General features: G+C 34.9%; 1 protein-coding gene and 1 pseudogene across 11 annotated transcripts; one reads left to right on the top strand and one right to left on the bottom strand.

The window, feature by feature from the left end:
• Positions 1–21330: 21330 nt before the first annotated feature.
• Znf644 (zinc finger protein 644) lies at positions 21331–114397 on the bottom strand. 11 transcript variants are annotated; one of them, XM_071618034.1, is made up of 7 exons: positions 114233–114397; positions 113391–113447; positions 78531–78591; positions 45028–48062; positions 44244–44849; positions 23617–23719; positions 21331–23029 (listed from the first exon to the last, which is right to left on the bottom strand). In XM_071618034.1, exons 3-7 carry the CDS (start codon positions 78572–78574, stop codon positions 22837–22839), a joined length of 3981 nt encoding a protein of 1326 aa, XP_071474135.1. In that variant the 5' UTR covers positions 78575–78591; positions 113391–113447; positions 114233–114397; the 3' UTR covers positions 21331–22836. The 11 variants fall into 11 exon arrangements, with proteins under 11 accessions (XP_071474135.1, XP_071474132.1, XP_027790996.1 ...); XM_071618031.1 differs by lacking the exon at positions 113391–113447; XM_027935195.2 differs by lacking the exons at positions 113391–113447; positions 114233–114397 and adding an exon at positions 113932–114226.
• Positions 114398–142883: 28486 nt separating this feature from the next.
• Positions 142884–144179, top strand: part of LOC114092565 (large ribosomal subunit protein uL10-like) — a 5280-nt pseudogene continuing 3984 nt past the window's right edge.

The following is a 144179-nucleotide window of genomic DNA, read 5'->3' on the forward strand; positions in this document are numbered from 1 at the left end:
TATATATTTTGTGGGCTGGGGATGTGGCTCAAGCGGTAGCACGCCGCCTGGCATGTGTGTGGCCCGGGTTCGATCCTCAGCACCACATACAAAGATGTTGTGTCCACCAAAAACTAAAAACTAAACACTAAAATTCTCTCTCTCTCTCTCTTTAAAAAAAAAAAAAAAAAAAAAAAAAAAAAAAAAAAAATATATATATATATATATATATATATATATATATATATATATATATTGCATGTGGTAGTCCTACTCAAATTACAGTTTCATGGTTAAAATCAATGTTATTGTTTAAAATCATTAAGTGTTGGAAGTTTTCTCTCCCCTTACGGCAATAATAGTTAATTGGAATTGAGTCAGGTACCCAAGAGAAGTGTGCTGCTGTGACTACAAACCTATAGTACAGGTAGTGGCTTTGGTGAAAAATGAAAAGACCTCAAGGAGAGTGTTAACCAAAGAAAAAAATGTTCTCAAAGATGCTCTTAAAGGAAACCTGTTCACCCTAAACAAGGCTGTTGGGGAGAGATTAAAGGAAAATAAAATGTAATTGAAAACTGGAGAGAAGGCTCTGTTATGTAGTGGTGAAAGATTAGCTTCACTGTTGCTTTCTGTAACATGAAAACAAGAAAATTTACATAATTAACTGAATGTTCTAGCTAAGATTTCCAAAGTGTTCAAGTCATTGCTTGGGTCTTTCATTTGTTTATAGTAAATGCACAAGGAAAGGAACATGCTAAAGAATGACTATTAAATAAAATTAAAAATAACAAGGGACTGCTGGTTTGGAAAATAAAATTATTTCTCATTTCTAGCTTTTACAGATGGTAAATTGTCACTGTGATCAAAAGATCTGACAAGAAAAATTTAGGGGAGGAAAAGTTTATTTTGGCTCATGGTTTCAGAGGTTCATTCCGTGGTTGGTCAACTCCTTAGCTCTGGGCCCAAGATGAGGCAGAACATCATGGTAGAAGTGTGTGTGTCAGAGGAAAGCAACTCAGGAAATAACACCCATGAAGCAGATATAGCTCCATTCACCAAAGACAAAATATAAACACCAAAGGCACACACTAGTGATCTACTTCCTCCAGCTGCATCCTACCTACCTATAGTTACTAACCAGTTAATTCATATCAGTGAATTAGGGTTACTCCTCTCATAATCTATTATCATTTTGCCTCTGAAAAATTCTTGCATTGTCTCACAAGTGTTGGGGGACACCCAAAATTAAGAAATGACTTCAGAACAGAGTTCAAGTCTAGGATGATTTCAGGAAAACATGGTATAAAAAATGCAGCCTAACATATGACTGTAAAATTTTTGAGAAGACTTCAGAAAGAATTAAGATGGTGCCTCAAATAGAAAATAATTTTTTTGTAAAGACTTTAAGTGTATACTGTAAAGATTCTCTTCATTAAAGAACAAGACTTCTAAGGATCTATGGTTTTTGTTCCACAACAGCCTTAAAGGAAAGCAAGGTTAGGTAACAGGGTATCTTGATAAGATTTGTGAATGCTGCTTTTGGCTAATGGATTGAATGCCAGTAAGAGTCACAGGAAACCCAAAAGGCTTTTAAGAAAATTGTATCTGTAGAAACATGGCCAGTTTGAACTGATACAAAGAAATTACAAAAAGAAATGAATTTTTTGTATTCCTGAACTACTAAAGGCAGAAGGCAGACTAAGAAATCTTATTCAGCCTCACTGTTCATTTATATGCAAGGAAGGATGACTTTCAAATTGAAGAAAATACAGCAAAGCCCAGAGGGAAGAGCAAGATTTGTAGAGAATTATTCCCAGGCATAGGATAAACTCTAATCCAGGAACTGGTAACATGTGCTATGCTGGATTTCCTAACACCCATGCAGCAATAATTTCTAAATGCCTCCTGTTTCCCCACCCTTTTTGAATTGGAGTTCTACAGCAGTTCTCTTGTTCCACCACTGTATATAGTGGGAAGGGAAGATCCTTTGTTAGTTCATTCACAGGTCTTCAGATTAAGAAGTCCTATACTTGAAAGGCTGTAACAAGGAACCACAAACAGCCTTATCTGACTCTGAATATAATTTAGGTGATAAAATCTTGACATTGAGCCTGATCCCAATGCTGTAACACATGAGAGTCTTTGAGGAGAACTGAGGAAGGACAAATATATTTTGCATGTGGTAGGAATGTAAATAATTTGACAGATTGTGGTTGCTTTAAACATGTTTCTCCCCACTCCTTGAATATGGGTCAGTCTTAGTGACTCACTTCTAGTGAAGAAAGTAAAACAGAATGTTGATGCATGACTTCAACTTCTGAGGCAAGGTGAAGAAAAGGCGATAGTTTCTACCTGGCTCTATCTCTTGGAATGCTTGCTCTTGGAATCTAGCCATGATGAGAGAAATCCTAGGTAATATGCAAAGGCCACATGCAGGTGTTCAAATATTCCAGCTGTCATCCCAGGTGAAAACTAAGATCAACTTCCAAACATGCACAAATAAGCCTTCAGACAATTCCAGTCTTAGCACCCAAGTGGTCTCAGTACCAAATGGAGTGGGGGTGAGCTGTTTCTGCTAAGGTTATCCAAGTTTGTAGATGTGTGAGTAAAAAAAAATGTCATCATTGCTTTTAAGTCACTACATTTTGGGCTACTTTGTCATAGAACAATGGACAACTGTAACAAGATGGTGATTTTAATTTGTATTTCCCTGGTAACTAATATTGAGTATCTTCTTGAGTATGCCAATTGGTCATTTATATATCTTCTTTTGTGAAGTATCTGTTGAAATTTTTGCTCACTTCTTAATTTATATTGTAATTAGTTGTAAGAATTCTTTATTATTCTGGATTCAAGTCTCTTTCTAATCCCTCACCCCACCCAGTACTGGGGATTGAACCCAGGGCATGCTGAGCTACACCCCCAGATCAGTTCAAGTCCTTTGAAAGAATATATGTATTGTGAATATCTCAAAGTCTATAGTTTGACACGCATTTTGTTAATGTTGACTTTAGAAGGGCTGAAGTTTTTCTTTTGTTTTTGTTTTTGGTACTAGAAATTAAACCCAGGGGTGCTTTACCACTGGACTACATCCTCAGCCCTTTGTATTTTTTCCTTTGAGACAGGGTCTCCCTAAGTTGCTTAGGGCCTCACTAATTGGCTGAACTGACCTTGAATTTATAATAGTCCTCCCTGAGCCTCCCAAGTTGCTGGGATTACAGGCATGTGCCTCGGTGCCCAGCTAGAAGGGCAGAAGTTTTAACATTTTATAAAGTAAAATTTAACTTTTTTTGTAGTATCTGCAATGTTCTATGAATATTCTATATATTATCTTTACTCTTAGCAGCAACTTTCTAAAGGAGAGGTCATCATTGTCATTTCACAGATGATGAAACTGAATTTGAGTTAAGAGGCAACACAATAAGGGCCAGTACTAGGTGTCAAACCTGGTATGTATGATGCCCAAGCACAGATCTATTCCTTTAGCCATGCAATACACTTCAGCCAAACCTGTGTTGCTGTGACCAAAATACCTGATGAGAACAACTTAGGGGGCAGTCTTTTCAAATTATTAGTCCATCAATGGATTAACCCACCAATTAGGTCACAGTTTTCATAATCTAACCATTTCACTTCTGAACATTTCTGCATTGTCTTACACATACACATGAGTTTTTCAGGGACTTCATATTCAAAGCATAACAACCTATGTTTAAAACGTGCCTCTGTGGCTTACTAATTATGACCTTGGAGAAGTTACTAAACCTCAAGGATCTGGCTTCAGTTTCCTGATCTGTAAGATCAGGAAAATGACATATATGTCATAAAAGTGCTGTAAGGATGGCTGTGCATGAGAAAACATTGTAAACTGTCAATTGCCTTATATTTACTTCATCAAAACTATGCTAAGGAATTGGCTTTTCTCCATAATACTTTCTCATAATTTTGAGAAAAATTGGATAATTTGTCTCTTTACCCCATAAAAGTGCAATAAAGATGCTATTTTGCCTCCCTCTCTATACTGAATCTTCTTTTTGACTATTATTTTTTGAATGTGTACTAGGACCAAACCTAGGGTTTCACACATGCCAAACATAGGCTATACCATTGCGCTGTATCCCCAGCCCCTATATTTAAATTTAGTACACAAAGAAAATGGTGTATTTTTATTCAACATTCTTTTTAAACACCAAGCCTGCTTTCCCTCTCTTTACAACCAAAAACTTATTACTTTTTGAAATTTTGTTTTTAGATACACATGACAATAAGGTATTGTCATACTATACACACATGGGTGCAACCCTTTACAATTTTGATCCCATTCTTACAGTTAAACATGATGTGGAGTCATGTATTCATATATGAGCATAGGAAAGTTAAGTCTGATTCTTTCTACTGTCTTTTGACCTTTTCAAATGTTAGCATACACAGAAACCTGGTCTCAAATGGCCCACAAACCATGAAAGAGCACTGGTAGGAGTAATATGCTAACATCCTGCTCAGAGTTATGTTGAGCAGTGGGGCAGGGTAAGGCTGGCACAGCCAGACCCAACAATACTCACTTGTTCATAGACACCTGTTGACCCCTTGGCTGTTGGGTGGTGGTGGTCTATGGATGCCATAATACGTTAAGGTAATATTGTGAGACTCCACAGCTGACAATATTCTGCACCATCACTGCAGAAAGACTGACCAATACTCATCTGCATAGGACCTTTCTTGATCTTTTCAATGGTTAACTTTCTCCATTTTTTTTTTTTTGGTGTGTGTGTGTGTGTGTGTGTGTGTGTGTGTATGCAGTGTATTAAAGATAGAACCCAGGCTCTCACATATGCTAGGCAAGTGGTCTACCACTGACTTACACCCCCAGCCGTTTTTGAGACAGGGTCTCACTAAGTTGCTGAGGTTGGCCTCAAACTTGCCATTCTCCTGCCCTAACCTCCTAAACAGCTGGGATTACAGTGGTGTGCCTGCTTAATTAAGCCAGAACACCTGCTTAATTCTTAAAAATGGCCTAAATTTCCTTTAGGTTAATATAAAATGCTGGCTTAACTTGTTTTTCTTCTCAAACTTTTTTTTTTTTTCTCAAATCATCCCTGGACATATAGAAAGTAGTTTGGATTAAAAATATGTAAATATTTGAGTTGAATACATTGGTTTTTAAAAAACAATTTAGTTTGGATTTTGTTTTTCTACTATTCTACTACTAGCAAACCAATGAATAACTTGTGTTTTTCTTATAAATTTATTTCATTTACAATAGTTTCTAGTTTTATTAAATTGAACCATATTCCATGATGACAGCAATTTCATACGGTTCTAATTACATTGTGAAGCAGCACTGCTCTCCCTAAACAGGTGTAGTGGAAAAACCCAATTTACTTTTGCATTTCTACTTACCTTCTGATGCTTTTCCCCTGGTCCTCTCCAACTTAGTAGTGTTTATTTTTTACTATGATTTCCCTGCTCCTTTCCCTACTTCACCCCCATTCTAGCTTGATTATTTCAATCTCTCCTGGAAGGTTTCAATACCTTGGAGTTGGGTAGTTACAAAAATGTCATTAGGTCACAGCTCTACCATATCTACCACTGATCACTGACCTAAGAAAGTATCCTTTGTAAATGGACAGATGACAAACTAGCATCCTCCTTCCAGAGAAGGTAATGCTTTCAATCTGTACATGGTGCCATCTGGTGGTCCTAAACACAAACCTCTTACTCTGGCTTCCATTTATAAAACCTCAGTTTGAGAACAGAATAATGGTTCCAGATTTGGCTCTACCAGTGTTTGCAAATCACATATCAGCACCTCCATACCCTGGAAGTGGTCCAGGCCTGATCATGCATTCCAGAATTGGGGGGGGGGGGGACTGCCTTGGAAAACCTCTAATGAGGGAATGCCTTTATGTGTGTGTGGTGTGAACCAATTCCTTGATAGAGCTACTTACTGCCCAACAGGGAACAGGCCTCAGAGGAGCTTCCAAGTTGTCAGTATATCCCTTGCTACCAACGAGAGCCATTACTCTACTCTGCATCAAATCTGAAGTTTGTTGGTAGTATTAATTTCAATTAGGAGGATCCATCAGCAGCCTACATTACTCAATAAATGATTCTCTCAGTTGTGAAGCTTACAACTCTGGAACTCAAAAAGTACATTCACTGTTTTCTGTTGTGCATTGGGGTAACTAAGATCTACAGAAGACCTCGTTGAGAGGCTTTCCATCTTTCATGACTCATAATTTTATAACTATTTTTTTTTAAAAATGAGAATAAAATATACGTTAAGGCAAATAATCAGAACGCCCTCTGTATTTCATCATTTCTTCCTCGGGCACCGGCACCTGCACACCTCAGCATGTTGACTTAAGATATTCTTTCTTCTTCTTCCTGTCTTCTACGTTGTTATCCATCTTGCCAGTGATTCATGTTGACCAGTCAGAACCAGCTAAATAATCTTACTCATTATCCATCAGCAATACAGAAAGTTAACTCACAGGAATTGATAATGGTTGAGTCACATGGTCATTAATTGTGTTAGGGGAAAAAAATCAGAAATAAAATCCAGAAGAAATAAATCAAGCTGGGTGTGGTTATGCACACGAGTAATCCTAGTTACTCTGGAGGTTGAGGCAGGAGGACCTCAAGTTCAAGGCTGGCCTGGGCAACTTAGTGAGACCCTTCCTTAAAAAATAAAAAGGGTTAGTTAGAGATATAGCTCATAGGTAAAGCCTGCTTAGACTCAATTGCCTATACCAAAAAAGCCTAAATCAAACAAAAACAAATATGCGAAATAAACATAAAATTAATAAAACCCACCAACTTAGAGATATGTTCATCAACTGTGATTGAGCAGATTACTTACATTAAATAACTAAAAAAAGAACAAGCAACCAACCAGACAAATAAACCTAACAAATTTTATTAGGACCATGGTGACTTTTATTTGGGTATAAATTCTCTGTCAGTTGTAAAATGAAAGAATTTCATGTAGTCTAAATGGGTTTCTAACCCCTACTCAGCTTAATACTAACAGATTAGTCTTAATTCATCTTGACAGACTCCCCTATGCCTCAAACAGAAAGCACTTTTTATTACCTCATTAATACAAATTAAACACTGCTGCAAAGTCTGAGGCTTGGCAATGAGATTGTTATGTTATTCTGCATTGTGTAGTAGGAAGAACATGTATATTTGGGAGTCCAATGACAATTCAAATTCCAGTATGACTTGACATTAGGTAAGTAAATTTTAGCTCTTATGAGGCTCTTTCTTGATCTATGACATCTCAGGATTGTTGTGAAGATCAGTGAGCAAAACACGGCAATGTAAGTGTTGTTATGCACATTATTAGTAACTTAATGATTGGAATGACTGTTCTAAGAATCCACTGTTCAGGGGAAGTTTTTGCACTTGCCAAATGGTTTTAGATTTTAAATATGGAAAGCAGGAATTCATAAGAAAATGTGAAAGCAACTGGAAATTTTAATTCTTAAGATTTGATTTATAGGTAGGAACCCAAGCCATTTGGGCATTCTGGTATTGGGGAAGTTAATGTCATTTTGTTTCTTGAGTTTTTTTTCTCATGGACAATGTGGGGTCACAAAGATACTGTATAGGTCTAAGGATGAAGATAGGAGGTGGGTTATAAACTAATATGCTAAAGCAATATATTGTTTTTAAAAATAAGCAAATAATATTCCAGAACTATTAATATTCTCTAGTAAGACTTTTATCCAATGGTAGTTGCTATTTCTCAGTATATTGAGTCTTAAAACACCAAAATATTAAAATCCACACTAAAGCATGCTCTCAAGCTTTTTTCTTTTTAAGACAGAGGTCTCACTATGTTGCTAAGGCTGATCTCAAACTCATGGGGTCAAGTGATTCTCCCACCTCAGGCCTGCTGAATAGGCTGTGCTTATTGCTCCTAAGAATCTGTTCTATTGACTGGTAAAATTAAATGATTTCACTTTCCATGACTGGAACATATAAGGGCTTGGGTGATATTATGACAAGGAGCAATATGGAGTAATCCTGCTAAATAATGAAGTCAATTGAGTTTAAAAAAGCATAGCTGTCATATGGGTGTGGTCAAGTGCCTATTACCCCAGTGATTCTGGAGGGAGAGGCAGGAGGTTCTTAAGTTTGAGATCAGCCTGGGCAACTTGGAAAGAACCTGTCTCAAGATTAAAAAAAAAAAAATAGAGCTGGGGATATAGACAAGTGGTAAAGCACTCGTGGGTTCAGTCCCCAGTACCACAATAAATAAATAGCAAGAATAGCTCTCAGAAGAATCACGTTTATTTTGCTTTCTAAAATTTTTATTTTATTTTTGGTACAGGGAAATGACCCCTGGGTGCTTAACCATTTAGCCACATCCCTAGTTTTTTTTTTTTTAATCTTTGAGACAGGGCCTTGCTAAGTTGCTGAGGCTGGCTTTGAACTTTTGATCCCCTTGCCTCTGCCTCCTGAGCAGTTGGCATTAGTTTGTTTTGCTTTTAGAGTTTGTCACAAAGTTAGAGAAGTTCTACTTGATAATGAAAATGGTGGCTGTTACTGAATGACAGGCAGTTAGTGATGCTTTTCAACTTTGGTGCTCTATGCACATCTCTCATAGGACTACTGGTGTACTGGAGCAACAAGAGGTGACTATACATGTTTTCCCAACTCTGCCTTCAGTGATATCATTTTGGTAGTTTGCAGTCAGCCACAGAGGAAATATTTTTATTACTGAATTTGGCAAATGCCACAGCTCAGTAAGCCCTCTTAACAGGAAAAATCAGATGTTAATATACTAGCTCACTTCTACACAGGACTAAAATTCTTAAACGTTATTCTTACTGACGTTGAATAAGTGATTCTTAAAAAATTCTCATCATTCCTGGATCGATATCAGCAGAAATAGTTCAGTTTTAGTCAGGCATGATAGTTTCAAGATTCTAGTTTCCCAGGATCCCAGCCTTCACTGAAATGTACTTGCATTGGTCTAATGCCTAAAGTTCTGAGTTGCTCAAGAGCTTGAATCTTCTAAAGAGTATTGTATGAAACATATATACACACACACACACGTATATATGCAGCTGACAAAAAATATTCTTGATGCCAGATTTTTGTTTTAAGATTCTCCTGGTGTCTGTTTCAGAAAAGTATATAGCTGTACAACTAAAACTAAAAATGAAGACTCCCTTGCTATTCAAAAGCAATTTTTTGATAATTTAATGTTAAATTCAGTCATTTTGTTGATATATACATGTCTCCACTTATTTTTATGGCCAGGTATTTTTGTGCTTCAGTCTTGTTAGTATCCAGATTTGACACTTTTAAATTCTTGTGTAATCATCACATCTCTTCCTATAGGGCTACCGATGTCAGAGATAAGACAATAACTGTTTTGAGGGATAATAATGAGTTTTTAAAAGATTTTCACAGAATAAAATTCACTCAGTAACCCACTTAATAATATTCTTCATTGTCAAAATACCTCATATTCATACTTATATCCATTTCTTGTTTGGAACTCAGGGGAGATATAGAACAGATAGTCACCATCTTTCCACCTAATGGACCTTCCTATTTTTATTTGGGTGGGATTTACATTTAAGACAGGAGTGTGGGGTCCAGTATTAAACTTGCAGAGGTTTTATTCTTTAAAAAGAGATTTTTTTTTCTTTAAAAATATTATTACACAATCTATTTTTTCTTTTTGCCCCCTCCCTGCCAAGGATCAAACCTATGGCTTCACAAATGCTAGGCAAGTGCTCTACCACAGAGCACATCCCTATACCTTGCCCTTTTAATTTTGATAGAATCTCACATCGAGTTGCACAGCCTGGCCTCCAACTTGCCATCCTTTATCTCAGCCCTCCTGAGTAGTTGAAATTAAGGTGTATGTTACTATGCATGGCTCTATTGCTCTTTTAAAATAAGAGCATAAGTTTATGAATTTTTCTCCCCTTGGCCAATTTCAGTGGTTTTCCAGGTTAAGAAGTCCAAGTGACATTTGAAAACATTAGCATTATGATGCCCTTTTGTAATCTTCAATCACCTTATCACCTTTCGTTATCATTTGGCTTCACAATAATTTGGGTCAATTCTTAAAACAATATGAAAGACCTATTGTCGATGCCTGTAGCCCTGAAGAAGTCCAGCATAAGCAGGATGTCCCCAGAATTTTATACCATTTCTTACCTTATTTTTCACATGCTTCGTTTCCATTTTGGTTTCTAATGATGTTTACATGAAGTAAATTGGCATTAAAATATATTAATACTTCTTGCTTTAAAACTTTTTGCTTCTAATTACGACTATTTTCCTTTCTCTTTGCGTCTGTTGTGTCTAAAGAATCTTGCTTATATTTCCATTTCTATCTTATTCCATTAAAGGGTCATAGTTTCATACAATCTTGTTAAAAAAATGGTTAAATTTTTTTTTCTGAATTTTCACAGAATGCTCCTTCTTTAGCATCTATTAGAAAGATCACCACATACCATCAGAGAGCTTATTAGGATTAACTAGGGATCTGTATATTTGAGGTGCTTTGTAAGATATAGTATATATATATATGTCTGTTCTCCCAATAGCCAATGAAATATTTAGCAGTCTGAGGGATGACAAAGAAGTCTTAAAGGAAGAACACTTTCTATTTAGGCAAATCATATTGTTGCTCCTGAAATGTGAAATACTTCCACAATAACACTGAATACAGGAAGCTCAGTAGATTCAAACTCTGTGACTGGAGAAACTAGACGTGACTGCCTTATTGAAAATTACCTCAATTCACAGTTTGAGGTATTAAACTAAAAGTCAAAACTTTACAGAAATTTCTCAAAAGTAGTGCTCTTTTCCCAGGAAACTGTGACAGAGAACAGAAAAATTTTTGGAGTTTTATGATCAAATTCCTGTTTGGAAGGTCAGTTCACTTGGTCTGATAAAGTGGTTTAGTTTTACTACTTCTGTGGATTTTTAAAGTATATCTAATTGCTTCTCAATTTAAATGGAAATTCAGTTTTTTGAAAACGTGGCTTTGATATAGGAAATAAGATCAGTGAATGTTTATAGGTCTATCGAGAAAACAGTTTTTAGAATAATTTCCACAACAAAGTTTACAGAATATAAAATTAGGGTGAAATTCAGTCTTTGTTATGAGAAGATGACACGCTCATGTTTAAGCAAATTTGGTGTATCCCACTGGGTTATGTGTCATTCAGTGAGATGTGCTCAGAGTCACGGGCCAGATGGTAAATGCAGAAGTCTTTTGCTAGAATACATCTCTATAGAGGAGGACTTCACGTTGGACTTGGTGACCAGGCTGACACTGAATGCAACTCAGTCACGGTATTTAAATCACATTAAGACTCTCTTTTATTTATGGCTTTACTTGTGATTTTGTCTGGCTTTAGTCTAATTGCTAGCCTCCCTCCATGTGGTGATAAGATGTGCTATCAGCTCTTCTTTTTATCTTTGCCAAAATGAATTCTGCATCCCTTTCAGAGGCAGTTTCCAAAAAATTCACTGCTATATAAATCAATTATAATTAAGCATAAGCTTAATTAAAAGGATACCTTACTTTTTATATGCTATATTTGATATTCTTGATAATGTTCAGACAAATTTCATTAGTGTTGGTGTGGGTGGCTTTTTGTTCTAATGACATAATTTTAGAGGTGGAAGTAGTCTAATCCCTGGGGTTAGGACAACTAAAATCAATATGAATTCAGGGTTTTGTGTGGCTAAAAACTGGGAACAACACAGGACTAAAAACCAAGTTATGATACCTGGGTATTTGTTAGCTTTTTATTGTCGTGACCAAAATACTTGACAAGAACAACTTTGAGAAGTCATATTTTGAGCTTATGGTTTCAGATGTCTCAGTCCATACTCAGGCAACTCCATTGTTCTGGGTCCAAGGTAAGGCAGAACGCAGAATGTCATGGCAGAAGGGCATGGCAGAGAAGAGTTTTGTAAATGCATGGCAGCAGGAGCAGAGAGAGATCAAGGGACAAAATATAAACCCCAAAGGCACACCCTCAATTAACTATTTGCCCCAGTCACACCCTCTACCCGCTTACAGTTACCACCAGTAGAGTAGCCCTTTCAAATTAATAATCCATCAAATGGACTAAATGACTGATTGACAACTCTCATAATCTAATCACTTCACCTTTGAACATTCCTGCATTGTTTCACACATGAGCTTTCAGGGAACACCTCAGATCCAATGACTAATCTCTGGCTTTCTTCAAATAATAACCACGAACTTCAAGTTTGCCTTCAACCTCTCTCCTCTTCTTCCTCTTCCTTTTGTTGTTACCACCATCACGATATTACCATCATCAAGCGACAACAGTGGGAATTTTTTTTTTTTTATTTACTTGACAAAAGAAAGACAAATTGTGGTTCTATCATAGAAATGAAATGTTTCTGACAGGGTTTTAATACCAGAGAAAGTAGCTGTGTGAAAACCTGTGAAAATGGCAAATACAGGTAGTCTCAATACAGAAACCTTCTTCCTGCATCAGTTTTTTGACAAATGCTTTATGGAACACTTAACTTTTCCTCAGCTGTAGACCAATGGTCTTTTTTTTCTTTTTTCCCTACCTGGGCTCCTCAAGCATAACCCCTGGGTCGAGTATGCAATTGCGCTGAAGAAGTTTCCTTCCCAATATCCCATAGTGCTAACATTTTCTCAATACCTACTTTTAGAAATTGGATTCTCTTCAACTTACCTAGCTTAACCAAACTTTCATCATGTTCTCTACAGCTCCTACTCAATATAACTCCTCTCGTAATATCTTAATTGATTGATTTGTATTTTATTCTGGCCTAAATCTGAAGGACCAATTACAAGGATTAATATTTACATTTAACATGCATAAAAAAGTCCACTGAATCTATCACAGTAAGATAAATAATTATAATCTTGGTCTTCATAATCCTTCATGATATTCTTTCTTTATGCTAGAAGTAATATTAGGCTGAAGTCCTAGGACAGATTTGTGTTAAGAGAGCAACTCACTTCAGAGTGTATGAGAGAATCTACATCAAGCCAAATCTCTACCAAGTTACATATTCTTTGGAACATTTATCTCTTTTATGAATACAAGTTAAAGAATAAAGAAAAAGAAGTATCAAAGAAAATTAGTCAATTCTTCAAAGTAAAAAGTTCTACAGGGACATATTAGGGTTTAAAGAAAACTCCAATTAAAAGTTTTTAAAAATTATCATTAGGTTTAAAAAAAAATCCCTTTAAAACAAAGTGCAAGGTCCCTTAGGTTTTTGTTTTGTTTGTTTGTTTGTTTTTTAAGTCTATTATCTATTGCTACCATTGATTCCAAAGTAGTAACTGCAAACTGCTTAGACAGGGCAATTCAGATGAAAAATCTTGCTGACTACCAATCTGATTCAGCTCACGGATTCTTTTTTCCTGGATTACACATCAGTGAAGAGTATTCTCCATAACAACTTCCCTGGAACTGCACTCTAGTTCCTTTTTGGCCTCTACGCAGTAGGGACAGGAGGGAGAGTATGCTTCCATCAAGGTAGACTCAGCTTTGGATATTTTAACAATGTTCTTACATGAGAGGAAATGCTAAGGTCAAAGAAAGAAAGAAAGAGCAACTCAGCCTAGAAGTAATCATTTTTAAATTTTTGGTAACATGGAAAATTCCACCTTACAACAGACGAAACCTATTAGGGCTAATTCTTGTGAGGAATAGGGCTGGGGTATGGTACACTCACTCTTGGAAACTGGAGTGTGGCAAGTGCTCAATAACTACTATTATTATAAATGTTAGGTATTAGGGGTAGGGGAAAATTGGGATCAAGTACTTAAATGTATACAGAGGGTAATGTATTTAGGGGGGTAATGAAAACATTTTGGAACTAAGTAGAGGTGGATATTGTACAACATTATGAATGTACTAAATGCCACCAAGTTGTTTACATTAAAATGGTTAATTTTTTGTTAGATCAGTGTCATTTACAAAAATGTTCCATGGAAAAAGAGACTGATTCAACTTGGAATTCAACAATTGCATATGGATTTTTCTTTGAGGCAATTACTACACTTCAGTTTTCAGCAAAAAGGCTTTATGCACCCTTCACATAGACTATTAACTAGTGAATAATCAATACTTGATAAAACTTTTAAAATAATATGGAAGTAAAATTTCAGGTGACTCAAAAAAGGGGAGGGATGAGGGAAGATAGTGAATGGGAGGGAAGAAGAGCATACTAAGGTTCTTGTGTTATCGGGAAAAGATACAGATACTGATTGAGATAGATGCTAATTAAAAAATAAATTAATATTTGTTAAAAAATTAAAGAGTGAAGAAATTATGGGAGCAGAGGTGATTCCAACAGAAGTCCTTTCTCTTCCATCTGAACACTAAACTTGTAGCTTCACCTAAGCCAAATGGCTGAGGGGAAACACAGACAACTGGTATAAATCTAAATGAGGATTAGGGCTCTGTTGGGGTCCTTCCTGTAAGAAAGAAAAGGGAATGATATGTGCCGCAGCCCGGCTGGCTGGGCAAAATAAGCGGAGGGGCGGGAGTTTTCTTCTCCATGTGTTGAAAATTAGGGTTAAGAATCAGAGGTGACAGATCCTAGGAAAAACTTGACAATCAGGGATATGTGGGCTCCAGAGAGAAAGTCAATTCTGGCCTCCATGTTAAGTGTATTTTATCTTTATAAAGCCCAAGAAGGAACTGAACTTGAAATCAAGAGATTATAGAGTGCTCAGGGAAATCAGGGAGACCAGGGAACAGAGACTCCCTTCAGTGCCCTAACAGGGACTGCCACTTTATACTTTTCATTCTTAGAGGATTACTCTGATGCAGAATATTCCAACAAACAGCCTAGAACCCACTGAGCTTTAAAGAAAAATAACCTATGTAAGGTGGCCCAGATCCAGAGAGGAAAATAAGAATAATCCAAATTTGTCCTCAATAAAACAGAAATGCTACAACAGATAAAAAAAGAAAAATAAATAAGACCATTTAAAAAGCTTCAAGTAACACACACACACCAAAAAAAAAAAAAAAAAAAAAACTTCTAAAGGATTAGTAATAGTAGTTTTGAAATACAATTTTAAAAGAAGGATGGTCACTGTAAGTACAAGATATATCTCAAAGTACAAAACAAACATAACATAAATGGAAATCAGGAGGAAAAAGATTTGAAGAATACATCAAAGAAATGCAGATAATGGGAGTTCTGGAAGGAGGAAAAGGAACAACTGGAAAAATTAAAGTATTAGCTAGGTAATAGCAAATTTTACCTGAGTTAGATTTTTTTTTTTTTTTAACCAGATTTGCTCATTAAGTTCCAGGGTAGAATGATTGAAGACAGACAGACAGACAGACAGACAGACAGACACACACACACGGTATCCTGAACTCTAAGAATAAACCGAAAATCTTTTATCAAATTACTTATAAGGGAAAAAGTCAGACTAGCAATCAAATGGCCAGACTAGGCACTCTGAGAGAAAAAAACTGCCTTGATAGGATCTTTTACCCATTCACTTTATTATTCACCTTTCTGGGAAAAAAGGAAAACAACAAATTAGAAAAGACAGCTCCACATAGAATAAAAGAGAAAACATTAGTAAGCCATGTAAAACAAAATTTAAATGGAGGATAGATTTGTCAAGATTATGAAAATGGATTCAAAACTTTTGGAACAGAAGAAAAGGATAGTAATATCATCCTAAAAATCTGTGAGAATACTGAAGATGTATCTTAAAGGACAAAGGATTTGCTCTGCCAGTTATCAGAACACAGTATAAAACAAATCCCTGTAATGAAATACAGTATTCATTTAGAAAAAGAAAGAACAGTGAACAGAAAAGAAATTCCACATGCAGATCCCATACATGAGAATTTGGTATGTGACAAACACTGTTTAATAAATTATGTTGTTAAAATTGATTATATATTTTCATGGAAGGGAGAAATGGACTCCTGTTCTATACTGTAAGCCAAAACTTTCAAATGGATTAAAGACTTAATTTTTAAAATGACCCCAAAAAATCTAAAAAAGCACTTGTATTATCTAAGGAAAGAGATACTTCTCTATGCCCCATATGATCCTATTCAAATATATATATAAAAAATTCACAAATAAAACTCCATCAACCAATAAAAATATGGGAAAAGAACAGAAATGGTAAGCACAATACATAGAAAACAAAATAAATACACACGAATAAAATTCTTAGTTGAATAAATAGAAGCAAATCTAGTTTATAGTATTAAGCAACCCTTCATGACTTGCAAAACTTCTTTTCCACTTTATTTTTCACTTTCTTGCCACTTTACTTTTAGTTATTTTCAATTCAATAATTTAATGATGAAACATAAGTATCATCTATACACTCAGGAGCAATAGAGGTATTACAGTTATCACCTTGATAAAATATAAATAAGAAAAAAAAACAGGAATAAATATTATAAAGCAAGACATACATGTCAAAATTTTCAGATGACTGGCTCCCTGAAAATTTCATGAAATAAGTGAAAAAATATTATCGAAAGAGAACTTACTAAGGCAAAAAGACTATAAATAAGGCTGACACAATAGAACCAACAGTTTTCCTTTCCATTACCACTACTGCATTAGAAAAAATTCATTCACAATGGCAACAAAACTAAAACACAAATTCTAAGAGCAATCTGAGGTTCTCTATAAAGAAAACTAAGATTTTCCTGAAGCATATACAAAATAAATAAAAAACCATGTTTCTAAAAGGAAAGACCTACATTTTCCCATTTTTCACAAATTTTAATAATATTCCCAAGGAATTGGGTGAGCTTAAAAACACATAAGGAAGAGAAAAAATGCAAAAGAATAGCCAAAATGTATTTTTTAAGAAAAATAGGGGAAAAGATGGATTTTGTACCCTCACATAAGTTTGTTTTAAAGTAGCTCATTCACTGTATATGTCACTGGATATATCTATTATTATCAAGACTCTTCTAGGAAAACAGAAGTGAATAAAACATATAGAAACCCATTCTCAAGAGAATCTGTGCACACATTTCTTAAAATTCTCGATTAATAATATTATTCCATATAAACACAAAAAGTTAACAACATAATGAAAAATTGAGTCAAAAACCTAAAAGAAAAGAAATCCAGTGAAGGCCATCCTAGTAGTGCAACCTTTTATTTTGCCCTGTGGGCAAGTCCTATGTGAAAGAAATAGCTATGAAATCAGATTGCATTTTGATGGCAAAAGGTAAACTAGATATAAACCAGCCTTTCCCAGATCTAGCTCTTGCTAACTTTAGATCATCTGATTAGGCCAGTAAACTCAAAACTTAAACTTGGATTAAGGTATTCTAAAACTAATAGCCAAAGTTTTCAAATATAATGTTCAGCATACAAACGTCTGGGCAAAAAGAAACATGACACCATGAACAAGATGAAAAAGCATCAAAAGAACCAGATCTATAATATTTTTAAATTCCAGAATTATTAGATGTGAAATACTAGAAACAATAAAAAAAGTATATCTGAAAAAGTACTAAATGAAATTCTAGACCTGACACTGGTGGCTGAGAAAATTAAAGTGGAAGGTAAATCAAAAAAGACTAGAATATAGCATTAAGAGTAAAAGAGAAAACAGAGAAGGTAAATAAATAAAAATCTAGTGAAGGCAGTGAGAAGAATTTAAAATTGGAGTACCAAAAGAACGAGAGAAACAAGGCAGAAAAATTATAGAGATATTGACTTTCTTCCAGAATCCAAAAGAGACTCCAAACTTGACAATAAAAATCCCTACACATAGATAGAAGTATTATAGTAAAAATTTCAGAAAATTAGATAAAAAAGAAAATCAGCCAGGAAATTTAGACAATGGACATTAGCGACAACTAAAGCAGAAACAAAGCAGAAAATGGTGGAATAAAAGCTTCAACATGTGGGGAGAAAATAAATGCAAATCTAGAATTCCACACTCATAAAATATTATTCAAGAATTAAGTGAATAAAGGCCTCCTCAGCAAACAAAAGCCAAGAACATTTGCCACAAAAGACCTAAGAAACTTAAAAGGATAGAATTGATTACATTAAAATTAAGGATTATTCATCAAAAGTAACCATAAAACAAATGCAAAATAAAACAACAAAGTAGAAGATAACTGCAGCACATACAATTTAAGGATTAGTGGAATTCCTACAGTTAATATGAACAAAGACAGATATCCCAAAAGAAAAAAAAAAAAAAAGGGGGGGGGGGGACAATTTGTGAAGGCATTTCTCAAAGAGGAAATCCAAGTAGGCAATAAACATAAGAAAAGACAAAACCTAGGGAAATGTAAATTAAATTCACAATGAAATGCCACTTATACCAACTAGCAAAAATTTTTAAATTAGACCATATTATTAGTGAGGATCTGGAAGAACAAGTACTCTATGCACTCCTATGGAAATATAAACATGTGTCATCTTTTGAGTTTTGTTTTCTCTTTGAAGCATATATTCTATGACCAAAAATCCCCATTCCTTGGCATAGAGCCTAGAGAAAACTGCAATGGTGTTTATCAGCAGAAATGTAAGAATATTTAGAGCTCCATAGCATTTAATGCCATAACTGAAAACCTAAATATGTATCAATAATAAAAATGGATAATTAAATGGTCACACTATAATGCAGTAACATACAATAATGAAAATACACTATAGCTAATAGAACAACAGAAAGGACAACACTAAGCAAAAACTCCAAGACACAAAAGAAAACATGATTCCATTTCTATAAAATACACCAAGTAAAAATAAAGTACATGTATTCATAAGAAGTCAAACTCTTAAAAAAAAAAAGAGTATATAAATGATTATTTTCAAAGTCAGAATTGGGCTAGAGATACAGTTCAGCATTCATAAAAACCTGGATTTGACCCTCAGCACTGCCACACAAACACACAAAAAAGAAAGGGTGAGATGAAGAGCTTAGTTGGGGGTGCTGGCAATGTTTTACATCTTGTCCTTGTAAATAAAGTACTTTTTAATACAGTACTTTAATGTACTTCATCTTTCAGTAAAACAAATTTAGCAAGAGGCAATCTGTACATACCTAAAAATTATTTGACCTATTAGATTAACAGTTCAGCCTTCTAAATTTAGTAACTGCATAATCAACTTTGAGTTGTGATTTTAAACTAGACATCTTACTAAATTATGTGAAATATTAAAATATTCAAGAATATTCAAGTTTCTCCATATTTTGCAGGTTTAATTTTTTATATTTGAATAATTTATGCACCATTTTTTAAAAAATTTTTTGATTTTGGGGATGCACTGGGAATGGAACCCAGGGTCTCATGCACTCTATCACCCAAGCACTCTACTACTGAGCAGCATTCCTGGCCACTTTAAATAAGAGAACTGAGGTTATTGAAATAGGAACTAAATGTGAAATAATAAATGTAGTTTAAAATATTTGTAAAATGTTATAAATGAAAGTAAACATTGTCTAAAAGTTCCTTAATTAAAGTATTTGCTGAAATTGCCTAAATTCACCAGTAGGAAAATCTGAATCCAAATATCTTTACTATAAAAAAATGCTCTTTGTTTAACTCACAATTGTTTTTATTGTAAAAAATTTTTTTTAAATAAATGTTATTTTAAAATTTTTATTTGGACACAATAACTTTATTTTATTTGTTTATTTTTATGTGGTGCTGAGGATTGAACCTAGCACCTTGCATATGTTGGGTGAGCGCTCTACAGAGCCACACCACAACCCCAGCTCCCCAATTGTTTTTAATTTAAATTCTTCTTAGATGTGGTATTGGACACTGAACACTGAGCTATAGCTTCCTAAGCAGCTGGGATTACAGGCATACACAACAACGCCTCACCTGAATTATTATTCTTTTTTTTTAGAGAGAGAGAATTTTTTTATATTTATTTTTTAGTTTTCGGCAGACACAACATCTTTGTATGTGGTGCTGAGGATCGAACCCGGGCCGCACGCATGCCAGGCGAGCGCGCTACCGCTTGAGCCACATCCCCAGCCCCTGAATTGTTATTCTATTTTCATGATTGATTTCTTTTTATATTTAGAAGTAGAAATAATTATTTAAAATATTGTTCAATATACAAGAAATTTAACGTAGGTTTAATTATGAAACTTGTGGTCTAATTCTTCTACTTGTATCCATATCTTTTTTTAAAAATATTTATTTTTTTAGTTGTATATGGATACAATATCTTTATTTTATTTTATGTGGTGCTGAGGATCGAACCCAGGGCCTCACGCATGCGAGGCGAGTGCTTTACCGCTGAGCCACAACCCCAGCCCCATATATCTTGATAATTACCTCGATAAGACAAAAATCACAAAACTTTTAAGAATAAGAGCTAAAAGGGGTTCTAGAAATTGCTAATTTTCCCATTAGAAATCCTATGTTTTGTTTTCACTTCCAAATTTTATTTGCCTGTAGTAAATCTTACAATTAATATATATATATATATATATATATATATATATATATATATATATATATATATATATATATATATACACACACACATACACACACACACACACACATATATATGAGAGAGAGAGAGAGAGAGTGTGTGTGCCTGTCAGGTGCTATGGCCCATGCCTGTGGTCCCAACTACTGGGGAAGGCTGAAGCAGTAGGATTATGAATTTAAAGCTAATCTGGGCAACTCTGCAAGACTACCCTATCTTAAAAAAAAAAAAAAAATTGTATGTACGTAGGCTGGGGTTGTAGCTTAGTGGCAGAGCACTTGCCTCAGCACCACATAAAAATAAATATTGTGTCCATCTACAACTAAAAACATATTTTTAAAAAGTGCATGTATGTATATGTCTGTGGATACATATACAGATATGTCTATACAGGTATACATACATATATGTATACACACATATTTTTTAATATGGAGAAAGAAATAACCATCAAAGAATTTTGCACAATAAGAGATAACCGATACACCAAGACTTTGTATATTTTTAGTCAAAAGTAAAGAATCTATCAGGCCTTTTGAAAAACTGAAAACAACTTGCAAGTACTTTTCCCTTATCTAGGACCCTAGAGATCAGGAGACCCTTGGTGGGACAATCCAGCCAACCAACCCAATGTTCTAAGTTCACCTATAACATGTTCCTAGTTTAAAAGGTTTAATTTATCATGAAAGGGAGAAAATTATCTTCCTCATATGTTAATCTATGCAATGTTTCTAACAAAACTGTATTCTGTGAACAAAGTAACCCAATACACATAAATAATTTAAATCAGGTAAACACAACCTCAAGTGGACTATTTTCACCAATAAGAAATTAAATAAGAAATGCTTCACATTATAGACATTATAATTTTCTTTAAGTCTTTTTTTATTTAGAGATTTTTCTGGTAAGGAGATATACCATAGGAAAGCAATTTCACTGGCAGTGAGGTATGTATACACTCTACCAAAATGCTCCTTATTTTAACTGTTTTTAACTTTATTTACACATAAAGAAAAGTATCAATGCATATCCTTGGTTCAACTATAATATTAGCCAAACTACATGAAATTAAATGAAATGGTGCCTGCATACAAAAACTGTTATTTGTAAAGGAATCTAATTTCAAATTAAAAGAACTAACTTGTTTTTGGAAATAGTTGAAAAGAATAATCACAATTTATCATGACCAAGACACCTGCACCATATTTTCCATTCCTCACAGCACATTTATTTCAGTAATTCCGTTATGTCGGTTCTTAGCATGAGCATAGTGTTACACAATTTTCATACATATAATCACATCCAAAACAAGTTCTAAAATTTAAATTGTAAACATTCTCATCATATGTAGAAATATTTTAATTGGTGTATTAAGTTTTGCTAACTGATCAAATTTGGAAGATAATATAAATGAGAAAGCCTATTCTAAATTGTGTAGTGAGCATCATTTATTACATTTCTACAATGTTAAATAAAGTAAGAGGCAAACCTGTCCTGTAAGCATGTCAAATTTTAGGTAAAACACTAAAAAGAAACAAATCTGTTAACAAAAGGATGTCTTGCAATAAAGAACATTAGATTTTTAAAATCTATTATGATACAAAAATGTAAAGGGTAAATAGCATCTTTGTTGACAAAGTAGGAGGTAGCATGGATGCACCACTTTATTGTCTGAGAAATGCAACTGGAGTAAAGAATATTTCCTTACCACAAATAATTTCCAGGACTATGTACATATTTCTTTTAGAAATACTTGTTTAAACAAATCTCCCTCCACTTTTTAGTATAAAAAAAACCGTTCCATGTGATTTTAAAAAAACACTTACACATCTAGATAGAATAGTACTCTGCCCTATTTGAGTGAACAGTCTCAAACTATGAAGTACATGATATTTAATGCCCTAAGTTGAGTAAATTTAGTTAGCAAGTTCCTGGTATTATACAAAACACTAAATACATACAAACAAAATATAATATCTTATATTTCTATGCAAGTCTTGTGGGGAATAAACAGAGCCTTGATTCTGGTAACACTGCAGAAAACATAATTTTCCAATAAGTCTGTCTATATGTATCCATGTGCAACATTTATAAATGGCTGCTTACATGTAAGGTCTTTTATTGAGTGAACATAGTTAACCAACAAAACTTAGTAAATCTTAAAAACACATCTTCCACTCTATATAAAATATATAGACTACTTACTGTTTTTAAGTGTTCAATTTGCTCTGATGTCACTGTAAATTCACTTTCCCCATTTTCCTGCTTTAGTATTTATAAACGGATAATTTATTGTGGCTTACAAAAAAAAAAAGAATTTAAAATTTACATCCAATTCAAATTTGCTATTTAAAAGGTTTCCTGGTTCTATGAAGCTGCTTCTGCCATTAGTAAAGAAAATGAAGTTTCTGTAATGGAAGCAGGCTTTTTAAGTAGTGACGTGACTTCCACCATGCCAGCTCCAGTCCGTGGAAGATTAGCGTTTACAATGTGTCGTTGTAAGTGCTTAATCCAGTCTTCTTGAACAGACAATGGTCCTCGAAAGACTAGGCCACAAAACCTATAGAAGTTGATAAAAGTTCTCTTAACCAATTCCTTTTATTTAAAGTCAACTTACATAAAATCCATAAAATATTTAAGGAACAAACCTTACTATATACTACATATAGCACCCTGACAGTATCTAAATGAAGTTGAGATGATTTAATGATACTGAAACTCCTAATTCCTATGTTTATTAAGAGTTATAATAAGTTAAAAAACCTACAAATCTTAAGTAATTTACAACAATTATCACTCCAAAATGTGCCATTCTCTGAAGACCCATACTCAATTCAGAATTCTTTCTTATGTGAGTATATGAAAGGAGGTATTGTATGAGGGGAAAGTAAAATGTGTTCCTAATAATCAGGAACTTATGACAGTAAAAACTGAAACTGAACCAAACTAAACAAACCAAATTTAAAAACCACAACAATTAAAAAGTCACTTTTACAAATCACAGTATAATGGAGGCTCTTGGCTAAGGTATAAAATGATTTAGAAGTTCACTTATAACTTGATTGTTGAATGTACCTTAACACCAATTAAAAATCCCAAATAAAACAGCTGAAGAAACAGAGTAGAGATGGCAATATAAGTATATACCTGCATCGGAGAATGTAAACCTCGTCAGCACCATGAGGTAACGTTAACATTTTCTTTTTGCTTCCAGATCTTGACCTTGATTTCTTTTGTTTACAATCTAAGGCTAAAAAAGGGAAGAGAAAGACTTAAATTCCTTATTTATTATGAAATATACATACATATTTTTAGAGACGTCAGACCACCAAAATCAAGTTAGAAAAAGTTTGTATTTATTTTCCGAGGCATGCACTAACTTGTAGCTGAATCTCTAACAGCAGTAATGCTATCTACATATATTTGTCTTGTATTCCTTTTTTCAAATAATACTTTACCATTCCAAATTAGAACTGATAAAATATAAGTAAATAACTGGAAACTACAAAGTTGGTCAATAATTACCATAAAATTCTCGTGATCAAATGTAATCATAACATCTGGTTAAATTTTTCTTAACTCCAGGAAAATTTTAATGTTTTATATAAGATCATTAAATGGTTTGCATTTGATTACAATCTACTCCATTTAAGTAGGTCTCACATGCTGTAAAAAACTGAGCAAGGGAACATAAATAATGTAATAAAAGTCAATTTTCATGGCAATTCAAAGGCAAAAAAAAGCTCAACTTTCATTTTTAAATTCAATCTGTAGTAAGTGTAAAATCATGCAAACATGTAAGTTTTATTTTACTAGAAAATAAATATAAATCTGTATTATATAAATTTACAACTGAATGCAATGTTTGATGTTAACTATTCTTTACATTTTTTCCACTTTATACTTTCTTCAATATTTTATTTTAAAAATGTGATTAAAAAGGGAAAAAAGGATTTTATAATTAGACCAAAATTTTAGTGCTAAGTGTTCTTGAAATCTTTCCATTACTTGACTTTTCCTGTTATTTATTCAAAACATTTTGGCTTAATAAAGAAAAAAGGTATTTTTATAAGCTGAAATAGGACATAACATTTTATAAGTCTTTGAATTCAGCTACACCATTTCTTTGGACAAAGGGATGATAGTAATCCAGGGTGCTGCTGTCAATTAGCAGGAAGAGAAGGTAAAGAGTTTATCTCTAGGAATCCAAGGGGGAGGGATACAAATGTAACAGAAGAGTCACTCAAAATGGCTTTTCTTCTTATTCTGCCACCTGAAATCCCCTGAAAAAATTCCAAGTAAGAGAGAACAGGAACTGGCTATTCAATGATTCTGTGAAATGAGTTTTTCAAAGTTCGGATTCCAAAAGAACAGATGCTACTAACACAAAACCAGTAAACATAGTTCCTTATAATAATCAAGTGGCAATGCCAACAGAAATGCCACAGAAAATTAAAAACCATATAAGAAGCCTAAATTTCATTCAAGCCGCTGGTTTCGGCATCCTGTCACCTGCCTGTTTAAAAGTAAAATCTAAGACACACAGTCTTTTTCTGTTTCATTCTTATAACAAGAGTCTATAAGTAATAAGAACGACTGGAAGTAAAGTTTTAAAGAATGGCTAATTCAAAGGTAAACCACCAAAATCTGGAACAGAAAAATCTTCTAAGGTTTTCATTCGTTATTTCAGTCAAGAGCTTGGCACATAACAGGAACTCTACAAATAAGTCTAGAATAGAAATAAAGCAAAACTCAGTAATTAAACCAACATTTAGACAGCCCCTGAATGGAAATCTGTTCTAGCCCTATGTAATACAGGTAACATTCCTAAGCAATACCTTGGCATCTTTTCTTTAAATATCACACATTCTTAGATATAGATCACTGGCCAGCCAAGCTTATGTGTAGAAACTAGGTTCTTTACAACTAACATGAAGAGTACAGTACCACATATTTTGTTAACAGCAGCTGCTTCTTCCTGATTGTTGTGGTGAGCAATTTGAATTTAAGTGAATTTTAAATGATTCATACACAGGAAATGAGAGTTCAGGGAACTCAAAAGGTAAGATAGTAGATGTTAGCTACTCTTTCCACTTGTAATGTAAACTATACACAACCCCTGCCTCTGTTATGCGGAACAGAGTAAGCATTTCATTTATCATGAGACTACTGGCAGAATATCACTTTGATGAACTTGCTGGTTGTCAAAATGCCACACTCTATTCAAACTTTCTGAAAAATGCAAATAAATTACTCCAGCATGCAAACAGAATACATTATAACAATACTTAAAAACTATGTTCACAGAATATTAATGTGAGGGGCATAAAACAAATTGAGAGAGGGTAAGAAAGTATGCTAAAGAATGGTTTATGAATTACAAAACATGTAATAAGTTACTTTTAGATACTGTGATACTTTAAACATGGAACATGCTTTACCAGGATGATGAAATAGCTTACACTTTTTCTTTAACAGAGAAAAAATGGTATTTTCTGACTTTTGATGCTATATGTATGTTTAGGCAGTTTGATAAATGATCAGATATAAATTTTAAATGTGAATATCATGGCTTTTGTAGTAATTAAAATTTGAAGGTATTATGACTTTGGAAAGTAAGACAACTCCACCAGCACGAGACTGATAATTTCTGGTAGCTAGGGCTCCAAGTAAGTTAGAGAACCTCATACATTAAAAATTCTTTTGAGGGCTGGGGTTGTGGGTCAGTTGCAGACTGCTTGCCTAGCACATGTGAGGCACTAGGTTTGATTCTCAGCACTGCATATAAATAAATGAATAAAATAAAGGTTCATCAACACCTAAAAAATATTTTTAAAAATTCTTTGAAATATATCTATAAGATTAAGGTATTAAAAACTTGAGACCTCTGATAATTAAACCCAAATGCCTCAGTGTCTTAATATCTTCATTATTACTTAAAAACTTCTTAGCCCTTGAAATTTTTTTAAGTTGGTAAAACATTACATTTAATAGGTAAGGATTTTTTTTTTCCTAATACCAACCCTATTCCTGTAAAACACTGAGTATCTGACATATATACAAAGGGGACATTTATATGGTATCTTCTAAATAAAAGATGATTTACAGAAAAAGCTTCCCTATCTGAAAAAGGTGACATGCAAACATGCCTATTATCCAAATGTTGTCATTTAACAGATTTTATTGCATCTAGAGGGAAAAACAGTTTTATTCTGCACTGTATCAGGTTTCACTACATTAAATATAGAATGCATTCAACTTTAGTACAACACATTTGATTTTGACATAATAAAGCTCATCAATACTTGTGATCAACAGCCAAAGGTATAACAAAGTTGTTATATATGAGTATCTGCCAAATAGATAACTCTGTTACACTAAGACTTTCTTTGTTGTAGGTTTTTATTTGCACTTATTAGCGTTAAAGAAGAAAAAACTCCCACACACCTTTTCAATTTCCAATTTGTATCTGTATTTGCACATGCAAAATTATCAGATTAGTTATAGAAAAGAATTCTTAAGTTCTCTTCTCTGTGAGTAAAACTGCTTCTTTAGAAAGGAACAAATCCAGTCACTCATACCTTTCTGAGGTGGGCAACTTCAGCCAGAGGACTGTCAACAATCTTTGAAATTATCTGATTTTATGAAAGATCTAAACTGGTACTGGGAATAGTTACTTGTGGGAAGAATGAATTGAGTGTAAGGCCATATACAAACAGTTTTACAATATACCTTTCAGTAAAATAGCTGTTTTGAAATATGAAAGCGAAATACAACAGAGAATGCATCCTCAAAAAGAACGCCATATTGCTATGCTATGAAACGGGAACAAAATGTCCAAAACACTAAACTAGATCAGTGAAAAGCATACAAAGAGATAATATGACACAAACAAATTCAAGTCTGTTTTCTGAACAACTGTTTAGTTTTGTACATAAAAGAAAAAGAAGTTACTTTTTTGCTCTAACACTGTTACATAAAATCTTATGCCCTTTTCCACCTTTCTGTTCATTATATACAATAACTGCTTCTGCTTCAATGAATTTCATTATCTTTTTTCTTCGCTGCAGAAATTACTTCAGAGAATAATAATTCATAAAAATACCTGAAGCTTCTGTGATACAGAAGCATACCACAAAATTAAATTAACATTTACCACCAAAATATTTGTATTTGCAATTATCCTCCCCCCTACCCAATCATTTAAAAGTCCTTTCATCTGTTTCTTCCCTGATTGTTGGCATTCCAGATATCTTAGTCCATTACCTGCTGCTTTATCAGAATATCACAGACTGGATAAATCAGAAACAATGTATAAATAAATATATTTGGCTCACAGTTCTGGAGGCAGGGAAGTCCAAGAGCATAGCACCACCAACTATGAAGGCCTTCCTACTGAGTCACACAACATGGTAGAAGGGAGTGAGCACACTCAAAACAGGAAATTGGGCAAATTCATCCTTTTATCAGGAATCCACTCCTGTGATAAATATCCAACTCCCACAATTATTACATTGATTAATTCATAAGGGTGGAGCCCTAATGGCCTGTTCACCTCTTAAAGGCCCTACACCTCTCAATACTAATGCAATGGCAACAAAATTTCAATATTAGTTTTGGAGGGGACATTCAATCCATGGCATTCTGTACTATACCCCCTAAAAACTCACATACAAAATACATCCATGCTATTCCAAAAGTCTTCAAAAGTTTCAGTGTCAACTCAAGAGTTCAAAGTCCAGAGTCTCCTCTAAATCAGGCATGGTGAGACTCAAGGCATGATTCATTCTGAGGCAAATTTCTTCCAGTAGTAAGCCTGTGAAGTCAAAACAAATTATCTACTTCCAAAATACAATATGATAGACATTCTCATTCCAAAAGGGAGAAATAGGCAAGAAGGGGTATTAGACCCAATAATAAACCTTAAAGCTTCATATTAACTTTTCTCCATGTGCTACTTCCTAGACATACTAGAAGGTTTGGACATCTTGAAAAGTGCCAACTCTCACAGCTCTATTGTGGCCTAGTGTGGACTTTCTGTAGCAGTTCAGCCCCTAATCTCTCTGCATGGGCACCCAGGTAGTCCATAGCATTCTTTGAAATCTAGGTGGGGGTACCATGCCCCCACAGCTCTTGCATGCTCCATGCACTGGCAAACTTAACACCACATGGACAAAGCCAAGGCTTATCACTTTTATCTGAGGCCACTTGAATCAACACTGCCCCACATAAGAAGGCAGGGAGCAGTGGGACTTAATCCTATTGTCTTGATGAACAGCACAAGGCTTCCTTTTATCTAAGGTAATCTTTTTAACACCATTAGTATTGTCTCTTCAACATATTTTACATGATCATGCTGAGAATTTTTCAGTCTTTCCATTCTGCTGCTGCTGCTGCTTCTTTTTTTTTTAAACTTTCTTGGAGTTGTTGATGGACCTTTATTATTTATTTATTTATATGTGATACTAAAAATCTAAACCAGTGCCTTACACAAGCCAGGCAAGCACTCTACTACTAATCTAAAATCCCAGCTCCTTCTGCACCTCTTTTAATTCCACCTTTCAGTTTCTCTTGTAACTCACAGCAGTTAAAAGTAGTCACAAACAAGGCCGAATGATATGCGATTGAGAAATTTTCTCTACCAGATATCCTAGTTCATTACTCTAAAGTTCTGTATTCTACAAAGTTCTAGGACATACAGACAATTCTATCAAGTTCTTCACAACTGTATAACAAGAGTGACTTGTACCTCAGTAACCAATATTTTTTTCCTCATTTCTGTTTGAAACCTCATCAGAATAGCCTTTATTATACACATTCCTACCAATATTCTGGGTCACAAACACTAAAAAACTTAAAATTCAGACTTTCCCTATACTCTCTTCTAAACCCTCACCAGAATCACCCTTAATGCTCCATTCACAGCAATATGAACCTTTAGCAGCTTGTTCTCTGAATTCTTTCAGCATCCACTCATTACCCAGTTCCAAAGCTGTTTTCACATTTTCAGGTTATATTGGTTATAGCAACAATTCTACATCACACACACACACACACACACACACACACACACACACACGGTAAATTACAAACAGAAGTTCCTTTGGCTCAGAATTCTGGAGGGTGGGAAGTCCAAGAGCATGGGCACCAATACTTGGGGAGGCCATTTGTGCTGGGTCATAACATGGCAGAAGAACAAACAAATACATGGAGACAATGAAAGCTGGGCAAAACCATCCTTTTTATCAGGAACCCACTTCTTTTAATAACAAACCCACATTCTTTCATAATAAAAGCCATGCATGAGAGTGGAGCCCCAAAGACCTAATCACCTCTTAAAACTGTTACCATGATTATTAATTAGATTTCAGCCTGAGTTTTACAGGGCACTTTTAAAACATGGCACTGGTGCAGAGTAAAACTTAACATAATGGATAGGTTATATATATCTCCAACAAGAGGAATGTTACTAGAGGGATTTCCCCCTCCCCCCCTATTAAGTTAGCTTGTACAAGTTGGGCAAGGAATGGCAGGTATAAGTTCATTCAGGGAGATAGTAGGTATAAAAATAACATGAACAGGCAAACCACCATTCTACCACCATTAAAGAGCTAGTGATGAAGGTGGTAGTAGCAGTGGTGAGGTGGGAAGAGGAAGCACATGTCTCAAAGGGTGCAGTGTAAGACAGATAAATAAAATTGATTCACTTTGCTGTTACTAATCCTTCAAGGTTCATAAGTTCCAATCATATAAAAAACTCTTGGCTAATAGCATTTTCTTTTCTTCAGCCTCAATTAAAACAATCAGGGTTTTTTCGTTTTGTTATTTTAAAAAAAAAGTGTTAGCTTGTATAAAATAGGGATGAGAGAAAAGGGGAAGTCATTTGTTGAAGAGTCAATTTTTTTCTAAACTTACATATTTTTATCTGTGCAAAGTATCCACAAGACTAGCTTCATGAGTTTGAGGCCTATGATGCTCTGCTACTGCAGTTTTGGAATTCTTAATAATTTTAAACAAAGGGCATTACACTTTAATTTTCCACTGGATCCTGCAAATTTTGTAGTTAGTCCTGGGTCCTAAGTAGCTAATACTCTAAAGAGAAAAGATACACGCAGTTCCAACTTTTAATTAAACTCTTGGCCATTAAAAAAAAAAAAAGTGTCGCTATTAAAGAAAAACTGTTAAATCCCCACTCCCTATAGCACATTAAAACTTGAAAGGACTCCCCTACTCCTACCACAACACAAATTCTTTGCTCACAGCTATACCAACATAATCAAGCCAATCATTATTCCCAAGATATCAGTTTAAGTTAAGGAAAGAAATGTTCCTCTCAGGAATTAAAGCATAAAGATATATAATTAGTAATCTCATAAGTATTTAACTGCACCATCATTTTCTGCATTAGTCAGCTTTTTGTCACTATGACCAAAATTCCTGAGAACAACTACTTAATAGGAGGACAGATTTATTTTGGCTTCTGATTTCTAGAGATTTCAGTTCCTAGTTGGCCAGCTCCATTGCTCTGATGAGGTGGAACATCATGGTGAAAGAGCATGGCAGAAGGTGGCTGGTTAGGCTAACAGCAGGAGAGAGGCAGAGTGAGAGACAGTAGGCACACAAGGAAGGGGCCAAGGACAAGATATCATCCCCAAGGGCACAATCCCAGTGACACCCAGTCAAATTATTAATCCATCAAATGAGTTTATAGTCCAATACAATGACTTCTCAAAAGCCTCAATCCTAGACATAACCGCATCAGGAACTCTTCAACACAAGAGTTTTTGGTGGGCGTTCCAGATTCAAACCATAATATTTTCCCTTGATGTTTTCAATCTAAACTTTTTTTCCCCCAGCAGCAGAGTTTCCTTTCCCAGTGACTAAAAATGAGTAATTTACTCAGAATCACAAAACAATAGGTGGCAAAGTTAACTACAGCCTAAAATGTTTTAACATTTCATCTGGAAAAGAATGATACGCAAACCATCTAGAAAGCAAGTTTCCTTTGCTTTAAGGAGTAGGTTTGTGGCTATTAGTCCAGAAGAAGGAGATAATTGAGTTTTTCCTAGAAAAAAGGAGGTTATACTAAGGGTAGCAACAGCCTTATAAACTTGATTCAGAGAAAGTGTTCAAGTAATGGAGGTTCCCTTTTATTTAAACTTGAGTCTGTATAAAAGAAAAAAAAAACTTTTTAAAGCCTCTGCTATTTCAAAGTAGAAAGGATAATCTGTAATATAATATTTTAAGTAAGTATTCTCAACATGTAAAGGGGAAAGCTAGACATAAATATGATTTATAAATAGAGAAATTAGAAGGAGACTAGTTTTACCAGTTAGCCAAAAAAAAAAAGAGCTAATACTATAGTACATAATAATACAATATGGTTTACTGGTCAGCTATGTGCTATACAGAATAGCTTCTCTGTGGTAACCATAAGAAAAAAAAAAACACTTAAAATTTTCTTTTCAAGATAAGTTGGATTTGCATGCTTTTTAATTAACCAATGTGTAAAGGTATTATGAATATTAGTCATTTTTCTTAGAATAAGACACATCTAAAATCAGAACAAACATTAAAGTAAACATTATGAATCTGCACTGAGTCAATTTTGTTTAGAATTACCTCATTATTATCATATGTCTTGCCCTCTAAAGTCTCAGCATTTGTGAAACATCACTTCAGATGTGGGAGAAGTAGTAAAATAATTATTATGTAAGAAAACTACCTTATCTTACAATTTATAAAAATTTACCTTTCATATAATTATACTCAACTTAAACTGGATAAAGGACGAACAAGAAAATAAAAATTTAATTCTTAAGTTCCATATACTTTTTCAGGCCTATCACTCCCCAAGTCAGTCTCTTTCCCATGCCTATCCACCCTAAATTTCTGGGAAATATATAAATCTACCATGTGCACTGTTAACTAGCCCACCAATAAAAGATTAAGACAGATATTTTGAGAAATTTGTAAGGAGAGAACTTTCTAGCACTATTAATTGATCAGATAATGAAGCCCACATAGGCCTAAAGCCCCTGAGAATGATGAGACCACCATAAATTATGCTGAGATCACCAGACTGATCTATATCATCCCCACATACTTTACCATACCCATCCCTCATTGAGTTTCCTTTAAAAGAAGAGTGGGAACCCCCAAAACACATCTCTCACTCGAGATGAACTTCAATCTCCCTTGAATGAGTATTCCTTGCTGTTCTAAATAAATAAATCTCTTTGCCTCCACTGACATGTGCTGAAATTCTTTTCCATCATGTATGTCAAAGATCCCACTTGTCCTGAGTCAAGTTCCTCCCTTCCTCTGGGAGCTCCCAAGGACCCACTTCTGGAAATCTTTCTTCTCTCATGACACAATAACCAATCTCCAACAAAGCACCCTCTTGGCCTAATCTCCAAAAGAGAAAGTCAGTGTATAATTATATAACATTCATAAATTCAATTAAAGCAAATTATTTAACATTTAGCTCTGTCCAATAACATGTTATGTTACTGTAAGGTCTAATTATATCTTAACCCAGATTATAAAGAGCATTCAAGGTATTAATATCAGACTAGAAATCACAGCATAATACAACAAAAGAGATACAACATTTTTAAGACATATTTTAAAATCCCAATCATTAAAGGCAACACCCCCCAAAATTAGTAACAAAGACAATAAGAATGCTAGGGAACAAGGTAAGACTTATGGAAAAACAAGATGCTTATTAAAAAAAAAAAGAGGGGTGGCCAAATAGCACTAAATTTTCTAACCAATGATCAGCGAAAATAGACATCATGAAATCTACGGGTTTTATGTGGCAATGGTATAAAACTCTCTTATGTAGTCAGCTTTTTTACCATTATTAACCAAAAGACTTGACAAGAATAATATAGAGAACAAAAAGTTTATTTGGGCTATGATTTTAGAGGTCTCAGTCCACAGATGGCCAATTCCATTTCTCTGGGCTTAAGATGAGGCAGAATATAAAGGAAGAAGGGCATGAAAGAGGAAAGCAACTTAGGGACAGTACCAGGAAGCAGAGACAACAAGCTGAGCTCTCAATCACCAGGGGCAAAATATAATACTCCAAAGGATATCTTCCACCAAGTAACCCACCTCCTCCAGCTACAACTTACCTGCCTACAAATGCCACCCAATTAATTCATTCAAGTGAATTAATGTACTACTAATTCAGTTATGGCTCTCAAAACCCAGTAATTTTACCTTAAGCTTTCTTGTGATGTCTTAACACATGAGCTTTTGGGGCACACATCATATCTAAACTATAACACCTGTATTTTTAAAACAAACCTATTGATACAATAAAGTATGGCTATTTGCTTTATTACAGTGGACAGCTGGGTGATGTATTACTAGATAACAAGAGAAGTAAATGAAGCCTATCCTCCTACTTGACAGCAAGTGTATTAGTATAACCACTCTCCCTGGAATAAGATAAAAACCTTTTTCTCATATATATTTTTTTTTTACCTCTAACTATCTGCCAAGTTCTGCTTACTTTACTTCTATAACATCAATGTACATCTATATCCCTTTACATTTCTATTGCTATTGCCCTGGTATAGGACTCTTAAAATGACTGCATCTACAATTTCTCCTCTTCCCAACCAACTTTATAAAGCAGTCTCAAAAGCATTATACCAATTCTTTTTAGAAAGTTCAACAGTGCCTCACTGCAAACCTAATTTCAATGTTAGACCAGCACTCTATGTCATCTACCTGACTCACTTCACCAATTCAACTCAATTCCCTGATCTACTTATTAGTATTTTTTAAATAAACTTTCCACCTTGCCCCATGTTGCTCCTCTTTCACATGTTCCTTTCCTACCCCTGGCCCTAATTTCCATTTCTATCAGCTATCTTTCAGGATCCATTCTAATGCTACATGCAGGGCTTGTGGTATACTATGTATTTAGCCTGCACAAGTCCCTGGGTTCAATTTTCCCTTCCCTCCCTCCCTCCCTCTCCCCCCACAACACACACACACACACACACACAACAACAACAACAAAAACCCAAGTGTTCAACAACAATAAAAACTCCAGTGTTTCTTAAAAGCCTTGCTTGTCATAATATGGCTCCAAGTACCTTTTGTTTCCTCTAAACTTCCAGTCTGTTTCACAAAACTTTCTAATGGCACTTATCAATTAACTTATCAATTAGTCTTGGGTGTCTATGTGCGTGCATATGCACATGCTTCTTCTAAACTGGGAGATCTATTTTTTCTCTGTGTACTTAGCACAATGCAGAAACTTCAGTATGAGCTGAAAAAAATTTGTTCTGAAGTAGTGAATAATCAGCCAATTTCCTTTTAGTATAGTGGGCAAATAGCCTAATTCTTGCTGGCATAATAAAACAATTACTTACCCAGGCTATTCAAAATATATACATGATGAAATTATATTCAGTTCACTGCTTCTCAAAGCAAAAGTAAGAACATTTCAGAAAGACTATCATCAAAATGGTTCGGAAAACTCAAGGTTAATCCTTAAAGGGTTAGTCTTAGTTACTTAGAAAGTTTACTCAATATGAACAATTCAATACCTTGAATATATGCTATATTACTGTGCAGATAAATACATAAAGATATATACTCTTAATTCAGAAGAGCATCTTTCACTGTCTCATGGATAGGTTTCTAAAATACAAGTTTGAGTAGACCATTTAGTTTTAAAAATCCTTCAATGACTTCCTAAATTCTTTAGGAAGCATTCAAAGCACTAATTGCACTTTTCTGACACCATCATGTTTCCAAATACCTATATGAGAATCTCCTGGCACTTCTTGATCTCCAAATTTCTTCTTCTTTTGGGAGCGTATACTAATTTTATCGTATTTTTGTAACTTACAAAATATTTTTCAAAATATTATATAATCAAAGAAAAGTAGATATTCAAAAGATTTTTGTGGAGGTAGAAAGATAGTCCATTACTGAGAGTTTTGTCTAATCATGACAAAATACCCATATTGGCCTGGCATCCAAAACTAAGATTAAACTAATTAAACTAATTAATGTTGACTATATTAAAATGAAATAGCATTTTTGTGAAACCTATATTTTTTAAAAAAATTTATTGGCACATTACAATTATACAAAATAGAGGAATTGTGACATATTCATACATGCACATAACACAATCTGATCAATTTCATTTTTCCTTCCCTTTGATCCTCTTCCTTTCCTCTACTGGTCTCACTTGTTTTCATGAGATCACCCCCCCAACACACACACACACACACACACACACACACACACACACACTTTCCCTATTTTTCTCTCTAGCTTCCTACACATGAGAGAAAAAATGTACAGCACTTGACCTCCTGAGTCTGGCTTATTTTATTTAACATGATCATCTCCAGTCCAATCCATTTTCCTGCAACTGCCCCATGGTTGAATAAAATATATATATCACATTTTCTTCAACCATTCATCTGTTGATGGATATCTAAGTTGGTTCCATAACTTGGCTACTGTGAACTATGCTGCTGTAAACATAGATAAGCATATATCAGTATGCAGAGTTTTCTTCTTTTTGGCAAAATACCGAGGGGTGATATGCAAAGCTGTTGATTCCCAAATTTTATCCCTTTGTGCTCATGCTGCTTTGCTCTCTGCTTGGAACATTCTACTTCACCCCCCCCGCCCCTTCACAAAACTCTTTTCATTCTTCCAGTCTGGGAGTCTGGCTGAATATTATAGAATATTATAGAACTTACTCTAATGGTATAGGTCATGATTATGTTTATGCAGCTGGAATACTGGGTTTTTATAGTTTCAGAGACAATCACAGTCCTGGTACCAGAACCCAAACTTTTGTTGAATGAATGTAAATGATCTGTTAGTCTTTCTTGTCTCTCCTTTAAAAAACAATGACAAGAAACATGCCAGTATGAACTGTTTTTATGTACTATTTTTCTCTTATTTTGAGGCTCTGTTTGATAACAACAAACTGTAAAAGCAGCAAGAAAAAAAGGAATCCTACTTAATTGCTAGTCCCTTTCGAATGAGGCCTGGATAAAAATAACCCTGAACTCCTTCCAACACCACTCGCAGGCAATATACCATTTAATTGTACACTATCTTGCACAGTTCTCATATTATCATAGTTCTATATGTGTTAACAATAATACATTCCTAAATTCTCTGAGGGCATAGACATATTTTTCACAATCCCCCACAAAGCCCAATATAGGGAAATAATCAAGGTATCTGCTTTAAATAGAAGATGGTTTGATCCTAATCTTAATAAGACCAAATTTTCTACTTATACTCTTTTGGGCTAAATGAATCACTATAAAAGCTTGCGATTTCTTGAACATGCCATAATATAATAATATAAAAAAGATACTTCACAGATGCTGTGAAAGGACAAATAATTTAATGCACACCAGGAAGCTTTCACAATGCTATTTTTTTTCTTTCTATAACAGCAGAAAGTGCTCCCATAGCATTTTCCACAACACAGGAATGACTTTTCTAGTGGCTTACAAACCCACTCAGCACCTGGCACTATGTTATATATTCATTAGCACTTGTTGTAAGTCTCTATGGCCAATTATATCATCAAAGGTGAAAATGGGCAAAAGAACCTATTTAGTAACATGTAATCTATAAAAACATAAAATAAAAGTGGATTATATATATAAAAAAACAAACTTTACCAAAAAAAAGAAGGTAGAGATATTCATAGTGACACTGAGAGGCTCTAATACTAATTTTTAAAACTTTTTTTCATGTTAGAAAAGTGGGTTTATTTGTTTGCTTTTTGGTGGCACTGAGGATTGATCCCAGGGGTACTTTGCAACTAAGCTACATTCCCAGTCTTTTTTATTTGTTAAATTTTGAAACAGGGTTTTGCTAAATTGCTGGGAATGACCTCAAACTTCAGAACCTCCTGCCTCAGCCTTCCCAGTCACTGGGGATTACAGGTGTGTGCCATCATGCTTGGGGAAAAGTCATTTCTTTAACTATGATGGCTTAGTTACTTGTTGTAGATGAGAAAAATTGTGCTTTACTTCTAAAATGTCACAAAAAAAGTGTTCTGAAGATCATGAAATATAGTCCTTCACAAATATATTTTTGGTTTGTATAAAGATATTTTCCTTGCTTTTTTAAAAATAAGTAATTAAAATGTTCTGATTTATTTTAAATCTCAGAGGTCAGCATTTGATTTTAAGAATATGTGAGCTATAGATGAGAAGAATAAAATGAAAAAGGTAATTCACCTGCTGCCATAGAAGTGATGTTAAAATTTCTAATATACTACTATTGTTGGTTCTAGTCAGTTCCAGTTCCAAAGACAGACACTTGGAGCAGGGTTTTCCATCTGAGTTAGTGACAGTGGATAGCAACAATTTATTGGGTCATGACTACCACTAATTTTTAATAAAAGAAAATATTAGTGTAACACAATTCAAGTGAGTGAATGAATAAACAGCGATTATGTGTATATAAATGTGAGTTTATATGATATAGAGATTAAAAAAATAGCCCTAATAAAAATGCCGAAGAACAATTTTCTTATTCTTCCTTCTTTTCGAGAGATAACCGAATGCTATGTTAACAGTGAGCAGCATTATGCAAACATCCATGCACTGTGCAGATATATTTTGTTTCACAACATTGTACTCTGATTTACTTCCCTTTACTTATCTGTTGAAATTCATTCTTACTTTGATCTCAGATTTGTTTGTTTGCTTCCAACTGCAGGTTAGATTGGTAGAATAAACTTTACCTTAAATAATTTTAAATGTTTTGGCAATTTTAATATCCAAGGTTAGCATAAAATAGATTAGATTATTATCTGATAATAAATAAATTAAATTAGATTATTATCTAATCCAAGACACTTATCAGAGTGAAAAAGGAACTGTTACTTAGCTAGGACAAGGTCAAACCAGTATGTATAATTTATTAATAATTCAATACTGTTCTTAGCCAAGCATGGTGGTGCACAACTATAATCCCAGCAACGTGGAAGGCTTAGACAGGAGGATCTGAGTTCAAGGCCAACCTCAGGAACTTAGCAAGACCCTATTTTAAAATAAAAAATAAAAAAGCTGGGATGTGCTTCAGTGGTAAAGCACTACTTGCTTCCATCCTCAGAAAACAAATAAATATTATTAAGCACAAAAGCAAACAGTGAAAATAAAAGTTCAAAAGTACTTAATATGAACTCTATCATGTTTTCATAAGACTCTAAACAGAAAAAATTTATATGAATATGCAAAATATTAGTCTAAAAACAGACTAAAAACTCAAAAAAGACTACCAATAGTATAATATATATTAACTGGAATTAATTCTTGAAAAAGTAAAATCCACCTTGAATTTATAATATGATATAAAGTAAACCCTTTGATACTAGTGTCTTTAGACAAAGATCCATTAAAAAATTAAAACAGGGCTGGGGATATAATTCAGTGGGAGAATGCTTGCCTAGCATATGCAAAGCCCTGAGAGTTCAACCCTCAGCACCCACCCCCCACAAAAATACAGCCTCATAAATTATCTATAACTAAAAATCCAGAAAACCTGTTAAGCAATTTATGGAAACTCTTAATAAAAATAATCTGGATCAGTTCTGGGGCAAAATCATAATCTATAACATTTATTTATTTTTCGACAATTTAACCCTAGTATTTTCAATTCCAAAGCTTTCCTACTTTTTTCATCAGTTCCTTTTATTAACATTAGGGAGGGTGCATTTTAATTTATACTTGTGACAACAGAATTAGCTTTGATGTTAAGCAGTTTTTATATCTTAATTATTTTCTAATATGACGACTCCCTGGTCTCCTATTTCCCAGTTCTGTGTCCTTTCTACTTCATTTTTATTTTAAATTTTCTGCCACAGGAATGATCCATACATGACAACCTTTAGATTATATGAAAAGCCTATATATAAAAAAATTTTATATATATAAATAAGCGTGTGTTACTGGGATAGAATCCTTTGCTTTCATAAAAAGGACTGAGAACTGTCATATTAGAATAATCTGATATCAGTAAAAGGGTATTTTGGGGAAGCAAAGGGGTATCCTTTGCAGTCTATTCAAGGATATTTGGAGAAGTACAATTAGAAGGAACAGAAGGGATAATATTCCTCAAGAGGCTACCAGTCCCCACAGAAGTGGACAAGAACTGGTGGCTTCTCAAGTGATCAAACAGACGTTTAGCAAAGAGTTCCTTAAGGATGGACCATACAACTAAAGATCCATGTGGATAAAGGCTGCTTGAACTCACATATTAGACATTGTTTTGGAGGTTTTATTCCTATTTTTCCATTGTTTCAATTGTGTGATGTAAGGTTTAATAAGAATGAATTGGTATTTTATTCATCAAAATAGCATCTATACATATAGATATTTATTCATCAAATAGCATCTATACATATCTATGAAAAACTGATGATTGATACTCATATGAATTAATGAATTCTTTATAATAACCCAGTGGCACCCTCTAGGAAAACAGGTTAGTATCAATGCTTTATACCAGTCATAATGTGGGAAAGAGAATAAATATATGGAGTTTATAAATAAAATTCTCCATTTAGGAAACAAACATTAATAAGTTGAATAAAAACTTCCTAGTTGGCATGAATAAGCATCATAGACAACTATGTAGCTCTACTGGTCAAGAAGATTTAAAATATCAGAACAAAATGTTTCAGAATTTCTAAGGAAAGGAAACATAAATTTTTGTTTCTTAGAAGTATTAGTTGTAGAAAATACCACCCTAAACTTTATTCAGGTTTTCATTTCCCTTCTTTCTGCATAAGACCACCAAACAACACTGTATCTTCTAATACTTAGTACATTTGGAGTACTATTTAATTAATGATATTTTAAAATTAATATGTAATTTTTTTCTTAATGGCCTAGTCTGTACTCCCATTCATTAGATATTACTTTTCTCCCTGATAATTTTTTTAAATATAAGGTAATGTCATTATCAGTTATTTATAAACAACTAACTAGTCCTATGTTTTGAAAGATTTTCAGATGAGGTAAAAGCACTTTTTTCCAATTTCAAAAATCTGTCTGAATAGTCAAGACTGATACATCCTCACAAGCCCTTCAAAGTCTAAATTAGGTCTAACCATGTTGGGGGTCTGTATTTTCTAATTAGACTCAGTCTTCACCAGAATGCTCTCCACCTTAAACCCAACCTCATTTTAGAATTTTCAATTGTTTCATTCTAAAATTAGAAATTCAAGAAAAAGATCACCTATATATGACAGAGAATAATCACTAATAACAAAGATCTAAAGGAAGACAATCTTGATTTGTATTTCAATTTTGCTACCCATTAACTATATAACTTCAAATTGTTGAAGTTTTCCAAATCCCAATTTCCTGTAAAATGAAATTATAATACCTACAATCCATCTGGTTGCTTACTAAATGTCATGCATATAAACATCAGAGAACAGTACCTGACATACAGCAAATATTCAATAAAGACTGGTGGCTATGATAACATTAGGGATTATTTCCCATTTCTATCTTCTCTTATTTTCATTGCCCTCTACATTTAATGTGTGCAATCAACTGTCAAGTCTGATGAAGGTGGGGATATATAAAATTTATAACCCCACAATAGGAGCATGAATTCAATAAAATAAAACTCACAATTCCCCTCCTTTTAATATAAATGATAGTTATTCTTGTCATTTGTGTATCAAATCAAGGAATAAAGCAAAGAAGCAGAAGAAAAAGATGCCAATATGAATACAAGAGTTTCTCTGGCAGCAAGAACATATTAGAATGTTAAGTCATAGGACACGAGGAAGAACTAAAAGGTTAGGAAAACTACAGCTAGAAAAAGCAGAAGATTGTGATAAAAAACAGCAAGAGACATAAGACTAGAAATAGAATTTTAGGCCAAAAAGATGGGGGGGTTATATTTTAAGATGTGAAAGAAAATTGGAATTTGCTGACACACAGTAGCCTGAAAGACTATATAAATGAAAGAGCAAAGCATTTTATAGGGTATAAGAAGCATATTACATATGAGTAAGCTAACAAAATTTTCACAAACATGAAGTATGAAGAGGTTATCTGCAAGGCTGGGCTAGCCAACCAAAAATAACACAGAAATGTGCATTTTATATTACTTATGTGTATGTCTATATTTACTAATCCTAAATATTATTTAGGAGCATTAAAAGTAAAATCTATTCAGTTCTCACACTGGGCAAAGATTGCCCCTTCAAAAATCTGATCTGTAGACTAATAAAAACTCATTAGTTTCTAATCAATTCTACATATTTGAAATTCCATTGTAATTTCCTTTTCTTTATAATTCCTTTTTTAATAAAGCATTTCTCCAAGACAAACCTGTGTGTGTATGTGTGTATTTTTCTTACCAAAGAGAGGTGTTTTAATAGAATCTATTAATAAAAATAAATTTAAAAAATCAAAAATAGTATAATTTAAAAATCAATAGAATTAATGTAGACTCAAAAGTTTCACACCTCTAATCGGTTACTTTTTTCCACAAATCAAGTCAATATGATCCAAATGAAAAAGAATGACTTGCTTAAAATTATATCTAAGTTTACAAGTTGCTGAAATTTATGTGTATCAGATTCAATTATTGCTTACCAAAGAAAGCTATAAATATCGCCTGAATTAGCACCAGTCTGGTGAGGGGGGGAAAAAAGTGTATTTGTATCAAACAGACTTGCTGTGATATCTGTTCAAACATACCTGTACCAGTCAAAAGTCCAGCACTCTTCTTTCGTGCATAAGCGCGTAAGTGGTTGGACAGGCTAACAGCACTTGTAAACGTCGTATTGCAATGCACACATGTTCTAAGCTTCACAGGCATACCTATCATTCAAAAGAAAACTATAATCCAGTTCTCACTTCAAAAAGTGAAATTTTCTTAGCTTAAAAGTGTGTAGAAAAGTACCACAACAAAGATGGTTTTAAAAACGTTCATGAATTAGCTTAAACGTGAAATAAAAAGGGGGAATTAAGTTAACTATTAGTAGTTTGTAGTTAGTATTTAGAGCCAAACCATGCTCTTTGGAAAGGTGAAAGAGGAGTGACTTGAACCTCTTAGCTCTTCTGAATTTAACACCTATTATTACTTTCTTGCAGATTTCTGTGTTACGCAGATCATTTCCTAAACCTACTAAAGTACAATTCTGTGATTTGAACAGCACAGTTCTGTTGAGAAGTTTCATAGCTTACAACATTACCAATAGAAAGAATTAAAAAGTCTAGTTGACAAAGTGGTAATTAAAGTGTTTTACCCACAAAACCGTAAAAGGCTCCATACTAAATTAGGCTTTCTGATGAAGGCTGGGAGAAAAGGTGGTAAAACACACCACTGAACAGCTGTTAGACACAACATTTTATTCAGGGCATTTTATGTTCATTACTTTGAATGCGCAATCAATAATGAAAGTTAATGAATTGAAGTTTTTTACTACAATCTTTGTGCTAAATAAATGATCAACAAGCTAACATCTTACTCATCACAGGAAAGAAACATGTTGAAACAATACATTCAGAACTTCTCAAACAACCCTCACTCCCCCAACATGTTTCAATTGTTTCTTCTACCTTACATAGCCACAAGTGTGCTTTACTTCTATGAAGCATATTATTCCCTGCATTTTATTCTCCTAAAAAACAGAAAGCTACTGACTTTGAAAGACTATCTTTGTATGAAAGAAAGAGCCCTATTTGCCACAAGTCCATACCAGAGAAATCACTTTTCAAACCACTTAAAATACAAGTAATCTTTCCTTAAATCAAAACTGCATTACAAATATTTGAGCTACCACAATGTCAGTGGAAAGTAAACAAAGCAACAGTATATAATTACCTCAGACACACTCTACCTGGGCCTCAAATCAAAAGACCTATCTATATAAACCTTCAACACTCATAACCTCCAAAGGAAACCTTTATAAATAGACTTAAAATTCTTCTAGTCTAAACATACACATCAGACCCTGCAACACCAAATGAAGTTTGGAACACCAAATGAAGTTTGGCTACTTTATCTGCCACATTATTTGCTGATACACACAAAATATTCCTTGAAAAGGGAAAAACTGTTTAGTGCACAAGCACTAAGCTAAATCATCTGTCTGTTCCCTTAAAAAACTACTGTAAAATCTAGAAGCCCAGCAAACATGTTTTATACTCACAATAGTTCTCCAAAACCAAACTATCCCACAATACAATGAAGAATTGGAGAGGGAGAGAGCGCTTCTTTAGGTTAATCACAACATACCACAGACACCAATCCATTTAGTTTATAGAGACCATTTTGTTTTGTTTTTACCTGAGCAGAGGGAAAACCAATAGCTAAATCTTGAAAACACATCACTTTTAAACACAGGCAAAAATATGACAAAAGTTTGCCTTTTTAGTAATACTATGCTTTTGAACAACATGAAATTTCCATCCATAACCATCCTTCATCCATAACAATTTTAGTTTTACAGATCAGCTTTTTTTTGGGGGTGGGGGGTGGTTTTCTTTTGCATTTGTTCTCACCTTACATTCAGACCAAGAAATGAGGCACAGACTCAGTGCTGATGAGCATCAATTGATGAGTTACACAGAAATGACAGTAGAATAATCAATCTGTTCTGCAAAAAAAGCAGCTTAAATAAGAAGATTCTGAGAAAGTATTTTCCACAAATATTCCATTAAAGAAAGCACAACTGAACTGTGTTAAAATTAAAAAGATACTCATGAATTTCCTCTTACCTGAGTGCATAGTCAAGTCCATTTTTTGTGGTTGATACATCAATGGACTGTCTTCATTTAATGGAAGAACACATTTCTGAACAAATCTCTTTCTTGCTGTCTGACTATGGACCTTTTGAGGAGAAATAGCAGAATTTCTTTCTTCTCCCATCCTTTTATTTTTGAGAAGTTCTATCAGTGTAAGAGACTGATTCTTTTTTCCACTGGACAGTTCAGGTTTTGTTTCATCATATTCATTTAAGAAATTCAGCCCTTCTTCCTCAGATGCCGACACTGACAGTGCTTCAGTCTTTAGGCCATTACGGTACGTTTCAAGAGGTATAACATTTTGAGATAGAAAGTCATCACCTGATGCAAGTTTTTGAGCTACAAATGGTCTGGGAATAATACGACGACTGTTCAATGCCTTTAGGATTTTTTCATATTTTTCTTCATTTTGCATCATTTCATTCAGAACACAGATTGGAGATTTATGAGCATCCCATTTGGTCTTTCCAAGCCTTTTCAGGTGGCCTCTAACATGATTTGATAATCCAATTTTAGTATCAAACCAACCACCACAAAGCTGACAAGTGTGTTCAGAAGTGGTTTCAGATTTCTCTATAGCTAAAAAAAATTTTTAAGAGTAATATCAGAATTTTTTTTTAAATGGACCACTCTAAGGTGATTTACCTCTGAAATATAAAATTGTAATTATAATAAAGACCAAATCCAGAAAAAAAATTCAAATCCTCTGAATTTGAATACAGATACATTAGCCCAAATTAACCACATGAAAACTTACCTTTTCTAACTCGCTTAACAGGTGTTCCTGTGCCAGTTCTTTTGAAATGTTGCATTTTGTCACTTGTGGCTATTTGTTCTGGTGATACTACATGACGGGCTTCATAGCTTAATCCTGCTCTGTGAAGATGTCCCCGGACATGATTTGACAACCCAACACCTGTTTCAAATGTTGCTGGGCAATAAGGACACGATTTCTTTTCAAGAGACAAATCAGTCCAATGAAAAACAGAACTATGCTTTGACAATGAAGTTTCTGCATTTTCTAATTGCTGAGGATCATGTATCTCATGTAAAAAGTTGTTAGTTCCAGCATCTTCATAATATTCAAAATAAAAGCCATCATTTTGATCATAACTAAGGGTAGGATTTTCTCCAGGTTCCTGACCTTCCACCTTGCTTTTAAATAGAGGGAATAAGTTTACATGTTCTTGATTAAGATCATTATAGGTTTCATCTTCTATGGCCTGTGTAGTGTAGTCGCCTAGCTCAACATTATCCCAGGAACTATCATCTTCTGTTTCATAACTATCTTTCTTTTCAGCAGAATTAAGTTTTTGCAAAACAACAACAGTCATTTTATGTAAGAAATCAGGATAGCTATCCAAGTCTTCTCCTTCAACAGAACCTTCCTTCTTAGATTCCTTAACTACTCGTTTTACAGCTACACGCCTGTGGTCTTTGAAGCTTTCCGGCCTTTTGTTGTCTGGGTTATGAGGATCTGAAATAAAACTATTGTGAGAATTACTTGATGATGAATACAGATGTAAAGAATTTAGTGAACTAACTTCTTTTTTGAAATGGAGAGGATATGATTCACCTGATTTTTTGATCATCCTGTAGTTTTCATATTTGTGTCTATGTAAATAGTTGCTATTTGCCTTGGCATTAGATTTTTCTTTAGTTGCTTGATGAAGATACTTAGGTTTTTGGTCAATGCTGCTTTTAATTGTTCCAGTCTTGTGAGGAGGGTTGTTTTGACTGCACATGTTTACACCTGATTGGGCAATGCTTTTCCGAGCTTTCTGTATTCTATGTGGCCGCTTATGGAATTTTGAAAAATTACTTGATTGTGAACTTGATCCAAATGTTCGTTTTACGTCTTGTTTTAAAGCAGAGTTCTTTGGAAATGTGGTTGACTGTTGTTTAATTAATGGTTTAGTGCTACTGATATCTATGGGTTCTTCAAGAATGTCATTTTTTCTTTTATCAAGTCCAAGAGGACTACCAAATGAATCAACAGATGATGAGGAATGCAAGTATTCCATGTGCTTTTTTAAAATACTTCTAGCTGAAGTGGTAAAAGGACACATCTTACATATGTATGTAGATGATTTTTTGGATGATCCTGTAACAGAGTCTTTCATAAAAGTCTTTTTTTGTGTTTTCCTCTGAGCTACGTCAGAATTCACTATTGGGCATTTTACTACTGCTCCATGGGCAATGCCTCTGTGACATTCCAATTCATTTTCTGTTACTGCCATGAAGTTACACTCTTCACAGCAATAGTACCTTTTATCTTTTTCGTGGGTTTTAGCATGCTGCACGAATGTTTTAGGGCAATTGGTACCAAACACACACTGAGGACATTGTAATCGTGCACTTCTTCCTTCATCCTGAAGTTCTTTCAATTCACGAATTTCTTCCATCAACTTTTGTCTTCTTTCTTGGTGAATAATCATGTGTTTTAGAAGTGAATTGCGATCTCGAAATGTCCGTCCACATTCTCGACAAGCATATGGCCTTGGGACATTAAGATGGCGAAAGTGACTATTCCCATCTAAATGATACATCATATGCCTGTGGAGGTGCTTTTTCTCCCTAAAATTCACATTGCACTTTGTACAGGGGTAGAATGATGGCTCTTCAGTACTAAAAGTAGCAGGTGACTCAGAATCACTCTCTTCACATTTCTTTTTTAAGGTATTTGAAATAAAAGTGCTAGTATGAACAGGTGAACTGTCTTCTCCACATTTATCTGGGTTATAAATTAGATGTTGAAAAGCATCTACAGATTCCAAATCTTCATCAGTTGATTCAGGCTTCACTTTTGATAATGTGTATTTCTGTGAGTCTATTGCTTGTACCTCTTCATTCTGTTCCAGAAAGTCAACTTCTAGCATTTTTGATTTACTGGGTACACAATTGGAATCACTAAAGCAATCTTCTGTATAACGAGTTATTTTGCTTACATCCATTTTTCGCTTTCTCTTTTTTTCTAGACCTACTTTAGAGTGAACTGGCGCTTTATCCACTGTTTCTTCATTAGTCATAAGAAACTGAATAAACTCTTTTTGGGGATCCCAGTTTGCATCATTTTCTGACCTATACTCATCTGTACCTGAGGAAATTCCTGTTAATGTATTAACACAATCATCTTTTACCAATATATCTTCACTATTCTCGCCCACCTCTACTTGATTTATTAAAGTGCTATCTGACTTTATACTACTCCCTACTGAATTTTGAATGTCACAACCAACTGAAGCAGAGGTAGGTAGTTTTTTAATGGAATGGGTTGGATTCTTAGTATGTGCTACATCTGATAACAAAAATAGAACTTGATGTTGACTCGCTTTTTGTGGTGTAGACAGCTGAAGATCAGCTGTTACCTTCAAAGTTGAACAAGATTCTGTTGTTGGCTGATCCACAGGCTGTCCAGTGGTTAATGAAACACTGCCTTTATTCATACTGGAAGTCTTAGTTAAGGAGGAGTGTGAAACTGGTCCATTAACAGTAGCTCCTTTAGGTAAGGTAAAGTTTTCACTAGAAACAGCAGGAGCACCAGCATGTATGAATAGAGTAGACTGGCCTCCACTTAAGGCTTTTTCAGATTTGTCCTTTGACAGTTCTTCAGGCAGAGTCAATGTATTATTTTTCTGAAATGCTGTTTGACAATCTTTTGGTTTATGAACTCCACTCTCTTTCTCTGAGATAAAATTGTTGTCATCTTGGAGTTCTTCTTTAGCACCAGTAATATCGGTGTTTATCTTCAAATCATCCATATTGTTGGCAAGCCCATTTAACACATTTAGTCTAGAAAATGGAAAACAAAAATTTAGATTTGCATGAAAACAAAGTACTATTAGAATGTATGGAGAGTTGAAAGTATACATTTATTTTCTATTCTTTATACTGACATCCTAATATTTCTATTCTTTTTTATACTGACATCCTAATAAGAATGTAGCAACATTTCAAATAATTGAAACATTTTAAATGTATTTCAAAGTTCAATACTGTTGTTTGTGCTAGGCAGTAATTCAATGCTGCATACAGAATGTCTAGGGAAATGCAACATACCCTCACACAACATAAATGAATATACTACAGAATGAAAACAAAACCTCAAACACATATTGCTAATGAGAACAAAATTACGTAAGTAGATTAGGAACAAGCATTCTATACTACAAAATAGTCTAATTGTCAAATACTGCAGATAAGTTTTGTAACTTAAAAGCTCATTCCTGGAGAAAGGTAACAAAACACTACTCACTAAAGATCTAAATCTGAATGAACATATTTACTATCAACATCAATGACTCATGAATAAAACAGTAATTTTTATTTTTAAAATATTTAAGAATGCTTTGTTCTTAAGATGTTTAATGTTCTAAAATTCTAAAACTGTAAAAATGCTTTATTCAAAGGGTTTCATTCATTCCTTATTCAGTTTATCCTTAATTCTAAATTAGTAAGTTAAAATTAATGAAGTGATTACATTAAAATTTCATGTCTGAGCTCCCAAATTCTTAAAAGCAGTTATCCCATTTATGATTTGATGGTTTAATGCAGTGGCCTAAAATGCTTGATAATGAAACATCGTAAGCATATATTTTTAGGTTATTTTATATAAAATGCAGATAAAATTTTTCAAACCATTTTTGATCACGTGGTAATCATTTTAAGATAGCAGGATATTTTTTTTTAAATAGGAGACTAATGAATGTTTGGGAGACATTCATACCATGGCTGAATTTACTGTCCTATTATGAAGAGTTCCCTGACACTTTGTTTTTATCCTGCTCCTAGAAATAGCCACATTATACTGGAAAAGCTGTCTTCTTGAAAGAATAGAAGCTCTTTGAGACTAACAACCTTGTCATCATCATTTTTCTCAAACCAGCGTGCTGTACATGGCATAGGTGCTTGGGCCATAGTTGTTGAATGAATAAAGATGGTTGTAAAATCAAAGTAAAAGTTTTTAAAGTATAAAACTAGTTTTGTTTCTACAGAATTTGGATACTTCATTCTAGTAAGACAAGCTGCATTATGGTTCTGATTGCTTCATTAAGCAATTGTAGCAAAGCCCCCCAATAATCTTTTCTGTACCACTTAAAAGAACTCGATACCTGGCAACCAAAGGTGTTTAACTAAAGTACTGGCATAAGCATCATACATAGTAAGTGTGATTTATTTACTGAGCACTTACTATTTAGGTACTGCTCTAATATTAGAAATACAGTAGTTAATTAAAAGTAGTAATTTACTACTTTAATCAACTATTTTTATATAAACTACTTTTAATACTACTTTAAGACAGCAGTACTTCATAATCCAATATTTTAAAATGAAGACATTCTAAATAAATTTCAATATTTCTACTATCCTTTATGGTACAAATTTCATGCTTTGTAACATATTAAATCTGATTCAATAATAAAAGGTTTCTAATAACATTTTCCATATTTCATAACGCAGAACAAGCACTCATAACTATGATCTTATTCTTTCCACAAAATGTTTAATGCAATAAATATTACAACAATTACAAATGTCTTTTTTTTTTTGCCATTATGCATAGCAACAATCATTATTCCACACCTCTTAGGTTTTAAAATTCTGCTTTTAAGATTGGTAAACTTTCACAGTAATAAAAATAGACTTCCAGTAAGATCATATTCAATGATATCACCCCAAAATGGTGCTAATGCAGCACCCAGCAGGAGACTCTACATCACAAACACAGAAGTTAAAAATGGGCAGCACATAAACATGTGTTAGAACTAGTGTGCAAATGTCAATGAAAAGAAAAGCAAGCTTTGATGCTACACTATTACCCATTCTTGATATTTCTCATTACATAAGATAGAAAAAGGAAAATGCCTCCATAGTAACAATCTCAAAAATCTAAAATGAATGACAGTTTTTAAAAAACTAGTCTTAAATTTCTGTTCCTCTTTATTATAATCACAGAGGTAGACAAATATATGCTCAGTCAGTTTGAAAGCCTATATTAGCTTTTCTCAACAGGAAGCAACGTTGCTAACGAAGTGGTAAATTCAGTGTTAATGAGTGGCTTCACTGTTACCACCTCAGAGGTAAAACCTTCCATGTTCTATGTTCTACCCATCTGTTCTGGTGTTAGAGGTTCAGAGATGGAACAGACGCTTCCCATTTAAAGCAACTTCATTGGTACCCCCTGAACAGCAGGGTGACAAACTATGAGAATATCATGTCGGCTTGGAGACTGCAACCTCATTACCAGAATAAGGGCTTTACAAGAGCTTTTCATAAGTTCACATTCTAAAGACATCAAAATGTTCTGCTCAAAACCACAGGAAAAAAATGTGAACAATATATAACTTTGTTTACAAAACAACTAACAAAAAAAGTAAATTACACATTGTTAAAATATATAAAACTAGGCCTTTACATCGACATAAAGAAATATGGCATAGTTGCCCACAAATTAATAATTACTTCTACTAAAAGTAGTTAGACCTTTTTAGGTAAGTGACAATGCAGCACATTAATACCAACAATGTATTGCATCTGTTAGAAAATATGCTTTAAGAAAATGACTTGGTATTAGGAACAATTAAAAATTTCCTAGTTTAATTTTCAGAATATATTCTAACTATAAAATGTTACAAATGTACTTGTTCTTAATAATAGTATCAGATATTACATTCAGATACAATGAAAAATAATAGATCATTAAACTCTGCACTGAATAATCTAGAAGCTTGACATTTACCTCCCTACTCACAGAGGATTATGTAGCATACAGGTAAGAAAGCATTTGACCTATAAATTAGTTTTATATTGTCTCAACCCATTTTTCAGTTTATATAGTCAAATATACATAACAGAGTAATCAATAACAGTTTGTTATACAACAAAGTTGGGAGATGTTTTAAGATAGTTATTTTTCATTAAGTTTTAAAAAAGGGAAGCTAATAATTAAAAATAATTTGTTTTATTGCTTAGACCCCCCCTAAATTCCAATTCAACACATTCAATTTGCTGTATCACTTAGGATCTTTTAAAATAATGTTTAGATACCATTACTAAATCCTTCCTCTTATAATCAAATAATTATAAAATTTTTGTTTTACTTGAATTTAAAAATGTTCTTTTAAAAATTCACATTTTTAAACAGCCACAAATGGGAATTTAAAATCTACATAAAACATATTTTCAGTATCCAGAAAATCATAATGAGTTCTACAGCTATAACTGCCTCTAGTTATACACTGTGAGCATTTTTAAAAAAAAAGTACAAAGGTCAGATCTGTCTTAAAGATGACAGATCATCACTTATATGCCTCAAGCTAGACTTATTGTCTCAGAAATCTCAAACATCAGTATTTTTGCAAACTATCAGCACTTGCTATAACACCATCACTACACTACATCTTGAGGTTACTACAGAAGAAATGAGGTGATAATTGCATATTAACATAATTATTCTGTAATCCCTCTGAGCAAGCTTCCTAGGTCACTCAGTAATTCAGATTAGATACAACCTTCCTGTCATCAAATCTATGCTGTCCACTTCTGTTCATGAATAATTCTTTTTTTTATAGAAAATTAGCTTAATTTCATTCTTTTTTATTAATTGTATTTGTTGCAAGCAGGTTAACATTTTGTGAGTACTTATTACATAATGCCAACCTTTGTCATAGAGTATAATTTCGCATAAAATTCAGTGCAATCTGCCCTCATTCTACTTCAGTTCACTAATAACGATATTACATAGCTGCAAGTAAATTATAATGCTGCCCACTAGCTGAGTTATAGTTAGGATCTGTCAGGTTTTCACAAATGCTATATTCATTTAAATTATCCTTAAGAACACATGACAACTCCAGTTACTAATATAAGATTGGGTCAAAAAAAGAACTTCATAACTGTCATTGTAATTGCAAACCAATATTAAGTAATTACATTTAAATTACTTTGGTAGTTAAGCCTAAATATACTATTAACACAATGTACAAAAACGCACAGCTAAATCTCACTGAAAAGAGAAGACAGTATACTATATAATCATATCACATATAGGCAGTATCCTATTCTGCATGTCACACTGAAATAAAAACACACAGAACATTTATAAGGGTATATCCAGGACGAAGCTGATTCCGAAAACCCTATCATATAATAAAATGAAGAGACAAATGAGTATGCTGACTCTAACAATTAGCCCATATAATCAAACAATCTTCAAATGTCTGAATGTCTGTCCTATAGAAAGCAAGTCATAAAGATATGATTTTCATCTCAAGTCCAAGAAAAACTAGAAACGGGAACCCCTCACCACTGCAAAGGGCTGCCTAACACAATAGTGAATCAGAATGGTTCAGCAGGTAAACTGTCAATAACACTGTAGAGTGGACTATGAGGTTGGAGATTAGTAAAATGATTTCTAAGGTCCCTATTTATTTATTTAGTGGTGCTGGGGATTGAACCCAGGGCCTTGCACATGAAAGAAAAGCACTCTACCAACTGAATTATATACCCAGTCCCTTTTAATATATATCAAAGATTTCTAGCATTTAATCATTGCTTGAAATAATGACTCAAGAACTGGAGTGAGAATTAAACCACAGGACCGTAAACAAATTAAATTCACAATAACCTGAAATAATCATTTAAAGTTAATTTTTAATCTATTGATTTTTTGGGGGGAGAGGGGTACTGGAGATTGAAACCAAGGTGCTTTACCATTGAGCTACATCTGTAATGAATACCTAACCTTTCATCTGTATTACATAAGCTTAAACTCTACCACAGAAATTCATTTATATATATATATATATATTCAGATAGGAAAGTGAAATTCTCTTTGAAAACTAGAAAAGACAGAAGTTTTTCCTTCCACAAAATAACATTTTTATTAAATGTGAATGCTTATTAAGATTATAATTTATTCAACTTACCTTTTTAGTTTTCTGAAATTAGTCTTAAAAATCCAATCAGCTTTTAAGAAAAATAGACCAAGGTAGTCCCTACTCTACAACTATCATAATTTAGAATAGTAGAAATTCAAACACAAAAAATTTACTTTCTCTCAAGAATATTAATATGCTTCTCTCTCATAGAGAGAGAAAAAGAAAATATTGTATTTTTGTGATGGTAAATCACCAACTGGCTATTACTACTCTTTTGACTTACATTAGAGCTGCTAACAAGTTTTTACTTACTGCATGCTCAGTTCTTGAGTTTCAGTTATAAGATGTAGAAGAGACATTTGTTGTAAACTTCAGTAATTACAGAAACTCGCTAAAATCTTATAGAAAACTGTGTAGTATTTAGCAAACACATATTCTTATTAATCAAATGTATAGTTCTATTCAAATGATGACAATTTAAAAGAATTTCCTTCAGGTCTACCCACATGAAGGAAGAATAAAAGCAAGGTGAAGAATCGGAATTTTCAATCACAAGAGATTTAGCAAGTGCATGATTTCCAACTTATCCAATCTCTGAAACCAAAATATGATTAATATGACATTATTATTTTATAAAGGATGAATAAATCATACACATAACTGATGTTTCAGGGAAATTTTTAAATTATTGTTAATATTAATATCAGTAGGTACTGCTGTTTTTTTGTTTTCCTTTTTTCAACTGTACTGCTACCTAACTGGGGAAGCCTACAGAGGTCACACATGTACAGAAAACTGCCATCAAAGGGTAGACAGGAATAGGAATAGAAACTGGAATAAATCTGACTTAACTTTCCTATGTACATATTTGAATACACCTCAGTGAATCTTCACATCATGTACAACCACAAGACTAGGATCCTGTTAGAGTCTGTAAACAAGTCAAAATAACACCTGGCATTTTGCCAGGGGAATGTTAGAGTTCGTAAACAAGTCTGGATGGTGCCTGGCAAAATGCCAGAGGGAGTGGTTTGAGAAGTAACAAAAGGGAGCCATTAAGTGTGGAGATTCCTGATTGGTTGACTGATGTATCTAGTTTATGCTAATTAGATAAGCTGTGTGGAATGTATAAATACTGCTCCTGTCCTGCAATAAAGGGCTTCCACTCCTGCTGTATCAATCTACATAAGTTGTTCGTCACCCCCTGGTTATTTTGCCCAGCCAGCCGGGCTGCGGCAGGATCCTAATTAGAATAAGATGTACTCCATATTTGTATAGATGTGTCAAAATATACTCCACTGTCATGTATGACTAAAAAGAACAACAACAAAAACCAATACATTATGCCACCAGTAATACAGATTATATACTCTATTCAAAAGTAGAAGGCCCTATAAAATACCATGGCCAAAAAAAGTCTCACGGAAGAGAAAGGACTTTAGCTAAATTTTATAGTGCAGTGTCAAGAAAACCACTCCTTTGGAGACTGGAGGCAACCAGGACTGAGTTTGAAAAAATGCCTCTGCAATATCTACCTTAGAGCAGAGTTACTCTAACTTCAGTCACTTCATCAGTAAAAGAGGGATGAAACCTCTTACAATATTTTGAGAATTAAATAAGACAATACACATAAAACATAGCACTGGGTCTGGCACTTAGTAATTACTCATTAAGTACTAATTCCCTATGACACACCTACCATTAACATGTTTCATTTATAAAACAATGACAATGATTTGTGTACTACTCATTGTGGAGGCTAAGACCTAGAGATAGAGCTCCCTAGAAATATGCTGGATGACTAGGTAAAGATCATTCCTAGAAGAGAATTTATTCTGGGAGAAGCTACATGGATCTTAACTACTTCCAGGGTATAATAAACAGGATAAATAGAAGCTAAAGAGACATAGGATCAGAGCAATAACTCTTATGGAATAGAGCAGGGTTTCAGTGAAATAATAGTTAGTAAGCTATAAGGGGACCTTTGTACTCAAAGGAAAATAACATGAATTAGCCACTTAAGATTTAAAATTTTTATTCCCTAGAGTCCATCAAGAATATGAATTTCAACTTCCCTTTGTGATTAAATTGTAAGAAAATGACTTATCTATTGATGAACACTGAGGCTGGTTCCATAGTTTGACTACTGTGAATTGTGCTGCTATAAACATGGGTATGCATGTGTCACTGTAGTATGATGGATGACTTTAATTCTTTAGGATAAATACTGAGGAGTTGTATAACTGGGTCATATGGTAATTTCACTATACTAATTTACAATCCTATAAACAGTTTTCCCCCAAATCCTCTCCAGCATTTATTATTGTTTGTATTCTTGATGACTGCCATTCTAACCCAAATGAGATGAAATCTTAGTGAAGTTTTGATTTGTATTTCGCTAAATGCTAAGGATGTTGAACCTTTTAAAATATATTTGCTGGCTATTTGTATTTCTTCTTTTGAAAAAAAAAAAGAAAGAAAGAAAGAAAATGAAAGCAGATGGACTGTAAGAGAAAGATATACCATGTCAGATAAAGCCACAATCTAGTACAGATAAAATCAAGGATTCCTGGAAAGAACAGAGATGTCAATCTAAAATAAAACCAACCCCCCCACACACCCAAAAAAGAAGGAAAACTAAAAGCAGGTTTTATACAAAAGGATATGAATCAAAACAGCATTAGATTTTTCATCATGAAGACTATAAAGTCAAAAAATTAATAACTTCAAAGTTTGGATTAATTATTATTTTGATTTTTGAATAATATATGGAAACCAATAATATTCAAGAGTGAGAGCATACAAAAACTTCTACCATCTCAAAAATTTTTCAAAAAGGTTGAGAAGGATCTGAAAAATGGTTAAGTTAGTACACTAAGAGTGCTTTTATTAATTTTCAACAATGAGGTTATACTTTTGTCAATTCCTAATAGCAACTGAAATACAAAAATTTAAATGTGTAAAAAAAGTAAGATTAATTAATCACTAGAAGAACTTTAGAAGTACATGCATTTAATAGCCTCAGATATAAATTGGTGGGTTTCTTTATTAATTAATTTTTTGGCACTGGGCATTGAACCAGGTGAACTTCAATGAGTTACATCCCCAGACTTTTTTAGTTTTTATTTTGAGACAGGGTACTCACTAAGTTTCTGAGAATCTGCCTAAATTGCTGAAGCTTAGCCTTGAATTTGTAATCTTGCCTCAGCCTCCCAAATTGCTGGGATTGCAAGTATGTGCCACCCTGATGGCTGGTGTATTTTAAATAAAGAAATAATCTGCTTTTGAGAAGAGGCTAACAAGTACCTTAAAATGAAAATTTACTAACAACAATAATAACAACAACGAAGGAAGAAGAGCAGAGTGGATGTAGCTGAAATGAACTGAAACATTCTTTCAGAACAACTTTTTTAAACAGAAAAAGGTTAAACAGTAAGCAAAAATGTAAGAGACACAGAGAATAGATCCACAAATTACATGGAGTATGAGAATTACTGAAGCAGAAGTATGGAGAAGACACAATAGAAAAAAAAATTGTAAGAGCTCAAGAAACATAGAAATCTCCATATTAGGAGATCTAGGGAAATTTCAGAACTATAAAAATGAAAGGAAAAATTCTATACATTTTGGGAAAACAAACTCAAACCACCTACAAAGGAATAAGAATACAAATTCATCTTGAAATTTTTGAAGGGAAAAACTTTTTTTTTAAATGTTGCCTGAAAAATTTATAAAAGTAGAATATATTTTTTGTCATCTCCATATTCTCCAGACTATCTTCCACCTCAGTTACCAATGTTAATAGTCTGGCAAATCTTCTACTCTTTCTCATTCAAACATGTAAACATATGTATCTGTGTTTATCTTTAGAGAAATGAAACTATACTATATACATGCTACAATAAATATCCTTATATAGATAGCCTTATAGTGTATTTTAGTTTAAAATATGCTTTGAAATCATTTTTCCAGTTTTGTAGCAATTTGCATGTCTACCTCTAATGTATAAAAGTGCATGTTCTTCACATTCTTATCAATACAATGATGAAATACTCTCCAACCCAGAGCTCTATAACAATCCAAGCTAGCATTTGAGCTTAAGAACAAAGTAGACATTTTTAGACAAGCAAGATTCCAAAGGTTTACCATGACAAGAGTTGCTTCTGGATATTCAAGTACAGAGAGAAATGAATACTCAAAAAAGAAAGACGGGGAAATCAGAAAACACTAATGAACAACTAAATCTAATAACTGTTGCTAAATATTTAAAAATGATTCATTCAGAAAGAGAATAATACAGGACTTAAAAATCTAGAAACTGAGATATCAAAAGATTTCAACATTGGAAGTTAGACTAATTCATACTGATTTTTAAAAAAATCTTTATACATGTTAAAATGTTAAGGGCAATCAACAAAAATAATGAAATAAGACATAATTTCAAATCTACAGAAAAAAATGGAAGAAAATTTGATGTATCCAATAAAAACAGCAAAGGAACATAAAAAGTAATAAAAATAAAAAGTAGCAAAGGAACACAGCAAAAAGAAAAAGAAAATCAAGAGGACAAAAAGAAGTTCAAACATATCAGCATTCACCAGAGATGTGAAAAGTTCATATATTAAGCAAAAGGCATTCAGATTTGTTTTGAAGTCTGTTCTATGTTGTTTATAAGTTTCAACAACAGATGATTAAATAAGATCATGGAAAGATTAGTTAGGCAAAGGTTAATACAAAGAAAGATGTCTCTAGTCACAAAAATCAAATAGAAGTTAAGGCGAAACAACAGTAACCCTGCTAGAGATGAATATTATATATCAATAGAAGTATATAATCCACCATGAAAATAAAATATTCATGAACCTCTCTGCATTAAACAAAATGGCTACAAAATATATAAATAAATATAAATATATAAGTCAAAATTTCTACAAGGAGACACTGATAAATCAAGAGCCACAGAGGCTTTAAGCACTATTCCCAAAGGTTAACAAATCAGACTTATTTAAAAAGTCAGAATGAAGATGATTTTGATAACATAACGAAATTTACTGAATACAGTGGTCTTCAAACTGGGGTTTGTATATTCTTCTAAGTACTGAAATATTTCCCAAATAGTTGGCAGATATGAATGATAATTAGAGTTCCTCAACTTCTTTATGTACTCTTTATCCTAAAATCCATCTGTATGTTTCGATTGTAATAAGTTACTCTAGTTCTCCTTATGCACCTCCCCTTTAAAGACCATCCTTCTTGCTTTACCAAAGTTTCAGAAACACAAAGTTATAAGTTTTTTCACCAACATTAGTTGTTCAGGCCAATAATGTTAGAACAATCTTCATTATTCTCCTTTCCTCATAATTCATAGTCAAACCATACTGTCATCTTCAAAATATATCCAGAATTTAATCATTTCTCACCACTGCTACAACCTACTATTACCTCTCCCCTGTATCATTTGAACAGCTTCCTAATCTCAATTTAATACACCTTGTCCTGTTTACCCTATTCTCAACAGAGCAAGCCAAGTGATCCTCTTAAATCTTACATCATGTTCCTCAAAACCCTGTGACAGCTCCCTGTTTTCCTCACAAGAGAACCAAACACTTAAAATAGCTTATCAAACTGTACAATACTTCCTATAACTTTCTGACCACATTTTTTTCTCTTTCAAGCTCACTCACTGTATTCTAACCACAATGGCTTTTATTAGTATTCCTTGCTTTCTTCCACCCAGATCTCTCATTGCAGACTCTCTCATCTCATATCATCTTTGATGAATGATATTTTGCATGATGCCTACCTGAATCATTCTATTTCAAGTTACACCCCAAACTTCCTTACCTTCTTTATCCTTTTGGCATTCTCAAATCCTCTTAACCTAGGTTATCCCTTTTTCCCTAACACTTAATACCTTCTAACACACTGAGTAATATGTAATATGCTGTCTGTGCATCCCTCCTCTAGAACTAGAATTTCAAAGATCTATCTTGTTAAGTGAATATCTCAAAGGTTAAGAAGCACGCCACTTAGAATCTTTCTGCAATTTTTAGTGTGTAAAAACCTTTGGGGAACCAAATATAAAGGCGGTTTGAGAACACAGTTCATTATGTAGAATATTATAAAACAAAGGAAACATGAAAATTTGAAGCTACTTAGTCTTAGTTCATTGAAAAACTACTCCAGGCAAGATTCCAGTGCATGTTTGCTGGGAGCCATTAGCCAAGTAGGTATGACAATTTCCTTGCCAGCGTACCCCATGTTGCTTAGTGGAAGGACTCGTGGAAATAGGACATTTTGCAGTGACATTGGCATGTAGGTGACCTTGCTCAAGGACCAAGTCGATCCGAGTTTAGGGCGTTCCCCGTTTAGGACTATCCGGGTTTAGGGTGGTTCCAGGTTTAAGATTATTCCTGCTGGGAATAGGGCATATCCTGCTGCCTGAGTTCCCCTTGAGTTCTCACGGGATTCAGACAGTATTTTTTTGGGAGACAGAAGCCCAGTGGGGGTGGATTTGGGCAGAGAACGTGGATTTGGGCAGAGAACGTGGATTTCCCCAGAACGTGATTGTAGACGGCTGGTGTGAGTTCGGGAATAAAGAGTTGCTGTTTGAATCTACATGCTGTATGGTGGCTCGTGATTTTGTGCCCAGCCAGACTGCGGAACATGTTTATCTGTCTCTGCTACTCTAAACCTTCATTTCTCTTTCTCACCCATCTCGCTCCACATATCAGACTTAGAATTATCATTCAGAAATGAGAAGGTCACCAAGCTTCATTTTACCTTCCCCACAATTGAGACTTAGTAGGATGACAAATACTGAGAAGGCAAACAAAAACCTAATATACCAAAACATGTACTACAGCAAAAGCAGTGTGTAAAGGAAAAACTATAGCTATAAAACCTGAATTTTTAAAAAGAACATCACAAATCAACAACATTACACCTTATGAAATTCACAGCAAATAATCATTACATAAGGTGCTAAAAATATTTAGTAAAACAAAAAATAACCCAATTTGAAAATGAAGACATTTCTCCAAGATATACAAATGGTCAACAGATTATGAAAAAAAATGCTTACCACCACATCAGGGAAATGCAAATCAAAACCATAATGAAGTATCATCTCATTCCAGTAAGAATAACATTATCAAAAAGGCAAAAGATAACAAGTATTAGCAAGGATGTGAAGAAAAAGAAAACCCTTCCACACTGCTGATGGGAATGCAAATTAGTATAGTCATTATGGAAATCAGTATGGAGGATCTTCAAAAACTCAAAAACAAAAGGAGGCACAAATTCAAGCCTGTAGCACCTGCTCAAAAAGCTGAGGAATTTAGCTTGAGCCCAGGAGTTTGAGGCCACCGTGCACAACATAGCAAGACCTTCTCTCAAAACAAAGACACACCTGGCATGCACACCTGTAATCCCAGCAGCTCAGGAGGCTGAGACTGAGGATTGCAAGTTCAAAGCCAGATTCAGCAACAGCAAGGTGGCTAAGCAAATCAGTGAGACCCTGTCTCCAAACAAAATACAAAATAGAACTGGGGATGTGACTCACTGCTTACTTAAGTGCCCCTACATTCAATCTCCAGTACCCAAAAACTAAACAAAGACCAATCAACCAGCGAGAACTACCATATGATCCAGCAATCTCACTACTGTATATGTAACCAAAGGAAATGAAATCAGTATATGGAAGATACATTGCATTACTATGTGTAGCACTTCATAATCCTGAAGAAATAGAAACAGTGTCCACCAACTGATGAATTGATTAAAAATAGATATATACACACAATGAAATACCATTGAGCCATGAAGAGAATGAAATCCTGTCATTTGTGATAACATCAGTAGAACTGGAAACAATTAAGCTAAATTAGCCAGGCACAGAATAAACAAGTACCTCAAGAGATTTCACTCATATGGAATATAGAAGTTATCACACTGAAGTTGAGCAGAATAGTGATTACCAGAAGATATAGTTAATAGTAAGAGTAAGGTGATTACAGATCATGATAATGTGCTATCGATTTTAAAAGCTGGGTTATGGTTTAGATGTAAGGTATTCCCCCAAAAGCTTCTGCTAATGAGTCTGAGGTAAAATGATTGAATTGTGAGAGCTGTAATCTAACCAGTCCATCCTAGTTTGAATAGATTGACTGGGTGGTACACATAGGTAGTGGGGCATGGCTGGAGGTGGGTCAATGGATTGTGCCCTGGAAGGGTGCATTTTCTGTGTAGGCCCTTCCCCTCACTTCTTCTCTGCTTCCTGTTCAACATGAGGTGAGCAGTTTACCTCTTGGGGGCCCTTCCACCATGATATACCACCTGACTTTGGGCCCAGAGCAATGGAGTGGCCATCTATGGACTGAAACTGTGAGCCCCAAATAAACTTTTCCTCATCTAAGTTGTTCTTGTTAGGCTTTTGGTCATAGAGACACAAAGCTAGAAGAAAGGATTCCAAATGTTTTCACCATAAAGAAATGACACGTTTGAGTAGATGTGTTTAATCCAACTTAAACATTACATAATTTGTTTCAACAGTTTTAAAATAAATTTTAAAAATACAATCAATGAAATAAAAAGTGGGTTCCTTGAAAAGATAAACAGAGAAATTGACTGAGACTGTAAATCACAAATCAGAAAGCAAAAATGGAAGCATTGCTATAGACTTCAAAGAAATTAAAGATTATAAGAGAATACTATGGGGCTGGGGATGTGGCTCAAGCGGTAGCGTGCTCGCCTGGAAGGCGTGTGGCCCGGGTTCGATCCTCAGCACCACATACAAAGATGTTGTGTCTGCCAAAAACTAAAAAATAAATAAAAAACTAAAAAAAAAAAAAAAGAGAGAATACTATGAACTGAACATCAACAAGTTAGATAATATGGGAAAATTCCTAAAAACACACAAACTACCAGAGTAGCTCAAAACGAAAAAGGAACTCTAAACAGACCTCCAACAAATAAAGAGATTGAATTAATAATCAAATATCTTGCTCAAAGGAAAGTCCAAGACCAGATGATTTCACTGGTGAATTTTAAGTTTCACCATACATTCTATGAAACTAGCATTACACAACTACAAAAGCCAAACAAAGAACCTGGAAGAAAATTACACACCAGTATATTTCATGAATATTGACACAAAAATCCTTAACAAAACACTAGCAAACTAAAGCCAAAAGTACTTTAAAAAGTAAGTATATCGAGGGCTGAGGATATAGCTCAGTTGGTAGAGTGCTTTCCTTATATGCACAAGGCCCTGGGTTCGATCCCCAGCACTTAAAAAAAAAAAAAAAAAACATGAAGCCCTTGGTTCTAATCCAGTACCCCCCGCACAAAAGAAAAAAAAATTTTTTAAAAAAGTAAGTATATCACAACTAAGAGTAGATCAACCTAAGAAGCAATCAGTGCAATAAATCACATTAATAAAATAAAGGAAAAAAAACATAATCATCTCAAAAGATGCGGAAAAAGCATTTCATAAAATTTATCACTGTTTCATGAAAAAAACCACTTAGCAAACTAGCAACAGAAGCACAGCTGTCAACGTCACAAAGGACATCTATGAAAAATACACAGCAAACATCATACTCAGTGTGCAAAGACAGAGCTTCCTCCCCAAGTCATTAAGAGAAGGATCAGTAACAAGACAAGGCAAATCAATCTCACCACTGCTATTCAACATTGTTCTGAAATCTTAATGAGAGGAATTATGCAAGAGAAATAAGAGACATCCAAATTGGAAAGAAAGAAGAAAAACTGTCTTTACTTGCCAATGACATATAAATATATAAGGAAAATCCTAAGTATGTACACACACAAAAAAATTACTAGAGTTAATAAACAAAATCAGCAAACTTACAGCTAATAGATCAACATAAAAATTCAGCTGTAGTTCAATGAAGCAATGAATATCTGAAAAGAAAATTCCACTTATGACAGCATCCATAAATAATCAAAAGAATAAATGCATCCAAAGTGGTAAAAGATATGTACATTAAAAACTATAAAACACTGCTGAAAGGAATTAAATGAGATGGACGTGGTGATACACACCTGTAATTCCAGCAGCTCATGAGGCTGAGGCAGGAGGATTGTGAGTTCAAAGCCAGACCCAGCAATTTAGTGAGGTATTCAGCAACTCAGCAAGACCCTGTCACTAAATAAAATATATATTAAAAAAGGACTGGAATGTGGTTCAGTGATTAAGTACCCCTGGATTCAATCACCATTACCAGAAAGAAAAGAAAAGACAGACGAAGGAAGGAAGAAAGACGAAGGAAGGAAGGAAGGAAGGAAGGAAGGCAGGCAGGCAGGCGGAGGAAGGGAGGGAGGGAGGAAGGGAGGGAGGGAGGGAGGGAGGGAGGAAGGAAGGAAGGAAGGAAGGAAGAAAGGAAGGAAAAGATACTCTTTTGTTCATTGTTTTAGTCAGCTTTGTGTCACTATGACCAAAAGACCTGACAAGAACAATTCAGAAGAGGAAGTTTATTATGACTCATGGTTTCAGAGATTCATTCAAGGGTTGGCAGACTCCATAACTGTGGGCCTGATATATGGCCCACAAAAGGGCATTAGGGCATTAGGGTATAGCAGATGAAAGCAATTCGGGACATGGCAATCAAGAAACAGAGAGAGAAAACTCCAAAGGCATACCACCAGTGACCTACTTCCTCCAGCAACACCCTACCTGCCTACATTTACCACCCAGTTAATCCACAAGTGGATTAACCCACTGAATGAATTGCAGCTCTTATAATCCAGTCATTTCACCTCTGAACATTCCTTCATTGTCTCCCACATGAGGTTCTGGGGGACACCTGGTATCTAAAACATAACATTCATGGATTAGATTCCCTAGTGGAATTCTTTTTTGGGGGGGGGCAGGGAGTGGGGGTACCAAGGATGGAACTTGGGTACTCAATCACTAAACCACACCCCCAGCGCTAATTCTTGTATTTTATTTAGAGACAGGGTCTCACTGGTCTCACTGAGTTGCTTAGTGCCTCGCTTTTGCTGAAGGTGGTTTTAAAGTCCTGCCCAGGCTCCCTAACTGCTGGGATTACAGGCCTGCCCCACGACACCCAGCTCTCTAGTGGAATTGTAAAGGCCTTTATGCAGAAATGAAAAAGCTGATACTCAATTTATATAAAACTACAAGGGGCTCTGTATTATAAAAATAACACCTAAAAATAGAAACAAATTACGAAAGCTGGGTGCAGTAGCGCATGCCTATAATCCCAGTCACTCCAGGAGGCTGAGGTAGGAGGATGAGGTTCAAAAGCCAACCTCAGCAAAAGCGAGGCGCTAAGCAACTCAGTTAAGACCCTGTCTCTAAATAAAATACAAAATAGGGCTGGGGATGTGGCTCAGTGGTTGATTGGCCCTGAGTTCAATCCCCAGTACCAAAAAAAAAAAAAAAAAAAACTTAGGTGAAATGATTTTCGACAAAGGCACCAAGACCTGTCAGTGGGGAAAGAAGTCTTTTGAATAAATAGTGCTGGGACAACTGAATAGCCATACAAAGGGGATCTTCAAATATCCAAACTATTTTCAAAATAATATCAACACCTTATCTGCCCTTTTCATTCTCATTTTATCACAAATATGAAATTAAATTTTCCAGTGGCTATATCTCAACAGATTAAAACAGAAGTTGATGAGATCTAGATATCCTGACTACTTTTTAAAGTATTTTTTAGACATTGGTGGACCTTTATTTATTCATTTATTTACATGTAGTGCTGAGAATTGAACCCAGTGCCTCACACAGGCTAGACAAGTGCTCTACCACTAAGCCACAACTCCAGCCCCTCTTGAATATTTTTAACAGGAAGATTCCTTTTTAAATGCAAAACAATGCTCCTCTTCTCACTAAATTTTATTTTACAAAGAGTATTTTTCACAAAATTGTGTTACTCGTTGTTTTAGTCAATTTTTCTCCTGCGACTAAAAGGACCCAACCCAAACAACTGTAGGGAGGAAAAGTTGAGGGCTCACAGTTTCAGAGGTCTCAATCCACAGGCTCTATTCCTCAGCAGCTCCAGGAGAGGCTAAACATCATAGCAGAATAGTGTGGCAGAGGGAAACAGCTCACTTGATGATCCAGAAGCAGAGAGACTCCTCTCACGAGATACAAAATATATATCCCCATAGCCATGCCCCCAATTAACCACTTCCTACAGCCACACCAGACCTACCTCCAGTTACAGTGAATTAATTCCCATCAGGAATTAATTCACTGTAATTCCAGCAGCTCCAGAGGCCGAGGCAGAAGGATTGTGAGTTCAAAGCCAGCCACAGCAAAAGTGAGGCGCTAAGCAACTCAGTGAAATCCTTTCTCTAAATAAAATACAAAATAGGGTTGGGGATGTGGCTCAGAGGTTGAGAGTCCCCAAGTTCAATCCCCAGTACATCCCCCCCCCCAATAAAAACTAAACATTTATAGAAATGCAAGTAGCCAAAATGAATAAAGGGGGAGGACTTGCCTTCTTGGATATAAAGACTTATAATGCCAGAAGAATTAAAATATTGTGGTATTAATGCAAGAATAGATAAAGTAGACCAACTGGGGAGGGGGGAGCAGAGTCTGGAAACAAGATCCATATGTGTATAAGATCGCTTAAGACAAAGGTGATGCTGTACAGTAATAAGGAGACAATCTTTACAATAATGGTATATAAATATATATTTCTCAGGAAAAAAGAAAAGGTGACCTTCATACTTCAAAATAAAAAGGCTTCTAGGATAACATTTCTCTACTTTAACATTAGTGACACTGGCTATATAACTATTTTATGCACTATAGGATGCTTTGCATTCTGTACATTATAGGATATTTAGCACCATCCTAGCCCAATTCACTAGATTTCAGAACTACATTCATTCAGTTATGAAATGTTTCCCAACACTGTCAAATGTCCCAATCAGGGAATGGGAGATATGGAATGAGAGATGGGGGAATTGCCTGTAGTTGAGAACCACTGTTCTTAAAAAAAAAAAATTTTTTTAAACTTGAGAGTACTTTTACGTCACTGGAGCAGGGTAAAAACTTCTTAAACAGGACATAAGATGCACTGACTATTAACAATGATAAACCGGGCTACATGAAAATCAGACGTTCCTTTCAATAAAACATTTAAGAGTGATTATCAGCCAAAGTGGATTTTTCTAACAAATACAACTAACAAAGAACTTACATTTAGAACACATTAAATCTCCTAAAAACAAAAAGGATGACAAACCCAATGGAAAAAAGAGAAAACTCAATTTTAAAAAATTAGTGGAGTCAAGAGATTATCTAAAAAGAAAATACATTTATTAAAAAGTGCTCAATTTCATTTAAAATCAGGAAAACCCATTCTCCAGAAAGGCGAAGATATAGGATAACAGAAACTGCCTATACAACCACTTTGAAAATAATTTTTGTTACCTTTGAACATACATATACCAGTAATCCAGATTCTACTCTTGGTAAATAACCAATATAAATGTTTCAAATGACGTTGCGTTAGCTTTCCAAAACTGTGACAAATACCTAAGAAAAACAACTGAGAGGAAGAAAGATACTTTAGCTTCTGGTTTTGGGGGTTTCAGTGCATGGTCACTTGGCCCTGTCATTTTGAAGCTTTGTTGAGGCATAGACATCATGGCAAGGAGTGGGTAATAGAATAGAACTGCTCATTCAATAGTGGCCTGGAGGCAAAGAGAAAGACAGGCTGGGGACAAGATATAGTTAACCCCAAGGATCTACTTTCTCCAACTAGGCCCCACCTTTTAAAGTTTCCACCATTTCGTAACAGTGTCATCAAATTATGACTAGATTGATCCACTGATGAGGTTAGAGCCCTGATGGTCCAATCATTTCCCAAAAACCCCACTGAGGCTTGAACATTTGCTGCACTGAGGACCAAGCCTTCAACACATAAGCCTTTGGGGGGACATTCCAGATCCAAACTGTTAATATGCATCAAAATACATGTCGAAGAATGTTCATGACAGACAAAATAATACCACTGTAAAATAGACTTTTATATAAATAAAGTTCAAAAAAGTTATATTCTTTGAAGTCAGGCTAGTGGCAACTCTGGGAAAGTGCAATGGAATAGTGATTGGGAAAAGAAACAGGGATTCTCTCTTGCTAGCAGCATTCTTATCTATGGTGGTCATGGAGTGTTTACTTTTTGGTGATTCACTGAGCTATATATTTACACTTTGAACACTTTCCTATGTGCTATATTTCAATTTCTAAAATTACACGAAGCACTATATTTTGTATGTTATAAATGCAACCTAGAATGTTTTCTATCTATATTACACAAACTTTATTATGGTATTTTCATCAATTGTTTGAAAGTAAAAATCATGTCTGAAAATACAATAAAATTTTCACTTCTTACACTTCAAGATCCTTTGTCTAATTAAATAAAAGGAATAAAATATCTTAAAGAACTTCTTGAGTTTTTAATATGCTACAGGAAGGCATAATTAAATAAATTTAAATTGTTTTCCTAATGATTTATTTATCTTAATCACCTGAAAAAATTCAGTTTCTTAACTCGAAAATAAAATACACATGACTTAGAAAATGCTAATTGATACTAAACAAAAGTTGATGATGTTTGTTTCTAATATTAAAAATATTTTTCTCAAATTTAGACTAAGACGAGGATTAAGACACTGAACTAAAGGAGGTTTCTATCAAAAATTTATAAACTTCCCTACCCAACAATCTAAGCTCTGGATTACATTTTTATATTCCATGACATTTTAATAAACCCTATTCCATAATACCAATAATTATTTTGTTTACAAAACAAGAATCAAACACTTAAAATACCAAGTTGTTCATAACAAACAGATCCCCTCTGAATTTAATCATTTATGTTTAACAGCAAACAGTTAACAGAAGACAATCTAATTCGTTTTTAAGCCATGTAGTGCCACCAAGTGGTGGCAAATTCTTTTTCTAAAATACCACTTATAAGTAACAGAAAAAGTTATACTGGAATATTATATTGAAATGAGAAAAATCAATCTTATAATCTTGGTAAAAGTTTAGAAACAACCTTAGAGGTCTTTTTTGTTTGTTTTGGAAAATGTGTTATCTTGTTATAATTTAAAAGTTAAAATTTTCTTGGAGGGCAAAGAATTATGAATATAATGCTGCAGCATTGACTTTCTCTTGCTTGTTACTTTTTAAATCCACATTTCCCTAAAAAACATGCACTACTTTAGAAATTTATGAAGCACACACACAGTAAAAGATCTAAAAGGTTCCTAATAATGTTACCTTTGTTAAGTACAAGGAAAGTGAAGAGAGAGGGAGTAGAAAAAAAAAAAGACAAAACCTATGCTCTTTAGTCAATACCTATATTAGACTTCTAGGACTATAGTAACCAAATACTGCACACTGGATGGCCAAAACAACAGAAATTACTGTCTCACAAATCTGGATGCTAGAAATCCAAGATGAAGGTGTCAGTAAGGGTAAGGGTTGGTTCCTTCTGAGGTTTGTCAAAGAAGGATCTCTTCCAGGTCTCTCCTTGGCTTGTAAAAGGACCATCTATTTCCTGTGTCTCTTCAATTCTTCCTTTTGTAAGTATCTTGGTGTTCGAATTTCCCCACTTTATAAAAATACTATGGGAGGAAACAGAGGAGGGAAAGCAGAAGTAATGGGGACTTAAATGGAGCAAATTTTGTTACACACATTTATGAATGTCAAAATGAACCAACCCCACTATTAACTATAATGTTTTTATTTGTATAAAAATATTTTTAAAAAGAATACCACTCAAAACTGGATTAGGACCTCACTTGACCTTGATTTACTTTTGTAAAGACCTTATCTCCAAATAAGGTTATGCTCTGAGGAGCAGGGACCTGAACTTTTAACATAGAAATTTGAGGAGGGGGAGGTACACGTCAACCCAGAACACTACATTCTGAAATTTGGGGAAAAGAGTACATTTTTTTTTAACTTAAAAAAGAAGACAAAAAGATCCTTAGTTTAAATCACATAATATTTTTTTTTAATTTTTTTTAGTTGTAATGGACCTTTATTTATTTATATGTTGTGCTGAGAATCAAACCCAGTGCCTCACACATGCTAGGCAAGCGCTCTACCACTGAGATACAACCACAGCCCCACAGAATATTGTTTTAATTTCATTAAGTACTACCAGCAAAAGAAATGACAAATTTATTTAAAAACTATTAAATATATCAAATTAATAAGTGTCATATAGTTCATGTTTAATCCAATTATAATGTACTTAGTCCTAGACTTCATCTCCTACTACTCTCCTCTTTCTCACCATACTCACATGAGCCTCCTCCTTGCTATTCCTTGACCATGCCCCAGGTACTTTGCTCTAAATGAAGTTCCACCTTCAAATATATGCATGAATCAGTTACTCCACACTCAGGTCTAATTATCTCCTTCACAGTTCTTCCTAGAGCATTCTAAAGAAAATAGTACACTTAGTAACTTTGTATTCTCCTCTCTGATTATATTTTTCTTCATAGTATACAAAAAATACATGTGTTCTTAATACCTGACACACTAAACAGTTATTTGATTGTTTCTTTTTAAAAAATATTTTTTTAGTTGTATATGAACACAATACCTTTATTTTATTTATTTATTTTAATGTGGTGCTGAGGATCGAACCCAATGCCTCATACTTTAGAGGCAAGGGCTCTGCCACTGAGCCATAATCCAAGCCCTTGGTTGTTTCTTTCTCCTCCACTACAAAGTAAGCTTCTAGAGGGCGGAGACATGGTTTTTTTCCACTCATAGGCCCCTGGCATCTAAATAGTATCTACTGTGTTGAACACAATTAATAGCTAACTTTTTGTACATTGTAATAGCAGAAAGAATCTTTAAAAGCATCTCAGATTTCTAAATGGAATTGACTGGTCCCTTGCTAATCATTCTCATACCTCAGAGATGAACTACACAAGTTCATTACTCCTCTGTAAAAAAAGTTTCCTCTCTCAGAACACAGTTCCAAATCTAAAACCAGCTGAAACAGCTGTTCTGGGCCCTGCCTATCTCTCCACTTTGATCTCACACTTCCCTTCCACCAGTCCTTAGTTATCCAATTCACTGGTCTTCTCTCAAATTCTCCAACACATGACCTCTGTATAGGCAGTTTACTTGATGTGGAATCCTCTATTCTCTTCTCTTTAGCCTTGTATCACACAAATCCATTAACCTTAACTCATAATCTCTCTTTAGATCAGTGCTCAAGGTCATTTATGGGAAACCTTTCTCAATGCATTCTGTCAAGTTCTTTGTCATATGCTCATGTAGAACTGTTCTTTTAAAAGATGTCTTTCAAATATTCAACTAATGACTACTGATTAATGTATTTCTCTCAAAGGACATAAGTTTTTAGAAAAATCCTTCCCATGGTTCAAAGAGAAAAGGAGCCATGTCTTCCAATGTATTTGTTGTACTAAGCACCGAAAAGGTAGCCCAGGGCCTAAGTGAAGGAAGGAACACAAAAAATAAGCTAACTATAAATGAACAATAAGGGCCTGCAATCAATTACAGGAATTAAAGCTTCCCTTTTATTAACTCCAACTGGTTTCATCAGACACATTGCCTATTTCTAGGTAGCCCTTCTCTAGGCACCAATATGTGCATAAAAGATACAAGCTTATTTTAATATTCAACTATGCAATCCATTTGAAAGTATATGGAAAATAATATGATTTGATATTATAAACCTCATCCTAATAAGTCTACATACACTTTACTCACAAGTCTTATCAACAATTACTTTTTAAAGTGATGTAAGATTTACCAAATTTCTTAAGTATATATGTTGAGAGCCACAGCCGAAGGGGCCCCAGCAAACTTCCAGCTGCCAGCAATCCAGCTGCCGGCTGATGATTGGCTCACAGCGGCCCCAGCAACATCTAGCTGATTGGCTCCTCGGCCCCAGCAACATCTAGCTGATTGGCTCCTCTGCGGTGATGCTCATTGGACTGTTTCCCTGCCCTTTCAGACCACGGAGCTGCTCATTGGGGGACTTTTTGGCTCTGCCCACGTGACCCAGCCAATCGGCCTCAAGAGCAGGAGGATTGTGGGAGGTGAAAAGAAGCTTGTGGGGGGAGAGACAGGCGTGTGGAAAGCCGGTGGTGGCAGTTGAGGCTCTGAGGATTTTTCCTGAGAGGCTGTTTTGTTTGGCGTGTGTGGTTCTAAAAATAAAGTTAGTTTCTTTTGACAAGTGGCTCCTGATTGTGCCCAGCCAGACTGCGGCATTACCTACTCCTCCTTTTATGGCTTATCCTTCTCCTGCCCCCTATTCTATACACTAAGGGGTCTATCTCTCCTCCCCTTCCCTAGACATTAGTGTCTTTTTGTATATAAAACAAGACAAAAAAGAAAGAAAGAAAGAAATAGGAGCATCTGTGAATGGATGATGGGAATGTCAAATGGTGAAGCCACTACAGAATACTGTATGGCAGTTCCTCAGAAAACCAAAATTAGAATTGTTATATAATCCAGCATTTCTACTTCTGGAAATATATCCCAAAGAGTAGCAGCAGGATCTCAAAGAGATAGTCAATGATACACACATATACACACATATGATGGAATATCATGTAGCCTTGAAAAGAAGAATATTTGGCAAAATGCTTCAACACAGATGAACCTTGAAGGTCCTGTGCTATGTGAAACAAGACAAATACTATATGTTTCTGCTTATACAAGATACTTAAAACATGGGGGAAAAAATTACCAGTAAGGGTATGTGGGGACCAATAAATATGAGAGAGAAACAGGTAAAAGTATAAATGAGAGCGTACACATATTATTATTTTTGTGTGAATTGTTTCTTCTATCACTTATTTTAGTGCTCTAACGAGAACAGTTTAACAAATTCTTTAAAAGCTTAGATTCTGAAGCTAGACTATGTGATTCAAATCCTAGCCCTTTTACTGCTAAATTCATTATATCTCAGCTTTATATCTACAAAGCAAGGACTGGATTAATATTTATAAAGTACTCATAATAATTCCTGGCATATAGCAAGCACTATATAAATGTTAAAAATAAGCTTGAGTTTATCATGGGTTTGCTTTTAATCAATTAGGAAAATAAAATATTTCAGAGTTTATCAAGCATAGCAACAGCAAACACTATAGAAACTTATATTTTAAAACATAAACATAAGGTTATCCTGATTTGGGTTTCAATCAATCAAAAAATGTAAGACCTTGTCAATTATGGAGGGTGTTCTGGGAGATGTCAATATTCAGTATCTCATTTTCTTGCTATGTTTTAAAGTCATTCAGCTAAAGGTAGTTTAGTTTCCAAGCACCATAGATAATGACAGAAAGTGACTTCCCAATGAATGGGGGACAGGAAATAAGGCATCTTGGCATTTAAGAAAAATGCAAGGCAGGCCATATCTCACTCTTTGACATTCTCTTTCCTTTCCCCCCTAAAAAGCCTTGTGCCTTATGTGATAGGTGTCTTGCCCTATAGGGAAGGAAGGAATGTCCCATAGAGATAACAATAAGAATTCCCACTAATCATACTTTTGCATGTTGTCCATAAAAATCGTTTTTTTCTGTTTCTTTTAGTCTTCATTCCTGAACACTTCCACGTCAAATAAAACTTTCATTAAATAAATTTGTCTGCTTTTCTCATTAACTTGTCTTTTGTTAAAGGGTTCTCCACTATAAACCTAGTGATGAGTGAAAAAAGAAATCTTTTCTCTCCCATACAGCAGGTACTATGTTACCTCAAGGCAGAGGTAGAATTTAAGCAGAGTTTTCTTAGATTAGTTAAATTTCAAGAGCAGAGATAACACAAATGGAAAGATATGAATAAAGGTGAAAATTTTCAAAAAATGATGATTAATTGGACTGAAACAAATTGCTTATTTTAAAAAAATAGTAAAAAAGGCTGGGGAAATGGCTTAGCGGTAGAGAGCTTACCTAGCATACTTGAGGCCCTGGGTTTGATTCCCAACACTGGGGGGGGGGGGGGGGGGAGAGGTACGCGGGGACCAGAAAGAAAAAGAGGAAAACCAGTAGGAGATGAAACTTAAAAATCAAGTAAAACATGAATTTGGAAACTCTTGAATATAAGACCTAAGAATTAAAATTCTCCTTAAGAAATTTTTAATGTTCTTTAACAGAGCATCTTCCTTAACAAGTTGAATCAAAGTCTTTAATGAAACAAGCAAAGATAGATGATCCAAAGATGAATAGCTATGGGAACAGAAAGAAAAGATAAACACATGCTGTATTGACAAAGTAAAAGACCTAGTAAATGACCCACACTTTAAGAGAATAAAAACAATGTAAATGTTCTAAAAGATTTGGACCCCAATGACAAGAGAACTGTGATCACATGATTTAGATATGGTGATGTCAGGTTACAGAAGAAAATATCCAAGCTGAATTTATTAGACCGTTTCATAAATGTCAGTAAAAAAAGAAAAAAGAAAAACACAGGAACAAAAAAACCCATGGATATAACTGCATCACTTCTTCACATTTAAACTGCGGTGGTTTTTCACTGCTGTTACTCCAAATTCCTTTAAAAACCCTAGCATGTCACTCCCCACCCACAACTCATGCTCAACTCTATATACTTCAAATCATGTATTTTTTCACTTCCACCAAGATTCCCTTTTTATTACCTCTCATCCTTTGCGTAGAGTGTTTCTCCTGCTAAAAGTCCTTACCCCAAATTTTTAATCTAGATAAATCATCAACAGTTCACCAAATTTCAGTTTGTCACTTTTTCCAGGCATTAGCTGTGGGAGACAAACCTCACGTGTGACTGAGTTAACTCCCGTACTGGGCGATGTGGCATCAGGCACCCATGCTGCTAGACTGCTCCATTCTTCTAGGGTTCAAGTGACTGTGTCCGGGCTCACAGCCCCATGGGTGGAGCTATGCTCACCTGTTCCTTTGTAATATAACGCCTTGCCCTGTTTAGGATAGAATGTTCCATGGAAGTGCCTTATGTGTGTCCCCTTCTATTACTTACTATGCCCTTGGGTGTGGCCTACCTAGATGTCAGTCAACCTGCTGACAGTGGACATCATGAAGCTAGACTCAGCCCCCCGAAACCTGACCCCTTGCCTCATTTGAATAGCCTCTCCTCAATAAAAGGGGTCAGCACGTGCTTAAGGTCAGAGGAGCCGTCACAGCAACCCCAAAGAAAAGGGTTATTTGTGTCTCTTGTGTGGTTATTTTGTGCAGTCCAGTTATCCCAGTTTACCTGGAGTGACCCCTGAGCCTTTTAATTTCGAGAACGAAACCCAACAATTATTTTTTTCACTTCCACCAGGATTCCCACCATTCAGTGTCTCCATTCAGTCATTAATAAATATTTATTAAGTGTCTAGTATAAGTAAAGAATTGTCATAGGTGCTTGAATATATACAATAAATAAAAATACACAATTTCCTTGCCTCTAATGAACACAGACTTCCATAACACTAATCACATTAAGACTATAATTACATATGTAGTCATCTTTCCTACTCAGACTAGTAATTAGCTAGCAAGCATGAGCTAAAACCAATTTAACTATAATAATCAATTCATAAAACATTAAGTGAATCAATACAACATCAAACAAATGTTTACTGAGCACTGATTTTATGACAGGGAGGACTACAGTCCTCAGCTTAGCTAGAAGATCCTAAAAGATTTCAAAGAATTAGCTTTAATATCATCTTAAAAGAATGGTAGCTAGGAAGTCAGAAGACTTCTATCTTTGCAATTATTCACCTTACCTCAAACCAATCATTTATTATTTCTGAACCTTATACCTTTAAGTAAAACATTGAAATAACAGAAGACATTCACAGTATTATTTATTTTTCAATGGGTTTAAAATAAGACTTGTTTAAACAGTTTGAAAAATCAGAACCAAGATGCAGTTCAAAAAGTGTAGGCTATATTAAAATATAAACTTTAGTACATTTAAGAAAATGACTGCTGGGTGTGGTATGGCACACACCTGCAATCCCACAACTCGGAGGCTGAGGCACGAGGATCACAATTTCAAAGCCAGCCTTAGCAACTAAGGCCCTAAGCAACCCAGTGAGAAACTATCTCAAAATAAAATTTTTTTTTATAAATAAAAATTTTTTTAAAAAGGTTGGGGATATGCCTCAGTGGTTAAGCACCGCTGGGTTCAATTCCCAGTACCAAAAAGAAAAGAGAAAAAAAGAAAGAAAATGCCAGTAAATTTGGTAAGATGAACATAGAGTTAAATGAAACTACTTTATGAAATCATTCTTGAAAACTGAAATAAAAACTTTAGTTCATGTTCCTTCTGCTCATATTTTCCCAAAGACATCCTCCAATCAAAACTCTTTTATTATTTTCTTCATGGCCCAACTCAAATGATGAGGAAGACACTGAAACTGCGGATAGTATATCCATCAATCTCTCAAGAGAAAAACTAGTCTAAAAAACCAGTAGAGAGTGTTAAATCAAGTAGTCTCAAAGTTAAATTTCTCTTGAACCTCAAATGCACAAGAACTAAACACCTTTCACATCCAGGTTGAAATAAAAGATAATCAAAGTTCTATATTTGGTAATTAACCTAAGAAAATCCTTGTAGGGAGAGCAAGAAATGGAGGTCAATCTCCAACTCTGTGTTCAATTGCCATAGCAGAAGCCACATCAAGGAAAAATGACAAATTGATCCCACATCAAGGGGAAGAACCTCTCCTTGCTTTGGATTTACTAGAGGACAATCAAGCTTCAGTCATAAAAATCCCAAGTGTCTACTAATCCAACTAGCCAAATTTCAAATACAGAATGACATCACCAGTCAAAATGCTTTAACAATTTTAAATGCTTCATTTCTGAAGAGAGTATATTTTTATAAATATTACATTACATATCTATGATGATAATACAAAATTTTCCAAATTTTTTTTTTTTCAGCAGCTAGCTTCCTAAGCTATAGGAATCAAAAATGCTATCAAAGTTCTTGACTATGGCTCTTCAATTTCTTCCTCCATCATTTTTCACCTATTAGGAAATGAATAACTTCCCTTCTTACATATGTACCAATCTCAGAGCTCTGGTGACACCATAAGTTAGTGCATAGTACTTATATGTGACTAATCTATTAATATGCACTTAGTATACACAGTATACCAGGCACTGCATTTTTAAAATAAATGAGACATGAGTAGTGTCTACCTTTAAAGAGCTCACAGTTTAATAAAGAAGACAACCTACTGCAATATGGCCAGGACTACATCAAAGCTCATGAGATGATGCTTGAAACAGAATATTTGAGAAAAAAAAGACAGCCAAGAGAAGAAATATTAGCAATTGAAGTGGAGGAGGGTGGGGTGGGGGGGATGTAACAACTCATACTTAGTACAGGAGTATGAAATATCATACTTAGTTTATTCATCTAATTCTAGGAATGTGGGCATAGCTATAGTGAAATAATTGCATGCCATGGTATAGAGCTTACATTTTATTCTGCAGGTGATAGGAAACAATAAAAGAGACAGAGGAAGAAAGTAGCATAGAAAAGTTGGCAAGTGAAACCAGAGATTTGGAAAACTCATTTAACAAAATTACAGGCAGAATATAAATATTTATAGTATATTCATATGATGTAGTATTACTCAGCAATAAAAAATAATAAAAATTATAAACTATGCATATACTCACCTCAAGAATGAAAACATCATAGTGAATGACAGAGGTCAGATACAAAAGAGTACTTACTATGTAATTCTATGTATATACATTCCAAGCACAGCTAAAATTAACTATACCAATAGAATTTAAAAGGTTGCTTACCTCAAGGGAAGGCTACTGGATTGGAAAGAGGGAAAGCAAAGGAAAGTTTCTGGGATAATAAAAGTTTTTATGTTTTGATCTGGATGATAGTTATATGTGCAAATATACATATAAGACGACATGTAAATTTTACACTATATTATGTATGTTACACCACAATAAAGAAGAAAAGAACACAATTATGGTCGATTTAAGGTCAAACAAGTTAAACCAGTGTCATGCCAAAAGCAATATCAAACTTGTAAGTAATGAGAACAAAGGTTTTAATAGACTCCATATATTCAACTAGTAAACAAAATCTCTTTTCGACACTAAAGTACAAGTCTGGTTTATTCTCTACTTCAAGAAGATTATAATACACACACACACACACACACACATACACATACACACACACACACCTTTTTTCTTTATAATAAAAGCTATAAAAATAGAGTATTATTCCTCAAGAAAAAGAAAAACCCTGTTAACCAAAACTTTTTCTACATAGCAGTACCTACCATATAAGTACTACTATAATAATTAATAAAGAATAAGAAGCATTTAATAGAATTCACATAAGTATTCTTTACACTAACAATATACTTGCTATGATTAAATCAAAGATTGAAATTACACTGGTACTAGGGATTGAATCCAGCAGTGCCTTGAGACAGAGTCTCTGTATATTGCAGAGAGTCTTGCTAAATTGCTGCAGCTGGCCTCAACTTGAGATCCTCTTGCCTCAGCCTCCCAAATCACTGAGATTACAGGCATGCAACAGTGTATATGGCTCATTATAGACTTTCATTTTTTAAGCAAACACTGAGATCAACAAATCTTTGGCAAGTTAGACAAAGACTAAATTAATTGCAATTATATCAATGTATTCTTTTCACTGAATATCCAATAGCCATATTCATTTATTGATGATAAATATAATTTTTAGCATTTCAAGAGCTTAAATTATTAAAAAGCATTCTTTTACATACCAGGTCAAAAGTGTATAATCAAAATTCAAAATTTACAAAGTCAACAGTCTTAGGAGAGCTAATCAGAATGCTACATTTCTAGAAAAGTCCTTCAGTAAATATGCCCACAAGAAAAACATTAAAGGAATAATTTACAATTCTGAACATTAACAGAAGTAACAACTTGGAGAATTTCATTAACAGAAATAACAAAGTAAAATTCATGGAAGCAACCAAAGAGAACAATGAAGCAAGCCAACAGATTTTACACTGAATGATGAAGTGTTCCTTCATAGTGGCTAAGCCAAACACCAACTTGATTTCCTAACATGTTAGAAAAGTCACTGGAAATCTGTATGCATTAGAAACCCTGAATGCAAAAAAGAAGGAAAATAAAAATTTAGATCCATAATCTGATGGTTGCTTTTTAGCACCTATCCAATCAATGAGATCAAGTCAATTTGTCAAAGTCAACTCATATATTTTAAAATTTTATTAAAAATTCCATTGATTCTGGACTTTTGAAGATATATTTTTAAAACATAAATGTTTTATGTTATTTCTACTTCAATGTGTAATATTTAAAGTAGTCTTCTACTTACCTAGATTTTGTCTTATTAACATCTTGCTGCAAGAACAATCTCATCCGAAATTAAATCCAATCTGAAAAAATACATGTAAAAACCATCATTTAGGATTTTTTTGTTTATTTGTTTCAGGTATGAATAACTACATCTACAATACCCTATTCTTTTAAATTAAAAACTGCAAACAAAATTATTTTCTTGATAAAGCATTGAAAACATAGTGTTAACTAAAACAGGAACTTGCTAAATACCTTTTTAGAGGAACAATAACCTATTCACAATGAAAAATTTCCTAGTTTTCTTTTTTAAAATTTCTGTAACAACTTGTTTTCATTAATAGTTTGGCAATTATAATAGTTAAAATCAGTAGTTATTTCTCTACAGAGAACTTGGTTCCAAGACCCCTTAAGGATACCAAAATCTGCAGATGCCCAGGTCCTTTATAGAAAATGGCAGTCTTTCTATATAACCTACGCATATCCTTCTGTATTTTTAAATCATCTCTACATTATATAGTACCTAATACAATGCAAATGCTGTGTAAATAGGTGCCATATTATATTGTTTAGTGATCAACAAGAAAAAAAAGTATGTACATGTTTAGTATAGAAATGTTTTCTTTCAAAAACAATTTTGATTCAGGGTTAGTTGAATGGGTGGATGCAGAATCCATGGATAGGGAGAGTGTGCTTCCTCATAAAACATACTTCAAGGTCAGAATTTATATAATACTTATACATAACAAAATCACAACAAAAAAGCTGGAGATAAAAAAGAAAGTATGGCATGGCATAAAAGAATATACTTTTAGTCGTCATAATAGCTAATATTGAAGCATTAAGAACCATTATTCAGAAAATAACATATATTGTTATTCTTCTGCTTCCCCAATTTAACCTTCAATCTACTATAGTGACTTCTTCCCCCAAAATCCACAGAAAATGTACTTACCAAAAATCTACCTATTCCTATTGTATTACATTTCACAAATTCTAAAAACTCAGTATATTGTTGCCTAAATTCTATTTATCTCCTGCTCTACCTGAAACCTACTTATTATTTTCAATTCTATATTCTTAAAAAATGGCACCAACATATTTATTTCCAACTGTCAACCTAAATTACTCTTAACTTTTCCATTTTCAAACTTACTATCATCTCAATTTGTCCTTTCCAGAACTATGAATGATCACTTTATAATGGTTATCCTAACATGTACCTATGCTTTAAGTTTTGCTTCCACGTGGTAAACTACAAATATCTACCTGTATCTACCTTCTACCTCCCTTTAACTTTGTTTTAACAGTTTTATTAGTCCTTCAATATTTACCTCAGTCACCCTGGCAGATACTTCTTTAATTCCTTCAGCTTTAAAAAATCCATTTTCTCAATTACTGTAGCAACTAACTGGTGTAGCAACTAGCTGCCTGTCAACACTTTCTGCTTCTTTGTATATTTTCTAAACCATAGTATGAACATATTGAGGACAAGAACTCACTTATTTTGTTTCAGCATTGTCACTGGCTGGCAGATGAAAGCCTAAACAATGTGGGCTAAATAAGAGATTCAAATTTTGCTTGTATCTCAAAATGTATGTAGAAGATAACCCAAGTAAAATTCAGGCTAATGAGTCAAATTCACATCTTTGAGGACTGGAGAAAAAAGTCATTATCACTTCTGGATGTAAAAATGCTACTTTACAGCTAAACATGGTGGCATATGCCTGTAATCCCAGCGGCTCAGGAGGCTGAGGCAAGAGGATCACAAGTTTGGTTCCTCCAAAGCCAGCCTCAGCAACTTAGAGAGGGCCTAAGCAACTTAGCAAGACCCTGTCTCAAAAAAAAAAAAAAAAATCATTGAGGATGTGGCTCAATGGTTAAGCATCCCTGGGTTCAACCCTGGTACAAAAAAAAAAAAAAAAATTACTTTATGAAATAACCACATTTAAGTAAAATACAACTGACATAAATTAACCCACCACACTCTTCTATTGAGTGAATTATTTAATTTCATTGATTTTTCAATACCAAGACTTGGGGACTAAATGCTTCTATCCCTGCACAAAAATGGAGTTTGTGAACCAGAATTACTAGATTTATTTAAATATTAGCCTTAAGAAGAAGAAGGTTAGAGAGTAAGACAAATATAGTTCTTGTAGTATCAATTTAGAAAAGTGCTTCTCAAACTTTAGTGTCCATCAAAATTACCTGAAGGGCTTATTTCAGATTGCTACAGTCTGCCCCCAAAGTTTCTACTTTGGTAGGTCTACATGAAGCCCATGAATCTGCATTTCTAGTAAGTTCCTAAAGTGATACTATTTTGAGGATCACATACTGAAAACCAGAGCTAGAATTTTCTATGATGTCTAGATGAGAATATTGTCCCTGTCAACCAATGCCAGAACTGTTACTTGTTTTAAACTAAACTATAAAATCAAAGTGAAAGCATTAAAAAACCCACAAAACTCCATATAAACTGCTGAGTGTAACAAGCTGTAAATGGCCCTACAAATATTATCCACAGCCTAATCCCTGGAACCTATTATGTTACCTTATAAGGAGAAAAATGGGGGGGGGGGGGAAGAGTGCTACAGGAAACATGATTAGGGAATTTGAAATGGAGAGATTATTTTAGATCATCTGGGTAGGCCTAGTTATAATCACATGTATGCTTAAAAAGGGAGGCAGCAGGGGAAATTTGATTACACACAGAGGAAAAGGCAATTAGAAGACAGATCATAAACATTTGAAAATGTGGCCACATCCAGGAATATCAGCAGTCACCAGGATCGGGAAGAAGCAAAGAATGGACATTCCTCTAGAGTCTCCAGGTGAAGAACAGCTATGCCAACACTATGAGTTGGGCTCTGTAACAATGATTTCAGACTTCTGGTTCTGTAATAATAATTTCAGAACTGAGGGAGAAACCATTTCTATTATTAAAACCATTCAGTTTGTGATAATTTGTTAGAGCAGTCACAGGAAACTAATACTAAAGATAGCAGATTCTCAAGGAAATGGATTTGAAGTACCTTTACAAAAGGTGTTAGTTTATAAACTGACTAATGTGACTAATCCCAAATTTGACTCTATTTGAAGAAAAGGCATTTCAGTAGGTAAATAAATTAGATGAGGTCAAAAAGATGAGGCCCTAACACAATATGACTGGTATCTTGCAAGAGAGCCCAGGCACATATATACAGAGAAAAGGTTATCTGTGCAAGGATAGAGGCCTCAGGAGAAACAAAATCTGCCAAGAATTTGATCTTGAACTTCCTTCAGAACTGTGAGGAAATGTTTCTTTTGTTTATGCCACCCAGTCAGTGGTATTTAATCTCCAAGCAGATTAATAAATGAAAAGGATACATGTAGTTGCAACAATATAAATACACTTAAAATCGATTAAAATGGTAAATTTTATGTTATGGACATTTATAACAACAAAAATAAAAGTATATATAAATGTCATATGTGCACATAAAATAACATAGCTTTATAACTTCAGCTATAGTAATATAAGAAAATCTGAAAAAAACTTTTAACCACATTTGTCCCCCCAAACCAAACAACCATGTTTTAGACACATTTTTTAAAATTATTATTTATTTTTATTTTTAATCAACAAATAGTAATTGTATATATTATATATTTATGGAGTACAATGTGATGTATTGGCATGATTTTACATTATGGGATAATTAAATTACACTACTTAACAAATCTATCCATTCACAGACTTACAAATTTTTTGTGGTAAAACATTTAATACCTAACTTTAGCAATTTTAAAATATACAATGCATTATTACTGTTGTTACGATTCTGTGCAATAGATTATGAAAACCTATTCTTCCTAAAAGAAATTCTGTATCTTTTAATCAACACTGCCCCTTTCCCCATTCAGTCCTCCAATCTCCACACAGCCTGAGCAAACACCAATTTACTCTTTATTTCTAGGTTCAACATTTTTAGATTCCTCGTATAAATGAGTTTATGTGATATTCGTCTTTCTGTGCTGACTTGTTTCACTAAGCATTAAATCCACTAGGTTCATCCATGTTGCTGAGGATGACATAAATTCCTTCTTTCTAAAGGTTGAACAAGCACTCTATTGTGTATACACATTTTCTTTATCCATTTCATCCAATGATGGATAGCTGGGTTGCTTCTATGTCTTTGTTATTGTGAATAATGCTTCCATAAACACAAGCAAGCAAACAACTCTTCAGCATACTGTTTTCAATTCCTTTGGATTTATACCCAGAAATGGGATTATTAGATCATATGGTAACTCTATCTTTTGTTTTCTGAGAAACCTCCATACTGCTTTCCATAAGGGCTAGTTCTTCATTTATATTCCCACCAAAAATACACAGGGTTCCCTTTTTTCCACACTCTTGCAAATACTTACAATATCTTTTTGATAATAACAATTAGATTTTTTTAAAAGGATCTTCTAGGTAAATCTGATAGAAGTACTGTAAAATCCACACCTAAAAAGTATTATTAGAATATTACTTAGGTGAACACTGGGAAAGGGGTCCAGAAAAGAAGAAAACACTTTAAGTAGTTGGTATTAAAATATCAAATATATCTTCCCTAAAACCTGAAACCACAGCCTAATCATGAGAAAAACATAAGACAAATTCCAAGAGTTGAAAAATCCAACAGTATATCTGACCAATACTCCTCAGAACTGTTAAGGTCATTAAAAACAAAGTCTTGAGGGACCTAAGGAGAAATGTCATATTTGAAATATGACATCTGAAACAGAAAAAGAATATTAGGTAAAAACTAAAGAAATCTGAATAAACTATGGTCTTTATTTAATAATAATGTGAAAATATTGGTTCGTTAATTTTAGCAAATGTACCATACCATTGTAAACTATTAATCATAGGGAAAAAGGAGGTGAGGGGAATGTATGAGAACACTATACCATTTTGCATAAATTTTCTGTTAAGTCTAAAACTTTAAACAAAGTCCATTAATTTCAAAAATATTTAAGTATTTTGAAGAGACATAAACATACTTTAAAAAATGAAAGTGAAAATTCAAAAGATTTCAACTTAAAATTCAGAAGAATTAAACTTAAAAGTTCAAGTACATGGAAAAGAAATACAGGGAAGGTTACAAAACGAGTGTTCAAAACAATGGAGTGAAACTAAAAGCCAACAGTAGGAGGAAAAAGGGAAAATTCATGCAGAAATGTAAATTAAACAACCTACTCTTCAACCAACCCACAGGCCAAAGAAGGAATCACTAGGGAAATGGAGAAAATATATGGGGAAAAATGAAACACAATATACCAAAATATATGGGAAACAGCAAATGCAGTACTGAGAAGGAAGTTTACACTAGGTAAAAGCTTACATGAAAAAAAGGGAACATCTCAAATCAACAACCTATCTTTATACCTCAAGGAACTAGAAGAACAACAAACTAAACTAAAACAAAAGTTAACAGAAGGAAAGAAAAGATAAAGATTAAAGCAGAGATAAGTAAATAAGAGCAACCAAATTTGACAAACCCTAAGCTAAACTAAGAAAAAAAGAAGACTCAAAAAACTAAAATCAGAAATGAAATATGGGACATTACAACTGATGCCAAAAGATTATAAAAAAAACTTTTTTTGCACATCAACAAATGGGAAAGCCTAGAAGAAATGGATATATTCATGTAAATATATATATACCAAAGCTGAGTCACAAAAAATAAAAACTCTGAAAGACCTAGAACTAGTAAAAGGAGATTAGATGCAATGATCAAGAACTTTCCAAATAAGAAAAGCCCAGGTCTAAATTACTTTTCTGACCAAACATTTAAAGAATTAACACGAATCATCATCAAACTCTTCCACAGAATCAAAGAAGAATATTTCAAATTCATTCTGAGGTCAATATTATCCTGAAACTAAAACCACACATACTCAACAAGAAAAAAAAGTACAGTCTAATATCACTGGATGAATGATGCAGATATCTTCAGCAAAACCAATCCAACACCATAGTAAAAGGACTGTACCCTGTGATTTATTCCTGGAATGCAAGGATAGTTCAACATCTGAAACCAATATAACCACATTTACAAAATGAAAGGGGAAAAAAAAAATCACATTATTTCAATGTGTAACAAGAGCATTTGGCAAAATTCAATACTAATTCATTAAAAAAAAAAAAACACTCAACAAGTACACACAATATACTTGCACACTGAAAAATACAAAATATTGCCAAAGAAATCTTACAAGATACAAACACATGGAAAGACACTGTGTAATCACAGACTAAAAGCTTCAGGACCCTGAATTTTGCTGTTAATTTTTGAATGCCCAAAAACACAGGCAACAAAAACACATATTGACAAATAGGACCAGGTCAATCATAAAACTCTGCACATCAATAGAAACAATCAACAGAGTGAAATGACAACCTATAGAATGGAAGAAAATATTTACAAATCACATATTTGATAAGGGTGAATATTGAAAATACACACAGAATTCATATTTGACAACACAACAAAATGACCTAATTTCTAAAATGGGCAAAGGACTTGAATATAAAATGCAGCCATTCTAAGAATTAGTAAGCAGTTTCTCAAAAAATTTAATGGGATTATCATGTGACTCAGCAATCCTACTTCTAAGTATACATGCAAAAGAATTCGAAGCAGGATGTCAGAGAGGTATTTGCATACCCATGTTCATAGCATACCCATGTTCATAGCATACCCATGTTCACAGCGGAGTATCAAATCAAACACAATATCAAAAAAGTAGAAAACACTCCAATTGCTTACCAGTGGATAAATGTATAAAGGAAACATAGTAACATATTTGCTGAGAGCCACAGCCAAGTTGGAATGGCCCCTGGCATTTTGCCAGAAGTAATGGTTGAGAGGGGAGCCATTAAAATGATGATATTAAGTTAAGCTGTCTATAATTGCTGTGACTGGATGATGCTGGATTGAAACAGGCTATGTATTCAATTGTAAATTAGACCTTTACTGTCAGTACAGGGCGGCTCTTGCTGCCTCAGGCGCCAGCTACTTTGGAGTTCCCGATGAGTTCTTGCGGGTTCGAGACTGACTGCTGCGCACGGTGGAGGGAGTTCCAGTTGGTGTGTGGTGTTCCTGGGGGCCACGTGGGTGGAGTTCGGGAGAGTTGCCGGGGGTGTGCTTGGAGTGCTGTTGGAGCTCAAGCAATAAAGTTTCCTGTTTGAACATACAAGTGCTTTGTGGCGGCTAGGTGATTTGTGCCCAGCCAGACTGCAGCATTTGGTGGCCCGTGCGGGGAACACCTGAATCTCGGAGCTAAGTGAAATTGCTCGCCCCTGAGGGAAGGCGAGAGAATGGGTGACCATTCCAAAAAACAATGTGTTCTTGTTTTGATTTGTTTTGTTTTTGTTTCAAGCTGCATGTCCCTAGAACTTTCTCAGGAAAAATGGGAAAAATGGTTGGCTCAAGGTTTGAAGTTGTTCCGCCCTGAAGAAGAGATAGAAATAGACCACGAATATACATTTCAAGAAAATAGGAAAATTGATACAATGATTTTTTGTTCCGATTTTGTTTCATTTTGCTTCGGTTTTGTTTTGAGCTACCTTGTTGAGTTGCATTATCCTTGTAGCAGAAATATGGGGTCAGAAATTAGCAAAAAACAAACCTAAAGAATGTTAAGTAAATTGTTAGAAGGAGACACCCCAGTAAAACCAAAAACAGGGCATACGTTGATACAATACAAAAATGTAGCCCATGACTTTTTAAGGAGGAGTTGTTGAATATATCACAATGGGACCATCATGGTGAAGATTTAAGGGAAAAGGAAAAGAAAAACCCAGGAACTCTGGCAGTTGGCACAATACCGTTATGGACGTTGGTACGGTTTTGTTTGCCTAGTCCAAAGCCTTCAGTTCAGACTATAGTAGAAGATCAAGTAAAAGAGAAGGTCTCTTGAGCTAGTCGAACAGAGGAAGAAAATTTAAAGGAGGAAGAACTATCAGGGGAAAAGTTACAACAGGAGGCTGCTACTAACACCTTTCTATCACCAGAGGGCCTAAGTGTCCAACCAACAGCTCCACCTATAGAGACAACATATGCTGGGGAGCCCCGAACCTCTGTAGTTGATAGATGGGATCCTGAGACAGGACCTCAAAGATTAGCATGCCCTATACTTGAGCAGGCAGGAGGGCAGCGAATTCACCGTGCTTTAGATTTCAAAACAGTGAAGCAGTTAAAGGAAGCTTTAACAACCTATGGTCCCCAAGCACCCTTCACTGTAAGCATGGTCGAATCAATTACCAACTTGGACATGATGCCAGCAGATTGGGCTAGTATGTGTAAAGTTGTGCTAAATGGAGGGCAATATTTGTTATGAAAGGTAGTCAATGAGGAATTTTGCATGGAGATGGCTGGGCGATATGCAGCAGCAGGTTATCCTCAGAGAAATCTAGATATGTTGTTAAGAAAAGGACCTTATGAGGATCAGCAGCAACAAATTAGATATGATCCTGCTATATACTCACAAATTGCTGCAGATGCAGTTAGGGCATGGAAGACTTTACAAGGACATGGAGATTTACAAGGTCAATTATCTAAGGTAATACAGGGAGCTAATAAACCTTACGCTGAATTTGTAGATAGGCTTATTCAAACAGCTACCAGAGTTTTTGGGGATACAGAATAAGCATTAATAAAACAACTGGCTTATGAGCAAGCAAATCGTTGGTGCAGAGAGGTCATTAGACCATGGAAACATGAAGATTTAAACACATATATTAAATTATGTAGAGACATTAATGAACAAGGACAAGTCTTGGCAGCTCCAGTACAACAGGCTTTAGATGCCAGGCCAAAAACATGCTACAATTGTGAACAAACAGAACGTTTTAAAAGGAATTGCCGCATAGGAGGGGGGTTTAGCAAAACTAGGTATCAAAGGGGTAGAATACCGGGTATTTGCCCACGATGCTGTAGAGGGAGACATTGGGCTAATGAATGCCGTTCTCAAACCACCATAGAGGGTCCTCCGCTATCAAAAAACGGACAAGGACCAAGTGTTTACCCACGATATCGTGGAGAAAGGCATCGGGCTCCATTGCCAAAAAAGAGACAGGGGGGCCCAATGCTCCGGGGCCAACGACCACAAATATACGGGGCACTGGAGGAACCCAGCAACCCCATCAGGGTAGTGCCCAGGACACATTATCCATCAGATCTCTCATCAGACAAACCAGAGGGAGCGCAGGGTTGGACATCTGCGCCTCTGCCAGAGTAGTACTAACTCCAGAGATGGGAGTTCAAATCATTCCCACAGGAGTAAAAGGACCTCTTCCCCAAGGAACAGTAGGTTTATTGTTAGGACGCAGTTCTTCTACTCTAAAAGGACTTATGATAAGTCCTGGGGTAATTGATCCTGATTATGAAGGTGAAATAAAAATTTTAGCTAGTTCTCCAAGAGGTATATCAGTAATTTCACCAGGAGATAGAATAGCACAGTTATTAATAATACCCAGCCTGCATGATAAATTTTCCAGGAGTACTACAGAAAGAGGTTCCAGGGGATTAGGCTCCACAGGTGTAGATTGGGCCATGCTATCTTTAAATTTAGATTCTCACCCAATGCTAAAACTAAATATTCAAGGACATGAATTTAATGGGCTACTGGATATAGGTGCAGACCTTAGCATCATCTCTCGACAAGAATGGTCAAAACATTGGCCGTTACAACAAGCCACTCAAACGCTTCGAGGCCTAGGAGTGGCAACTAATCCCCATAGAAGTGCAATGGTATTAGATTGGAAGGATCCTGAAGGATGTGAAGGAACTATACAGCCATATGTATTGGATCATCTTCCTATAAATTTATGGGGACGAGATGTCCTAGATCAATTAGATTTGACATTAACAAATAACATCAATCCAAATGCGCCCACTATTATGGTTAGACAAGGTTTTAGGAAAGGAAAAAGATTAAGAGAAAAAGGACAAAGTACAGTGGTGACAATACAAATAGTTCAAGAAATAGATAGACATGGATTGGGTTTCCAGGAGGGGTCACTGAGACAATAAAAATTACTTGGAAATCAGAAAGACCAGTATGGGTTCCTCAGTGGCCCCTGACTAAAGAAAAGATACAAGCAGCCCATGACCTGGTCAAACAACAATTAGCGGAGGAACATATACAACCTTCCGTATCTCCCCATAATACTCCCATTTTTGTCATTAAAAAGAAATCTGGTAAATGGAGATTATTGCAAGATTTAAGAGCCATTAATAATGAGATGGTTATTATGGGACCTGCTCAATCAGGGATTCCCCAATTGTCTGCTTTGCCAAAAACCTAGTATGTTTTAGCTATAGATATTAAAGATTGTTTTTTTTCAATTCCAATTCAGCCTGAGGATAGTCCACATTTTGCATTTACTGTCCCTGCGCTGAATCATGAAGGTCCTGATCAGAGATATGAATGGAAAGTACTCCCTCAAGGGATGGCTAACAGCCCAACTATGTGTCAAATTTATGTTAACAAAGCAATCCAGCCACTTAGAAATCAAAATCCTGAACTACAAATACTTCACTATATGGATGATGTATTATTAGCACACAAAGATAAAAACACATTGCTAGAATGTTATGCTACACTTACAAACTTATTAAAAAATTATAATCTAGAGATAGCAATAGATAAAGTACAATTAAATTTTCCAATTAATTATTCAGGAGTTCTATTATCCTCAACCATGGTCCGTCCACCAAAAATTCAAATACGAGTAGATCAACTCAAATCACTTAACAACTTTCAAAAGTTATTAGGAGACATAAATTGGATAAGGCCTTATCTAGGCATACCAACAGGAGAGTTGGGACCTTTATTTGATATCCTATAAAAGGTCCATCAGATCCAAATTCACCCCGAATGTTAACGCCTGAAGCAAGAAAGGCATTAAAATCATTGAAACATATATGGAAAATATGCATTTGGATAGAACTGATATAAGTTTGCCTTTTATTATTTATTGTACTACCAACAAAAAATATTCCTACAGGAGTATTTTGGCAAGAAGGTCCATTATTGTGGGTACATTCATTTTATTCTCCTAACACTATTCTTACTAGGTATCCTGAGGCTGTAGGATAATTAATACTCAAAGGAATAAAAGCAGCTAAGGGAGTGTTTGGAATTTCTCCCAATAAAATTATTACTCCATATACTATGGATCAAATTGATGAGTTAGCTAATGAGTTAAATACTTGGGCAATAATCATGTGCAAATCTAATGTTTCATTTGATAATCACTTACCATCTAATCCTTTGCTGTCTTTTTGGTCTTTAAACATGATTTTATTATATGTCAATTTTAGTTCAATAACTTTTAAAATTCACAATGTGCAAAGAATGAAAAATATAAAAAAATTAAATCTCAAAATTAATTTATAATGACAGTAAATTAAAACAATAATATCACTGTCATTTAAGAGTGAAAGTGAATCATCTTCCAACAATTTACCAACATCTACTTACAAATGGCAATTCAATGCATATACAATGCTTCCAAAATCTTATCAGATACGTTTTGTCAGGCTAACCAGAGTACCTTTTCCTCCTTGCTACTGAGTCATCTGGACTAAAGGGCACAGGCATACATAATTTATATCTATACCCAAACATAATGTCTGCTAAACTATGAGATCAGAAATAAACACACATTAAGATTAATTTAATTTACAGACTGGACCAAAATATAGGATCGCAAAAATAGCCCCAATTCTGCATTAACCCATTATTCATGTTATTTGGAAATGAAACTTTGCAGCTTCTCCCATCAAGAGATAAAAGTCTTTTTTTTCCCCCAACACCTGTACTCTGGGATTAATCTTATAAGGAACACCAGTAGAATGCCACAGATTTCGATTTGTCCATTTTGACTCTATGCCTCAAGAGACCTCTCTTTCAAAATCTTCATACCACCATGAAAACAAACTGTAATTGGTTGGGGGATCAGAGGACATCTCAGATGTCTTGCCCTATCCTAGAGCAGCCTATATCAAACCAATTCCCATATCAAATATATGACAGAACCCAGCCAAAAGCAGCAGAGCCACCTTCCTAACTGGCTACTAAACACAGATTCATAAATAAACCTGACCAAAACCAGAAACACTGCCTGGCTGATCAGACTTATTCTAATAACACTTTTATTGCTTTATACCAAATTCCAGAGTAATTTCCTACACTATATTAATTGCTAACTGCAGTAAAAGCTAAGTGAATAAGTAGTACTGAATTGACAATATCAACTCTATCTTTTTTTTTTTTTTTTTTTGTATTAGACCAGGCATGTATTTGTCTTTTGTTGAAATAAAGGCTTGGATGCCCTCATAAACTAATAATCAGAAAGAATATGGGACATGAGCAAATTACTCTAATAACTTTATTTTGTCTTGTGTGAAACAATCTCTCAAACTATTTAAAGTATTTTACATCTCTGTAGGACAATGCTTGACATGTATTTTTGAATTGAAATATTTGCCCAGACTACTCACAATTCATAGATGCCCTCAAGCTGAGGGTTCTTTTTGTGTGCACAAAAGCCTTTGAGAAGTTAAGTGTTATGTATTGAAAATATAATAGTGGGTGAATTTTCTATCTATCAATCTCTGGGTCTGGTGTCTATTTCTTGCAGTGCTTATCGCCTGATCATCTATTTGCTACATATTTTCTGAAGATATATGGTTTCTCCATATTTATGGCACATAATGATTTTTTTTTAAATTTTTTATTGTTGGTTGTTCAAAACATTACATAGTTCTTGATATATCATATTTCAGAGCATGAGAAGAAGATTAACATTAAACAGGGATGAGAGGTGGGAGGGAAAGGGAGAGAGAAGGGAAATTGCATGGAAATGGAAGGAGACCCTCAGGGTTATACAAAATTACATACAAGAGGAAGTGAGGGGAAAGGGAAAAATAATACAAGGGGGAGAAATGAATGACAGTAGAAGGGGTAGAGAGAGAAGAGGGGAGGGGAAGGGAGGGGAGGGGGGATAGTAGAGGATAGGAAAGGCAGCAGAATACAACAGACACTAGTATGGCAACATGTAAATCAATGAATGTGTAACTGATATGGTTCTGCAATCTGTATACGGGGTAAAAATGGGGGTTCATAACCCACTTGAATCAACTCTATCTTAATATAATAATTCAATTTTTCTTATCCTTAGGCATTTAGAATAGCATGATCTTTATCTCTTAACTTTTGAAGACAAAGGAAAAGAAAGGGACAAAAAAAACCCTAATTCAGGCTGGGGTTCGGGCTCAGCAGTAGCGCACTTGCCTGGCATGTGTGAGGTACTAGGTTCAATTCTCAGCACCATGGTCCATCAATAACTTAAAAAAAAAAAAAAAAAAATTTAATTGGGGAAAAAAAACACCCTGGGGCTGGGGTTGTGGCTCAGCAGTAGCACACTCGCCTAGCATGTACGAGGCGCTGGGTTCAATCCTCAGCACCACATAAAAATAAATAAATAAAATAAAGGTATTGTGTCCAACTACAACTAAAAAATAAATATTAAAAAAACCTAATTCTTTAATTAGCAGTGATTCTACAAAACATTGTCCAAGTTTTTCAAAGCAGGTGTATTAAAACTGAGTGAAATCATTTTTGTAAGTAATGTCACCAATTATAATTTGTTGAGAAATTTTGTTGTTGTTACATGTTGTTGAATACAACCATATAGTAAAATTTTTCAAGATACTCCAAAATCTATTAAAAATGTTATTCAGGAATCTGCTACCTTATTAGTTCCTTGATTTATTTTAATGGCATACAGATTTTCCTTCTGGAATATATTCTTATTCAACTATGAAAGTGGCACCCCTGGATGGAGGGATACACAAACCGACCCCCAGGCTAACCGGAGTACCTTTTCCTCCTTGCCACTGTAATTTATTCACAGATGGGAATACAGCCCAAAGTAGGATATATGGAATTCTTCTCAAGATGTTCACATGCCTGAAATAACTGTATAGTGGAAGAGACCTAGTAGAGATATTGAACGAAATATTAAAACCCGTCAATTTGAAGGTATCAGAAAGCTAACACAACAACAAACAATGACCATGCCAAGATTCCATTGAAAATGGAAATCTACAGATGTGAACCAAGCAAACAGGGATCCTTTTACCTTAGGGTAACTGTCAATACAGATGAGGCAGCTGACCAGTATTTCTGATGTTGTTGTAGAGCTAGGGATACCAAAGGTTCAGAAATGGCTAAAATCATATTATAATAGTCTGGATCTTAAATGTCCCCCCAAAAACCCATATGCTAAAGGCCTGGTTGCCAGGCTGTGGCACCACTGAGAAGTGGTGGAACCTTTAGGAGGTAGGGCCTAACAGAAGCAGTTAAGTCACTAGGAGGAATACTCTTGAAAGAGATATTAGGATCCTGGTCCCTTCCTTTCTTTTTGCTTCCCAGCTACCATGAGCTACGCAGTGTTGTAGCACCATGTACTCTCACCACCATGATGGACTATGCTATCATAGGCCTAAAGCAACAAGCAAGCATAAACTGAAACCCCTCATACTGTGAGTCAAAATAAACCTTTTCTCTGATAAACTGCTTCTCTTAGGTGTTTTGTCAAAACAATGCTGATCTAACACACATACTATATTCCGACCACTTGAGTTAGACTCCAAAGAATTCAAGTCAGTCAGAAGTAAACAAGTCCTGCTAAAGTCCTGCAGTTCTGCTAAAGATACCTAGGTGACCAAATAACAAAACTCTCTATCCCCTAAATTTAATTAAGGCAATCCCAAATTCTAAGTCACCATAAGTGTCTGGAACATACAAAATAAAAATAATCTCTGGAGAAAGATAGTATCCCTCTAAGACTCACAGTTTAGACCTGGAAAAGCAGCTGGAAAATTACAGGGGAAAAAACATGGCAGCTAGGGAAACAGGGATAAAAGAAAAGTTCTGAATATAAATTGTGCCAGGTCACCTGAAGTCTAACAATGTAGGCATAAAGGAGACCTGAGGGGGTTGAAAGGAAAAAAAAAAAGCAGAGACCAGAGAGAGTACTACATTTGAAAAACAGAGCTGTTCTATGAGTTGGCTGTTTTTTCAACACAGAGCATTCCCCAACTGTGTAGTCTGGGCAGCAGAAAGCTAAAACTCTCAAGAGCCAAGTGCCAGACGATAGAGCGCAAGCCCAAGCCCAAGGAAATCAGTAGAATCCCTGGAAGCAAGAAAACCACAGCACAAGCTTCAAAATTTGACTATAAACTCCAAATCATTGGATAAAAACCATCTTAGACACAAAGAGACCTCTAAGACACCAAGCCAAAAAAGCAACAACTAGAAACCAGAAGAGAAAAATCTCAGTAGCTGCATACTTCAAGAGAAACTAAGTTTGCGTTCTAAGACTGGGCAAGTTACCTACCTACCCAAAATAAAGGTCACCAATACCAAGCACATTTAACAAAATCCAGTAACTAAAATGTATATACAATGTCCAGTTTTCAAAGAAAAATGACATGATATGCAAAGAAACAGGAAAATCTGACCCACACAAAGGGAAAAAAGAGGGAGTCAATATACTGATTTTGAGAATACTTGAATCTTGGAGATAGTACACAAAGAATTCAAAGCAGTTTTTTAAAGTATATTACAAAAAGTCAAAGAAAATATATTCAAATAAACAGAAACAATAAGAAATAAAAAGCTTAACAGTAACTTAAATTCTAAAAACTTACCAAATAGGCTCAACAAAAAATTTAAAAAGAATGGCAATCTTGAAAATAGGGAAATAAAACTATACAATCCAAAGACAGTTAAGCAACTAAAGAAAACTCTAAGTCTCAGAAACTAGTAGGACATTATGATACAGTCCAACACAGATATAACTAAATTCCCAGAAAGAAAAGGTAGAAAAAGAGTGCCCCCTCAAAAATGTTGAAGAAATAATGGCCAAAAACTTTCTCCGATTTAATAAAAAGCACTTACATATATATAGAACCAAGAATCTTGACAAACCCAAGAAAGATAAACACAAAGAACTACTTTTACATATATACATATATCTTAGTCAAGTCACTGAAAACTAAAGAGAAAACCTTGAGAGCAGCCAGAGAAAAATGGTAACATAAGGAAAAACTGGCTTATCCTCAGAAAAAAAAAAATGAAGGTGAAAAAACTGATATTTTCAGAAAAGCACGAATTGTGTTTGTGCCCGCAGTATCAAAAAGACAAATTCATAACAGTAGATTTCAACAAATCTCTAATTGAATCATTATGCAGAAACTGAACTGGCAGAAATACAAAAATTTTGAACAACATGATTAGCAAAACTAACAACAGACCACAATGGAATAAGTATTTGTTTCCATCCCAAAATTCTTATATTGAAATCCTAACCCCCAATACGATGGTTTTAGGTGAAGTCTCTGAAAAATAATTGGGTCATGAAGATACAAGTCTGAATAAAAAGGATCAAAAGGAAATCCAGAAAATTTTCCCACCGTTGTTCCCACATGTGAGGACATAGCACGAAAACATCAATCTGCAAACTGAAAGAGGGCCCTTAGCAGAACAGGAATACATTTCTGTTGTTTATAAATTACCCAGTCTATAGTACAGGTTAAACACCCTAATCCCAAAACTGTGAAATCTGAAATACTTCAAAAATCCAAAACCAGGGGCTCAAAGTGAAAGCAAATATCCCAAAATCAATCATCAATCATCATCATCATCGTCTAAAATCCAAAACACTTCTGGTTCAAATCATTTTGGATAAGGGATACTGAGCTTATATTTTGTTACAGCAGCACAAGCTAGCATACCATACTGCAATGCAATAATGAGCTACAGTTACAACAATAGAGATTAATGTCACAAATGTAATATTAAAAAAGAAGCTAGGATCCATTTATACAAATTTTATTTTTAAAAAATGAAAAAAAATTCAAAAGATATTTTTAGGTGATAAAAATATAGAGCAAAAAGACATCCCACCCCCCAATAGAAGACAAAATGTCAGTTGCCTAAGGAAAAAGGAAAATGTCTGATGAGGGGGACAGCATTACCCACTAACCAACTTTGCCCTAATCCTTTCATATTTCAAGCAATAGACTTAAACCAGTATCTTGATTGTTTTTAAACTTTAGATAAAACTGCTCCCTGTGTAAGAAAATGACAATTCTCTGACAATCCCCTCTACAACTCCTGAAAACTATATCATAACCACACAAGACGACCAGCTGATTTTTGACAAAACTGCAAAAGCCATCAATAGGGGAAAGGAGGGTCTTTCAACAATTAGTGCTGGAACAATGAGAATGATGTAAACATGGGGGAAATTACCTGAACTTCAATCTCTATACCAATACTAACTCAAAATGGATCAGATATAAGTGTAAAATATAAAGCCATCAAACTCTTAGAAGATAGGAGAGAATCATTATGATCCAGACAATGAAAGATTTCCTAGAAATATCATCAAAAGCACAATCCATAAAAGAAAAAAACAACAAACTGGATTACATCAAAATTAAATCATTTGCTCTGTAAAATATGCTTTTCAGTGTATGAAAACAACAAGTGACAGATTTTGAGAAAATGTTTGCAAACTACATACTTGACCAAAGATTCATCTAAAATATTAAATAATTCTCAAAACTTAATAGTAGGACATCAGCAAAAAAAAAAAAATATATAAGAAGGAAGACTCAAAATCACATCCTCATAAAACCAACAACAGTGTCAAAAATTGGAAAATCAACTTTTTCTAAACTCAAAAATAACCAACAGTTTGCATAATCCAAAGGACAGTTTATTCAAGCCAGATAGCTGATCCTTGGTGTTTCAGTTAGTTTGGTGGGCCTGTAACCATACAACCAACAAGAACAACTTACAGGAGGAAAAGTGCATTTCAGCTCACGGTTTCAGAGGTTCAGCCCACAATCAGCCAACTCCAAAGCTCTGGGCCAAAGGTGAGCAGAAAATGCTACAAGGGTGTAGCAGAGAAGAGCTGCTCAGTTCGTGATAACTAGGAAGCAGAGAAAGACTGAAAAGTGCCAGGGACAAAATATAAACTCCAAATGCATACCCCTCAGTGACCTACTTCCTCCAATCATACCCTATTTGCCAAAGCTACTACCAGTTAATATATTCAAATGAATTTATCCACTGATGCACTAAGCCACAACCCCAGCCCATGGAAGGCTATCTTAATTTGAACTGGTTCAGAACTCACCCAACATAAAAAACTGTCCCCTCAAAAAACCACACACACAACTCCAGAGCATTTGTCAAAAACAATAAGAAGCAACTGTTTCATAGTAAAACTGGCTGCGGCAAAGGAAAACAGGTAGGATAAAAAATAGACCCCAAAAAAACCTTTAAAATACAAAAGCTGGAGGCTCTGAAAAGCTCAACATATTCCTGAGAATCTAAAAGACGTTGTTGAGTATGTGTAGGTCTGTGCACATGCCCAGGAAAGACCTGATAAAGTCCTAAGTATCTACATCTGTCTAGCCCTAAGGCTCCAAAAAAGCAGAAAGTGAAGAGTAGAGAGTTAAAAACTTTTTAGTTGAGTGTTAAAAGTGTTGAAGATGTTGCACAGAACCTCAAAAAACAATGGGAAATTTATCAGTTGAGAAATTCAAGGAACTCTGTTAATTACTAGCTGATCACCAACCTAAGTGGACAGAGATTTCAATGGCCACTCTTGACAATACAGATTTTATACAATTTACTCAGAAAAAAATCCCTAAAACCCACAATAACAAACACTGGGGTGGGGCAATATGATTACCAAACTGCTACATTATTTAAAACATATAGGTTTCAACCAAAAATTACAAAACATTTCAAAAAATAAAAATAAGAAACTATGATTTACACACACAGGAGGAAAAAAGCAGTCAAAAGAAAATGTTCCTAAGGAAACATTAAATTAAACTTAATTAGACCAAGTTTTAAAATCAATTATTTTAAATAAATTTTAAAAAACTAAAGGAAATCCATATATAAAGGATTAGAGGAAAAGAAACATACTATCAATAAGAGATAAAATTACGAATGGGAACCAAATAGACCAAAATTCTGGAGTTTTTTTGTTTGTTTGTTTTTAAATATTTATTTTTTAGTTGTAGTTGGACACAATACCTTTATTTTATTTATTTTTATGTGGTGCTGAGGTTCGAACCCATGCACTAGGCGAATGCTCTACTGCTGAGCCACAACCTCAGGCCACTGTTTGTTAAATCTATTCTAATTAGTTATACATAAACAGTTAAATCTATTCTAATTAGTTATACATAAACAAAATTTTGGAGTTTAAAAGCACAATAACTAAAATAAACAATGCAGTAAAGGGTTTGCATAACAGATATGAATAGGCAATAGAAAAAAAAATTAGTAATCCTGAAAACATATCAATTGAGATTTTATAGTCTGAGGAACAAAAAGAAAAACAAATGAAAAAGAAAAATGTGTAAGGCCTAAAAGACCTGCAGGATCCCATTAAATATAACATAATGAGAATTACATAAAAAAGGGGTGATAACAGAGCACAAGGAAAATTTTAAGAAACGTGAATAAAAATTCACCCCAAATTTGATTTTAAAAAAAAAATTACCTAAACACCCCCCCAAAAAAGTTCAAGCAACTACAAGTAAGATAAATTCTGAGATCCACACCTACACATCATAATGAGACTGTAAAAAGGCAAAGAATCCTAAAAGAGGCAAGAGAAGCAACTTACTACATATAGAGAAGATTCTAAATGATACTATCATTTTTCAACAGAAATCATGGAGGCTGGTGGCAATGGGAAAATATATTCAAAGTATTAAAAGAAAAAGACCATCAACCAAGAATTCTCTATTTTTCAAAACCAAAGGATATCAAGATATTCACAAATACTAAAAAATTGTCTTCAAGTTGAAAGGAAAACATACTAGAGAGAGTTAACTCGAATCTATGTGAAGAAACAGAACATGGTGAAAGTAACTACATGGGTAATTATAAAAGTATAATTTTTCCATGTGTGATTCTTTGTCTCCTATTGGATTTTAAAAAACAAAAGGATGTTGTCTGTGTAATAATAATAGTACAAAGGAAGGGGAAGGAATAGAGCTAAACAGAGGAAAATTTTTCTAAATTATTGAAATTAACTTGATACTACTAAAGTAATTAACCACTAGGAAAATAAAAAAATATATATATAGCATAAAACAAAGGATTGAATAGGTATACTAGAAAATACCTGTTTTTTAAAAAATTATAATTATTAACTCATGTTAATCGAATAAATTAATGGGTTTCTCTATGACATTTCTATACAGGCACATATAATGCTTTGTTTGAATTCACCCTCTAATATCCTCTTTTGCCCTCTCCATACCAAAACTGATTCAAGGACACAGGAACTCTTGACTAGATTTGCAAAATAATGAGTAACCAAAAAACATCCCAAGAAAATCCCAGGACAAAGGGCTTCTCTAGTAAAATCTATATTTTAGATTTAAAGAATTTACCAGCCTTCTCAAATTCTTGGACCAATCTTAACTCATTCTAAAATGCTAACATACTCTCATACCAAAACCAGGCACCTAGCACAAGAAAATTACAAATATCCCTATGAATTAAGTCACAAATATTCCCATCTACAAGGTGAGCATTCCTAATTCAAAAATTTGAAACCTAAAACTTTTGAGTACCTGACCCTCAAGTGGTACAGGCTATTCAAATACTCCAAAATCTGAAAAACTCTAAAATCAACATTTCTGGTTCCAAGCATTTCAAATAAGAGCTATGCAACATGGCATTTCTATAAGAAACATCATCTAGATGCATTTGTCCTGTCCTAATCTTAACTGGTTACTCTTCAGACCTATTACATTCTTCTCTCTCCAAGCTTCACCACCATCCTGGAAATTTTCACTCCTTTCCTGTATATGATTCCATTTCCTGAATCCTTCCTCTTGGGTTTACCCCATCAAACAACTTTCTAGGAAATAATACATTTGAAGTAAATATTCTAACAACCTCACGTTAGTACTACCACACTTGACAGCTTGGTAGTGTATACAAGAATAGTTTGGAAGTAATCTTTCCTTCAGGATTTTGAAGACATCATTCCATTAACTGTTTTCTGATGCTAAAATCCTTTTTTTAAAAATTTATTTGTAGATGGACACAATATCTTTATTTTTATTTATCAAACCCAGGGACTCATAGATGCAAGGCAGGTGCTCTACTACTGAGCTACTACCCCAGCCCTATAATCCTTTTTATGTTCTCCATTCCTGTAAGTTTTCACAATCCCTCTTTTATTTCTGGTGTCTACTATTTCCAATGAGCCCTTTCACTGTGGAAATTCAAGGTTTTTGCTCAATTTTTAATTTCCTCCACCCTCTTTCTCCCATTGTATAATTATTTTTCATATACTGAACCTTCAGCATGTTCTTCAAATTTTATTTTCTCTTACTTTATAGCTTCTTGTCCAGCTTTGTGGGAAATTTTTTTCAACTTTATCTTCAAATTCTTCTATTGTTTCATATTCCCAATTTCCAACCCTTCTATTAAGTATTCCATATCCTCTATTTCTAAAAGCACTTCCTTGTTTTCTAAGCATTGTTTTTCATAGCATAAGTTGTTGTTTGAAAGATGCAATGTACTCTTACACTCAGAGAGCAGTAACAAAATTTTCTTCTTAAAGTGTTTTCTATTTCCTTTTCTCTCATATTGAGCTTATTTTCAAATGTTTGGTGATCCTTAGTCTCATATTTAAAGTGAAGCACTTAAAAGTTGCTTTGAAATTCTGTGTTGTGTAGTGGATTAAGTGTCACTGGAGGATGATCAATCTGGTCATTTACCTAATGGATCCTTATCTACTATTATTAGTTGGTGTTTTTCCTGATTTTATCAGTTTGCCATACAGGTTGACAATTTCAATCTCACATCTGGGGGTAGCAACCTGACAGCCGTATTTTCAGAACCAGCTGGGGATGACTTCCAGTCTAACATAAATTTCTACTTAATTGCCCCCGATTTTAGGTATGACAAGCTTAACCTGAGCTTTGCAGAGATCCTCCAAATGAATGTAAAAGAAGAAATTTGATGAATTATGAGATGAAGTGATTTCTGGACAATTCTTTCAGAAGTACTCATAGCCATTAATTTCTAAGCCATCTCAGGTATCTGTAAAACTAATTACAGACCAATTCTAGGCCTTTTACACCATTAGTGGAAGTTTTAGCTTTCTTCACAGTACTTATTGTTGAGAGCCACAGCCGAAGGGGGTGGCTCCTGAATTGTGCCCAGCCAGACTGCGGCAATTTATCACTTGTTGCTTTTCTGCTTCCAGAGTTTTACTTCTGTGATCACCCACTTTTTTTGTTTTTTGGGGGGTTTTTTGTCCTTAAGACTCTGTGCCTTTTTAAAATTCTATTAGGAGGTTGATGGCAAACAATGTAAATGTCTATTTAATCTACCATGCTTAAATGAATATTCATCTCATCAGTTTGATGTGCCATTTCCTCACTGTTATTTATTTCAAGAGTATGAACTTGTTCCAGTAGGATATAGGGTTTTCATAATCTAAGTAGTTGCTATTATTTTGACTTTAATATTTTTACTATACTGTTGTAAACAATACTGACATATACAAATTCTCTTATATAAAACCCAAATAAAGAATTCTTTGAGGCCTAATATACAATTTTAAAAATCAAAGTAATTTTAAAAGAATGTGTATTCTCTATTCTGAACAAAATCTGACATCCCTTAGTAAAGAAAACATATTACTATTCAAATCTTTACAGCCTTACTTTTTGTTCTAACTATAAAATTCTAAAAGGTGAATTAAAATCTGAAAAGATTTAAACTACCAATTTCTCTAAAGAAATTCTATTGCATGCTTCAAAGTTATTTGGTTATCACATAAAATGCAAGCTTGAGGACTGGGTTGTGGCTCAGCGGTAGAGTGCTCACCTAGCACATGCAAGGCCCTGGGTTCGATTAAGTATTAAGTCCAACTACTTCTCAAAAATAAATATTAAAAAATAAAATTCAAACTTGATATTATTTAGTAAACCTTTTAATTAACTATTCTTTTATTCACGTAATTGTTTTGGCTTGGAATTATCCTTTGGTTGGTATCGACAATGTTACCTTACTCTTGGCTTGCCAGTTTAGTATATTTTTTCCATTTCCTGATTTTCGACATTTGTGTTACTGTGTTTAGGTTAGACTTATAAAACACAAAATTTTTAATTCACTCTTTAAAGGAGACAGGGTGAACAAATCAATGCTAGTTAAATTAAAAAGCTGTTGGAAGAGCAATTAAACCCATAAGTGGGTAACATGAACCAGAAGGTGTTAAGTCAAACAATACCCCACTAAAGGGTGTCTACATTTGGTTTAACTCTTTTTTTGTTGTTGTTCACTCTTACTAGCGCTGCTACCATAAGACATTCACTGCATAGCATGAAAAGTCACAGCCACTGAAGTATCTCTATCTCTTCCATTTCTTTTCTACATAAGCTGTTCCAATAGTATCAGTGTATCTGGAATAGCTTCCGAGTCCCCATCCCTTTCAAACTTTCAAACTGTTAACCTCTCCTCTTGCATGTAGTAATATTTTCATTGCCTTTCAGCTTACTGTTATCCAAGGCAGAGTAAGCAAGTAAGGGTGGGCCTATCAGCAAGAATCATGATTCACAGAGAGGTATAAACAAACTAGGCTCTATTTAAGGAATTCAGAATAGGGCTTTCAGGAAAGCTTCCTATTCCCTATTCCCGTACCACCAGTTCATGGGGATAATGAGAACAGTTAATTAATATTGCTGTCTCCTGTTCTCACCAATACTATCTATACAAAGACCCCCCCTAACCGCGAATTTCAGATATGCAGATGAAATCTCTAGTTCCCAATGATGGCAGGAGACAATCTTTCAACTTAGCTGATTTCCCAAAATAGGTAACCTAGCCCTATATAATTGTATCCCTAAAATCTCATTATTACAAAATCTTTACTAACTGAAGTTAGAACTATAACTGTGAGAATGGTTAAAATGTAAATCTGTTATATTAAAACTAAAATATACATTAAAACTCTTAAGATTCCATTAACAAACTTTTTTCTGTTTCTTAATTCTTAAAAATAAAAGATTTGTAAAATTATATTACTGTTGGAATTTTTATAATTCTTCCATTTTAGAATGATACTTACTCATTTTAAAACAAAATGTACATTCAATTTAGGAGCTCTTCAGTGAGAACAAACATCTGACATTTTCATTATCAAAAAGTACTAGTATCTGCAGGGCGCACCTGTAATCCCAGCAGCTCTAGAGGCTGAGACAATGATGGCTGCCAAGCAACTCAGTGAGACCCTGTCTCTAAGTAAAATACAAAACAGGGCTGGGGATGTGGCTCAGTGGCTGAGTGCCCTTGAGTTCAATCCCTGGTACCAAAAAAAAGTACTACTGTCCAATGGGAATTACAATTTAAGAATTTTTTTTCCCTATGAAAACAGTATTCCTAAATATTCCTAAGTTTTAAAACAAATATCTATTTGAAAACAAATGTAAACAATAATAATCAGATTAACTTTTTTTAAAAAAAATTTGTAGTTGTAGATAGACGGCATGTCTCTATTTTGTTTCATTTTTATGTGGTGCTAAGGATAGAACCCAGTGCCTCCCTCACACATGCTAGGCAAGTACTCTGCCACTGAGCTACAGCCTCAGCCTCTAGATTAACTTTTACTACCTCCTGTTTTCCCACTAGTTCCTTTATCAATTAAGACTCTTAAACCATGGCTAAAAGAATAACTCAAAATATGGCATTACAATTATAAGCTCTTCTTACCATTCATCTAAAACACTTTTTACTTAAAAATACCAGCAATTACAGCATAATTTTCTTTGGTTTTACTTAATCCTCAAACCAAACTTAACAGGAAGAAAGTCCAGTAAAGGTATTTTTTTTGTTTTTCTGGTACTAGGGACTGAATCCAGGGGTGCTCAACCACTGAATCACATATCTCCCCAGTCCTTTCTTATTTTGAGACAAAGAGTCTTACTAAATTGCTTAGGCCCTCCCTAAATTGCTGAGGCTGCCCTTGATCTTGCAATCCTTCTGCCTCAGTCTCACAAGCCATTGGAATTACAGACACAGGACAGCACACCCAGCCTCAAATCAGTGAGTTTTTTAAGGCAAAATCAAATTGTGAAATATGATATATCAAGAACTATGTAATGTTTTGAACAGCCAACAATAAAAAATTAAAAAAAAAAAAAAAAAAAAGCAGGTGTATCTCAATAATGTAATAATGTAAATTTTCTGAGTAAATACTTTGAAAAGGAGAAGATAACATTGTTTCATTTTTACTTCTGCAATACAAATTTGAGGAGTCACAATATTTTAAAACTACCTCTTAATAATACACCCTCCCTCAACCACCAAGACCTCTAACTGGCATTCTTCATGTCAATCTGTTTTCCAATCTTGTTTTACCTAGCTGCTAATCTTTTTCATATTTCTTCATGTTATTCTGGCCAATGAACTTCAGTAGACCCCGTATTTTTAATTCCTAACCCTCCAGCTCATGCCATCATCTTATCAAGTTTATTTTTTATTTAAAACAGATTCCATTTAGGCTGGGTGACATGGTACATGCCTATAATCCAACAGACTCAGGAGACTAAGACAGGAGGATAGCAAGTTCAAATCCAGCCTCAGCAATGTAGCATCACCAGCCTCAAAAGAAAAAGGGACAGGGTGTATGTAGCTCAGTGGTAGTATTTCCCCTGGGTTCAATCTGGTACCTAAAAACAAAACACCCTGATTTAACCAAGGACAATGCCTGTATTAGACAATTCCCCTCCTCCCTCCCTCCCTCTCTCTAAAAAAAAAAAAAAATTTTTTTAAAAAGTTAAACATCTCCCCAAATAAAATTCAAATGTAATATTCATTTTTATCAAAACGTGAAAATACAGAATAATTCTAGAAATAATTTTTTCTACTCACAGAAGTCTTAAAGCTGTAATTAGAAACACTTCTAATTGGTTTATGTTTGTCATTTTTCTAAATCTAGCCCTCAAAAGCTACACATAAAGTCTTAATATTTGGGAGATAAAGAAGTATTTTTTCAATGTCTATCTAACCAATTTTGTTTTAATCTTTTATACTTCACAAAACCTACATTAAGAAAGTTAACATGTGGTTTTATCATTTCTTCAAGATAACTATTAAAATTCTGAGAGCAAAAATATATTAATAAAAATTCCAAGATAAAACTTCTTTTTAAAATTTTTCACTCATAATCTCAAAAAGCATTCATAATCCAAGTATTAATGAGGTAATCTTTTTCACGGCAGTTTGCACACAATTTACAAAATATCCAATCCTCCAAAGCAGGTATACTAGAATTTGAAGACACATATTTTCATTGTTGTGTACTTTTTACCATTGCATTGTAAGTAATTCACTTTTCAGAAAACTTCTTTCTCCCAAAAGCACCAATTTAACAATAATGTTTTAATTATTAATTACATTTTTTAAAAAAACTAATTCAAGCACTGAAGTAGAAATCATGGTCAACAATTCCATTTCAATTCTCAATTATAAAGCCTTCAAGGACCTTTGCCATTCAAACTTTTGTGCAATGATCTGTTTGGTAACATTCTAGTTATGCATAAACAAAATGTCCAATCTTTCTGGTTGAGAGGTAGATGCTTACTATATAAAGAAGTGCACCAATTTATTCCTATCTCTATAATCACATAAGAAATACTCAAGTACCTTATTAAGCAACCTTAAATGCCTGAAAGCTAACTTACATAATGCCTCGCAACTACTATTTAAGAGGCTCCAAAAGGCATCTGTACATGGAGGCAATCCAAGATCTCCTCCATCTACTACTTGGCTATATGCCTAGAGAATACTGTAATGAAAATAAGCCAAATAACTATATTATCTGTGGAGGCAATGCAAATCTCTGCATTCTAAACAAATTTTCAGGGCACAAAACTAACCTCTAAAGGGTAACTAGTAATGAAAACTCAGAAGCATCTTTCTGATCGTAACATAAACCACACTGAAAAAAAAAAAATCAGAAGGATCACAATACCAACTATCACCTGATTTACCTCCAGATTCACACAATGCCAAATAGGAACAAAAAAGAGAGATTCAGATATTTTTTTTAATACCTTTATTTTGTTTATTTATTTTCTGCGGTGTTGAGGCTCAAACCCAGGGCTCCACACATGCTAGGCAAGTGCTCTACCGCTGAGCCACAACCTCAGCCCCTCATCAATTCTTACTGCCCTTAGACAGGAGAAAAAAATTGAACATAAATCAAGTCTGGAAACACGAAAAACTACTCTATGGTGAAAGAGGCCAACACAATGGTTAGTTACTTCTACAGTGGGGTTACAAAGGGGCACAAGGCACTTTTCCTTGCAGAAAGTATTTTATATTTTGATCTAGGAAGAAGTTCCCTGTATATTTTTTACATGTAAAATTTCACTAAGTTGTACTCATAAAATCTGTATACATCAATGTATGTAACTTACAAATAAAACATTTATAAACAAGTCACCAATAATGGCCAAATCTAAAAACCCTTCTTCAATTCTGGTTTAATCAATCTCCATCATATCATAGAACACAATATTCCCTAAATGAAACTCTTTTACCTATGAAGATCCACAAAACTTTATTATTATTTTTTCAACATTTTTCTTATTCCATATATTAATCTAAAACATTAATCCAATATTCATAAAGTACTCAGGGATTAGGCACAGTCCAATATATTCCCTCCAACCACATACACACAGACCCCTCCCCGCCACCACCACATACACAAACACCAAATTTCCTAAATTGGATTCAAGCCATTCTGTTACCAGGTTTAATTCCCATCAATTCTTTACAGAAAGATTCTTCTCAAGCATTCCCATTTCTCAGTCATCCTTTAAGGTTCAGTTCAATTTCTACTTTATCCTTTTTCTCCATACTTCTAACAAGACTTGCTATACAATACTTACTGTCAAATACAGTAACCATTATGTGGCTCTTAAACCTGAAGTCTAGCTAGTCTGAATTGAGGTATGCTTTAAATAATAAATTTTAAAGACTTATATAAAAAAGAACAAAAAATATTTCAATTATGTTTGTATGTTGAAATGACATATTCTGGATGCACTAGGTTAAATAAAATGTTAATAAAATTCACCCATTTCCTTTTTTTAATGTGGCTATAGAAAATTTAAGTTGTGTTTGTGGCTCAACTTATATTCTTTTGGGCAATAATAATCTATTAAAATCTATTTATAAATGCCCCATAAATTATTTTTTCTTCTTTCCTCTTTTTCTTTTTTAATTAACAAAACTATACATATTATATATTTGGCATATAACACATTTCAAAATAGCTACACAATGCAGGATAGCTGAATTGACCTAATTAAGAAATGCACTACTTCAAGTACTTTTTGTAGTCAGAACATTTAAAATATACTACTCTAAGCAATTTTCAAGTATACAATCGCAATTATAATCATGATGTCCCACATATTATCTTTTAATATATGTCAGCCTCCCAATTAAAGTATAAGAATTCAATTTTAAGCTAATCTTTTCAAAATAAATTAAATATTTTTGTATCAGGAATTACTGATAAGAACTAAATATCTCTGTAGACTTTAAATGAGCACTTAAATTCTATTTAAATTTAATATTATTTTAATGATATTGGGGAAGGGGAGTTTACTGCGGAATGAACCTAAAGTCTCATGTATGCCAAGCAAAAGCTTTACCACTGAGTTACATCCCCAGATCAATTCAAGTCCTTTTAAAAGATATATGTATTAGGACTATCTCAAAGTCTGAGGTAATCCCCAGTCCTTTTATTTTATTTAACTTTGGAACAAGCTCTCACTAAGTTGCCCAGGCTAACTTCAAACTTGTGATCCTCCTACTTAAGCCTCCTAAATAGCCGGGATTGAACACATATGCCACCATACCTGGCCATTTTAATGATTTTTAACAATAAAAGGCATTTCAAAACATAAAAATGTAAGAAATATTGTTTTCAGATAACAATAAATTGAATGTCATCTGAATTTTTACTTATAACAAATTTTAAGTTAATGTTCCACCAGAAAAGACAGACATATAATTAAACCTGTAGCAATTCTAATCCACTGAGAATTAGTTGATTAAGCTTGATTTTATTCAGCTTAATAACTCAGTAACAAAAAAGGCAGCTTCCATTTTAGCCATTATCATTGTACCAATGTCCAGCAGCTAGGACAAAGAGCCTTTATATGGTATTATGAATAAACAATGTGGGCAATAAGACATCACTTGAAATATGGGTAGGCATAAAAATGCTTTCATAAGGTTAAATTTTAAAACCAGGAGATAAAAATCACAAATTGTACCTTAGCAAGGTAAAAGGATAGACATAGGAAGACAAGAAGGCAAGAAAAGAAAGGCTCTGAATCTAGAATCAAGATACAGTCAAGTTCAAACTTGGCTACTATTTACTGCCTGCATGACCTGAGTCTGAAATTTGTTTCCTCGTCAGTAAAACAGGAATATATATACCACAGCATTATTAAATGTAGCATATAGATGTTTAATTACATAGCCAATATTTAATTAACATCAATGTTACTTCCTTTTCCTTTAATACTGAAAACTAAGTAACAGTGCCAAGTTTAAGGGTGACTTCCCTTGCTTCATTTTCCAAACTGCAGAAAATACTTTTTAAGCATAAATGAAACTTCTAGTATTTCATACTCACACCCCTCCTTATGTGAACTTAAAATTATTTTTACTATCTTTTACAACTGTTAAAAATTCTAATTTGTTTACATTTGTGATTTTTCTAAATCTAGCCCCCCCAAAATAACAAATTTCAGACTCAGATCATACAGGCAGTAAATAGCAGCCAAGTTTGAACCTGACTGTATCTTGATTCTAGATTCAAGGCCTTTCTTTTCTTGCCTTCTCATCTTCCTATATGTCTATCCTTTTACCATGTTATTGTACAATTTGTAATTTTTGTCTCCTGGTTTTAAAACTTAATCTTATAAAAGCATTTTTATGCCTACCCATGTCTGATCTAATGTCTTTGTGATGGGGAGATGGACAGTAGAAAAAAAAATTAAAGGGGGAAAAAAGATAACTAATACTATGCCAGTACAGACATACAAAAAAGAAAACAAACAAAAAGTGTAGAGAAGAAAACAGCAAAAGTTAATGCTGTGTTTGAAGAAATTCCCCTGAGACAATCCAATGAAAAAAATTACATTCTCCTACTCAATCTAGCTACAATGACAGCCACTCCTCACTTGTATCTAGGGTTTATATGTGTGTTACATACAGATACACATAGACAAGTCACTCTCTTTACTAATGGGAACTCCCACACTCATGCACAAAAATTTAAAGGTAAATGAAGAAACTTAGGATGTTGTAACAAAGACAAACACCTGGTTAAGAAATAACTTCCACTAAAATGTACTCATTCCCCAGTACATCTTCTCATCAGCTTGCAATCAAAAAAAAAAATGGAATGCACTGCTGAAATATTTAACCTGGTTACAGGATTTGTTCTAGAATCAGAGAAGGCACACTTTGATGCCTATCTCTCACTATCTTTATAATAACCCCATCTTTAGAGACACGGCCTAAAAATGGAATATTAGCAAAAGCATACAATTTCAAATAGGTACAGATGGAAATTTAAGCTATTTTTTTAAAAGAATAAACAATATTAATAACTATTATTATTATTTTAACAGCTAATACTTACTCAGCATTCATTATGTACCAGAAAGCTAAGGACTTTTCATGAATTCTGAAATTAGAACCCTAAACCTCTACAAAAATAGTATTATGGTTAAATCCACTTGCCCAGTGCTCACACTGCTAAATTTGAACACTGCCAATTTTACTTCAAGACTCCCACCTTATCCCTTACTGTCTCTTTATACATGCATAAAGACAAAGGCCGAGTGTGATTCTATATGAATATGTATATATGTGTGTGTATAAAATATTCAATATGTTGGTAGTAAGCAAAGACAATTTCAACTCAAGGCTTTTATCTATCTTCACAAACTATTCAACAATAAATTGGGAATCACCCTTTCTCCTTAACAAATGGTACTCTGAAAATACATGTTACACTTAATATCTTCCTCAAGAAACTAATACGTGTGCATGTATACAATAAGCTTCTAAGTAAAATAAACTCCATGAAGAAAGGACTAAAATATTAATTTTTAAAAATTAAATATTGATAGGATATGTGTAAGCAGGCTTTATAAATTGTGCTTTAATCCTAACACTTTATTAGGTGTTTTTTTACTTTCACATGTCTGCTTGGCTCTTAACACTTATGCTTCTACAACTTATACACTTCACAGGGTTGGGGTATAGCTAAGTGATAGAATGAGTGCCTGGCATGCCCAAGGTCTTCAGTTCATTCCCCAGCATCAGTTTTTACGGCACTGTATTTTCAACTTATACAAATACACATACTGAAAAACTTACTACGATAAATCTGTAACACTCTAACCAACTTCATTTTCAAACTTCATGGAACAAATCATTTATTTATACTTTCATTACAAAATCACAGATCCAAGAATTCTAAATGATATGGGAAGGCTACAACCGAAGAGGTAGACAAAGATTAGTATAAGAGTGAAAAGGAAATTTCTTAAAAAAAAGCTAACCTTAATCCAGTCTCACTTTCCCCCACCCAAAAGTTTGCTCTGCTACTACTTCTACCCATCAGGCTCCTTGACCTTTGCTTTTCTCCTCTTGGAAGTTTATCTCACAATTGTCAAAGTGTTTATTCTAAACTTAAAAATACAGAAACATACTAACTCCATAACTACATGAGCTTTCAGTAAGTTCATAAAGGAAGTAACTCCACAGTTTAACTATGAGAATAAAAAATCTGAGAAAAAATTTAATAGTGGTATAATTGACGCCTGAGAGATGAGAAAATTACTTTTTCATCTTTCTGAAGATGAATTGAATTTTGTGTTCCATTATCCTCTAAGTCTCATATAGTATTTAAAATAAGGAAAAGGACAAATAGATGAGCCAACCAGCAGGGTGAGCTAGAACTAGTATCATTTTTTTAAAACTCAATGGTATAGTTTACACTATTAAAAGCAGCTATCTCCCACTAATAAATCTGAATCAAAAACACCACCTTTTGAGCTACTTCAAAGCTACAACTCATGATTTTGTTCAATATTAAGACTCTCCTTGTACAAAACACATTCTCTATACCAGAGCCATTAAATTTAAAAATGCTGAGTTCATTTGAATATTTACCTAAATTATTATAGTACCCACCATTCATCCCCATGTTTTATTTCACGAGGTTATCATTTCAAAGACACTTGAAAACAGTTTTTTTTTAAAGGCCTGCATAACGGGTTTTCTACAAATTAGGGTTGGATAATTCAACATGCTAGTTTTTGTTTGCTGCAAGCTACAACTTCCTTATTGACAGAAAAGCAGTTCTGAGATGCTACTGAAAGAATGCTGAGAGAAATGCATTCCCACAAGACTAAGATCCACTCTTTTTCTCCCAGTCACATGTGCAGAAAAGAAAATAACCCTAAACAACTAATAGTGTGTTTAGGATGACAGAAGTACCTGAACTTTCTCTAAATCACATCATCTTGACACTTTCCTTGAGTCTTTTCCCTTTTTGCTGCCCATTACATTCTCAATTCAACCAAAACTCTACCTCCCAAGAAACTCCAACACAAACTAAACCTGGAAAGCATTTAAAGTTTACAGTTACAGACCCACTTTATAATTACAAATAATCTAAAAGTATAACCCTAATTATCACAAGACTAATATGCAATTTATTTATTTATTTATTTTGAGGCAGAGCCTCCCTAAATTGCTCAGGCTGTCCCTGAACTTGCATTCCTCCAGTCTCAGCCTCTTGGGCCACTGGCCCAAGACTACCTTGCAATTAAATCCATTCACATAGTGTTGAAAATTATGAAATACCTTATTAACTTTCTTATGAAAAAAAATAATTTAAAAGTTCATAAATGAACTGTAAAAGAGTCAAAACAATTTAACTGTGTTTGTCAAATCTGGCATCCAAAAAGTTAAAGATCACTGTGGGATTCACCACAAATGATTTTACGACTTGCTGAATTTCCTCACAGACCTGACAGAGAGATACACTACTCAGCAGCAACAGGAGCAGCAGTACTCTTAAAAGTTGTTTTAAAAAGAGTGTGAGTGGCATGTTCACTTATCATATCAAAAGCACTGTTGTTTTTAGCATCTCTCATTTCTTAGGTAATAATGGAAGTTATCTCAAACTTTCCAAGAAACTTGTTGAATTTTTAAATTTCTGGGTCAAGTATGCTTTCAGAAAATCTCAATATTCATAACCAACACTGCTCTGAAATTTCTGTATTTTGTATCTGGATTTCACTGAAAGTCACTTTATAAACAAAGTCACCTAACATATAACATTAAATTTAACTTACTGTCACAGAAGTTCTCGTTAATGTGATAGCATTTAATTAACAAGTACTCTCAATAATTCTCCCTTGTTGAGTCTTTTAACCATTATTTGCAGATATTCACCTTCTCATCCAAGCAATGTGACAAATGAAAACAGCAATGCAACAGAAGTTGAAAGATTGATTTTTCATTATGCAACTAATTTAATTATCCTCAGATATTGTAAGAAAGGGGGTATGCATACTGGTTCTTTGAGATTCCCTCACTGTAAAACTATATAATCTAGGAATACATTTTCTAATGTTAATAATATATCTTCTATTCATTAATACAGTTAAGATCACACTCTACTAGAAAAACTATGAAAGAGAAAATAGATATCTCAAAAAAAAAGAAAATTAAAGTTTTAAGGAATGTTGAAAAGTTTAAATTTCATCTTGAATACAAATTTAAATTAGTGACCTAAATGCGTTTATCTATACCTTCAAGTGATTACTTTGTTAATGGCAAAGACAAAATCTGTACTTCAGTATTGAAATCTGTACTTCACTATTAGTTTATTCAAATATATGATTTGTTATTATAACTTATTATAATAAATTAGAAATTCTAAAACTTATACAGCCATGATTTTAACAGCAATATATACCGCTGCATTAATACTAGTTGGCAGTCACGTTTCACCTATATCTAAGTTAAATTATAAAAATAATTTCTTCTTACCAAACCTACCAAATACGATATTGCAGATGTCAAGTTCCCTTGATACTTACACATGGCACTGAAGGCAAAGAGCCGATTTCCTTTCTTTGAGGAACTTTAGATGTCTATTTTTTTGAAATGCTTTCCTTCTTGTGGGACCAAATAATGTAACTAACGTAAGCTACTGCAGAGATGTAATATATGATTAAGGCAAATCTATATCATCACCCAGATGCACCAAGCTTGGCATTAATCAGGAAAGGCCAAAATAGAAGACAGTGTTTGGGTATCTCTGTAAAAAGTATTAACTTGTATACAAAACGGGACCCTCATTTCAGGACCCAAGTTATGTGTATCCCCTCGTTGAGTTTACTGATCCCACAAAATCTGAAGTCTAAACATAAAAGTTTTATAACTACTATACTTAAGTCAATATTACTTAAAACAGTTCAAGAAAACTTTTCCACTAATGTTGCTAAACCATGGATGGATCCCAACACGAGAGTCGTCTGTGGAAGTCTGGTAACAAGAAACCTTTAGCTCCACCACCTAAGTTTCCAATCACTGAGAAGGGTCTGGGGCAACTCATCTTCAGGTTCACGGGAGAAGTGGAGCACACCTGCTTTCCTCTGGCAGAGATTAAGCTCCCAGGGACACAAAGGCCAGGGAATCAGACCTGGAGAGGCAAAAAGCTTTAGCTGGACACCCACCGAGCCCCTGGCAACCCAAACACTTCGAGCGATTTACCTCTTGCTGTTACTTCCCAGGCACCTAGCGGCACAAGATGTTGCAGAACGGGAGGAGGGGAGAGCTATGCGGTCCAGTCCCAAGCCAGGGGAGGGGTGTGTACAATTAACGCCAGAGCCGGCGCCTCTGGCCGGGACGAAGCAGCCTCGCGGAGAGCGGCTGATGACTGCTCTCGGACCGCCCCGTTACTCAGTGCATTGCAATGGCGACTGCCAGGCTCCTCAAGCCGCCTGATCTCAGCCCCTTCCCCCTACTGCTCACTGGCTGCTCGGCTTCATGTGACTAAACAAAACCCCCAAGTCTAGTGCCCAGCTCAGCCCCTTTGTGTCCGCTACCGGATTCTCCAACGCTGCAGGGGAAAGGCCCCCCCCGCCCCCTCCGAGTCCCGCCCAGCGGCGGCGGCCGCCGCTCACCTCAGGCTCCGCGGCCCCCCGCGGCCGCTGCGGCCGCCGCCTCCCAGAACCCGGGGCCCGGGCTCCTTGTGTAGCACCAACTCCGCCTCCTCGGCCGCCGCCGCCATCTTAGCCTGTGCGGCAAAATGCGTCCTTTTGGATGGTTGGGACCCAGCCTAGGGCGTAGCTCCCCGGGCCCGAGCGCCGGAGGCCGGGTCCCCCAACTTCTTCCGCCACCCTCAGTCCCGCCGCCGCCACAGCCCTGAGGCCCGAAACCCACTCGGGTCCTAGCTAATCCGACCAAATAACCCCTGAAACTCACAGTTTGGTGCCGTGTGCGTCAAACCGGGGCGACGTTGGGAGCGCGCGGCGTCCCCGCGTCACACGCCGCTCAGTACGCTACTCGGCTCCAACGGCCCCCCTCCGCTCCCCGCTTTTCGCCTCCGGCCCCGGTTCCCACGGCGCAGGCGCGCGGCTTTCCCGCCTCTGCCCGCCGCGGGCCGCGGGGGTGGCCAGCGAGGAGCTCCTGGGCAGCTTCGGCTGGTGGAGTGTCTGGGCCAATTAGACAAATGGGGGCAGCAGAAACAGTGCACCACTGTTCTCGGGTGCCAGAAACCAAACAAGGTCACCTCCCCCAGCGCTGACCTAATCACTCCCAAGGAGGTTCCCGCCCCAAAGTAGGCACGCTCCAAATATGGTGGTGCCCAAACTCTGCAAGACCCAAACACTAGGCATGCCTAGGCCCTTTAAGGTGGAACAGGCCCATGTTTGGTTTCCACAACCACTAATGAGCCAGAATCCCCTTTATTTTACTGTTGTTGAGGAAAACAACTAAAGAACGCACTATTTGGCAGTCATAACTGTGGAGTAATGGCAGAGGAAGGTTTTAAGATCTTCAGGGGTCCGATTGATTGATGCATGATGGCTGTGCAAAGCATCAAGTGTGCCATGTCAATCACCAGGACAGCCTACCCTAAAAGATGTCCTGGGTTTGGTTCAGCTTGCCTCTTTGAGGGTGCTTTCTACATTACTGTGTCATGGTTCTCCAAACTGAAGTTACATAAAAAGCATCTAGGTGCTAGTTAACCCTCTGGAAGAATCAGTAGATCCCCAGAGGGTTCTATAAATCTTCCTTTATAGCAAACATTAGCCTCAGATTCTGAAACGCTGATGGGGAATTTTGGTTTTGACATGAGCAAGCAAGGAGTTGCAAACTTTTAAGATGAAGCAAAAGTGCCTGAGAAATCTGCTTGTCCTGCCTTAAATTCTTTGACTTCTCTGAACCTGTTTCCTCACCAAATAAATAAATAAATAAATTTTTTAAAAATTTAGTTCAGCAGTTATGACAAACTATGCTCTTCTAAACCCTCAAGATGTTATTGGCATTCAGAGAAATATTGCATTTACTTAACAAGAATGAAAAACTCTTTCCTATGGATTGAAAATTAAGCAAACAGATTTCAAACAAAGATGTTGACAACATTAATTTCTTCATTAGTTAAAAATAATAGCTCACACTGTACCAGGCATTTTTCTTACTTGTTCAATTTTATTACAACCTAATAAGGCAAAAAGAGGTTAGGTAATTTTCTTAAAGACTCCCAGCTCTCTGGGCTTTTCCAAAATGCAAGTTTTCCTTCTTCATTTACACTAAGGTGCAAACAATAAAATATAAATCTGTGTATAATTTTAGCCAATTGATTAGGGGATACCCTTTGGATAATTTCATTTGCAGAATCCATTAAAACTGGACATTCTTAGTTTACTATTGGACTTACAACAAATAAAAATGTTACACACTATGAAAATTTTCACATTATAACACTACCAAAGTCGTAGTGATATACCAAAATATTTAAAAACATTAAAAGGAAATTGTATTTGAGAATGAAAATAAAATGTGAAAAACTGCTAGACCCTGGGAGAAAATTTGCAATGACATCTACTTACTGTGACTAAAATGATGCTCTGATGAATATACCCGGTGAATAATCTTTTTTAAAAAGAAAAGGAGAAGCAAGACCTGGCTATTATTAATATATTAAAATCTGACAATATTAGCAAAGTTTGTGAATCCATTAATTATTTCAATGAATGAAATTTCCCAATAAAATATATAAAGTAAGCTATGATCTCAGAAAAATCAAGTCAGTTCTTAAAAAAAAGATTAAATGCTTCTTAATTCCAGGCCAAAAAAAAAGAAATAAACATTAATATATTATCCTAATAATTAAGTCAAATTAAGTTTTGAGTTTTGCCTAACACCATTCTAGTTCTGGAGTCACCTCTGAATACCAAAATCAGAAGGCAAGTCACTTTTGTGGAGTTGCAGTTACTTCAGTATGTTTGCTAATTGAGGTGGGATAGGGAGGATGTTCAGAGTGGGAAAAAAAATGAAGTAAACAGAAATTAAGTTTTATATTTGTTTTTGTTCTGCACTGACCCCAGCAAAGAACCTTACTTGTGGCAGTTATACACTAAATAGTTCTATTCAATTCACCCAACATTCACTGATTACTTACATAGAGTTATGTAAGGCACATGCTATACACCAATAGAAAAAAAGAAAAGACAGTTCTGGCAGATGTTCAATTAATATTGCTGGATAAATGAGGAGTTTTTATTGTTCAAAGAAATAACCATTTAAAAAGATACAATCAAAGGGAATGGCAAAAATGAGAAAATAAGTAATAAGGACTTTAAAATCATAGTTGAAACAAACTCACAAAACATGAATCAAAATAAATTTCATATACACATATTTATTAAAACTTTTATATAATATTTAGGAACATATTTACCATTCTGCTAATTAATATATTAGTAGATGAAAACAGAGTATAGGAGATTGTTCATCAAACAACATGTAGAGGAAGAAAATAGTGGGACATGGAAACTTAACATTAAAATATTTAAGGAATGAGTAGAGAAATTCAAGAAAATAAACAAACAGACAAATGGATAACACACAGATTCAGGAAAGAGAGGAGCATCACAGAAGCCAAGTAAGTAGAACAGCTTTCTACTATAACAAAGAACCCCAACTCTCAATAGTTTAACATAGTTTCATTGCCTAGTCTTGTCATACACAACTGCAGTAAGTTGGAAGAGGAGGAAGTAGTTATTCCATCATATGTTGCCATAACACTTATCATTTTTCACTAGTTAACACTCTAGTCATGTGGCCCCACTTAACTTCAGAGGAAGGCTAGAAAATACAGTTTGCTATGTACCCTGGAGAAAAAGGAAATTGGACTGGTAGGCACAAAACAGAGTTTCTGTACACCTCAAGTAAATGTAGCCACGAAGTCATTAGAGATAAGGGTATCTACTGGGCATACAAGATCACTGGTGACCTGCATAAAGTACAAGGTCAATGAAGTGGCTTATCCCAATATAGAAGGTTCAATAGTAAAGCAAAAGGAAAGAAGGGGAAATAGCCACTAAATCTGATCAACTATGGAAAGTCAGCAAGATTAGGCAACTGGACTTATAAGAGTGAGAAATTAATGCCAAAACTACTGCCCAGGAATTCTTGGCAACTAACCAGCCAGCCTTCTAGTAAAAACCCACCCTCACTAAACCTTCATCAAACTTCCACACACATCAAGCTTGAGAAATGCCTTTGTTGTTTATTTTTTCCAGTGAAAGATTCCAGATGTTCTATAATATTTGGCTGAGATTCATCAAAGGAAAAAAGGCATCTGTAATTTTGGATATGTACTTTATTAAACAAAAAGAATGTAAAATGGCAAGCCAATGTATTTAACAATATGCATTGATTTTCTTTGTAATAGAAAATTGGGGGCTGGGAATGTAGCTCAGTGGTAAAGTGCTTGCCTAGTATGTACAAGGCCCTGGGTTCAATCCCCAGTGGTGCAAAACACAAACCAAAGAAAACTGAGAAACCTAATTGCACAAATGTGTTCCTTAACTATATGGCAATAATTAGAAGTTGGACTTAGAGATCTTTGGTTTAACGATAAGTGAAATTAAATCTCTTCAAAAAGAACATGAAATCTCTATCAAGTACTATTTAAGTTTTTAAAATATGTTGAAAGAAAAAAAAGTATGTTGAAAGAAGAAAAAGAATGGTAGTTGCAACCTTTAACATATAAATTTAGGAAACATTTAACTATAAAAAAATATAGGTGTAAAAATATAACAAGTTAATATGATGTTTATTTTTTATATCCATTTCTCTTTATATTTCTGGACATCAACATTTTTCTTACAATATTAAATTCTGTCCCAATTACTAATTACTTCACTTTTAATAAAGAATGTCTGAAATGTAGTCTCTACTCAGATGATGAATTTAATCCTTTTCCACAGAATCTGGAAAATATACAGCTATCCTCTGTTCTAATATTCAGTGCTTATAACATTGCAGACATTATGTTGGGCCTTTCGAGGATGTGAAGGTAAACAGAATGCTTAGCTTTCAAATGTCTTATGATGGTATAGGTCAAAAGTCTCATGCTCAAACTGCCATTTAAATTTTAAGTTGACAAAGAGGTCAGCTTGTTACTCAACTCATGTCTCACCTGGTACTATAGCTTGGAATGACAATGTGCCCCAAAGGCTCATGTGTTAAAGGTTTAGTCCCTAGCATGGTGTTATTAGGAGATGGTAGAAACTTGAAGAGGTGGGGACCAAAGGAAAGTCTTTCTGATCATTAGGGTTGTTACACCCTTGAAGGAGAATACTAGGATCCTAACCCCTGACCTGCCTCTCCCTTGTTTTTCTGGTCATGAGAGGAGCAGTTGCTCTACCACATGCTCCCTGCCTGATGTGCTGCCCAAAAGCAACAGGGATTACAGGCCTGTACCACCATCTCCAATTCAGGTATTTCCAATAATGAAAAGCTAACCCACCTGGTGATGGTGATGCCACAGAGTCATTTTCCTACAGGATTTGGTTTTTAGCTTTCCAGGTTAAAAATAAGTTTAACCATGGTGGTGCATGACTGTAATCCCAGCAACTGGGGAGGCTGAGGCAGGAGGAGTGCAAGTTCAAAGTTAGTCTCAGCAATTTAGCAAGCCCCTAAGCCCTGTCTCAAAAAAAAAAAAAAAAAAAAAAAAGGTTGGGAATGTGATTCAGTGGTTGAGTGTCTCTGGGTTTAATCTCTGGTATCAAAATATAAAAATAAATTTAAAAATAAGTTTTAACTACAGTTGATCAAGCTCAGGTAAACGAAATAATGAAATATATAAAAGGCTAATGGATACATCACATGTTGATATAGTATTGATTCACAGTAAAAATTTTGACTGCCAAACATAATGTAATACTCAGGCAGACTCATTGAAACATTCCCTCCCTGTAGAGAAGAGTGCCAAGAACACCAAATTACTTGCTTGATGAGCATAGAATTAGATGAATATGATTTTTATAGATGGTGTTATGAAACTTTGATAGCAAACTCTGGTCTGCTATTGAGGATGTACCTATAAAAGGAACTTGAACCATTGGTCTGCTGTCACCAGAAAAATAACCTTGATTTTCCTCAAAGATACATAGCCATATATAAACAAAAATATTAATATTTTATAACCCATGTTTCATCGATTCTGTAACACATTTTTGCGGGGGAAGCAGTGCCAGGGGTTGAACCCAGGACCTCATATGTGCTAGGCTAGTGCTCTACACTAGGCAACATTTCTAGCCTTATAATATTTTTTTAAATGTGATAAAATCTGTGAAATCAAATTGTTTATAAATCATAGTTTGTAATTGGCATTTTTAATGTTGGCATAGTTTTCAGTCAGTGATATCTTATAACCAATAGAGTACAATAATTGCCTGACATTTTAAGAAACTCACCCAACTCTATTTTGGTAAATTGACTTTCATAAGCTTACTAGTTGCCCCATTTAATTGTTGCTTGGACCATCTAAGACCACCTAAGTTCAAAAGCTATGTGATGCTCTGATCAGTTGAGCTAAGTTCCTGAGGAATACAGGATGTTGAAGGATAATTCATCCACATGTGTTTATACAGTAACCCAGATTTCACTGGGTTGTTTTGTTTTCTTTGATGTCGAATAGTTTATTAGTGGATTTTATATGGCTATAATGTCATTTTGTTCTTTTTCTTATATGCATTTTTTTATTTATATATGACAGCAGAATGCATTACAATTCTTGTTACACATATAGAGCACAATTTTTCATATCTCTGGTTGTATATGTTATCTTGTTCTTTATCCTATGAAATGAATAATTCTTGCATTTGTCAAATTAATAAATTGAAATTCATATTAATGAAGAAACTTTCCCCAAATTCTATTTATAATGCTGATTCAAACTGGGGGCTCTTACAGTAAATGCTATCATTTCTCTAAAGGCATTTTATTTTTCCAGTCTTTCCTGTGAAAATCCATGTATATCATAAAGACAAAGAAATAAGAAGACACTGGCAACTTAGGGTGAAATAGCTTTTCCCCAAGATCAAGTCTAGAGGAATTGGATATGATTCAGATAACTTTTGATGGAGCCAAAGATGATTGGACTAGGAAATGCTCACAAACTGGTTGGATGACTTCAGCATAGGACTTCGAGGCACCAAAGGTGAACAGGGGCACAGGGAATCTGGGCATTGATTGTCTTAGAGGAGAAGGGACATAAACAAGGCAGGTGGTGTGAGAAAGCAGAGACAAATTACTCCTCTATACAATCTGCCTAGGATTAGGTCATTGTCCAACAATCCAAAAAGATAATGGAGATAGCTCTATCTTCAGGAAGGAGGGGTATCAGGACCAAACTCCTGCTTTGTACATTTTAAATATATTTCTCACTTCCTCCCAGGCACCTATAATATTGTCTGTCTATAGCAGCCTAGACTGAATCGTTTTACCAACCGACTCCTTCAATCTTGGGTATGATTGATAGAATATGATATGGTAGTCTATATGTTTTCTCAAATAGTGTGCTGTGAAGGACCTGGAACTTAGGAGAAAAGTCACTTGATTATCCACTTATGTGAGCACGTGAGGAAACTGCAGGGAATTATTCTCTGTACTCTTGGTATGCTCTTTCTTTCTTTAAATTTATTTTCAACTAATATATAAAAACATTAAAATTGTACATATTAATGGAGTATTGTGATGTTTCAATACCTGTATGCATTGTGTAATGTTCAAATCAGGTTAAACGTATCTATCTACTCAAAACATTTATTATTTCTTCGTAATGAAAACATTCAAAATTCTCCTGACTTTTTGAAATATACAGTATATTATTGTTGTTTGTATTCACCTCCACTGTGCAATATCATATCAGAAATCATTCCTCTAACTATAATATAGTACCCATTGGTTGACCATTCCACCATCTGTTCACCAACCTACTCTCCCAAGACTCTAGTAACCACCATTCTACTTTCAACTTCTATGAGAACTTTTTTATATTTCATGCATGAGTGAAGTCAACTGTGGCACTTATCTTTCTGTGCCTGACTTATTTCACCTAACATAATGAACTTTAGTTCTATCTATGTTGCTACAAATGACAGGGATTCCTTTCTTTTCTATGACTGAATAATATTCGACTATGCATATATACCATATTTTCTCTATACTTTCATCATTTTTTTGTGTGTGTGGTGCTGGGGATTGAACCCAGGGACTTGTGCAAGCAAGGTAGGCACTCTACCAACTGAGCTATCCCCAGCCCCTATACTTTCATCATTTGATGAACAATTAGATTATTTCTGTTTCTTAGCCATAGTGAACAGTTCTGAAGTAAACTTAGAGTACAGATGTATCTTCCACACATTAATTTCATTTGCTTTGGATATATATGCAATAATGGGAATGATGGATCATATGGTAGTTTTATTTTTAATTTTTTTGAGATACCTTAATTTTGTTTTCCATAATGATTTACTAACTTATGTTCCCACCAATAATGTGCAAGGGTTCTCTTTTCTTTACATACTCACCAGCCTTTTTTATCTCTAGTCTGATAAAAGCCACTCTTACTGGGGTAAGGTGATATCTCATTGTGATTTTCATTTTCTGGATGATTAGTGATGTTGAGCATTTTTTATATAGTTGTTGGCCACTTGTATGTCTTCAGAAATGTCTATTTAGGTCTGTTGCTTAATCAGGTTATTTTGTTGTTGAGTTTTTGGACTTCCTTATATATTCTGGATATTAATAGTTTGCAAATATTATTTTCTCTTATTCTCTAAGTTGTTTCTTCACTTCAATAATTGTTTTCTTTGCTATGCAAAAGCTTTTTGGTTTGACGTGATCCCATTTGTCTATTTTTGCTTTTTTAAAAATTATTTGTTTGTTCTAATCAGATATACATGACAGCAGAATGCTCTTTGATTCATTGTACACAAATGGAGCTCAACTTTTCACTTCTCTGGTTGTACACAAAGTAGGGTCACACCATTTGTGCAATCAAAAATGTAGTAGGGTTCTGTTTTTTGCTTATGATTTCTGTGGTTTTGGAAATTTGTCCCCAAAGTCCTTGTCCATTCCAATGTCCTGAAGCATTTCCTGTATGAGTGTGTGTGTGTGTGTGTGTGTGTGTTTTAACATTAGTTTGATAGCTTCAGAATTAACATTGAAGTCTTTAATCTATTCTCAGTTTGTTTTGATAACTGATACGAGGGATCTAGTTTTATTCTTCTGCAGATCAATATCCCACTTTCCTTGCAACATTTATTAAACAGGCTATCCTTTCCCCAATATATGTTTTTAGAACATTTTTAAAAAGTCAGTTGGCTGTCAATATATGAGTTAATATCCAGAGTACCTTTTCTGTTCCACTGGTTTCTATGTCTACTTTTATGTCGATGCTATGTTGTTTTGATTGCTGCAATTTTGTAGTATTTTTTAAATTCAGATAGTGTAATACCCCTTTCTTTGTTTTTTTTTACTCAAATTGTCTTTTGCTATTCAAGGTTTTTGTGGTTCCATAAAAATTTTAGTTTTTTTTTTTTTTTAAATAGTTCTATGAAGAATGTTAATGTATTTTGTTAGGGATTGCATGGGAATTTGTAGATTGTTGTGGGTAGTATAAATATTTAATTATATCAGTTTTTCCAGTCCGTGAACAGGGAATGTCTTCCTACTTTTTGTGTCCTCTTCAATTTATTTCATCAGTGCTTTATAATTTTCTATTTTAGAGTTCTTTCACCTTTTTGGTCAAATTTATTACTATAGCTTGTTGTTGTTGTTAGTTAATGTAAATGGAATTGCATTTCTTGATTTCTATTTTAGACTATTCATTATTGGCATACAGTAACACTATTGGATTTTGTATGTAATTTTGTATCCTCAAATTTTTATGAATTTATTTATTAGTTTTAAAGTTTTTGGTGGAGTCTTTGAGGTTTTCCTTCACTGGGTTTTGTCACCACTTTTTATTTCAGGACCCTTAAAAACTCCTACAAACTCTCTGAAGAGATGTGCATGTGTATAAGCAACAGGTTCTATCAGCTATTTAATTTAACCATTTAAAATTAATTACTCCCCTTATTTGGTAATTTTAAAAAAAATATTTATTTTTTAGTTTTAGGTGGACACAGTATCTTTATTTTACATTTATGTGGTGCTGAGGATCAAACCCAGTGCCTCATGCATGCTAGGCAAGCACTCTACTACTGAGCCACAATCCCAGCCCCACTTATTTGGTAATTTATATGCAATAATTACTAGTGAGCTTTCTACTGGAAATGACTGCTTCACAACTGACACCACTACTTATTGTCAGGTATCTTCATGATCATGGTTGACAATCTGGAATTTGCATGGTTATAAGCCAGCACTGGAGTCCCTAGTCTAAACTTTTAGCTTTAAGGGCTATTTTGTAAATATAAACACCAAAGTGTCAGGGCCTATACTAGTAACTACAGAAACTTCAATGAAAAATTCATAAGGTTAACTGATACAGTTGTGGAATTTGTGCACTTTCCAAAAACGCACAAACAGGTGAATACAGACTAAAAATCCATCCTGTTCTCCAATCACAAAGTCATGTCCCTTAGTACAGAGCTTTCTCCATCTGCAGGAAAAGGTGCCATTTTTCCCTCAAAGGTGCTTTTTTTTTTAATGGAGCAAAACTTGTACCCATGTGTCTACATCTGCCTAATTTCTTTTTTTTTTTTTTTTTTAATTTTAATATTTATTTATTTATTTTAGTTTTCGGTGGACACAACATCTTTGTTGGTATGTGGTGCTTGAGGATCGAACCCAGGCCGCACGCATGCCAGGCGAGCGCGCTACCGCTTGAGCCACATCCCCAGCCCTACATCTGCCTAATTTCAATACTTCTGCACAGAGGGTGACCTTTTTCAACCCTTCTGCCTAGAGCTGTCTTTCTCTAATTTCTCTTCCCTACTTCATGTTGAGGAAATTAATAGACTATTGAACCCTAAATACCCACTTTCTGTCTTCAAGAACTTACAGACTAAGGGAGGGAGATAAACAAGACATTGTGATACATATGACATATGATTAGTGTAGAATAGAAGTAAGTACCCACCAGGACCAACTCCTCCACTTAGGCTAACTCCTACTCATTCTCCAAGGTTCAGTTAAATATCCTTTTCTAGGGTTTTCCTCACCCCCACCCCCACCTCACACTCCCAGCCACGCTAAGCTTCCCCTTTTGTTATACTCACCTGTAGTGTATAGTGACCCCCTCCCTATCTGAACAAGTGGTCTTTAAAATTTCCATTTCTCAAATTAAAAGTTTGTAGATTATGAGGCTAATTGAATGAGCCCATATAGTTTGTTAGCGAGAGTATTCTAGGTATCTGTCTGTGTGATTTAAAATCCTTGCTAGTCTCAATTAGAGTTTGGAACAGCCTGCTGATACTCGATTTCTCAAGTTAAAATAATCTGGGAATATTTCTAGGTCTTATGGCTGAGAATTTTAAGATCATAGCACTGTCTCCAAGAACCTCCAGGTTTCCTGACACCCATTTCTTCGGCCTAATCTAGGAATATTGGGTGGCTACTGGGAATGCAAAGATCGCCTTTTGCTATTTTCCCTTACCCTCACTTCAGGATGAGAACTTCAGACATAACATTTGAGCAAAAATCTAGATGGATGGCCAGATGTATTATAGTTGTTTTTGCATTATCAGGGAAAAAGCATTTCACTACATGTTATTTTCTACATGATTATACATGTGAATTTTACCATAATTACTTGCTTAATGTCCATCTCCTCCTTTAAACTGTACATGATGACAAAGGCCATGCTGGCCTTGTTCATGAGTTGTTCCTTACTCATAATACAGTTCTTAGCTCATATTAGTTGCTTAAAAAACATTTGTTAAACTGAATTGATGTATATCAAAACTGAGATCTAAAAGACTTGTAAAAGCTAGGTGTGAAAATTAGTGAGGGAAAAGATATTCTTTACAGAAGGAGAAAGAAATGTAAGAAGTGGAATAGTGTGGGCATGTTCAGGGAATCTGCATAGCTTGAGTACAGCATATAAGTGGAAGAAGCATGGGGAATGGTAAGAAATGAAACTGGAAAGAGAAAGAGATACCAAACCTCAAAGGACAAGGAACTTGGACTTTACCCTAAGGACAATGGGAAACCATTTAAAAGGAAATTATATGATCAGATTTGGATTTTGGAAAGATATAAATTTATTGAGCTAGGTAAAAACTAGAGGCAAAGAGGAGAGTGAGGTATTTTTAGCTTACCACAAACTAGAAGAAACTGCCATGTTCTCAGCCACATGAAGAGGAAGTCCTCAGCAACCCTGCTTTGTACTCTGCAAGCCACTGCCCTCAGCACTCAGCTGCCGCTGACTCAACAGTGGCTGGGTGTATAATACATAGGCTGGCAAGTGGTCTATGACATAACTGACATTGAATATTGAATCAAGACAGTGTGTTATTGTCATTAAAATAGACAAACAGATCAATGAAAGAGAATAGAGTGTCCAGAAATAGATTCACAAATACGGGATCTATTAATTTTCAGTGAAGGCAAAAGGCAATTCAGTGGAGAAAGGATAGTCTTTTCAACAAATGATACTGGAAATATTTTTGCAAAATAACAATTTGCAAAACAAGATCAGTATTTGATCCATGGGGGCTGGGGCTGTAGCTCAGTGGTAGAGCACTTGCTTTGCACGTGTGAGGCTCTGGGTTCAATCCTCAGCACCACATAAAAATAAACAAATAAAATAAAGGTATGCTGTCCATCTACAACCACAAAAAAATAAATAAATTTAAATTTGATCCATGTATAGACCTTACTTACATTTGATTCATGAACAAACATTTACTCAAAATGATTCACAGTTCTAATCTTTGAAAACCTAAAATGAAAAACCTTTAGGAAAAAATCTTTGTGAGATCAGATGAAGCAAAGATTTTAAAATATGGCAACAACAAAAGAACAACTCATGAATGAAAAAATTGATAAAATGATCTTCATCAAAATTAGAAACTTTTCCTTCTTAAGAAAGACTGTGCTAAAGGAATGAAAAGACAACCTACAGAGGCAGGAAGATCCTAAGCCCAGCCTGGATAACTTAGTGTCAGAGAGAGAGAGAGAGAGAGAGAGAGAGAGAGAGAGAGAGAGAAAGGAAGGAAAAGAAAAGAAAAGAAATTAATAAAAGGGGGGAGAAGAAGTAGCTCAGTAGTAGAGATTTAGTGTATTCAATCGCAAATCCTGCCCCTTATCCCCACAAAAATAAGACAACCCACAGATTAGAAGAAATTTTACAAATTAGAAAACTGGTAAAGGACTTGTATTCATAATACATAAAAAATTCTTAAAATGCAATAAGTAAATAAATAGCCTGATTAAAAATGCAGAAAAAGAAAATGAACAGGCACTTCATCAAAAAAAAAAAAGATACAGTGATGTCAAATGAGCATGGGGAAAATGCCCATTAGTAAGTAAGAACACGTAAAATGAAACCACCATGAGATATCACAACACACCTAAGAGAATGGTTAAAAATAATAAGACTGAGGATAGCAAGTGTTGACAAGTATGTATTGCAAATGTAACTCTACTACATTATTTATGGAAACGTAAAATGGTGAAATCACTTTGTAAAAAGTTTGTCAGTTTCTTTAAAAAGTTAAATGGGGACTGAAGATGTAACTTGTGATACAGCAGGTGCCTAGTGTATGTGAGGTACTGGGTTCTATCCACACATATAACACAGACACAAAATTAAACATACATACCATAACATGAGTGTGATTCATCCCTTTACTCACATATATTTGCTGAAATTAAAAAAAAAAAATATATATATATATATATATATATCCTTACACAAAGGCTTATAGAAGAATTTTCATGACTCATGACAGTTGTATTGGTAATAGCTCCAAACTGAAAATAACCCATATGCCTATCAATCAATGGATGTGTAAAGCCCTCCCTCAAAAAAGAATACTTGCTGTATGATTGTCTTTATGTAAAACTTTAGAAAATACAAACTAATATACAGTGACAGAAAGCAGATCTGTGGTGGTTGTCTATTGTTAAGGAGAATGAGGCAGTATGGAGTAAGGAATTATAAAAGAACATGAAGAAATGTTGGAGGTGATGGATATGTTCATTATCTTTTTTTTTTTTTAAAGAGAGAGGGGGAGAGAGAGAGAGATTGAGAGAGAGAGAGAGAGAGAGAGAGAGAGAGAGAGAGAGAATTTTTATATATTTTTTTTTTTTTTTAGTTTTTGGTGGACACAACATCTTTGTTGGTATGTGGTGCTGAGGATCGAACCCGAGCCACACGCATGCCAGGTGAGCACGCTACCGCTTGAGCCACATCCCTAGCCCATCATTATCTTCATTTTAGTGATGATTTCACAGATGTAGGTATCCGTCAAAATTTACCAAATTGTCTACTTTATGTCTAATTTATTCTTTCAATAAGTTTCAATAGAACTCTAAAAAAATTTTTTTAAAGAGGGAGGGAGAGAGAGTGAGATAGAACAATAATGAAAGAAGGGAGCTCCTTCAAGTGATGGAATGGGAAGAATATTAAAATTAGACTGGATGGGGAAGGAACACTCCCAACTGACATGCTCCTATATGGGATGCTTGGATGCTGTCCATTTTGTCTGTAAAGTTAACTAAACAAAGTGACCTGGAGGAGGCAGGCAGAAGGCTTGAGGAAACAGCTTCTTTGGAGAGTGTGTGAGTCTAGACCCAGAACCCTTGGCATTTGGATAGAATTGGGGTTTCTGTTAATAATGGAGACCAATAAGCTGCTTCTGACACTCCTTCTGTATAATTAGGTAACATTTTCCAGTACATATCAGAAGTACAGAACAGAGGAATTATTCTCTCTTTTCTCTGAATACCTCCTATCTCCCAAAGTCTTCTTTAATCTACAAGTCATCAGATTTCTATGGCATCTGATCCACTGTTTTGCCAAATATGCCAAGACATTTCTCATTCACTCATTAAACAACAATCTATTAAGCCCCTTGGACTTGGATGTGATGTGTCTAACAGTATGGAATATGCAATAGTCTAAAGATACCTGGTTCCTGCTTTCAGGCTTACATGCTTGAATACACAACCTATTTCCCCAGGCTCTCTGCACTGATCCCTTGAAAACCTCAGGGGACAATGTATTTCCCAAACATAAGTCATCCCAGGACTCATACCAGCTCTGAATCACTTGACTACTCATAACCAAAGTGGCCCTATTACATGTCCCCATTTTCAAACTTGACCCATGTCATGTTTCTCCTTTACAGAGTGAGTTTTATGAATTGAGAAGGATATGCAGCCAGCACTGAATTCCTTGGGTCTATAATGAGACCTGAGGGCAAAAGAGAATGTGCATAGACATCTAGTACACCATCAGATAAGAGGTTTTCTTCCCATGAAATTCAATAAACCTTCACAATGATCTTTCATTAAAAATTAATGCTAATTTGCTGTCTTGCCCACAGTTTGGACAACACATTTTTTAGAAGATCTTTACACATTAAATACATCATTAGTACACATGAATGCATCATCATTGCATTAAATGGAAGTGACATATTTAAAAATTATTTCTTTATCCTATTGAAGAAAGATTGTTAGGGGGTCGGGATGCAGCTTAGTGGTAGAGCTTGTGCTTAACAATCCAGCACCAAAGAGAGAAAAAGAGAGACAGAGACAGAGGCAGAGGAGGGAAGGGTGAGGGAGGGATCAGATACATAATAATTATATACCTGCAAGTATTTATTTATGTATATTTGGAATGTATATTTGCTTTGAGGTGAGGTAGAAAAGAAGAGTTTCCTTCTACCTTTGAAAATTTGTTTGGAGCATAGTAGATGATCCCATGTGAAATGATGATTCTGGGCTAGAATCCAGAGTACAGTGGTCATCTAATCAATCTTCTGTCTGCAAGGACACCACAGAGGTGACTGCTAAACAGTAAAAAAAGAAAAAAAGAAGACAGCATACTCATATTCTTTCCTCTTCTGTAATTGTTATCCATAAAATTGGAAATTTAAAATATGCACAATTGCATAAGCGATGTTTCCTTTAGTGAAAAGAGAAAACAAAAACAAATGCCTAAAGGCTGAGAACAGAAATTGATGAGTTTGGCAGTAGGCTTTGGAAACCAGCAATGATAGCCAATCTGACTAATATGAAAAAAATGTTGTAAAGAAGCACTAGAACCAAAAAAGAAAATGTTTTTTTGCACATAAAAATGCAGTGATCTTGTAACAGCTCTGAGGAAAGGTTTTCAACAATGATATTTTCCTAAGAAGGGAACAAAATGGAAAAAGGGGCATTTGCCTGCAATATCCCTGAAAAGATAAGATATCAAGTTCTCTATTCTTATGGATAATAGTGATTATTTTTATTAGAAACTTAATCATATGCCAGATACTTCCCTAAGCAAGGCAATGCACAGATTTTACATTTAGCCATGATAAGTAAGCTGGCCAGGAATTCCAGAATGACCATCATCCATAATTCAGTGTAAAGTATAAATCTAGCCAAATATCAGTATTTTGCCTGCAAGTATACTGCCAGGAGAAATAGCTGAAATAGTAACAGAAAATAAGAGAGAATCCATGAAAGTGAAGAAGGATGGTGCTAGAATTTATAATTTCCCTCAGCTTTTTCCTTTCTTTTCTTTTCTTTTTTTGAGAGATGGGATCTCACTATGTTACCTAGGCTGGCCTCAAACTCCCAGGCTAAAGAGATCTTCCTGCCTCAGCCTCCCAAGCAATTGATACCACCATGCCAGCAAGGACCTTCACTATTGAGGTAGAAATCTTTGCTCTATTCTAAACATGTTATGAAGATAAATAATTATTTAGATAAATAATCAGGCAATCTTACATATATGACTCTAAATTAGATTGCTTTGTGAATTACCTATGATGGGGGATGTGGCTCAAGTGGTAGCGCGCTCGCCTGGCATGCGTGGGCCCGGGTTCGATCCTCAGCACCACATACAAACAAAGATGCTGTGTCCACCAAAAAATAAATAAATATTAAAAAAAAAAGAATTACCTATGATGACTTGTGAAAAATTTCCCTCCTTCCAAAGGCAACTTACGCTGCCTCTCCTCATTCAATCTTCAGTCTGCTAGTGTCTTGAAGGACTGGCCTGCAGACTCTTCAGGCAAACCTTCATGAAAACAATTCTTCTCACTTGAAGTTTTGAAATGGACCTCCATAAGTTTATGATTTTACTCTGCACAGCATGCTCTGTTGCTTTAACAGTCAGCCAAGTTTGGAATTGTATCACCATCAGACTAATTCAGCCAACCATTATTCATTGTGTGTCCAGTGGGTCCTGGGAACCACATTGTCCAGCATACTGGGAACCGTGCAAGATTGACAGGGTTCCTGGGTGGTGAAGCTTACAGTTCTAGTGTGTTGATCATAGCTCCACACTAGATGTTGATAAGAAACCACTATGGGCATTAAAAGAAAAAAAAAGATTCTTGAGTAATTCTATGAATCAAGTGGGGCAAAGAAATGTTAGGAAGAGAAAAGTGGAATTAAGGTACTGATCTCAAGAATGAGCCAGAACTTGAGTAGGCAGGCAGGCTTAAATGAGGGAATGAAGGAAAGACCTACTGCTGTTCCACAGGTTGGCAAGATACCTCAGTAGAGGCTCAGTCAGACCCAGAGTAAAGTAAAGCATTCTTGGAATGAGAGCAGGCTGCTGTTTATGTGCTGGAATTTGAGATGAACTGGGAAAGTTGCCAATTAAAAAATGTCTCCTCCACAGATGTCTGGAGAAATGTGAATATTTACTTCTCTTTGGGAGAGGTGGTGGTTAAAACCATGGACTTTGGAATCATGCAGACTTGTTTGTGAATTGCAGTTTTGCAACTTTCCAAGCATGTTGGGGCAGTTATTTTTCTCTTAGTCTTGGTTTCTCCTCTATAAAATGGGAATAATCATGTCCCCTTGCACATTTTTTATAAGATTAAAAATAGTATTATAAACCAAGCACTAGCACAGGCATTCAGAAACAGTTAAGTATTTAATAAACGTAACTCAATATTATTTACATGAACTGTTTCAACTAACATTCGTTGAACTCCTACTATATGCCAGGTACTGTACTGGTCATGGTATAACAGGGAACACAGTCACAGAAGGAACAGACTATAGGAAAAGGTGAAACCTGCTCTAAAAGAGAGTTAAGGAATGAAATGTTATTCTTTCTTTTTTCCCAAATCAGAGAAAGGAGGGAGGGTATTCTAGAAGATGGAACAAAAAAGACTCAATATATGAAGAGTGTTTCATGCTGTTCTCTGAGCTAAAGATATTAGAAATTGGGCTGTCAACGTAAGAGAATACTTCCCCCTAAACACATTGTGTGCCTTTAACTTGGGCAGCACCACACTCTCCTGGTTTTCTTGCAGTCTCTCTAGCAAGTCCTTCTCAATCTCCATCATAGGCTTGTTCTTATCTACCATTATGTGTTGGAATTCCTCAAGACTATCTGAAGAGTTTTTCTTACTCCATATGCTCTCCTTCAACATCTCATCTGTTACTACGACTTTCCTATAGGTTTCCACGACCACTTACATGCTAATTCCCAAAATTTTATCTTCACAGCAGATCTATCTAATAACCTACTCTAATTTCCAAATAATGTATATTTCCAATTATTTAGCAAAAATCCTCATTTGGTTGTCTTATGAACACCTCAAAATTAGAAAATTCAAAACTACCTTATTTCCTTTCCAGTTTTTTTTCCCTGTGCTCTTGGTGTCAGTAAGTGCACCATCATTCATTTGAATGTTGTCCAAGTTTAAAAACCTGGCAGAGGTTCCCAATTTCACCTTCTCACTTGTGTTAGTCAGCTTTTCATCTTCGTAAACAAAATATCTGGAAAGAACTTAGAGGAGATAAATTCATTTTGGGCTCATGGTTTCAGAGGTCTAAGTCCAGCTGACTTCATTGCTCTGGGTCTGAAGGGAGGCAGAACATTACCTCCCTGTTTCCTCCACCACACCTGGGAGGGTGTGGTGGAGGAAAACTGCTCAGCTCTCAGCAGCTAGAAGCAGATAGAGAGATGGGGGGCAGGAAGAGGAACCAGGAAGAAGATATAGTCCCCAAGCCATGCCCCTAGTAACCTATTTCCTCCAACTATTACCCACCCGCCTATAGTTTTCACCACCTCCCAGTGGCCCATTCAAATTATTAATCGTCTCATGGTTTAATCCGCTAATGGATTAATTATAATGGAAGTTATAATTCTCATAAGCCAATCTTTTCACCTCTGAATATTGCAATATTGCCTAACACACGAGTTCTTTGGGGGACATTTTTAGATCCAACCATGATATCCCTCAATCATTTCATTTAACTAGTCATTAAATCAGTTTCTTCTACCTCTTGGATACAGACGCCCCAAGTCAATTTGTTTTCCAATCCTCATTTCCTCCACTACACTCTACCTAAACTATTAGCCTGTCTCCCTTCTCAAAGTAGCCAGAAAATGCAAATCTAACTATGTCAATGCCTTATTTAAAATTGTTCAGAAAAGGCTGGCATTTGCAACTCAGTAGTAGAGCACTTGCCTCAATGCACCAGGCCTTAGGTTTGATTCTCAGCAATGCATTAAAAAAGAAAAGAAAAGAAAAAAGCAAAAGTTTCAAAGACTTTTCATTGCCCTTGGGATAAATTCCAAACTCTTTACCAAACTGTTTGTCATTCTCCCAGCTCCAGTTATTCTGAAATTTCATTCCCTGTGATGCTCTGCACAGGTTAGTACTTATAAGTTTTTTTCTCCACATGTCGTTCCTTCTATTTGAAACATTTCCTTCTTATCTTCACTAACCACTCTAGTCAATCTAGTCAACCTGCAGCTCTCACTTCCTCGGTGAAACTTTCAAAACCTCTCACTCTAGGTTCAATTCTTCACTCTTATCCTATCTTTCAATATTACAGGCATTAATGAAGAACCAACTTACTTCCCTCATATAGTTTAAAGCCTAATAGGGGAGAGAGAAATTATCAGATAGTCATACACATAAATGCAAATTTTTCTATAAAAAGTACCATGAGGGCTGTGGCTGTGGCTCAGTGGTAGAGCACTTGTCTAGCACGTGCAAAGCACTGGGTTTGATTCTCAGCACTACATACAAATAAATAAAATAAAGATCCATCATCAACAACAACAAAATTTTTTTGTGAATTCTTAAAAGAAAAAAAAAAGTACCGTGAAGTAGAAATACATGATGCTGGACTAGGAATGGAGCTCAGGGGTAGAGTACTTGCTGTTTTAATCAGGTATTTGTGTGTGTGTGTATGTGTGTGTGTTGTTGTTGTTGTTGCTGTGACCAAAAGACCTATCTAAAGGAGGAAAAGTTACTTTGACTCTCAGTTTTAGAGTTTCAGGCCCCCTTTTGCTGACTATATAGCTCTGGGCCCCAGGTGTGGCAGAAGGGCATGATGGAGGAAAGCAGCTTAGGACACCGTAATCAGGAAGCAGAGAAAGTTCTAACCAGAGACAAAATATAAACCCCAAAGGCATACCCCCTGTTACATACTTCCTCCAGCCACACTCTACCTGCCTACAGTTATCACCAAGTTAATCCATCAGTAGATTAAGCCACCATTTAGGTTACAACTCTTAAAATCTAATCATTTCACCTGTGAACATTCTTCAATTGTCTCACACATGAGATTTTGGGGACACTTCATATCTAAACCATGACGTTTGCCCAGCATGCACAAAGCACTGGGTTCAATCCTCAGTTCTGGGGATTGGAGGAGAATCTATGATACTTTGAAAGGACTTTGGTGACAGAGGAAAGCCGTCCATAATGCAATGATGATTGGCTTAAACCTGAAGGTTGAGTAGGAGTTAATAATCAGTTGGAAGGGGAAATGAATTTCTGACCAGTGGAAGCATATCATAGGCCCCGTGGCAGTTCACTCTGTATTAACTGATAACAATCCTGGGACATGCTGAGTCTGAGATAATGTTGTCATGTGGAAATGCCAAGTAGGCAATTATTTATACAGGTCTGGGGCTCAAAGGCTCAGTTTAAGAACTGAAAGAAGGTCAGTATAACTGGAGATCAACAAGCAGGGGATACATAAAATGAAAATATAATATAGATGGGGCCAGACTTATCAAGGCCTTGAGGGCTTTGGGTCTTTATGCTAAAAACAAACAAAACAACAACAACGAAACATAGTTACAGTGGAAGGGGTAGAAGAAAAATTATGATTGGATTTGCATTGTGAAAGTATCACTGTGTATGATGTGTTGAGAAAAGATTTGGAGGAGGTGAGAATAGATGTTTCCAGTAGTTAAAATGGTGAGACAATGATTGCAGAAGTATAAGTGAGAGATGACGTTAGCTAGGATCAGGGAAGTGGTAATAGAAATGGAGAGAAGGCAATTCTATCAGAGATATTTTGGACATAAAATCAATAGGATTTGATGTTCTATTAGGAGAAGGATGCTTCTCTACTTTCTTTATTTCCCTAAAGAGGGATTTTCTTTAAATTTTTCTAGCTTCTTGACTTATCCCTCACTTCTTCTATGGATTGAAGAGTTGGGAGAGTAATCATTTTTGGAGGCTCAGACCTTCCTGCCTTTTCTTAAGGATCACCCTGCCTGCAGGAAACACATGTTCTTGGTCTGCATATGGGTTAAATTTTGTAATGAAGAGTCTGTCCTTGGAGGAGACTAGCAGATCCATCTAAGGACATGTGTGTCAGTGCATTTTGTAACTCTATAAAAGAATACCTAGAACTGGGTAAGTTATAAAGAACAGAAATTAATTTTATCACCGTTTTAGAGTCTAGGAAGTCCAAGATCACAGTTTCTAATGCTGCCAGGAATTGTGTAGATAAATCTTCTTAAAGGTGAGATTCAGAGTTAGGAAAAAGATTTCTTTGCCACATATCTAAATCACATTCTTCAACCTGAACTGTAATATTTTACATTCTTGTTAGCAATGTATGAGGGTTTTAGTTTCTTCAAATACTTCACAACACTTGCTATTGTCCATTTTAGATTTTTGCCATTCTAATGTGTGTATAGTAGTATCTCATTATGATTTCAATTTGTGCTTGCCTAATAACTAATGATGTTGGACATTTTTTCATGTACTTTATTGTCATCTGTATCTTTTAGTGAAGCAAGCAATCTAATATTTGCCATTGTTTTAGTCAGCATTTTTGTCATTGTGACCAAAAGACCTGACAAGGACAGCTTAAAGGAGGAAAAGTTTATTTTGGCTCATGGGTTCAGAGGTTCAATCCATGGTCATTGCTCTGGCCTGAGGTGCAGCAGAACAGCATGGTGGAAAGATACGGTGGAGGAAAATAGCTCGACACATGGCCACCGGAAAGCAGAGAGAATTCTGCTAACCAGAGACAAAATATAAATCCCAAAGACACACTCCCAGTGACTGACATCCTCCAGCCACACCCTACCTGCCTACAGTTATCACCCAGTTAATTCACCAGTGGAGCCAATCATTAGGTGATAACTATCACAATCTAATCATTTTTCCTCTGAAAATTCTTGCAGTGTCACACACATGAGCTTTTAGAGAATACCTCATAATAATAATAACCACAATAGTCATGTCTTTCTTGCTGATTTTTAAGAATCCTTTGTATAATCTGGATACAAATCCTTACCAAACACATCTTACAAATATTTTCTCTCAATCTGTGACTTGTCTTTTTCTTTTCTTATTGGTATCTGCTGTGTTTTGAATGTGTTCCCTCCAAAATTCAGGTGTTGCTGAATTTTGGTGGTGGATAATATTAAGATAGAATCTTTAAGGTTAGGTCATGAGAGGCTCCTCCTTTATGATTGGGATCAAGGCCCTTAAAAAAAAAAAAAAAGGCTTCACACAGTGTCAGGTGCTAGGCTTGTCCTTCCAGCTTCTATCTTGAGAGGACAAACAAGAAGACCTTCATCAAATGCTGGTCCCTTGATCTTGGACTTTCCAGACTCTAAAACTGTGAGAAAATTAATTTCTGTTCTTTATAACTTACCCAGTTCTAGATATTCTTTTATAGAGTTACAAAATACACTGACATACATGTCCTGAGATGAACAAAATTTTTTACTTTTTATAAAGTTAAGTTTATCAAGTTTATTTGCATGTCTTGTATCATATCAAAAAATATTTATCTAACCCAAGATCACGAAAATTTTTTTCCATTTTCTTCTGAAAGTTCCATTATTTTAGCTTTTATATTTAATTCTGTTACATACTTTGACTTAATTTTTATATATGGATGAAGTAAGAACCATCTTCCTGTTTAAAGCTACATAACCCAGCACCTTTAAAAAATAAATACATTTCTTACTGATTTAGTTTGGTACCTTTGTCAAAAAAATAGATCAATTATTTATTTCTGTCTCTATTTTGTTTTATTGATTTATATGTGTATTTATGCCAAAATCATATTGTTTTGATCACCATAGCTTTAAAATATGTTTTGAAATAAGTAAAAGTGCTCCAATATTTTTCTTCTTTTTCAAAAAAAGGTTATTCTATCCTGTTTAGGCCATTCTAGACTCTTTGCATTTCTGTATAAATTTTAGGGGCCAGTTTTGATTTCCAAAAAGAAAAAAAAAAAAAAAACAGATGAAATTTTCTTAAAGTCTTCATTGAATCTATCAACCAGTTTGAGAAGTAACATCTTAAAAATATTTAGTCATCCAATTTTTGAACATAGTATAGTTCTTCATTTAATTAAATGTCTTATATGCATTGCTTTTATGTGGTGCTGAGGATCGAACCTGGGCCGCACGCACGCACGCCAGGGGAGCGTGCTACCGCTTAAGCCACATCCCCAGCCCTACATTGCTTTTATTATTAGAAAAAAATAAATTCTTACTCCTCTTTCCTCTGAAAGATTTTTTTTGTGACTACTACTTATTCTTAAATGAGGATGAATTTCTCCTATAACTATTAGTTTCAACTGAATTTAAGTGTCATGCGCCAGGTCTCAGGAAAGTGCTCTGAACTACTTGGAACATCTCTGACACTAGTTTACTGAGGAAGAGACAGGTGCAGTGAGAATGCCTTTGGGGGCTGCATAGGCATTGTGTCAGTTTTTCTTTGCTGTGCTTCTCTCCTGCTCTTTAGGATACTTGTGAGAAGGATCATTTAATGTTTCCATCTCCATCAATATTAAATTGTACAATCTTATAGAAAATAAGTAATCAAGTACTGAATAATTTTCAGTTATTGAGAGATTATTGACAAATTCTGGAAGAATTGCTCATGACAGTCGTTTCATTATATGAAGATTTTCTGTTTTAGAGCTTATTATTTATCTTAAGACATTTTTTGCTGCAGTTTTTTGGTAGAGTAAATTATCTTGAGATGGAATTCACCCAAACCAGAGAGTTTATATACACTAGAGAATATTACCTGAATACCAATCTCAATCTATATTAGTTGTAATTATAGTAAACCTACAGGAAAAAAAATTGAAATACTGCTAATATATTTTAAAACACTGGATATGTAAAGTAGCTTTAAAAAATAAAATAGCTATAACAAGAAGCCATTCTTTTACATGGAATGAAAATTTTTTTCCTTCAATTTTTTCTATTTGAGGAAGCAAAAACACATTTGCACTAAGATAGAGTAAACTAAGGAAAAAGAGCAAGCAGTAGCCTGCAGAAAGTAAAATGTAACACATTGTAGCTCCAATTACAGAACTGGTGAATAAGAAAGAAATAAATGAGACACAACACAACCATAAACACTTTCTATTTCTTACATTCAATGCTTCAAGTTATCAGTTTCAATTACAAAGAAAACATAAAAGGAGTTTGCAGTGAAAAAAGAAAGATGGAAAGTCAACCCAAGTGCATCTGTAAATCTATAAAATTTCCTCAAATATTAAAGGACATATTTTTAAAAATGAGGATGATAATGCTACTAACAGTAGAACATTTAGAATTCAAGTATTCCTACATATTTAATAATCTACTCAACATTAAAGGGCTTTATTAATAGCCCAATTATAACTAACAATTACAGGTACAAAAAATTACAGATAAAAAGGAGATAGAAACAGATAGATATAAATATGTGACACTTCAATTAGATATATTGCTTTTTACTGCTGTCTGAAGGGAATTTAAAAGTGCTTTTGAATTGGCCAATGAATTAGAGTTCTCCTCCTTATCTGTGGGGGCTATTTTTCAGGACCCTCAATGGATGCCTGAAACCACAGATAATACCAAACTCTATATATACTATCATTTTCCATATGTATCTATGAGAAACTTTCTCTTTTTCACTTCAAGGAAGCTCATCTTTGGCAGATCCAATTTACCAACATTACTACCCTTGTGCTTCGGGCCATTATTAAATAAAATAAGAGTTATTTGAACACAAGCACTGTGTTATTGGGCCAGTTGACATGATAACCAAAACAACTACTAAGTAACTGTGTTAGATAGCTATTCATTGCTGTAATCAATATATGAAGAATTTAGAGAAAAAATTTTGGCTCATGGTTTCAAAGGTTCAATCCATGCCCAGTCAACTGTGTAGCTCTGGGCCCGAGATAAGGGAGAACATCATTGCTGAAGGGTGTGGCAGAGGAAACCTACTCAGTTCCTAACAGACACGAAGCAGACAGAAAGCATGCAAGGAGCCAAAGATAATATAAACCCGAGGGTATGCCCTCAGTGACCTACTTCTTCCAGAAATGCCCTACATGCCTACAGTTACCACCCATTAATCCATTCAAATTAGTAATCCATCAAATGGTTTAATTCACTGATTAGATTATAACATTCATAATCTAATTATTTCACCTCTGAATATTCCTGCATTGTCTCAGACTTGGGTTTTCAGGGGACATCTCATATTTAAGCCATAATTGTAACTAAAAGGTTGGTAGTGTATACAATGTGTATACACTGGATGCAAAGGGATGATTCATGACCCAGGACAGTTGGAACAGGACAGCACAAGATTTCAACATGCTATCTAGGACAGTATGCATTTTAAAATTTATGAATTGTTTACTTGTGGAAATGTCCATGTAATATTTTCAGACTATGGTTGACTATGAGTAGCTGAAACTGTGGAAAGTTAGGGGGGACCAACTTTAATCTGTTTTATTTTATCTTAGAGATGGCAAACTGGAACTTCAGGGAAAATGAATGACATTCACTCTTTCATTCATCCATTCATGCATACATTCACTGAACTTTTGGGCCTTGTGCTCAAAAGGGCTAATCTCTGTGTGAAGAACTGGGAATTCAAGGACAAATCAAACCTTATGCAGTATGTAGTGTGTAGTATTTACACTCTAATGAGAAGAAACAGAAGTTGCTTGCGCAAATATATTACAACTGTGAGGGAGTATCCAAAAGGAGCCATGTGAAGCTAGACAGAGGAGGAAAAAAATATGTTCTCAGTTCAAGAAAGTGTCCCCAAGGCAAAGGCATACAAGTAGAAGTTTGGAAGTTTTTTTTTTTTCAACCCTGGGCCTCATTGAGTAAGGCGCCAGAGCTGCGTAGCATGAAGTTTGGAATCAGACAGTCCTGGGTTTGCATTCTATAGCTACTATTTACTAGTTATAAAATTTAAGGCAAGTTATCACCCTTAAACTTAGTTTCCTTTTCTGGGTCATTAAAGTGACAATAATCTCCTCTTTTCTGACTTATCATAAGGATAAATTTTAAAGTATAAAAGAAAATGCTCAGTAAAAAGTGCCCATTCTTAAGAATAAACAAACCTCTGCCATAACTCATGTGTCCTAATTGTCTAGACAAGTGCCACTTTTATAGCATGAGAACTTTCCTGGATTTGTCTTGCCTTTCCATTGAAATATAATGGCCAAAGTTATTTATTTATTTTTTAAAATATTTTTTAGTTGTCAATGGACCTTTATTTTATTTATTTATGTGCAGTGCCGAGAATTGAACCCAATGCCTCACACATGCTAAGCAAGTGCTCTACCACTGAGCCACAACCCAAGCACCTACAATGACCAACTTTAAATATGTACTGATTTTTCACTGTATGTGATGCAAACCCATAATGCCTGTCAATAGGAAGGGCAGCAGAATAGAATAGACATTATGATTGCTATATGTATATAGGTGACTCTATGACAAGTGTGATTCTGCAATCTGTACAATTAGAAAAATGAGAAATTATACCCCAATGATTTAAATGTATGAATTGCCAAGATCATTGTAATGTCATGTGTAGCTAATAAAAAAAAAAAAGAACGAAAAAAAAAAATCAGGGCAAAAATCAAGACCATGGAGGACCATACCTTTTCTTCTTGTGTCATCCAGAGTGTCCTTGAATAATATCTGTGGTATTGCAATATTTGTCTTCTTCAAAAGAAGATAGAATTAAAAATCTATGCAGTACTTTTGCAAATATCTACAAAATAAATTTGATAAATCTTTTTGAGAATTTATACCAGAAACAAACAAAAGACTGTTTGCTAGACTCTATAAAGAAGTGAATGAATATTGATAGACTTGTTTTATAATAATATCCTCTTAATCTGTTGAAAACCCCTACAAGGTTACTATATTGAAAATGGTCAATATATAACCATCTGAGTAATTTTCTAATTATGAGTAACTCATCAACAAAATGTTAGAGGTATCTATCTTCAATGCCACAGGAGATCTAATGTATCTTTCCATCAAACTGCTCCTTATACCCTATTCCACCAAATAACATTACTTGAGGGCCACCCCAAAGTCCAGATGGTCACAATCTCTACATCTAATTAATAACCAATGCTGAAGATAAGATCTATTTGATATTACTTAGTTTGAGCCCTCTGGATTTGCTTTAGTCCTTCATCATAATAGACCACTAGTCTACCTCCCTGTTTAATTCTACTTAGATGACCTCATATAGTTTGCTGAGTGATCTAACAAGAAAATGTGATCACAAAATGTAAAGGTAGAGTATCTCCCATCCCAAAAGGTACCCTAGTCCCTGGAACACTTGAATATTACAATACATGCCAAAATAATTATGGTTTCAGATTTTAAGATAGGGAGATTTTCCAGGGATATTTGATGTGTCCAATTTAATCACTTGAATCCTTAAACAGAGCACTTTCTCTAGCCAGAGTCACAGAGATAGAGAGTAAAAAAGGAAGAAGAGATGCAGCAGAAAGGGAAGAAGGAGGGATACCAAGTGAGAGGAGAATTCAGGGTGTCCCTACTGGCTCTGAGATGGGGGGTCCTTTTGCATGAATACAGAGCAGCTCTGGAAGTTAAGGGTAATGCCCAGATGGCTGCCAGCAGGAAGTGAGACCTCAGTGCTATCCACAAGGGACTGGATTCTATGGAAAACCTGAATGACCCTGGGAACAGATTCTTCCCTAAAAGCTCCAGTAAGAAACAGTCCCGCTGACACCTTATTTCAGTCCATGTGTCAGACTTTTCTCTGATAGGAATTGTGGTAACTTGTTATAGCAACAATGAAAAACTAACACACAAGGCTCCAGTGACCTATGTCTCTCATCTCCAAAGGATAAAACCTAAGCTCCTTGCATAGTTCAAAATCTTGTTATTCTGTTCCCAACCTAACTTGCTCTTTGATGTTATCTTCTCCCATCATTCCCTGCTCTTTTCCTCCTTATCTCCCCATTCTCGGAATGCCTGTTATTCGCTTACCTTCTGAATGTGTCAAACTGGGAGATTTCAATTCATTATTCATGTCCTAACCTAAAGACTATCTCTTTTTTTTTTTTTTTTTTTTTTATTCTTCTATGAAGACTTCATTGACTTCAGCAGTTTTTCTTTCATTCACTCAGTATTTGTTGAGCACCTATTAAAGGCTAGGTACTATTTTAGGTGCTGTGAACAAGACATTACCAGTCCAATTTCTCATGGAGTTTCCAATCCAGTCCAGAGCAAGGAGAATAGCAACATTAAATAAATAAGCAATCAAATACACAATTAACATAATTTCACATTGTGATAAGCACTGTGGACAAAATGAAATGTGCAACATGAGAATGTTTTGTTGCAAGAGAAACTACATTGCAAGAGAAGCTACATTATGAAAAGTGGCCAGAAAAAGGTTTGAAGGCAGATCTGTAGGTTGAGAATGAGTTGGCCACACAGGTGAGCTGTGGAGGACTAGCCCAGGCAACTCAGTGAAAAGTTATTTGAGCTTGGAATGTCCCAAGATTAGAGATATCTGCCTGGTTCAACAGTAACATGGAGGGGAATTGTGGACTAAGATGAGGCCCAAGAGATAACGACAGGGGCCAACATTCAGGGCCTTGTGGGCTGTGGTAAAGAGGAGGGATTTTATACTGAGTGCAAAGGAAAGCCATTGGGAAGGTTGTGAGTGATGTGATGTGACTAACACATAAGGGCATCTCTCTAGCTGCCCTGTGGAGAATGGACTATAGAAGAGTGATTATAGCAGCAGGAAGAGCAGTGAGAGGGCCTACAGGACAGGGAGAGCCAGAACTAGGAGAGGAGACATCTGAGATGGTGCATAGTTGACAGACTGATGAGAGATCCTGTATGCGAAATCAAGAGCATTTGCTGACAGGTGAGCCTGGAGATAGAATCCATTAACTGTTCCTTAGTCCTAACATTCTTGACTTCTGAATTCCTTTCCTTAGAGCTGACTCCAGGTTTTAGCTTAAGTGGGTGGTGCCATTTACTTAGCTAGGGAGAGGAACAGGCAGGTCTAGGGTGAAAAACCAAGAACTCTGTTTATATTGTATGAAGTTCATATCTGTTAGACATCAAAGAGGAGATGTCAAACAGTTTTCTGTATGGGGCTGGAACAGGAGGGAGGTCAAGGATGGAAAGGTGAGACTGAAGTCATCATCACATGGAGGGTAATTAGACCTCAGTGCTCTCTCCATGCTCTCACTGTACTTTCTAGAGACCCCCAACTCAGCCTTGTCATGCTGCCTCCCAATTTGCTCCTTGTATGGGTGTCTTCCCTCTCTATTTGTAAGTCTTTGAGGCAAGAATTGTGTGGTGTCTATTCTCCTTTCTGTATAACAAGTGCCCGTTATATAGTAGTGTTCAATAAACAACTATCGAAAAAAATTAAAATGTTGCGGGGCTGAAGATGTAGCTCAGTGATAGGGCACTTGCCTAGCATGCAGGAAGCCTGGGTTCCATCCTTAGCACTGAAAAAATTGTTGGAAGAATAACAATCATGGGCTGGGGATATAACTCAGTTGGTAGAGTGTTTGCTTCATGTGCATAGGGCCCTGGGTTCAATCCCCAGCACAAGAAAGACAGAAAGAAAGAAAAGAAAGAATAAGAATAATGATCATGGCAGCCATTGAGAGTTTGCTATGGGTTATCACCTACTGTTTAGTATTTTGAATTAGATACACACACATATATTTTCATATAGGCACATGTATACAGGAAAAGATCTGAAGTGTGCACACCAATTATTTTCAGTGGTTACCTGGGGAGAAGGAGAAGGGAGGATGAGAGAAGGAATTTTACTTCGTATGTTTTATTGTTTTAATTTTTTCAGTGAGCAGTTCATCCTTTTTGTACAACATTTGTAATTTTTAAATCAATGAGAACAAACAAAAGGAAATAAAAAGCTGAAGCATTCTTTCCTCATCGAAGGAGGACTTTGATATTCTACTTCATGCAACAAATAACATTGAAAACAGAAACAGATGTCCTTCATTCGAGCATGGAGAAGAAAGCAAAAGTAGGAGAACTTGCTTAAGAAAGAAAGATTTTAAAATAAAAGTAATCTCTTAGAATTTAATGTACACGAGCACATATGGCTTTCATTGTTTTGTTAATCATTTTACAAATGTAAAGGAGGACAGA

Source organism: Marmota flaviventris, chromosome 10 (assembly GCF_047511675.1).
Source record: "Marmota flaviventris isolate mMarFla1 chromosome 10, mMarFla1.hap1, whole genome shotgun sequence".
NCBI lineage: Eukaryota > Metazoa > Chordata > Mammalia > Rodentia > Sciuridae > Marmota > Marmota flaviventris.

Excerpts from the sequence above, each read along its gene's own strand:
- Znf644 (XM_071618031.1), bottom strand. The coding sequence starts at position 78,574 with ATGAGATTGTTCTTGCAGCAAGATGTTAATAAGACAAAATCTAG. Across the intron at positions 48,063-78,530 it reads GTTAATAAGACAAAATCTAG|ACTAAATGTGTTAAATGGGC; the intron begins GTAAGTAGAAGA and ends TCCATTTTCTAG. Across the intron at positions 44,850-45,027 it reads TGTTAAGCGAGTTAGAAAAG|CTATAGAGAAATCTGAAACC; the intron begins GTAAGTTTTCAT and ends AATTTTTTTTAG.